Source organism: Megalobrama amblycephala, linkage group LG2 (assembly GCF_018812025.1).
Source record: "Megalobrama amblycephala isolate DHTTF-2021 linkage group LG2, ASM1881202v1, whole genome shotgun sequence".
Lineage (NCBI taxonomy): Eukaryota > Metazoa > Chordata > Actinopteri > Cypriniformes > Xenocyprididae > Megalobrama > Megalobrama amblycephala.
In genome coordinates this window covers 27,118,843-27,262,188 of record NC_063045.1, presented here as the reverse complement: position 1 = coordinate 27,262,188, position 143,346 = coordinate 27,118,843, and the positions used below count along the sequence as shown (strand labels likewise).

Sequence of the window (143,346 nt, the reverse complement as noted above, 5' to 3'; positions counted from 1 at the left end):
TATCTTAATATTATAACGTGCCAAGAATACTTTTTGTGTGAAAAAAAACAAAACAATATAAAGACTTTTCAATAATATCTATGTGGGCCGATTTCAAAACACTGCTTCAGTAGCCTGACTACGTCAGACTTCCTACTTCCGCTCAATTTCATTTCGCTTCTGTACTCAGTCTGATACAGCGTCAGAGCTTTCTGTTTGCCACCGGTCTGGAAACAGCCGGGCCAATCAACGAACAGAGGGCGGGCTGAGAGCCGTGACGTAGATGCTAAGCGCCGAGTTTTACATTGTAGGTTAGAGAAATCGAAAACCGAAACGACCGCGGAAATGGGAAACGAGACACGGGATGCAATTCGCTCTGTTATGGAGAACATTCAACTCTTTTTCAAACTGAAGCCAGAACAAGAAGAGTGTTTGATAAACATTTTAAGTCTTTAAATCTTTAAACAGATTTGAGTTTGATGCATGATGTCTGTGCTTCGATGCGGCTGTACAGGCGCATAACATACGTCATAACTAAACGTATCTGATTGGCTTACGGGTAACCAATGATTTTAAACTTCAGACAAGCGCCCCCTAGCGAGAGAGAAAACACTTCTCTATTATGCCATTCCAGACTCTGTCTACGAAACAAAGTGAAGTAGCAGAGTCTGGTATTACCAGGCTACTGCTTCAGAGCTTTATGAATCGAATCAGTGAATCGGAGCGCCAAAGAGTTGAAATCGGCCCATATAGATATTGTTGAAAAGTCGTTATTTAGTTTTTTTTTTGTTTTTTTTTTGGCACACAAAAAGTATTCTTGTCACTTTATAATATTAAGATAGAACCACTGAACTCACATGAACTGTTTCAAGTATATTTTTAGTACCTTTATGTACCTTGAGAGTTTGAATGGCTCGGCTCTCAATAGAGGCCTCACTGAGCCATCGGATTTCATCAACAATATCTTAATTTGTGTTCCGAAGTTGCACGAAGGTCTTATGGGTGTAGAACGACATGAGGGTGAGTAATAAATTTCATTATTTTCATTTTTGGGTGAACTAACCCTTTAATATTAATATTAATATTAGAATATTAGATATTTTAATATTACAAATTTTGCCTTGGCAACTAACTAATATAAACAAGTTGAAGTGCTGAAGTTACTAAAGTTAAAATAAAAATAAAGCAAAATATAAAGCACATAAAAATATATTTAAATGACAAAAGAGCATAAACATTTATAAAACATACTAAAATAAGAATGAAAACTGAAAAATAATAAATTAAGCTATTTCAAAATATTAATAAATACTATATAAATAAAACTAAAATAACACTGATTTGATATTGACTATAAAAAGTTAAAGTTTATTGAATAAATTAATTTAGTAATAATTGTTATTGTAATTATACTGGCTAATATTAATAATTATTTTTAATAAATAGCATTTTCACATGTAATGTATTTAATAATGTAATATATTTAAGGTATAAGTTATTAATAATAATAATAATAATACCATTTAGTATTATTATTAGGTGCCTTTCTTAAGGACACCTTACAGCATAAAGAGGTAAATCATTAATAAAGCAATACAAAAAAACAAACATACAATTAATATTATTATTATTAGTATTATGATTTAAATCAGTCAAATCAGTAAAAGCAATTCAAAACAAAAAAAAAAATAATCTGAGTTTTATTAGAATTTTATTATTTCAATGCATAACTACTAAAAGCCCTCAAACCTTGCTAGTATTTTATGCTGTTGAGTTACATGGGTCCTGTTGAGGGATGTTGTCATTTGCAGAATGTAGGCTAAAAAAATGTGTCAAATGTGTTGTGAAGCCATTTATCAAGTCAACTGTAAACCCCAGCTGATAGACTGTCACACCTCATAATCACTGTATATGAGATGCACATGTTCATGTGTGGAGATTATATTCATCCAATGATTCATATAATTGCAAGTCATTGCGACTTTATGTGGCTCAGACTTACTGATGAAGATTCCAATATTTCAGTGTCAGTGTTTCACACAAAGTCCATCTGTGATTAGGAACAGTTGACATCAGCATGACTTGAGCTAATGTTTGGTCTGATCTCTGCACCAAACCCGAGTTTAGGCTTCCTTCCATGGGAAACACACCTGTCACGGGCAGACTGAGCCTCCATATACGCCACAGAGTCATCTTTAACAAGTACACTCCAAAAATATTTACAACTAAATTTAAAGGGGATTTATATAAGATTGTTCACGTATTAAGTGCTTTTTTTTATTGCCAATGTATGAACAGCTTGTAACAAAACTTAAAAAATGAGACCTTTCCTGCCTTCCTAGGTTATCTATGAAAGCCCTGTAGTGTAGACTGATTTTTATGTTAAGGACTTGGGTCATTTTGCCAGGAAAATCCAAAGGGTGTGTGTATAGTCAAAGTATTATAACAGTGTAAATTAACTAACCTCATCGGTCAACATGATGGCTGTGTCCAAAATCACTTACTCTCTTGAGTAGGTGCTTATTTTGAATAAGTAATTACTTCACGACCACTTAAAAAGTTCTATATGAATGTGTGTAGTATGAATGTAATCCAGATGTACTACATCCACCATGTTGTTATTATCATGTGACCAACCTGCGTCAGTTGTGTCGCTTCACTGCCATTCATAAATCCTTTCCTGTGGCCTCATGGGATAGAAAAGTGTTCATGGTATGCACTCTAAAGAATCTTACCAGAATCTAAAGAATTTTTTTTTTGTCTTGTCACATACTGTTTTTTTCACCTACTATATCCTCCTTATCCATGGATTTCAAAGACGTCACTTCCGCTATGCCCGCCGCCATATTTGTGACCGGTCAGAGCTGTGCGCTCTGTTTAAGTCTATGGTGACAGCAGCTACAACTACCAGAGGAAGGCCAATGAAACACTCTCAGAAGGTTCACAACAAATTTACAATATGTCTGGGATATGTGGTGCTGTTAGCCGTTTCAACAGTCGTCAGAACTGCAAATTTATTTGATTCCAAAGGAGTTAATTCGGCGGAATTATTGGCTTCATTCAGAAAGGACCATACCACTGGCAGCCAAACAGCAATGCACAACATTAATAACTGCTGGGACTGTCATTTACATAACATTATAATTGTATACAATGTTGTATTAAAATATTGTGAATTCTAGTTGCTGTGTTTCGGCGTGTTATTACAGGATGAACAAATTAACGACACGAGCTGACTACATTACTTAGTTCAAGTACATGCGTGCATGATTTTGTGCAAATATAAGTTGTAATATTATTTTTATTTTGTATTAATATCTGGATTATTTTATATAGGATGTGTTCCGTTGAGTTAATTAACTTTGTTTACGGGTTTTTATTCTCTTCGGCTTCAGCGTGCGCAGCTCAAACAGCAATGATTAAGTCATTAAAATGTTTACAGTAATATTAAAACTTTCATATTTAAAAAAAAAAAAATGATGCATTATTTTTAATAACTAGCTCTTATATTGTTCTCGTATTATATTCAGCAACACGTGGTTTGATTAATAAGGATCACGAACAATAACAGATTTTTTTCTCAAATCATCTCATTTTGATAGTATTATTTGAGCTGCACGCGCTGAATGAACATCCGTAAAATGAAGCGCTTTAAGTTAATTAACTAAACGGAACACATCCTATATAGGGTAATTCATATATATTTATACAAGATAGACATAAAATTACAACTTATATTTGCACAAAATCATGCACGCATGTATTTGAACTAAGTAATGTAGTCAGCTCGCGTCGTGAATTTGTTCATCCTGTAATAACACGCCGAAACACAGCAACTAGAATTCACAATATTTTAATACAATATTGAATACAATTATAATGTTATGTAAATGACAGTCCCAGCAGTTATTAATGTTGTGCATTGCTGTTTGGCTGCCAGTGGTATGGTCCTTTCTGAATGAAGCCAATAATTCTGCCGATCTAACTCCTTTGGGATCAAATAAATTTGCAGTTCTGACGACTGTTGAAACGGCTAACAGCACCACATATCCCAGACATATTGTAAATTTGTTGTGAACATTCTGAGAGCTTTTCGTTGGCCTTCCTCTGGTAGTTGTAGCTGCTGTCACCATAGACTTAAACAGAGCGCGCAGCTCTGACCGGTCACAAATATGGCGGCGATAGAATACAGTGACGTCACATGAAACCCATGGATAGAGGGTATGCAAGTGACGTCACCGTCGACCGTTACGACTGCGGTCACGTCCACTGAGAGGCAAAAGACTGAGCGGCAGCATTGGTTTTCAGCGTGAATGTCGCGAAAAACACACAAAACACATCCAAAACGGGAAAGAGCTTTGTGATTGACTGTACAAATAGCTTTGACACAAAACCTGAGGAATATATAAAAAAAAAAAAAAATCAGAAAGCAACAGAAAAAAGCAAATGGATCACTGCAATTCACAGAAACAGAACTCCAGGCAGAGAAACATGGATTTGCAGTTATCATTTTGTGTCAAAATGTTGGATTTTGAGGTAAAATCATACCGTATATTGTATTGTTATGTATTATGTTGACAACTCATCAATTAAATATTTTCGATCTTATATTCTGCATAATTGTGTGTTTTTAAATAAACAACACTGACAAAAACTATACTATAAAACTATATATATGTTTTAGGGCTGGACAATATGACGATATAACATTGATATAAGTGATTACGCAGATTTAAACCTACCTGTAGTTACATAAAATATTCACAGGCAGATTTGCTTTATGTATTTCCCCACCGTCGAAATCAGGCACATATAATGTCAGGAAACACGACTCCTGGCTGCATGTCGAAATCCATGGATTAGTTTAATTTGACAAGTTGTAAGGAACACATTCAATTCCAACCTTTAGTGTAATTCGTTAGTTTTACTCGCGTTTTCGCAGTTTCCTCTACTAAATCCAGTCACGCAGCAGGTTCTTTTGCCACTCAGTCCAGCTGAGGGAGCGCGTTTTCGGCGGGAAAGTGACGTCGACGAATACTCTCTATTCCAACGCCCCATGACGCTTTGCGCGAATTATGAGTGTAACCCTTTTTACAGTCTTTGGTGTAACCAAATGTTGTAACTAAACCCTGGGTGTGTCTCAATCAGTTCCCTAGCTCCCGAGCTCGTGAATCAGTATATCGTGTACACGAATTCGGGCACTGATAAGGACAGTAAAAGATGCTGGTTCACTACACATTGGGACACTTATGACTCTATTTCCGGCAACGTGACAACGTCCTCATTGTACAACATCACTACTGGTATTTATGATCAACAACAGAGCTGATATTTTCAAAGACCTGTTTCCGCGGGGCGCTACTGTAAAAAAGAACGTGGGTACAACTTCCGGTGAGGCGGCGGAAGCAGCATACCAATGGTATTTTGTGTGCTAATTAGCGAAGAGGCTAAGTGTTTTTTGGATCATTGTTTACTTTGTAAAGTTGCAAATCTTTATAAGAGATGTCGTTACGGTGCTCAGGGACAACATCTCAGTTTAGTACATTATTAGTTAATAATATCACAATACAATAAACAGTTTTCGTGGCCTTAATTGCTCTTTACTTTACTGACCTTCCACAAAAGTGCTGCTGCATGACTAGAGCATCCTGACCCTGCAATACTTGAACAACCCGCTGTCTGTACTTCCCGTCACTGATGCTAGCACCAAAGCTTTATGATGTGATATTTTACTCCTTTTTTATCGTGCGTGCCAGAGCCAGTCGCGTTTCCACTGTATACTGCGTGATTGTCACTCGCGTGAACGAGCACCGATTTGCCTGTGATTTCGGGCATTTGTCGGCGATTTCTCAAAACCAGTTTTAACATAAAACTCCTACCTTCACCAACGGTATCACTCCGTTTGAAGCGACTATCATGGCGGCCGAGCAAATCCACCATTTTTTTTTTTTTTTTTTTTCAAATACTACACTTGTTTTACCGCAAACTGTAGTTTTAAGAGTTTTTTAGGTGAGAATGTACTTGTTTAGACCTGAAGTTTGTGACTCATATTTAACCATATAGCACCTATTTTATATAATTTGTTTAGGTGTTTACAGAGATGTGAGCTCCAGGACGTCAGCAACCATTCAATGCTCATGTACCCACCGAGAACAGCTTCATCTCGGCCAGCGCTTCTGGGATTTGCTGCTGTCTCTTAAACATGAGATATAATTCATTTTGGGTACATAAAACGGGCAATATTGTTGTTAAATATTATTTTATATAAATAATATGTTGTGTTTGGCATTGAGAAAGGGTCCATTAGTGCGTAATATGGATTGAGTGAAAGTTTTATTAATACGCCATTAGATGGCGGCAAGCCCTACGAATGAATGAGTCAGTCGCAAGAGACTTAATTTGAAAGGGACTTTTATAAACAAAGGATGTTCTTTTAGCACTGTTATGGACCAAGATCGCTTTCCTCAGCAGACATTCAAATGGATTTATATATATATATATATATATATATATATATATATATATATATATATACCGATCAGGCATAACATTATGACCACATTCCTAATATTGTGTTGTGTTGGTCCCCGTTTTGCTGCCAAAACAGCCCTGACCTGTCAAGGCACGGACTCCACTAGACCTCTGAAGGTGTGCTGTGGTATCTGGCACCAAGATGTTAGCAGAAGATCCTTTAAGATCCTGTAAGTTGTCTATAATTCTATAAGACCAGGCCACCTTCTTCCACTGCTCCATGGTCCAGTTTTGAAGTTCACGTGCCCACTATTGGCGCTTTTGGCGGTGGACAGGGGTCAGCATGGACCTTCCTTGGACCACTTTTGATAGATATTGACCACTGCAGACCGGGAACACCCCACAAGAGCAGCAGTTTTAGAGATGCTCTGACCCATTCGTCTAGCCATCACAATTTGGCCCTTGTCAAACTCACTCAAATCCTTATGCTTTCCTATTTTTCTGCTTCTAACATTTCAACTTTGAGGACAGAATGTTCACTTGCTGCCTAATATATCCCACCCACTAACAGGTGCCGTGATGAAGAGATAATCAGTGTTATTCACTTCACCCGTCATTCACCAGTTATTAGAAGAATAATTCACCGGTTATTATTGTGTTCTGAAGATGAATGTATAATTTTTCCTTCATATTACATCGAGGGTGGAAATGAATAGGCTTGAAATTGGCGCAGGTAACCCAATGCACAGGACAATGGTGACACCAGAATAAAAATATTCAAGATTCTGTAGCTGAAAATAAAGAATAATTTTAGACAAATGTCTGTATTCTGTCACTGACTGGATATATTTAAAATAATGCAGGCCACTTTTTACTGGTAGCATTAGACAATCTGTTAATCCCTTTCACCTGTCATAGAGACACTTTTCCATCCACCACACAGAAATTTTAAAAATAATAATAAGGACAAGTGCATAAAATTAATTAGAATTTAAAACGAAAACTGGAAATATAAAATGTTAAATACTACTAAATGACTAAAATAACACTGATTTCATGTTGACTAGACAAAAATACAGTTTACAAATGTTTTTGTAATTATATAATAACAGATATTGGGCTAACTAATATTAATTATTATTTTTAAAACAAATAATTAAAACCAACAAGTTAATAAATGGACAGGGCCTGGTAGAGACCCTGCAACTTTTGCAGCACATCATAAAAGAAACTCAAAACAGCTGCACTGCATTATGGGATGCATACTTGCATGCACCACTCTTGTGTCTATGTAATGCTGTTAAAGTTACACCACAACCTATTAGTAAAGCCAACCAGAGCATAAGGGAGTGGATGACATTGTAACTTGTGTACTAAAAGTTAGCAATTAGCAAATTAATCATTATCCTGACACAAGGAAAGTTTCCCTGAAATCCAACAAAGGCTAAATGACTCATGATCATCATAACTGACTAAAGAAAGAAAGAAAGAAAGTTTGCTTCAGGCAGTTTTTCCTCAAAGTAAACCTGATACCAAATAACAAATAACAATAAACAAATAATGTTTTTGCATTAAAGTCACCCTGAAATCAAAATTGACGTCTTATTTTTTTAATGTCATATTACAGTTTATTCTAAAAAGATTTATACCGATACAACAATTTTTTTTTCCGTAATCTTGAGTCAAAACAACTTCCCCTCCCTCTTGCAGTGACTTCTCTTCTCTGATGATGAGGTCGGGGCAACCTGTCACTCACATGAGATCCACCAATAGCAAACTACAACCATCCAATCAATCAATTCCCCACAGAAGAAAAAAAATAAAAAATAAAAATCAAGCCTCTTGTTCATTCGGATGTACGGCACAATAAGGCAAAAAATAAGACAAGCGGAACTTCTGTTTTATGCTAACTTGATAGGATGAATAGGATCGTACATGCTAAATTTGATGGATTATGTTTTTATTACAGGAACTGATGAAAAACAACTAAAAACATCTATGAATACAGTTAAGATATTAACAGTGCAATGCATATTGAGGAAAAAGGCAGTTTAATGTTCAAATTATTCCTATTACCAGGCCCACACTGACTCTGCGAGCACAAGAATGAGGACAGCCGGCATTTACAGATAAAAGTGTGGAGCTCTCAGTTCCATTTAATACATTTTTTTTCTAATTTTTTGCGCAGAATTCTGTAGATGCCCAAGTGCAGAAAATGCTAAAAACAGTGCAGATTCAGTCTGATCATTACTCTACATTATGGACACTTAAGAAAAAGTGCAACAACTGATCAATATGACATTCAGTAAAATTGGTCCGAAATGTCCATATATTGCTGGGAATATAAATACCTTGCCCAGAAATACACACGATAAACCATTCCATTCCTTGTGGTACATACTTATTTTAAATGCAAAGGCAACTGTTAATACTTATGGCACAAATGAAACTATCAAATCAGCATTGATTCTTCTCTAAGAAACAACTGTAAGGCCAGTGGGGCATCACTGGGTGAGTTCACTCAGAAATGAAAACGGTCATCATTTACTCACCCTCATATCATTCCAAACCCAACTTTCATTCATCTTCAAAATTCAGATGAAAATATTTTAAATTAAATCTGAGGGATTACTGTCCCTCCATTGACATTAATTCTGACGCTTCAAAACTTTCATAAAGTGATTGATCGTAAAACAAATCCATATGTATCGAGTAGTTTACTCCAAGTCCTCTGAAGCAACGATCGCTTTATATGATGAAAAGCCTAAATTAAATCTGTTCATCATATAGAGCGATCATGTCTCTTCAGAAGATTTGAATTATATGCACTCCATTCATATGGATTTAGTTCACAATCTCTTTACGATCGTTTTGAGTTTTTGGGTAAATTGATTTTCAATTGAGGGACAGAAATCTCTCAGATTTCACTGAAATATCTTCATTTGTGTTCCAATGATGAACGAAAGTCTTATGAGTTTGGAACGACATGAGTAACTGATGACAGAATTGTCAATTTTGGGTGAACTAACCCCTTTAAGGTCAAATTAAAACTGTGAAGATTTATGCAAACAGCTGTAATCAGGAGTAAATGCCCTTCCTAGTATCAAACATCATAGTTGAAGAATTTGTTGTTGTTAACGTCATCAGAATCAAACAAACAAACCCTATTTGAGCAGTTCATTAGTGTTGCTGGACATGAGGGCGGCTGAAACTGTCAGCACGGCACTATTTGATGTTGCGGAGGATGCGGCGGCAGTGGTTGCTCTTGAGCTCAGCGAGCGCTCGTTCCAGCTCTTGGATAAGGTGCTGCAGTGTGGCGGGATCCGTCTGCAGCACGTGGGAACTGTGTCTCGCTCCGTCCTCAAGGTGCAGCTTCAGGGTCACGGTGGGCTTCACCTGATGGCGAAGAGCCCGACTGGCCAACTGCAAGCAGAACAGACACACGTTCACACCTTCCTATTAGGGTACAGTTTTTGATCATGTACAGGAATTTTAATGCCTTGCAAACTTAAACATTTAGGGCCAGATTTACATAGGTCAGCGCAAACCCTCTTTTGCCATTAAAAACTACTTACTAAAGACGCACAGTGAAAAATCAGCAATGAAAAAGCATAGACAGTTATATTTGCGACTGACCTTATTGCATATGCATTTGAAGGAGTTTCATTTTCAGATGCAAAATTTATGGGAGGAGAGCTTTTAAATATATCACGCAATGTGATTTACTAAGGTTTGTGCTAGTCAATTTACTGGTAATTGCAGCAATATCACTTGCACCTGCTAATTTGCGCTACTCTTGATAGGTTGCATTGGTCATTATGGAAATGATCTGTGTTCTTTAATTTGGGCATTGTCAATAGATCAACCACAAAACTTTAAGCTGTCATCTGCGCTTTTATGAGATTGCTCACACTAATTTGCCCTGTTTAGTATGGCCCATGGTTCTCTGTGACATTTGGTTGCGAATTCTGCTTGTAATATTTGTAAACTTGTCAGCTAGGTAAAATTACCTAGATGGTTTGTAGTTGTAGTTGTAATTATTTTCCAGCAAAACTGTATATGAGAGTATTGCTGTCTTGGTGTTTACTGTATAATCATAATAACAGTATAATTTTTAGCTATTTTTGCAAATTTTCTTTGCAAATAAAGTTTTTTTAAAGGTGCCCTAGAATTAAAAATTGAATTTATCTTGGCATAGTTAAATAACAAGAGTTCAGTACATGGAAATGAAATACAGTGAGTCTCAAAAAGTTACGATAATAACTGACATGATCCATGATATCATGATATTTTTAGTGATATTTGTAAATTGCCTTTCTAAATGTTTCGTTAACATGTTGCTAATGTACTGGTAAATGTGGTTAAAGTTACCATCGTTTGTTACTATATTCACAGAGAAGACTGTCATTATTTTCATTTTTTAAACACTTGCAGTCTGTATAATTCATAAACACAACTTCATTCTTTATAAATCTCTCCAACAGTGTGTATTGTTAGCTTTAGCCACGGAGCATACTATCAAACTCATTCAGAATCAAATGTAAACATCCAAATAAATACCATACTTACGCGATTAGACATGCTGCATGGCGAACACTTTGTAAAGATCCATTTTGAGGGTTATATTAGCTCTGTAAACTTTGTTTATGCTGGTTAAGGCAAGCGCGCGCTCTGGGGGAGGGGAACACGAGATTTAAAGGGCCGCGCAGCCTGAATAGGCGCATATTTAATGATGCCCCAAAATAGGCAATTAAAAAAATGAATAAAAAAAAAATCTATGGGGTATTTTGAGCTGAAACTTCACAGACACATTCAAGGGACACCTTAGACTTATATTACATCTTTTAAAAAGACGTTCTACGGCACCTTTAATAAAAAAAAAGTGTAAAGTAATTTCAAAGTAAATAAATAATGAGTGTAAAAATTATAATTCTTTATTTATTAGAAATTTAAAAAATTTGAAATTTGAGTATAAAATTATACATTTAAATTCACAAAAATGTTAAAGGTGACATTTTTTGTTTGTGTTTTGTCTTTAGAGGATGAAAATCTTTTATTTTTGCTTTTATTTTTATATTTTCAGTTTACATTTTAATTTTAGTTAAAGTTTTAGTAATTTTGCTTTGGGAATTTGTCTATTTTATTAGTTTAAATATTTCTATTTAGCTAGATTTTTATTTCAATTTTAGTTTCAGTAATTTTACTACAACATTATTTCAAGTAGTAGTTTTTTAACATAATATTTCACTTTACTAGTTTTAGTTAACTGCTGATGTTCATCACATAGATGTGGTTTTGTAATCAGATTTCTATGTTTTGAGTCTGATACGTGTCTGAAGAAAACCTTTGTCATACATGAACATCGAGCCTCCACTCCAGGTTGTGGTAATGGGGGAGGCTGGGGGCGAGTTTGCCGAGAATCTGTCGAATCTCCTTCCTGTTCTCCAAATACAGCTGAAGAAGAAGTTGATTGAGCTCCTCTGAGAATCCCAACACCAGCACGGAGTCCTGGAAATCCACCTCCGAAATCTGCAAGATTACACATGGAAATGTAGCTATGAAGTGATGGATTGTCATAATTCATTGAACAATAGTCATTTAGCAAACAGTTATCAGTTGTAGCGTGTTTGAGGAGGTACAGACACACCATAAGTTTGGAGCTCTCGGTGAGGAGATACATCAAACCTTCCACGCCATGCTGGATGCTCTCCGATGGCACATTCAGCTTCCCTACGACATCATTCAAAAGATCAACCAACATCAGCTCATCAACAACCCATCATATTGCAGTAATACTACACAAGTTCACTCACGTGCCGCTCCCTCGTATATTTTAGGGTTTGAGCCCTTTTTCAGAAACTCCACAGCAATTCGGCCAAATTCTCCAACAACTGCCAAACATAAAATCACACTGAAGATCATATATGATACTTTAATGTTATATTGACTACAATGAAGTTTGTGTGTTAACATTATGTCTGACATAATGACCCTAAGTAATAAGTACCGTTAGTCACTAGTCTCTCACATACAAGGAATATTATATATATATATATATATATATATATATATATATATATATATATATATATATATATATATATATATATATATATATACATTATACTATGCTTATTTCCAACACAAAAATATAAAATTTATTTTAAAGTTTATATATTCAGGCTTTGTCCTCACAATTCTGATAATAAAAGCCCGAACTGTTAGATATAAGAAATGTAATCGCAAATACATTTCTATCTTTTATTTCGTGGCAGAAACAGAGCTTCCAAAGTCCTTTTTTTTTTTTACTTGGAAATAAGAAAATGTTTTTTGCATTTTGAAAGATGTTATAAATGTTATGCTAAAACGAAGAAGAAGAAATATTTATGATTCCGGCTGTATAAACGCAAAAGATCACACACACAGTTGTGGTCTCAAACTTTCGAATACCACTGTAACTCACAAAAGACATGACGTTATAATCTTATATGAAGGACGTATTTATTACAGATAAACAGATATAAACAGTAACATACTTAAACATAAACACAAGTAAATATTATGTGATTTCCTGCTGTTTTCGTATCACTTACCCGCAGGATCCACTTCTGATAAGAATCCTAAATGCTCCTTGTGTTCCTCAGATAAAACTAACAGCATTTTATGACGCTTTTAATATATCATCACACAAAATAAAGCGTCAGGTATATTTAAATTTAAATTGAATGATGTTTAGTGAAGCTTCTCCTGCATTACGGTCACATGATCAGCTGTGCGCGCACCTCAATACAGTCCGAGTGAAACAAACGAGAAGAGCTACAGTAGTTCCACAGCATCCACTCACTCACTTTAACCAAAATCGACAATGAGTGATTTTCTGAATTTAACATTTAGTGGTTGAATCATGCTTTATACATATCAATGTACATCTAAAATAAGTAATGCTTAATATTTGTGAAAAAAATACATAAAAATTTCACAATAGCATGTTTAAATTGCATTGCTATTCATTTTGTTTATTTTTATTCATTTTTGTACGTCACAGTTCATAATGGATGAAAAAGTCACCTTTATTTATATAATGCTTTATACAATACAGATTGTTTCAAAACCAACATGAAAATTATGCATTTGGGGTGCTGTTCAGTCAGTTTAGTGTTTATTCAGTTCTGTTGTAAAAAAAAACATCATTAAATTAGGTAATTTCATCTATAAAGCAGTTCTACAAAAAAAAAAAAAAAAGAAAAAAAAAAGATGTCATCGTCTAGCTCAGTTCAGTTCTTATACAACAGTGTCAGTACATTCAGATCGATAATATTGTTGAATATTAAGTGTCCCCAAATAAGCAAGCCAGAGCCGACAGTGGCAAGGAACCCAAACTCCATCAGGTGACAGAGAAAAAAACCTTGTGAGAAACCAGTCAGTGTGCCAGTTCTCCTATGCCAACAAATGGACACGGTGTCATTATGATTTAGGATTCATTACGCCGGTAATGAACCTCTCTGGTTCTTGTGGTCTCTGCTTGAGGATCTGTGCCAATGGCTTTCATGTCAACAAAGCCTTCACAGGGGATTGCCTAGTAGACATAGTCTCTGCTGACATTCAGGGCTACGTTTCGGTGCAGGTACACCATCTGATCTGGATATGGACTGGATCCTGCTGACTACAGTAACCTCTGGATAAAGATGAGACAGAGTGTGTCTGCTTCCCGAACAATGCTATGAAGACTGTTATAGAGTTTGGGTGATAAATAGGAAAAGGATCTACCACCCACAGTCGTTAAAATAGTCAATGTGACAACAGTGGTTCAACCTTAATGTTATGAAGGGACAAGAATATTTTTTGTGTGCAAAAACAAAACAAAAATGATGACTTTTTTCAACAAATTCTTCCTTACCCTGTCAGACTTGTACGCAGTATTGGCTGGCTCCTGCGTCAGCATCACACGCATGTGTCGTGCTGCTCATGTGAATAGCCTCGGCCAATACTGAGCCAGCGTAGGAATGTAAACATTCTGAGCGCTGAACTGTATTCACTATGTCAACTGCGTACAAGACTGACAGGGTAGAGAAGAATTTGTTGAATAAAGTTGTTATTTTTGTTTTGTTTTTGTGCACAAAAAGTATTCTCATCATTGATAATAACAATGTTAACATTAAAGCTGCAATATGTAAAATTTTTGCAGTAAAATATCCAAAAACCATTAGGCCAGTGTTATATATTTTGTTCACTTGAGTACTAACAATATCCCAAATGTTTCCAACTATTTGTAAATCATGAGAAAATTGCAATTTTAGCCAAGGCTCCAGGACGTGTGAGGAGTCGCCTGTCAATTGCGTCACACCCACATTACCCTCGGTTTCCGGTTTTATGGAAACACCAAAGATGCTTTAATATGATACATGTTTTAATATACATGGGAACAACTGTTTGGTTACATTTATAGACAGAAAACTATTATATAGCTCAACACGTATAGTCTTATTGTTTAAATCTAATTTTCTTGATTTTTTGCGAGTAGGCTACCATGCTTTACCATGCCTCAGAGAAAAACGTACTCGGTTACTAACGTAACCTCGGTTCCCTGAGATACGGAACGAGTACTGCGTATGGGGAAAGGTCTCCCCTTTTCCCCGCTGCTGAAGCCTTTTTCAATAACGCAGTGTAACTGCATCGTCATTGGTTCACTCATAGACAAGTTGTTGAACCAATGACGGCGCGGCATAGCTGCGCGACCTATGGCGACAAAGCGCGCGAATATTCCCGCCGAAATGGGCGGGGTTAGGGGCTATATAAGCAGGCATTTCGCCATAGGATTTCAGTGTAATCGACTGAAGCGACGACCCTGAAGCCGCAGCCTCGTGGCACGGCAAGTGACGCAGTACTCGTTCCGTATCTCAGGGAACCGAGGTTACGTTAGTAACCGAGTACGTTCCCTTTCGATACTTCACTCGTACTGCGTATGGGGAACGAATTCAACCACGCCGTGCCACGGCTGGGAACGATACAGCCTGATATTGGACACATGGGAGTGGGTCCAAAAGACAAGCGAGAAGGCAAAGCCTTAATCGAACCCTAGTTACACTTAAGGAAATAATTCCTGGGGTTGTGTGAGGCGGAACTCACCAGAGGCCGCTTAATCACACTGAAAGAACCCGAGCTTGCAAGGTCGGGACATCGAGATGATAGAATCTGACAAAAGTGGACGGCGAAGACCAGCCGGCCGCCTCACAGATGTCTTGAATGGAAACTCCGTTGGACCAAGCCCACGAGGAAGCCATTCCTCTAGTGGAGTGGGCCCTGACTCCTATGGGGCAGTCTGCACCCAGTGAGGAGTAGCACAGGTTAATAGCGTCCACTATCCAACGGGAAAGGCGCTGTTTTGAGACCGGAGACCCTTTGGTGCGGCCACCAAAACAAACAAAGAGCTGATCCGACTGCCTGAAAGGCTGCGATCGCTCCACATAGGTCCTCAATGCCCTGACTGGGCAGAGTAGCTCTAGCTCTCGTTCATCCGCCGAGGGAGGAAGAGCAGAAAGCGAGATGACCTGAGCTCTAAACGGGGTTGAGAGCACCTTAGGAACGTAGCCATGCCTAGGTTTCAGAACGACCTTCGAGTCTCCAGGCCCAAATTCAAGGCATGCAGGGCTCACAGAGAGGGCCTGCAAATCGCCAACGCGCTTAACCGATGCCAGTGCTAACAGCAGAGCGGTTTTTAGCGTTAGGGGCCTGAGATCGGCTGAACCCATTGGCTCAAAGGGGGCTCCCTTTAAGGCCCTGAGGACCAACGAGAGGTCCCAAGTGGGAACGGTGAGGGGGCGAGGAGGATTCAATCGCCTAGCACCCCTCAGGAAACGGATTATAAGGCCGTTACGTCCCACTGATTGGCCAGCAATGGGAGCATGGAACGCCGCAATGGCTGCTACGTAAACCTTAAGAGTAGAAGGGGTGCGCCCCATTTCCAAGCGTTCTTGGAGGAAAGACAGTATGAAGGATACGTCACTCTCCACAGGGTCTATGTTGCGTGAGGAACACCAATCAACAAAGACCGACCATTTCTGGTCATAGAGGCGTCTCGTGGACGGGGCTCTAGCCTGAGAAATGGTATTTAGGACGTCCCCGGGGAGGCTGGTCGGCTCCCATCGAGGGACCAGAGGTGCAGAGCCCAAAGCTCCGGCTGTGGGTGCCAGATTGTTCTGTTTGCCTGAGAGAGGAGGTCCCGTCTCAGGGGAATCGGCCACGGGGCTCTCAGGGAGAGCTTGAACAGCTCCGAGGACCAAACTTGGTTCCTCCAGAGCGGGGCCACCAGAAGGACTCTGTGTTGGTCTTCTCTGATGCGCCTGATGACCTGAGGGATCAGTGCGATCGGAGGGAAGGCGTAAAGGAGCGTGCTGGGCCATGTATGGGCCAGAGCATCGACTTCCTTCGAGAAAAATGTTGGGCAATGAGAGTTGTCTTCTGAGGCGAAGAGGTCTATCTCTGCCCTCCCGAAGAACTCCCAAATCTTGAGGACCACTTGGGGGTGGAGCATCCACTCGTCAGAGGGGATGTTGCTCCGTGACAACATGTCTGCGCCCGGATTGTTCCTGCCAGGAACATGAGTCGCTCTGAGCGACTGAAGCCTCGGAAGAGCCCATTCCAGAAGACGTTTCGCCAGAGCGCATAAGCGGCTGGACGAGAGACCGCCCTGGTGGTTTAAATATGACACCACTGTCATACTGTCCGATCGGACTAGAACATGACGTCCTGTCAAGTGAGCCTGAAAAGACTGAAGGGCCTTCATCACTGCTAGCATCTCTAGACAGTTGATGTGTAGACGGCTTTCCTCGTGACTCCACGAGCCGAAGGCCGGTCTGCCCTCGCACACAGCGCCCCAACCCGAGTTGGAAGCGTCCGTTGAGAGCACCGTCCTTCGTGAGACCGCCTGTAAGGGTACTCCGCGCTTGAACCACATAGGGTCCATCCAAGGTTTCAGGGCTAGAAGACAGGCCTGATTGACTTTGAGACATAAGCGGCCGTGCCGCCAGGCGCTGGGAGGAACCCGGAACTTCAACCAGTACTGAAGAGGCCGCATCCGAAGAAGGCCGAGCTGCAGCACCGGGGAGGCGGAAGCCATCAGCCCTAGCAGCCTCTGGAAAAACTTCAGAGGGAGACAGGCTTTGTTCTTGATCGAGGCCGTGAGCTGCTGAATCGTTAGAGCACGCTCCGGCGAGACTACTGCCGTCATGCGGACTGAGTCGAAAACTGCCCCTAGAAACGAGATTCGCTGGGTGGGGCACAGCGAGCTCTTGGCTAAGTTGACCCTGAGACCCAGACATTGTAAATGGCTGAGGAGCACGGATCTGTGGTGTTCCAGCTCGGCTCGCGAACGGGCTAGAATGAGCCAGTCGTCGAGATAATTCAGGACCCGGATTCCCATTTGCCTCAGAGGGGAAAGCGCCGCGTCCATGCACTTGGTGAAAGTGCGAGGAGCCAGAGACAGCCCGAAGGGCAGGACCGTATATTGGTACGCCACTCCCTCGTATGCGAATCTCAAGAATCGTCTGTGACGGGGGGCTATCTGGATGTGAAAATACGCATCCTTCAGGTCCAGCGAGCAGAACCAGTCCTCGGGGCAAATGTGCGCGAGGATCTGTTTCAGCGTCAGCATTTTGAACTTCCGTCTCATGAGGGAGTGATTCAAAACTCTGAGGTCTAGAATGGGTCTGAGACCACCATCCTTCTTGGGGACCAGAAAGTAGCGGCTGTAAAAGCCTGACTAGCTCTCTGTCGGGAAACTATTTCCACAGCTCCCTTTCTTAGCAACGTCATAACTTCGGCTCGGAGGACATGAGCGTCGTCCGGATTGACCGAGGTTTGAAGCACCCCGCCGAAGCGAGGGGGCCGTCGTGCAAACTGGAGCGAGTAGCCCTGGGTTACGATCCCCATAACCCATTCTGACACATCGGGGATGGCCTGCCAGGCCTCGGCCCGAGTGGCAAGGGGTTGAATGATATCGGGTGACAGACCGCCGTTGAGGGGGTCGTACACCGAGAGGGGTGGAAGAGGAAATTTGCTCTTTTTTAGATGAGGTGAAATATTGTTCGCCGTGAAAACGGCGTTTGGAGTGGGCGCAACAGGTGTGGGCCCAGCTATCACTTGGAGCATGTTTCCCACGCCCGGAATTAAACGAGGCGGAGGGGAAATTACTCGTGGGAGCTTTGGGGGCTGTCCGGTCGCAACAGGACGATCCCCCATCCTCTTCCTTCCTGACGAATCAGGACGACTTCGGAGGCACCGGGTCCAGCACAATCTTGGGCCGGGGTCCCTGGCGTCTCGGGAAGGGAGGGCGCTTCGCAGGGCGCGAGCGCAGGCGATGCTCCTTGGGTGGCGCTGCCTGTGTTGCGGGTGGAGCTGGCTTGTTCTGCTGAGCCGGCGCAGTCCTGGGGCGGCTGGACGCAGAAGCAGAGCTGGAGCGCTTCGGCAAGAAATGCCTCATAGCCTGAGACGATTTCTGCGCAGCAGTAAAGCGCTCGGTGAAGCCGTCCACTGCAGGCCCGAAGAGACCAGAGGGAGAGACCGGGGCGTCTAAGAAGGCCGTCTTATCCAGGTCCTTGATCTCCGTTAGGTTGAGCCACAGGTGGCGCTCCAACACTACCAGGCTGGCCATGGAACGCCCGATGGCCTGGGCCGTAGCCTTCGTGGCTCGCAGGGCAAGGTCGGTGGCGCTGCGAAGGTCCTTGAAAGCCGGCGCGTCAATTCCAGACTCGTCCAGCGAGCGGAGGAGTTTGGCCTGGAAGACCTGAAATATGGCCATTGTATGGAGCGCGGAGGCAGCCTGGCCCGCCGAGGTGTAAGCCCGTCCAGCCAAAGTAGAGGTGGTCCGACAGGGCTTGGAAGGAAGGGCCCTCTTGGTCTTCCATCCCACAGCCGCGGGAGGGCAGAGGTGAGCAGCCACTGCTTCATCTAGGGGTGGCAGGTGCTCGTATCCCTTCTCTTCGGCGCCGTCGACGGCGGTGAGGGCGGAGCGGTGCGTTGTGTGAAGGCGGGCGGAATACGGAGCGCGCCACGACTTCGTGAGCTCCTCGTGGACCTCAGGAAAAAAGGCCGCTGAGCGCTGGCGAGGTGCTTGGCGGCGGCCTGGCAGGAACCACTCGTCCAGGCGGCCGCGAGATGGCTCCTCTGGAGGGGCCCACTCGAGGTCCAGCTCTTCCACGGCTCTGGACAGGATGCGGAAAAGCTCGGCATCCATGCCCTGGCCGTGCTTAATGGGCTCCAAGGGAGGCGGGGGAGCGGGGTCATCCGGCTCGCCAGCCCATCCTTCCGCTTCGGAAGCCGCAAGTGACATGGAGTCATCCTGCTCGTCGTCTGTTCCTCCGAATGAGACGAGGTCACTTGCTTCGGCAGAGGGACGCTGCTCAGGGCGAGAGAACAGGACGGGAGAGAGTTCCCTCGGAGGAGAAGGCGAGGCACGCGGGGGCTGGGCCGGCGTGAGCTCGCCTAACTCCGGGCGCTGAGTCGCTCTACCCCGCTGTCTCTTCCTGGCCGGTTCGCGGGAGAAAGGAGACGGGAGGGCGCGAGCGGCGAGATCGCCCTCCGTGAATAAGGCGACCCGCGAGCGCAGGGAACTGAGACTCATGCACTCGCAGTGCGGGCATGAGTCTCCAGCAAGCGCGCCGTCCGCATGGGGCTTGCCCAGGCAGGCGACACACTCGGTCGCACATGAGTGACGGGGCATCGTGAGACGCCGGTGCCGTGAAAACGGCCTCTTCAGACGGCAGCGAGAGCTGTCAGGAAGGCGGCGAGCTTCTTCGGCTTCAGGCGGAGATCAGCGAAGAGAAGTAGAGGTCGTCGCTGAAGGAGAAAACACTGAAATCCTATGGCGAAACGCCTGCTTATATAGCCCCTAACCCCGCCCATTTCGGCGGGAATATTCGCGCGCTTTGTCGCCATAGGTTGCGCAGCTATGCCGCGCCGTCATTGGTTCAACAACTTGTCTATGAGTGAACCAATGACGATGCAGTTACACTGCGTTATTGAAAAAGGCTTCAGCAGCGGGGAAAAAGGGAGACCTTTCCCCATACGCAGTACGAGTGAAGTATCGAAAGGGAACACTATTTTGTCGTAGCTAACATAGCATAATCAGATGCAGCTTTATTTTTAGTAACAGTAATACAGAATTTTCTCCATCATAAAATACGTTTTAAAATGAATTGCATGCCATTTATCAACACAAGCCATCCAGTATTTAATATGATATTCTGAAATCGATCTAGTTTACTGCAGTATGTCTCAAACAAGTGTCTCGCAGCAGCCGCCGAGCGAACGCACAGAGTAACGTTATAACATCATTTTCAACACACTCAAATGTATCTAATATGATAAACAGAGCTGCATTACCTCATACTCATGACCGGAAAAGCGGAAGCGGCGTCGACGACTGTGACATAATAAAAGTTCCGCTGCTCGCGGTGTGTGTTGCACAATCACTCCAGCGGCCTCGTTCAGCTCCCACAACACTCAGTCCTGCTCTGCTTCATACTACAGTAACGTTAACAATCGCATCCATGAACATGATTTCTGCCCGAGTCCTATCCCTATTTATTTCCACCGGCTGTGAGGTGAAGACCACATGTCCCAAGATTTGATGCTCAAACTTGGCGTCATCAAGCTACGTCTTTGTTTTGAATAGCCGCCCCCAGCGGATGGAAAAACTACATAATGCACCTTTAAGGTTGAACCACTGTAGTCATGTTGACTATTTAAACAATGTCTTTAGTACTTTCCTGGATCTTGAATGACAGTAATTCCATTGATTTCTATTGGGGATTAAAAAAAAAAACCCTTGGATTTTATCAAAAATATCTTAATTTGTGTTCTGAGGGTGAACAAAGGTCTTACGGGTTTAGAATGACATGAGGGTGAGTAATTAATGACAGAAATTTCATTTTTGGGTGAACTAACCTTTTAAAGGCCCCCATATACAAGTGAAATCAAAAAATGAACATCATTTTGATAAAATCAGGCCAAATCGAAGTTCGAACTACCATTGGTCATAGTAAAAACATGAATACACTGAGCCGCTTTATAGTAAAAAATTTTGTAATTCTAATTGAAAGAGACACTGACACTGTTTTTTCATGTTTAATATTATAAAGCTTCTGCTTTAAAGCAATATACTGTATGAAGTGCTTTAAAAATAAATGTAATGTGTCTTTACTGGAATGCTGAACTGCAGAGCTGGTGCAAACATATCTACATAAGATGCTTTCTTAACTGCTGTTTTTTTATCGCTGTCATTTTTTGTGTGATTATTTTGTTATTGAGAGGAAAGCGCTCAGCACATATTTGCATATTCATCTAAATGAAGCTCTCAGCAGTGTGGATGCTGTCGCGATGTTCACTAACAGTATAGCGTTAGTCACGTAATGTCTTTTTACCCCTAAGTGAAGAACGAAAAAGAACTTTGCTGTGAGTATAACTGGGTCTTATGGTAATGGTTAGCATTTAGTATTTGTTTGAGCTTTGTATAGGCCTTTATGGAGCAGTTACCAACAGGGTTTAACTAGCCAAACACAGGTCCAGAGCCACCGTTTTTACACTTTTCAGCAAGTCAGCCTCCAAATAGTCTTGCGTAGCCAGACCTTCAGGTTGACGGCAGAAGGTCGGGACTCTTTCGCAGCTTTCATTGGCCAAGGACCGCCCAAGAGGACGTTTGACTGACATGCAACGCAAACAATCACAGTTCGTTTTGTTCTGCATCAGGTTTAGGGGCGTGGAAAAGTAAAGTCGATGTCCCTGTAATAACAGGCCGATGTGCATCTAATAAATTACTCATTTAACAATGTAGTGCAAGTTTACAGCAACAATGGAGCCACAAACTTCACATACATCCTGGTAAGTGCTCATCATCACAGTTGTAAACATGACCGCGTTCTTCTTCCACAAGGGGGTTTAGTGTCACAGCATTTGTTTCCAGGCAGACTGTTACAGAACTCGACACACGTGTCTCCCAGACATCCTGTAGAATTCAACCAATCAGATGACGACTTCGAAACTACTGAAGTGTTTCAAGATAAGTGTGCCATATGCATCAGACGTTCAGCCAACGGTCCGTAGGCGTGACGTCTGAAGCTGAGACTAACCTCCAAATGGCTTACCCTTAATCTGAACTGGGAAACAATAACATTGTTATTATCAATAACTATAACCAGCCTAGCAATGGCCAAGCAGTAAGTGACATTTTCTTTGAGAGTTCAGCCACAAAGCAGTTTTCCTGAGGGATGTCAACTATCTTGTCAGATTTTGAGGATCTATTGATGAGGAAATGCCTGTGACTGATATCTGGAAAGGAATGGGGGGTAGTGGAACTTTATTTCGCCAGGCTTCCATGCTCCCGTCACTATTTTCAGCTGGCAGGATTTCCTTTGGGATCTTCCTCCCACATGCTCTGTTTCTGGTGAAGTTCTGTTCTCGTCTTGTACTCTCGATGGTCTGGGGAGGATGCAGCTGTGGCAGCACTACTGATGCACTCTGGGAAGGTGGAGCAGCAGGTGATGACAGACACAGGAAGGACCCACAATGGATGATGTCATTGGGAAACCACAGGATGAGTCTTTGACCTCTATACATCCTCTCAATGCTCTGCCTCTGGGATTTGAGGACATCTTATGCATGGGAAAGCCATCAATATCCACAGGATCACCAATCTTTATTCCCAATGTATGGCATCATCTTGCTTGAACTTTATGTATCCATTGTTCTGAAGATAGATGTGCATTGGTAGAGAGCACCAAGGAAAGTTGACAGAAGTGTAAAGTTTTGAAAACTAATCAAATAACACACTCTCTGCATATGTACCGAATTGCGATCTGAATCAGTTTGCTGCCAACGGGATTGCAACAGGCCAGATTTGCAACACACAGTTTTAAAATCAGGAGTTGTCCGGCTTTGACCGCTGCATGTGTAGGAAACTTCAAAGAGTCTGGATGGTCCATCTCATAGCACCGTGTGCAGTACGGATTGACAGCAAAAGGATCATTTGCTTTGACCCCACTGTTGATCAGCTAGCTGGCCATGTCCAGGTGTCCATGTGCTGCTGCTACATAGAAACCTGCATCACAGGGCAAGTCTGAAGTAGTGAGTCTTGGTATAAGTGTGCAGAGCCAGTGGTTGTTATTTGATGTGATCGGTTTTTGGCAGCCAGTGAAAATTGATGAAGGACCATTAAAGAGCACTCTCGCTGTTGCATTCTGGATCAGCTGCAGAGGTTTGACAGTACATGCTGGATGGTCTGCCAAGAACATTACAATAGTCCAGTCTGGATAGAACAAGTGCTTGGACAAGGGGATGTGTAGCATGCTCTGACAGGAAGGACTAGATCTTCCTAATGTTGTATAAGGTAAATCAGCAGGACTGTCCTGGAAGGAGTTATGGTTGATGAGCTTAGCTGAATGGAGAATGGAGTTGTGAAATGTTGGTTGGCCGAAACCACAAGCAGTTCTGACTTGGCAAGGTTCAGTTGAAGGTGATGGTTCTTCATCCAACAGGAAATGTCTGTTAGGTGGGCTGATATGCGAGCAGCTACCATTGGATCATCCGGCAGGAATGAAAGGTAGAGTTGTGTGTCATCAGCATAGTAATAAGAAAGAGAGATGATGCTGAACTGTTTGTTTGAGTCCTCTAAAACAAGCTCTCAGAAACTCATTCCAGCATTCCCAAGTTTCCAGGGGAAAGTTGCCACCTGTAACAGAAAATCTTTATTAGTGCCATTTGCTGAGAAAGTTTGCTTACTAATCCTCAATGATGTGCAGTACCCATGACGGATTGATAATATGAAAGAATTACTGGAATCTTCAGAATATCATGTGAAACTGGACACAGAACTGAAGAATGTCATTCATAGCGAGCCGTTTTCATTGGCTATCACAGACCAATGCCTCTTACACTTTCCATCAGACAGGAGTGCCATTTGAGGTAATCAAGCATAATCTGGTTTTATATAAAGATTTTGGCCAGTCAAGTTGATAGATTAGATTATAGTGCAATAATGTTGATAGAAAGTAGTATAATAGTGTATGATGGGCACACACTCTGTTTTTTACATTCAGAATATGATTCTATCCAGATGGAGATCAAACATGTTTGATAGTTTGAGCTGATTTTAGAACATATTGTTTTCATTTGTTATGCATCTCCTATAAATGGTATGAACCATTTGTCTCTGTAAACATTTGCAAAGTCAAAAAGTGCATGATGCCTTACATACTGTACTTTTGTATCTGTATAACTTCTGTGTCTGTATCCGTGATTAGATGCTTTTACAGATGCATTTTATTAGCTTGCACAGCATAATCCCTCAGCAGGTTACAGTCAAGAGATGAAGGCTGCTCCTTGGTGGACAGTCTGAAGGAACTGACTGGAATACCAAGATGCAGGGACACCACTGACTGTAGTTTGGACACAAAGGATCTCAGTAAAGTTACAAGTCCCATTATGGGAAATGTCTCCTTCATTACGGCACTGAACACCTGTAGAATGGCCTTGTTGACTTCCTGTGTAAGGCAGTACTTGTTTACTGTATCAAAACAAGACAACCAAGTCTTCCAGCGCTGCTCCCAGTATGTTCAACTCCAACCCTAATCAAACACCCTTGAACCAGCTAATCAAGCTTTTCGGGATTGCTTGAAAATCACATACAGATCTCCAGGAGCAGTTGATGACAATCTGATTTAAAGTACACATTTGCCTCCCAGTGGTGATACCTGCTAACTACAGCACAGAAAATGGCACATTCCACAAATGGGATATGAACAAATGCTTGAAACTCCCCCAAAGTAAGGTAAAATTTATTTATTTCAACAAAGTGTGGTCAGGAGGTCACATTGAATATTATATGAGCTTTATTTTTATATTTTGTATTTTAGATAGGATAACAGGGTCGATATCACTGAGGTGGGACAGGCCAGAATCCACATTTTAAAGGGGCTTTTCTCTTTTTACTTTTCATGTTGTTAATTTTATGTTAGATAATAGTTAAACTAATTGTTCTCTCTCTGACAATGGTACACCAAATTGTACTCTGTTAATAGTGTCATGTATGTGGATAATATATCAGCTTTATTTTTTAAACATGGTCTTAAATGCATGCATTTCCATTAGCTGACTGTACATAAAAAAAAAAATTAATATCACAAATTATTATTATTTTATAATATGCCATTTTTGTATACTACACACAATTACCTTCACAAGTTATATTTCACAAATTGTGTTGTAAGCTTTTAGGACTAGGCTATTTCTCTGCAGACTGACTGAATATTGACACGTCACATATTCCTATATCATGAATTTAAATATCGTTCTAATAACACATTTGTAATGAAGAAGTTGCAATTTATTTCACATTTCATTGTATTATCTGCAAATTCATTTTATTTTAAAGTACTTTCAGCACATTTATTTTATTGGAGGAAATTAAGACACTACACTATTTTCACTTTCTGAATTGGGGGTCCAGTAATATATAGCCAATAACTACTTCTTATGAGAAACACGTTAGTTATTCCTCCAGGGGGCACTTGATGGATCAGAAAAAACGACGATGGTTGGATCGACGTCTTGTTGGATAGATTGTACGCTAAAAAAGTATATTTAAAACAAAACAAAACAAAAAAATAAATAAACCAAACGTCTATGGTTTTCATATTACCCGCTAATGTTTAAATATATAGATAGGACTACAATTCTGATTTGAAGAAAAAAAAAAAAAAAAAAAAACCTTCTACATTCACATTCCTGAAAGTAGCATTTACACAAAATAATAATTTAAGAGCATAACAAAAATCTACCCGCTTATTCAGCAGTCAGGTTCCCTCGTTTTACTGCGCATGCGCGCGTATTCAACATGGCGGCCCCTGTGAAGCTGCAGTGTCTTGATGACTTTCCATCACATATTCATCCTCTGCACGTGCTTATCAACAAATCACAATTCACTCAACAGTTTCCAGACTACACTGAACCCACATACGCGCTGTTATTTTCATCGACGGACAAACAGTCACCCTCTAATCGGGGCTTTTTGGTGTGCGCGCACATCACTCCAGATGAAGACACCGATGTAAACATTTACACGTGTCTCGCTGTTTATGCGAGTAGATCTTTCTTTAAACACTACGGATTGAAGGAGCATTCACTGGGAACGGTTCGTCCACAGTCCCTGCTGCCTTTAAAGAAGATTGTGATCGGTGCTCGGACAAAGCAGAGCTTTAAATGGGCTTCTTCAGAGAAGTTCTGCAATGGTCTGTTGGTCCTGGCGTCCTGTCACGGACAGACTCTGCTGGCGAGGCAGGGCGACGCGCTTCTGATACCCTACCATCATTTACTAGGTGAAGAAGCAGCGCAGGTGCAGATGTCAGATGTGATGGTGCTGGAGTGCGCACCTGTCAGCCAGGGCAAGATAACAGTGGACACGAGTGTGGTGGTGTCAGACTGCAGAGATCTGGACCTGACCAACACCAGCATCATGAGCAGACTGTCAGGTTCCTCTCTGTTCGTCTCTGATTTCGCCCAGTATGCCAACAGTTTGAGTTCTGGCAGCTCTTTGTTGAACAGCAAAGTATTGGACTTCAGTGCTTTTTTACAGGCTCTTGAATGCAGACTTGACATCCGGGTGGTTCATGTCTCAGATCTCCAGAAACCAGGAGGAATTCTGTCCAGACTAGAGCAGAATGAAGGCTTGGACATCGACAGCACTATTTTCGTGAGCAAGAGCTTGTTACTGAAGCTGGGTGTGTTTAACGGGGAGTGGGTCATTGCATCTGTCCCAGCAGACAAGGCCAAGAAGACGCCTCTGGCTCAGAGTCCTGTCACTGGTCAACGTGAAAGCAGCTGTAAAGTTCCCTATAAGAGGCAGGGGCGTGTTCATCTGGCTGCAATCAAAGCCTTTGACATGGTTAGACACCAAGACATGGATGGAAATGACAATGTGGGCTTCATTTCACCAGTTCAGTGGTTTAACCTGTCAGATGGGATGGCAGTACCTGTTGGAAATAAGGCCATTAAAATTAAGGTGAAGGTGTTTGGAATAATTCTGATAGTGATGCTCAACTAATTTAAGTTATTAAAATATTGAATTCACATTTTTAAAAATGGAAATTAGCAAACGAGTAAGAATATTTGATGAATTTTATATAATTTTATTACTTGGTTTGAGCAGATTTGCCATGAGCTATGGCTATTTTCTTGCATTTGCATAATTTAGTTGCCTAGGTCTGGCATGCCCTTTTATAAAAAAAAAATGTAGTCAATTTTATTTGTATCCCAGCTAACAAAAATATATTTTAAGAATGTTTTACCAACGTTCCTATTAAGTTGTAAAACATTATTTCTTGATGTTCTCTTAACATTTAAATCATCCTGATTTTTATATGTTTTAAACATTAAGCACCCCCATTCTTGGTTAAATGAACATTAGGAAACCTTCCATTTTATAATTTTTCAACATTATGCATTACTTTTGAATGTTAGCTGAACGGTCTGAAACAAGAATAACATTTAAAAATTTTAGATGAACATTCATTTAAATGTTTCAGGGAAAAAAATGTATAAATGAAGTTTTTGTGCTAAGTTTTGAAAACATCAAAGACCTGGGGCCATATGTATAAAGCCGCTCAGAGTAAAATTTTAGTCTTAAGTGTGTCAAAATTATAAGAATGACATAATTTTACTCTTATTCCTAGAATTCCTAGAACTCCTACAGTACATCATTTAAAAGTGCTGGAGAGGTCTTCTAACCTAGTTAGGAGTAACAAGATGGCAGCAGAGATGAGAAGGTTGCACACTTTCCAACAAAAATATATAATGTATATAACTGACCTATTAAGATATTTAATAACTTCTCCCACTCTACAAATCAATGCTCTCGCTGTAGAAATTTAGTTACATTTTTTGGACTGACATTTTGTTTGACTGGAAAAATGCAGCAGTCTGCACATGATGACTTGTGCCCTTCAGTCCACAGTTACCAGGGTCTTAAATAGCACTACTGTGGCACTGAGCACACCAAAGTGGCCAAAAGTGATGTGCAGATTTTTTTATTAAAAGTCTTTTCAGACTAAAAGTCTGTTTAAACCATCAAAATAAGAGGAAAATATTTTTATATTTATATTTTCAAAATGCGAGGGAAGAACAAAACACTAAGCTTACTGAAGGCATATATCTGACAAAATTGTTTGGCAAAAAAGGAAAACTGCAGCAAAACAGGTTTTAGAAAAACCAAAAAGCTCACAGGAAAAAAAACATACATTAACAGCAACATTATCAGTTATTAATATATCATTGGTCCACTCTTGTTTGTGTTGATAATTTCTTTGTATGACAGCCTGGCCAAGAATGATGTTGCACAATTTGGCATGTTTCATTGAGTTATAACAAATAAAACAGGTGACTTCGTGCACAGCTATGCAATATGCTTACAAAATATTTAACACATTTTTAATAATATTTAACTAAAGGGTGAATACTGTATGTCAATCTTCCTATGCCGGAAGTCACTTTTGGCCGCTACTGTATGGCAGTTCATTGGCTTTCCAATTGATCTTCAAACCATGCGGCGAAAGCAAGCAACTTTTATGAAAATTTCAGGGCTTCCCTGGAGTTGTTGGAGCCATTGATGATGGAACTCATGTTCATATCATTGCTCCAACTGTAAATGAGCAGACATATATGAAAAGAAAAAGATTCCACAGCATCAATACTAATTTGTCCACATTGAAAAGCACATTTTTAAAAATATATTTAAATATTATAGTTTCAGTGTATTAATTAAATTATTATAATTACATTAAATGATTGGTGTGGTGCTGCTGTGACTTCACCCTTGAAGGCTCATTATTGGCTGATACACTGGTTTAGGGCACTGACATCATTGTAGTCCTTAATATGGAACACTTAAGTGCCACCTCAGTCAGCACTTAAGAATCAGTCTTACACTTTGCTGAAAGTTGCTTTTAGCTTCTTTATAAAAGTCTCCTACTCTTAGAAAACTCCTACTTTTCACTAAGAATTTTTTGACACTTAAGTCAAAGCTTAAGACTGTTCTTAAGAGCATTTCTGAGAAGTTTTACACCCGTATGTATAAAACTTTTCAAAAATGCTCTTAAGAGCAGTCTTAAGCTTTGACTTAAGTGTCAAAAAATTCTTAGTTATAAAGAAGGTAAAAGCAACTTTCAGCAAAGTGTAAGACTGATTCTTAAGTGCTGACTGAGGTGGCACATAATGTTACAAATTAAGGTTTTACCTTAAGTGTTAAAAATGTCTTAGTTACAAGACTTTTATAAAGAAGCTAAAAGCAACTTTTAGTAAAGTCTAAGATTGATTCTTAAGTGCTGACTTAGGTGTTGTAAACTAAGGCCCGGTTTCACAGACAGGGCTTAGCCTAAGCCAGGATTAGGCCTTTGTTCAATTAGGGTATTTGTTCAATTAGGGTATTATGTACCCTAGAAAAAAACATTGCTGGTGCGAATCTTGAGACAAAACAATGGCACTGACATATTTTAATATGTGTCAGTCCAAGTTACTTTCAGTTAAAACAGCTCAAACATGCATTTTAGTCTAGGAATAGCTTAAGCCTTGTCTGTGAAACTGGGGTAAGGACTACAATGATGTCAACTTAAAATGGCCGCCCTCAACCTCTGAATCAGCCAGTAGCGAGCCTGCAAGGGTGAAGTCACAGCAGCATAACACCAATCATTTAATGCAATTAAAAAAAAAAAATCATTTAAAAAGACACTGAAATGTTTTAATATTTAAATTTATTTTGGAAAATAGCTTTGCATTGTGCAAAATGATCATAAATTAGTATTGATGGTGTGGAATCTTTTTCTATTGATATATGTCTCCTCATCTACAGTTGGATCAATGATATGAATACGAGTTCATCAACAGCTCCAACTCTTCCAGGAAAGCCCACAGTCAACATAAAAGTGGCTTGCTTTTGCCTCATGGTTTGATGGTCAGCTGGAAAATCAATGAACAGGCATACAGTAGTTGCCAAAAGTGACGTCCAGCCTAGGAAAATTGACATCTTCACCCTTAGTTAAAATATTTTTAAAAATATGTTAAAATATGTAAGCATGTTGCGTAGCTGTGCTTTGAGTCAATTGTTTTATATGTGATAATGAAATGAAACATGAAATTGTGCAGACATTATTTTTGGCCAGGCTGTCATTCAAAGAAATTATGAACACATGCAAAAACAAAAGGACCAGTGAAATATTAAAAATTAATTACGTTGTAGACAATGTAGTTGTGCTGTAGTTTGGCTTTTTTTTGCCAAAAATGTTGTCAGATTACTTAGTTCATTTTATTCTTCCCTCATATTTTAAAACATTTAAATAATATAAACATAAAAAATAAAAATGTTTTCCTCATATTTTGATGGTTTAAGCAAAAGTGTAGGGTCATTAAAAAAAAAACCCTTCGCACTTCAATTTTGGCATTGTAAGTTTAGCAACAGTTCTAGAGCCTGCTCACTTTGCACTGATGGGTCCAAGTCATCATTGGTGCACTGCTGCATTTTTCCAGTTACCAAAAAATGTAATTACTATTTTCATTTCTACAGTTAGAGCATTGATTTTACATTACATTTAAAGTTACTTAAGACTAAAATTTTACTCCGAGCGGCTTTATACATACGGCCCCTGATAACGTTGAACAAATGTTCTATTAATGTTGAAGAATGTTTGTTTATAACTTTGAGAGAACCTTGAAAGAACTTTGACTGAGAACATTCACTGTTAGCTGTGATAGAGCTTTTCACAACACACATTGTCTCAAAGCAGCTTTACAGTAATTCAGGATGTTAATGTTTATAATATCTTAATATCTTTATGCCTTATAGTTGTATTTAGCAGGTTAAAGCTGGACGATAATATAGTTTACATTATGCAACTTAATGCAAACTTGGACAAACTTATATATCCAAGTTCCAACTTTATATGTAGAACTTGGCAACAACAAAGTTTGTTTTTGCAAGAATATAAATTATAGATATGCTATATAATATAAATCACAAAAGGTTACATCATAATTGGAATGACCTATGCAATTTATTTAGTATTGAAGTAGCTGAAAGATAAATGAATGCTTATTTTATAAATTTTTTTAATCAGAATTACCAAAACAGCTCTGGTTATTGACTACTGCTAATCTCAAATGGACAGATATCGGTCTGTTTATCATCTATTAATGTATGGTAATATTCAGGAAGGTCTGATGGCCGACCATGTGAACGGATATGCAATGAGCATTTCTTTGTAACTTGATTCAAGCAGAGGTGGAATAAGGTGTCATGGCACACTGAGTCTCAGATGTCCGCAAGCGCGTGTCGATCTGCTATGCCGACGTTTGCGAAAGAGCTGCGCATTGAAGCCATCATATCGCCCGACTACAGCTCGCACGGGCCGTTCGACAGCATCCTCTACAAACACTTCAGCACACCCAGGTGCTCAGAGCTCATTTTCAGCCATTTATAGCAAAGTCTTACTCTCTCTATCTTTTTGTTTTTCCTGAATGTTGTGTTTGTTTTCAGGCTTGTTCAGCAGGGGAATATATTGGGAATCCCATCGGAAGGACATCCTGATCTTATAGAGAACAGCTCTGAAGGAATCCTCAGGTGCTGGTTTATTTTCAGTAGTTCCTTTAAAGTCGGCATGAAACTGAATTTGCAATAGTCTTTTTTTCCCATTATGACGTATATCTGATTGAAAAGGCTTCTGAAACAAGAACAAATGTAGGGTAGGTCTTATTTTGTCCATGGATGGTTGTGGTTTGCTATTGGTGGATCTCATGTGAGTGACAGGTTACACACGTCATCAGAGAAGAGATGTTTACTGCAAGAGGGAGAATTTAAAACGATGATGTGCACGGATAAATAATTTTGTGGAGTATATTGAGATGAAACTTCACAGACGCATTCTGGAGACACCTGAGTCTTATATTACTTATTGTAAAAAGGGGCATAATAGGTCCCCTTTAATGATATTTGAAAGCCAAACCTCATGCAGGTTTTGTGATTTGCAGGTGGCCAGTGCTGTATTTCCAAGTAAAGCAGGTGTGTGGTTTTTCTGCTGAAGAGGAAGAGGTTTCTTCATATCTGGCTGATTCCAGTCACACTTCACTATACATGGTGAGAAATGAAGACATTCATGGAAGTCAGAATATTCTATGTTATATCTCTGCTATACAGTTCTTAAATGCAGATTCAAGCTTTGATTGGCTGTCCATAGGGAGGCGCCACCCACAGCCCGTCTCCCTGTTCTGTGCTGCTGAAGGGTTTGTCTTTCTGGACGAGTCTCTGTCCTCCTGGTCTGTCCAGCACTGTGGAGCAACTGCTCACTATCATCCAACCGCACCTCACTGAAAGGTATGGAAGCTTGTTTCCACCATGGTTCAATCTTACAATTATGACCTTTTTTCTCACAATTGCGAGTTTACATCTGTGAAAAAAGGCGACAATTCTGAGAATTTTTTTTTTGCAATTTTGAGATATAAACTTGCAATTGTGAGTTTATATCATGTAATTATGACTTTATAACTTAAAAATGCGAGTTTACATCACCACTGTACCAGCGGATGAGTCTGGTCGGCCATTGAATCAATTCGATTTCTAGGGCGGAGCAAATCCGCGCAAACAGGAAGCGGAGTAAACCAATCAGAGAAGGGCGGATATGACGTTAGCAAAGCGACAAGAGAGTCAACAACGAAAAGTAAAAGAATCTTTGTTGATATTGAAGGGACTTTCGCCGCACTAGAGTGACGCTGTTTGCGTCACTGAAATAAATGAATCTGATTGCACGGTACGGTTTGGAGTTGACTCGAATCGCGACGGAGGGCGGACTGACCAGACTGATATATCTTGTAGAAGATATATCAGTCTGACCTTGCCAAGGCAAGCAAAAAAAAGGGGGAAATTCTGAGAAAATATTCAGAATTGCGAGATGTTAACTCATTGTGAGTAAAAAGTCAGACTTGTGAGTTTATATTTCAAAATTCTGACTTTATTTCTTAAAATTGTGACTTTACTCTCAATTCTGAATTTATATCTCTGCCTTTATAACTATTTCTGATTTAATTATTACAAAGCTGCTCTTGTTGAAACATTTTTTATTAACAGAATCTTAGAGTATTTATATATTAAATAAACTAACCACGATTTTGTATTTCTGTAATGTATATTCTTCAATAAAAACAATAGTTACTAACTTCCCGCCATTGACAGAATTTTCGGGCTTTCCGTGTTTTCACTATTGCAAGAGTACAGAATCTCTGGATTAAAACACAGGCGAAGAAGAAGCAGAAACAAGTGATAAAAGCATTGCTTACGCACGTTGAAGTCTTTGGGGGAAAAAAATGTGATTTCCTCAGCTTTTTGTTCAGAATGTTACTTTTTTTAAATTAAACTTACCCACAATAAATTGGTGTTAAAAAAATTATATATGAAGCTATAGAATAAAATGGGTTTTATTGTTTAAAAGCAGAGGCTTTGTTCTTTCTATTCTGTAATTAATTACTTACCCTCATGTCGTTCCACATCCGTAAGACATTCGTTCATCTTTCTGAACACAAATGAAGATATTTTTGATGAAATTCGAGTTTTTTTATCCCCCCATAGAAAGCAACATAATTACCTCATTCAAGGTCCAGAAAAGTAGTAAAGACATCGTTAAAATAGTTCATGACTACAATCAATTGACGATAGGATATTATTTTCAACTTGACCACAATATTTTATTCTCCATCATTCATCATTTTGCCTGTACATAAATGAACATTTATGTTATGTCATTGCAGATTAAAATCTATAAATCAAAATATTGATTGCATTTATGAAGAAAAGGCTCATCACCCAAGGCTCTGTTGTCTCAATGGTGTCTTTGGGCAGATTTCTGAGCTGGATTGCTGGCAACAACCATTTTAGGATTGTTTGTGATTTGGTCTTAGTGACTTAAGATTCCTCTTGACTACTCCTAACTTTTCACAGATTTAGGAGCTAGTTTTAGAGCTAAAATGAGTTGTGAAATACTCAATAAAATATATTCAATAAATAAACTCTAATTTTATTTCTAATTTATTCCTAATTTTAGGACTGACACATCCATTATTTTTGAGAGTTTCTCCTAAATCGGCAAGTTAGGAGCTACTTTTAGCCTTAAAGGTGCCCTAGAATCAAAAATTGAATTTACCTCGGCGTAGTTGAATAACAAGAGTTCAGTACATGGAAAAGACATACATTGAGTTTAAAACTCCATTGCTTCCTCCTTCTTATATAAATCTCATTTGTTTAAAAGACTTCCGGAAAACAGGCGAATCTCAACATAACACCGACTGTTACGCCCCAGATTTTCATACAACAAAATATTCTGGAGGCCATGAAATTTTTTGTGAAAATTACCAAAAAAGCTGGCACTGGCTGGCAACTTAATATATATAAAAAAAGAGTTGGCGGGGAAAGAGTTGAGGGAAATATAAAAACATGATTTCAGTTTACATCTTGATTTTATGTGTTTTAAGGCTGGATTTAAATGCATTTATTCATACTAATTTATTAATTGAAATACTTTTTGCAGTACTGCTCCCTGGTGGAGAAGTACTGCATTAGAAGATGTCTGAACTAGCTGCTACTATATATATATATATATATATATATATATATATATATATATATATATATATATATATATATATAGATGGAAATGCTGAATTGACAAGATGTTAAATATATTAAAATACTATTACTTTTTTCTTTTTTCTTTTTTTTTACATTATTTTATTGCAGCTCTCTTACATTAAAGCGAGGCTGTTCAGTTCTTCTGATGGGTCCGAACGGCACTGGTAAAGTTACGGCGGTGAAAGCAGCTAGCAGGAGGCTTCATCTGCATCTGATTAAAGTGATCTTTGATTTTTCTTCATTATTTTTCTTGAGTCTTGTGTTTTTGAGTGTCAAAATCTTCAAGTTCTGTCAAGTTATGATCATTAAAATCCTCTCTTGTGAAGCACACAAAAAACACAATTGATTCTGGTAGAGTTTGATGCTAGCATGTAGCTAAGCTAACAAACGTGATGCTCTAATAAGCTAAAACAAATATTGGGTAAACTTGTACATTTTAATCATAATTTAACTATTTTCATTGATAGTTTTATGCACTGAATTAAATATTTGTATATGTATTTTTTGTCAACATTTCTTTATTTTCTATGGAGCCCTACACTTTATTTCATCCATGAATTAAGAATTCATCCCCAGAACTTATTATTTAGTTCCCTCATTCAGTTTAATTCGTTGATTCTTTTTTTGTTTTGTTTAAAATGTGGCCACATTGTACTAATTAGTTCCCTCATTTTATTTAAATTGTGACCACATTTTACTCATTTGTTTCTTAATTTTAGTTTATTCATAGCCACATTGTAGAAATTTGTTGCCATGATTTAACTAAATTATAATGAGGGGACGAATGTCACAGCAATGACCCATATTATGGCCATATTGGATGGTATAAAGTTATGATATGAGTAGATTTGTAAATGAGGCTGTATATTCCTGCTCATGTGTGCAGGTGGACTGCGTCACTCTCTGCGCCGACACTGCAGCTGCTTGCGAGGCTAAGATGAAGTCTGTCTTTGAGAGAGCAGAGCTCCATCACCCATGTGTTTTGTTGCTAAGAAACCTGCAGCTACTCGGCCAACCACGGGATGGCACTGAGGCAGACTCCAGGGTCACGTCCACACTCTGCCAACTCGTAGCAGCTGTTCATGCCAGGTGAGGTGCCAACATGCCAAACGCCTGCAACATAAAGAGAAATAGGGAAAGGTAAATTTTACTGGTATATCACCCACCCTTACCTTCTCCTCTGCTTCTGCAGTGTGGTTGTAGTGGGGTCTGTGAGCAGCCAGAGAGAGTTGTCCTCAGATGTGATGGCAGCGTTTGTGCACCAGGTGGTGATAGAGAGTCTCTCTGAGGAGCAGCGGAGGACGATGCTGTCCAGTCTCAGTGAGGACCTGCTGTTGGGAAAAGACGTCAATCTGGGCAAGATAGCCAAACAGACAGCTGTGAGACAACTGACTGATCATCCATCTCATCTGTGCAGTCAGATTGACCATATGCATTTTTTATATATATATATATATATATATATATATATATATATATATATATATATATATATACATATATATATATATATATACATGTTCCTGGTCAAATTGTGAACAATTTATTGGAACATGTTATTGCAAAGAAGAAAATGTTTGTAAATGTTTAAATTGCTCTGCTTTCAATGGAAATTGCTGCATTATATCACATTACGCGAGTAAAATGGATTCCCAGAACCGTTTCATGTTGACTTTGTTTCTGTGTTTTTTCCGTAGGGTTTCGTTTTAGGAGATCTTTGCGCACTTCTTAACAATGCTGGAAGAGCCGCTCACAGAAGACTTCTGAAGACGTAGTAAGTCTTTACCCAGGTGCAGTCAGCCACTCCATTCATGGTTATTGTTCCAGAAACTGGCGTGGTGTTTTTGGTGTGTAGTTTTCCAGATGCGGCGAGTGAACTGGAAGAGGAGGATTTGTGTGTCTCTGGGGTGAGCATCACGTCTGAGGACTTCAGCACAGCACTGGATGTCCTGCAGGAGGCGCATTCACAAGCCATTGGAGCACCAAAAGTACAGTTGCCTTTGCTTTTCTTTCTTTGAGGCCTTTGTAGAAATGAAATACTCTTTAGCATACTTTAAAAAACAGTACTTATTATGGAAATAATACACTTTTAAAATGAATATACGGCTACACTTTATTTTAAGGTGTCTTTGTTAAAATGTATTATGTTTAAGTACTTGAAAAATAATAATTAACTACATGTACTGATATAGGGTTAGGATTATGATTTGGTTTAGGATTAGTTGCATGTAATTATGCATAATTTACTGTTATTGCTACAGTAACTACATGTAACATATTACAAACATGCTAAAATAAAGTGTTACCGAATATTTAAAGGGATAGTCCACCCAAAGATTTGCTGTTAATTTCCTCACCCTCAGGCCATCTAAGATGAAAGTGACTTTTTTTCTTCAGTAGAACAGAAAAGAAAATTTTTAGCTGAAACCGTGGTCCTCTGTGATTCATATAATGGAAGTCAATGGGTGCCGTCACTTTGAGATATTAATTAGTTTATTCTGTTGTCTTTGAAATATGGTTAAAGTGTACTGCTGACTGTACTGAAAAGCAATTATGGTAAACTAAAGTATACTTTAATGTCATTTCTATTGAAACTTGTATGTATTGAAATAGTCAAACCCAAAATTATTCATACATTTTTGATATTTTTGATATATTTTTTACTAGTGGGTGCAGGACACTATAGTTCATTTATGTAAGTGAGGATAGAAAAATAAACCTTGACATATTATACCCAAAAATTCTTTATACAGTGGACTACCAGTAAAATTGATAAAAATTTGGAACCAAATATTATTCAGACACTTTGACCTGACCATGTTTTGCTTGTGTTATCTGACATAATTATGAATAATGTTTTCTGACACAGTTTAACTCTGAGATCTTGTCATATTTTATTACCATTTTTTAAACTCTAGTGAATAAACTGTATTAATGAATGAAATGTTCAAGGTGTGAATAAATTTTGGTTTGACTGTATATCTGTAATTACATAGTTGTAATTTAGTGCATTTTAAATTACTTTAAATGTAATATCAAATAACAGACTACAATTGAGAGAGTTATTTGATGCATTTTTTAAAAGCGTACTTAAGTGTGTTAAAGTTCCCCTGTGGTGAAAATCAAGTTTTTAATGTTGTTTATATGTCTATGTGGTGTTTTTAATATGCTTTAAAACAAACCATTTGCAAATTTATAAATCATCACCATTGCTGAGTATTTTCTATTTAAAACTGCAGTGATCTAAAGACAGTTTCAAAAACGAGGTTTGAAAACGCTTGTGTTTGTAACGTCACAAACTACCTTGTAACCAATCACGTCAACGTACTGGCGGGCTTTAGCATATCATTAACCATAACCACTCAGAACTGGTTATCCCCGTATATTTTTCTGTTGATATAAAAAATCGGGTAGATTTAGTAATATAGCGGGTGTATGATGTATATTACGATGTTATGATGAACTACAGCATGTGCCTTTCTCCACTGAGTTGTTCAAAGCATTTCTAAGGATACTGATTTTTAGAAGGCAGACTCAGATGGTGAACAGGAACTTGGTTTTTGTAACATTAGCAATACATTGTAAGCAGCTGTTTGATAATGTAGTCAAGCAAAAGGCTAATCATATTAATTACCGTCATGTGTCTGACATTGTAAAAAAACGATACCATTGTGCAACGTTTACCTCAGTACTTTGATAGGGGCTAAGGTGGGTCCGACCCAGCATATTTTAGGTTTGCTTTTATGCGGCATTGCCTCTTTACACAGAATTTTGAGCAGGTACAGACCCTGCTTAACTTGGCTGTATAAAGATGAGGCTAAGACCGAGTGGTTCTTAGAGCTCGTGTGAGTGGAGGCGGGGCTAATTAGCATATTCATAGACCCGCGTGTACTAAAACATGATAAGAAACATAGTCGTGAAAGTATACTTTCATGTCTATGAAGACTATAAAAGTAATATACTTTTAGGATTTAAAAGTAAACAACAAGTGCACATTAAAGGGTTAGTTCACCCAAAAATGAAAATTATGCCATTAATGACTCACCCTCATGTCGTTCCAAACCCGTAAGACCTCTGTTCATCTTCGGAACACAGTTTAAGATATTTTAGATTTAGTCTGAGAGCTTTTAGTCCCTTCATTGAAAATGTATGTACGGTATACTGTCCATGTCCAGAAAGGTAATAAAAACATCATCAAAGTAGTCCATGTGACATCAGAGGGTCAGTTAGAATTTTTTGAAGCATCGAAAATGCATTTTGGTCCAAAAATAACAAAAACTACGACTTTATTCAGCATTGTATTCTCTTCCGGAATCCTTTCCATTGAATTGATTCCATTGAATTGATTCCATTGAATCCTTTTATCTGTCGGTGTGATAATGCACTTTTACGTCGCTGTGGTTGTTTTTGACGATTAGGACATCTGCAACATTTTGAAGCATCGAAAATACATTTTGGTCCAAAAATAACAAAAACTATGACTTTATTCAGCATTGTATTCTCCTCCGGGTCTGTTGTCAATCCGCGTTCACGACTCCGCTTCTTCTTTCCTGTTTTACGGCGGTTGGCATCCAGCTTATTGGTGCATTACTGCCCCCTTCTGCTCCGGAGTGTGGTTCACGACTCTGCAGTGACGCTGCTGATGTAAGACACTGCTGACGTGTTATCTGGTGCGCCAGAGCTTCGTTTACAGTCTGAGGGAGATGCACGCTGCATTCAAGCTATTCTACATTGTTTGTATTTTGGTATTGCTATATTTTTTAAAATGGTGCGTAAGTGTGCATGTCGCGGATGTCCTAATCTCCAAAAACCAACGCCGACAGATGAAAGGATTCAATGGAATCAATTCAATGGAATCAATTCAATGGAAAGGATTCCAGAAGAGAATACAATGCTGAATAAAGTCGTAGGTTTTGTTATTTTTGGACCAAAATGTATTTTCGATGCTTCAAAAAATTCTAACTAACCCACTGATGTCACATGGACTACTTTGATGATGTTTTTATTACCTTTCTGGACATGGACAGTGTACCGTACATACATTTTCAATGGAGGGACAGAAAGCTCTCGGACTAAATCTAAAATATCGTAAACTGTGTTCCGAAGATGAACAGAGGTCTTACGGGTTTGGAACGACATGAGGGTGAGTCATTAATGACATAATTTTCATTTTTGGGTGAACTAACCCTTTAAATACAAAAGCAGTTCTTTTTCACACAGGTATTGTTTTCATGTTTAAATAGTTTGGTAACACTTCACAATAAGGTCCCATTTGTTAACATTAGTTAATGTATTAACTAACACGAACTAACAATGAGCAATACATTTGTTACAGTATTTATGAATTTTTGTGAGTGTTAGTTAATAAAAATACAGCTGTTCATTTTTTGTTCATGTTAGTTCATATTGCATTAACTAATGTTAACAAATAGTCAACTCATCTTCATTTATATAGTGCTTTTTACAATACAGATTGTTTCAAAGCAGCTTCACAGTGATAATAGGAAATTTAATGGACAGATTATTTTGGCTTTACAGCAGCTCTAGGAAAAAGTTATTATAGAGCTAAATTAAGTTTTTGATTGAATCACTTCCGTTGTAAAAAATAGTTAATTATTAACTTAGGGTTTGCTTAAATTACACCTTTTTAAATGAACACAGAAGACTTTTAATGTGTTCTTGCCGTTCATTTACATGTCTAGTCTATAGGTTTGTGCATTTGAATGTGTATGTGCGCAGATGCTTTATCTTTCTTTACAAAGTGACATTGCCAAATTACTTGTCTGGTCCGCATAATACAGAATTATTAGTCGTTTCCGGGGATCCATGTGAACTGGAATAATTTTAATAGCATTTTATCTATACATAGGGAAAGGAAAGGGAAGGAGGCCTGCACAGTTGATAGTTAATACAACATTTGATTTTAATAATGTATAAGTAAATGCTGAAATTAACATCAACTAAGATTCAGAAATGCTGTAGAAGTATTGTTAATTCTTAGTTCATGTTAACTTTTGTAGTTAACTAAAGTAGTTAACTAAAGAAACCTTTTTGTAAAGTGTTATCAATATTTTTAACAAATTGTGTTCTTAAAGTCCTAAAAGTTCACAGAGTTAAAAATTCTGTCATAATTTACAATTTACTTAACTAGCAGTTAAATCTCATGCATTAGAGCTGTAGGTGCGTCTTAAGGCTCAGAGTTTATCCTCTCTTCTGTATCTTAGATCCCGTCAGTGAGATGGCAGGACGTCGGTGGACTGCAGCAGGTTAAGAAGGAGATTCTGGACACTATTCAGCTTCCTCTGGAGCATCCAGAGCTGCTCTCACTGGGGCTGCGGCGCTCCGGTCTGCTGCTCTATGGGCCGCCTGGCACTGGAAAAACTCTGCTGGCTAAAGCCGTAGCCACCGAATGTACCATGACCTTCCTCAGGTGAGTATGTGAGAAGTATTGAGTGCAGTGAGAGAGCAGTGTAACAAACTGTATGTGAATATGTTTTCATATAATGAATGTGTTTGGTGTTTGTTTTCAGTGTGAAGGGTCCTGAACTCATCAACATGTATGTTGGTCAGAGTGAAGAGAACATTAGAGAGGGTAAGAGTAACCAAATAAACTACCAATGTCAATCAATGCATATGAGCTGATTTCCACTGTATTTATTGTATTGAGCTTGTTAACGTTTCCCTCTCTGTCTCCGTCAGTGTTCAGTAAGGCCAGAACTGCTGCTCCCTGCATTATTTTCTTTGATGAGCTGGACTCTTTGGCTCCTAATAGAGGCCACAGTGGAGACTCAGGAGGGGTGATGGACAGGTCAGAAAACCTTAGCTCTACACCAGATGTGCAGATTGTTGCTGCTACGCTAAAAAAAAAATGTAACCACACTAGTTTTCCTTTAGTATGAAGGGCCGGTCACACTTTTCATTCCATTGACTTCCATTCATACACATGCATAAGAATGCTGGAGACTGGAAACACAAGCTCATGCAAAGAAGTTTCGCATTTCTGCTCATTCCATAGTTCAAGAACACGAATTCATATCACGTGAAGATTTGTGACCAATAGATCGATAAGTCAAGGCGCGACCTCTTGGCTGTATTAAAAGAATGCACATTTTTTGCAGTAAATTCAGGTAGATTGTATATTTTTACTTTCTGGATTTATTATTATATGTGATATGTTGAATTTATGTTTATAAAAAAGATGCTGCAGAGTTTGTCATCATATCACGACTGTTGCAGTGTCCGTACAAATATCACATGTTCAAAGTCTAGTGTGACCACAGCATTAGTTACTTTGTATGACTATTGCAGTTACTTTTATGAATTCTGACTATTAAAGGGTCAGTTCACCCAAAAATGAAAATTCTGTCATTTATTACTTACCTTCATGCCGTTCCACACCCGTAAGACCTTCGTTAATCTCCGGAACACAAATTAAGATATTTTAGTTGAAATACGATGACTCCGTGAGGCCTCCATAGGGAGCAATGACATTTCCTCTCTCAAGATCCATAAAGGTACTAAAAACATATTTAAATCGGTTCATGTGAGTACAGTGGTTCAATGTTAATATTATAAAGCGACAAGAATATTTTTGGTGCACCAAAAAAATGAAAATAAATAACGACTTATTTAGTGATGGCCGATTTCGATTTTATTTTGTTTTGTTTTTTTGGCGCACCAAAAATATTCTCGTTGCTTTATAATATTAATATTGAACCACTGTACTCACATGAACTGATTTAAATATGTTTTTAGTACCTTTATGGATCTTGAGAGAGGAAGTGTCATTGCTCCCTATGGAGGCCTCACGGAGTCATCGTATTTCAACTAAAATATCTTAATTTGTGTTCCGAAGATTAACAAAGGTCTTACAGGTGTGGAACGGCATGAGGGTAAGTAATGACAGAAGTAATGACAGAATTTTCATTTTTGGGTGAACTAACCCTTTAAGGCCCTGATATACTTAAAAAGAAATCGAAGAACAAACTTGTGTGATGTCATTTCAAACAAAATCAGGTCAAAACGAAGTTTAGTGTTCATTTCGGGAGTTCGAAACAGCTTCCAAAAACTCCTTTGAACTACCATTGGTCTGTGGCGATTACCTAATAAGTGGTTGTGGCTCTGAGGCTCCGCCTTCTTTGAGTTGTAAATCTTCTCTGGTTCATTTCTTCTGTTAAGTCCGTTGAGGTCAGACGTCTGCGAATAAAAACATGAAACACTGGAGAGCTGCTTTGTAGTAGAAATTGAAGTTGTAATTCTGATTGAAGGCAACATTGACACATTTTTTTCATGTTTAATATTGTAAAGTTGCTTGCTTTTAAACAATCTGTTGTATAAAGTGCTTTATAAATAAACGTGACAAGACTCTACTGGGGAGCTGAACTGCAGAGCTCGTGCAAACATAACATGATCGCTATGATCAGATGCTTTTCTACGGTTTTCTCACTACTGTTATTTTTGTTGTGTTTATTTTGTTATTTAGAGGAAAGCACACAGCACAAATTGACATTCATCTAAACATCGCTCCTAGCAGCGTGAGTGGCGTCGGGTTATATTTATATTAATATACAAGTTATATTTTGTATTAGGTAGCGGAGTAGTGCTGCATTTTTCCTTAATTTTTTATTTTTTTGATAATCTGTTACACTTGGATGTACTTAAGTCGCTACTTCTGTTTCATTGTGCAATTTCATTGTGAAATTGGGCAATTCCAAATCCTGGTGTTTCAGAAGGCTGTAAAGAAAAACCTCTTTATCTGACTTGAGAACAGATGCAATCTGACTTTGGAACAGATGCAATCGAATCAGTCCAGTCTGTGAATAAATCATTCAGTGTGAGTTCATTGGAAAGAATCAGCTCAGCTGTCAATTTCTTCAGTGCAAAATAGTGAGGAACGGTATGTTTGGAAAGTACATGAAATGTACTGGAGTAAAAAGTAAGATACTATACTATGGAATGTAGTGAAGTTAGTAAAATTTTGCCAAACTAAAAAACTCTGAAGTACAGTAGTCTGTATTCAAAACAAGTACATTTTATTTGTATTGCGCTTTCACAAGACACATTGTTTCAAACAAGGCAGCTTTACAGAAAATCATGATTTTGATGTTTATAATATCTTAATATCTTCATGCATTATAGTCGCATGCTGAGTAGTATAGTCGCACATGATCTCCTGCGAGAGTTTTCTGTTTTGTGCCAAATATAATCCTTTGGAGAGGAATCGTCTGTGTATTGGATGTGATTAAATGTGCACAAATGGTGAGCTGCCCATGGACCTGTTTCCAGTTTCAACTGTGCTTTGAAATTGTCAACTGGTAGAAGAATTCCAATTTTTATTGTTTTTTTGTTTTTTTTTGGATACAAAAAACTTTGATTTGTGGAATTCGCATTTGAAAATGAGAGACTTTATCTTTTGAACTTGAACTGGTCGAAAGAGAGTTCAACAACTCTTTGAACTGAATCATTTAATTCACAAACTTGAATCAACTCGTTTGATTATCGAGTCGTTTGATCCATAAACTTTGTTCAATTGAGTCAATTCATTGGTTTTTGCATTTACAGTTCATATTTTTGAACATGCTGTTGAGTTTGAAAGGAAAAGTGGTTATTGCAAGAAATTCTGGAATTGAAGCTGTTAAGCTGTTGAATTATTGGTCCTAGAAAAAAAAAAAAAACAGGAAACTTTGTTAACTGTTTTGATTTACTGACTGTTATTAATCAATTGTTCATATCTGTGATTTATCTCTCTCTACAAACTTTAAAGAGAACAATGTTTTTTATCAATATAATTTTCTATCTGAATCAGAACAAAATAATGTTGACCATTCACTCACCTGTTGCATCATTTCCTCCAGTAGACTTTCCTTGCTTCTGATTCAGTTGGCCCGTACTACACCCAACATCATTATTGGGTGTAGCATGTTACATTGCGTGCTACATACTACATTGGACATATTTATATATTCAACTTTATCTATAGAGCTGTGCGATAATATAATTTACATTATGCAATGATAAAAATAATCATTATTAGATATTTTCTATTGAGTATATTTTGCTTTATGTGAGTACACTGTATGTATAGATGCATATACTTATATATTCAACTTTATAGAGCTGTGTGATAATATAGTTTACATCTTGTGACAAGATTTGCTATATATTATAAATTGCTTTCCATGGTTATACAACTATATATATATATATATATATATATATATATATATATATATATATACACACAGTATAACTACTTATAGTAGTTGAAGGTTGGAGTTATTAATTCGTTTTGCTTAATTCATAACAATTTGATGACAAGTCTAATTACAAGTGCAGCAATAAAAGTTAAAATACTTTGTTCCTGTCCACCACCACTAGAGGCAAATTTAAACTTAAGAAACTTTCTTAAACTTAAGAAATCTGAGAAAAGTTGAGAAAATGTAGTTTCTATATTAAAGGGAACCCCTGGTATTAAGACTTGTATGGCTTAATATAATGTAAATAATGTATCTTATTGAAATATGTAGTAGTATACCCATGAAAGATTTACATTATTTAAAAAATCCATTACATATGGGTGTAAAATGGGTGGCGCCATTTTGTTTAGGTGCACAGTGCATTCTGCGTCGATGACATCAAATGGTTGCACTCGGTGAGCTACTGCTATTTTTACCACAACACAATTCGGAATATAATATACGATACTACATCGAACAGCTTTTGGTTGTAATTTTCAGTCGATGGGCAACAAGAGAAGTGATGCAAGTCACTGCTTTACTAGCAATAAGAGGAGAAAAGAATGGGAATTTGTGAAGAATGTGGACGATTAAAACTTCCTAAAGACCGTCTTTGTTCTCTTCACTTTAGACCTGATGCCTTTGAGGCTTTTTAGTAGACCAGAGCTACTGAAAGAGCTTACAGTTGCCAATGGATATAAGCGTAGGCTTTAATCAAATGCCGTATCTGTCGTGGAGACTGATGAGGGCAGCTCATAACACATCTCGTTTGAAACAGACTGGCTCAAAGCTTGTGTGTGCTGTGATGCACAAGATATCTTTGATCGCATAAAAGAGTAGCATCTTCTCAGCACGTCTAACTGTGTTTAATGCATTCAGGTGACATATCAGATGATTTTTACATGTCAATCATACAGCTACAGAGACATTGCATGGCTTCGATGTTCTCATTCTCACAAATTTTGCGCTCTGGCTCAAATTGATCGTGCTGATTGTGCTGATCGTATTTTGAAAGGAACCCCGGGGGTATTAAGACTTGCATGCATTAATAGATTACCGTTGCACCAAAACATTTAGATGGAAAAAGTATCAAAGTCATCAGGGCTAAAGTGAAGAGAACAAAGACATTGTTCTTTAGGAAGTTTTATTCATCCACATTCATCACAACTTCCCATTCTTTTCTCAGGAGAATCACTAATAAAGCAGTGAAGACTTGCATCTCTTCTCTTGTGGCCCATCGACTGAAAATTGGCATCGTATATTATATTCTGAGTTGTGTTGTGGTAAAAATAGCCACAGGGCAGTGTCAGTAGCTCACTCATACTAATGATTTGCTCTTATCATCAGATCGTGGTTGTATCTCTCTATTAGTGTTACTGGATCTTAGTGCTGCATTTGACACTATTGATCACAATATTTTCTTAAATAGACTTGAAAACTATGTTGGCATTAGTGGAATTGCATTGGCATGGTTCAAATCATACTTATCTGACCGTTATCAGTTTGTAGTAGTAAACGATGAGATGTCATATCAATCACAAGTTAAATATGGAGTACCGCAAGGCTCAGTACTAGGACCGTTGCTTTTCACTCTGTACATGCTACCCTTGGGAGATATCATTAGGAAGCATGGCGTTAGTTTTCACTGTTACGCTGATGATACTCAGCTCTATATTTCTTCGCGCCCTGACGAAACTTACCAATTCACAAAATTAACAGAATGTATAGCTGATATAAAAAACTGGATGACCAGTAATTTCCTACTACTAAATTCAGAAAAAACAGAGATTCTAATTTTTGGACCGAAAACTTCTTCACGTAATAACCTAGAATATTGTCTAACACTTGATGGCTGCTCTGTTAAGTCTTCGTCGTCAGCTAGGAACCTGGGTGTGCTCTTTGATACCAATCTTTCATTTGAAGGCCATGTTAGTAGCATCTGTAAAAATGCATTCTTCCATCTTAAAAATATATCTAAACTACGGCATATGCTCTCAATGAAGAATGCAGAACAGTTAGTTCATGCGTTCATGACCTCGAGGTTAGATTACTGTAACGCTCTACTGGGTGGTTGTTCTGCTCGCTTGATAAATAAACTACAGCTCGTACAAAATGCAGCAGCTAGAGTTCTTACTAGAACTAGGAAGTATGACCATATTAGCCCAGTTCTGTCGTCACTGCATTGGCTTCCTGTTAAACATCGTATAGATTTTAAAATCTTGTTAATTACTTACAAAGCACTAAATGGTTTAGCTCCCCAGTACCTAAGCGAGCTCTTAATGCATTATAGTCCTTCACGTTTATTGCGATCTCAGAATTCAGGCCAGCTGATAATACCTAGAATATCAAAATCAACCGCAGGTGGTAGATCCTTCTCCTATTTGGCACCTAAACTGTGGAACAATCTTCCTAGCATTGTTCGGGATGCAGACACACTCTGTCAGTTTAAATCTAGACTAAAAACACATCTCTTTAACCTGGCATACACATAACACATTATAAATTTATATTTTCAAATCCGTTAAAGGATTATTAGGCTGCATAAATTAGTTCAGCCGGAACCGGGAACACTTCCTATAACACCAGATGTACTCGTTACATCAGAAAAAGAATGGCATCTACGCTAATATTAGTCTTTCTGTTTATCCCGAGGTTTACCGTAGTCAACCGGATTCGGGCCGTTTCCAGATGAGACCGAGGACCGGCGCCTTGATACGACCACAACGCAGCCCTGAAGTATCAGCAGAGATCAAGTCGACTAGATCATCCATTGTGAAGACATCATCGACACGACAGCCAGTGCCACAGTTTCCTCAAAATTATAATCACGATTATTAATTACGTTTATTCTATCAAAAAAGAGTAATGTAATTATGGCTATTTTGCAAGTTCTTTACCAACCTACAATTCACCCAAAAGGCCTGTAGGTGGCACAACGACTTAATTTAACCAACTATGATAACTTCGTTAGATGGTAAATCAATACAAAACATGGTTTTGGTGAGCGCTTTGTAATATGTATTCACATTAGATTTTAAAGCAACAAAATTCGTTTGCAATAAGACAAACCAGATTCAAATTGCCCGGCAAATTTGTAAAGCAAAGAACAATCATTTCTAGCTGATCAACATTATGAAAACTGGTAAAACCTTTAGGAACTTCAAAAGATAAAACAGCGAAACTCCTAATATTACTTCCAGTATTTCCAAATTATGTTCATTTTCATAGAGTGGGCCAATATCGTGACGATTATTTAAAATCAATCGGGAGAAGCAGATATCGTTATCGTGATTAAAATACAATTAATCGTGCAGCCCTAATTTAATTTAATTTGACTTGACATTTGATATTCAACAGTATTCTTGACATTTATTCAACAATGCTTTTGATCTGCCTGCATTGACACTATTCTTTAAAAGGAAAATTATATACCAATTATCAATGTAAAGCTGCTTTGACACAATCTGCATTGTAAAAAGCGCTATATAAATAAGGGTGACTTGACTTGACTTGACCGAGTGTAACCATTTGATGTCATCGACGTAGAATGCACTGTGCACCTAAACAAAATGGCACTGCCCATTGTCCAAATATGTCATAGATTTTTTAAATAACGTAAATCTTCAATGGATTTTCTACTACATATTTCAGAAAGAGACATCATTTACATTATATTAAGCCATACAATTCTTAATACCAGGGGTTCCCTTTAATATAAAACTTTTTAAATAAGGTGTGTTCAATAGTGTATTAGTTTTTTCTTTGGTGTCGAGAATCAAGAAATGTCAATAGTATCAGCTAAAGAATTGTTTCATTGGCATACACTTTTAACCAAATTGACATACATTATATTCTTGGTACTCATTTAATCAGCTCTTGCTTTCCCTGGGAATTGAACCCATCATCTTGCCGTTGTTAGCGCATCTACTGTTTGGATGGCTTGTTGCATCATAAGCCAAGTTTTGTCATTTGTATCACTAGGGTTGTGTCGCAGCTTTTAGCAGAGCTCGATGGTCTTCATTCGTCTGGAGACGTCTTTGTGATCGGAGCAACTAATCGCCCCGATCTGCTGGACCAATCACTGCTCAGGCCTGGCAGGTAAACAGATTCAGATAATAGCTCATCGATTACTGTCTTGAATGAAATACTTGCTTTCTAGCAATTTGCCCTGTTACAGATTTGATAAATTGGTGTATGTTGGAGTGAATGAAGACAGAGAGTCACAGCTGCAGGTTCTGAAGGCAATCTTACGCAGGTGAGTGTCCATCATGACATTCCTCTCTTTTAGTGTTCTAGCATGTTATTGGTAGTGACTTTCTGCTTTCTGCTTGGAGGTTTAAAGTGGATCCCAGCGTGTGTCTGTCAGAGGTTGTGGAGTCCTGCCCTCCTCAGCTGACCGGAGCTGATCTCTATGCACTCTGCTCGGACGCCATGATGTGCGCCATCAAAAGGAAGATTTCGCTCATCACTGAAGGTATGTGATGAGCAAATATTCAACAAATGTGGAAAAATCAACGAATGAAGAATGAACTAGCTTTTTTGATTATGTGACGCAGAGGTGACTAACAATGTCAAACTAAATGGCAAATGTTCAATGAAAATGCCATCACCGTTACCTCAGATCATTACATCTGTCATTACACACTAGTCATTACATGCAGGGTTTTTCATGGAGTGCATGAATTCTGCATTTCTGATTATTATTATTGTTGAAAACAGTTGTGCTGTGAAAGTTTTGCGAAAACTATGACACACTACCATTAAAAAGTTTGGGGTTTTTTAAAGAAAGAAATTAATGCTTCTATTTAGCAAGGATGCATTAAATAAAGCTACAGTAAATACATTTATAATGTTACAAAAGATTTCTATTTCAAATAAATGCTGTTCTTTTGAACTTTCTATTCATCAAAGAATCCTGGAACAAATCACAGTTTTCACAAAAATATTGAGCAGCAAAAACTGCTTTCAACATTGACATTAATAAATAAGCATCAAATCATCATATTAGAATGATTTCTGAAGGATCATGTGACACTGAAGACTGGAGTAATGATGCTGAAAATTCAGCTTTGATAACAGGAATAAATTACATTTTACAATATATTCACATGGAAAACAGATCATTTAAATTGTAATAATATTACTGTTTTTACTGCATTTTTGATTAAATAAATGCAGCCATGGTGAGCAGAAGCCAAATGTAAAATACAAAATTAATATTTATAATATAAATTATTATATATATATATATATATATATATATTAGTATTATTATATATTATTATAAGTATATTTATTATATATATAAATATATTGTCTAATTTAAAAGAAATTCAGTAATAAGTGAATATGACACTTGTTCATTACTCTTGTGTAGTAACCTGAAAACACTCTTGAGACTATAATATATATTGTTTCTATTCTATTAAAATGTGTCCTCAATTTTTCTAAAGTGCATACACAGACAGACTCAGCATGTTAAAAATATTCACTCAAGTGCAAATATTTGCAGTATATTAAGAAACAAATATCAAAACAGTGTCTGTGCATTTGACAGTGCTACAGCTGAGATCTTTATTTGTTAAGATTAGAGAATAAAATTTTTAAACCAAGAAAAAATTAAAATGTCACATTTTATGCTTGAAACCCATGTGTCCATATTCCAGCTACTCTTTCTGAGCCTGAAACAAACTCTACACAAGTACGTGAACGCAAACGCTTCTAGCTACGCAAGCTTCGATTCATCATGCATGCAGTGCATGTACACTTGCACATTAGTGTAAGTTGTCGTCTTCTACGGTCATTTTTTTTATTTCAAGCAAGTTAGTTTGTTATTTTATTGACACAGACATTAATAGGAAACTCTTTCAGCCTCTGGTGTGCTGAGATTTATTACCACTTTGAGTATGTGCTCCTGAAATGCGTTGGTCAAGCATTCACGTCTGCGTTTGTCACGTCTGCATTTGTCTACTCGAGTAAAAGATGTTTCTGGCCTGACTCTCTTGTCTGTCTCTCTGGTTCTTTCTCAAAGTCTGGACTACTTTCCTTCATCTTTCTTCATCTCTCTGTCTGCGGTGCAGGTGTGGATTCGGAGGCCGGCGCTCTGACTCTGTCTTCAGAAGACTTCAGACAGGCTCTGTCAGGCCTTCAGCCATCCGTCTCTGAACAGCAGCTCAACAGATACAAACTCATCCAGCACAAATTCACCACAAAATAACACTCTGCCAACTGAAATCATTCCTCCAGTGGTAACTGCTGAAGCTGAATGCTTTGCACCGTGTCCTAACCAGACCTGACATGATAAAACTACTCTCATTGGTCCATCTAACTAAATATTAAACACAAGATATCTTCTGATTGGCTGTGATTGTGTCATGTCGCATTATCACCTTCATTGTGCACCAACAGAGAGAGACTTGGTGGTTAGGACACAGTAGAATAATTTTCGGTAATGTTTTAAAAATGAAAAACTGAATAAGAGTGTAAATTATGTAGTAAGTGGAACCTGCTCATGTTTACTTTCCTATCCCGCAGAATTTCTTTGCATCTTCCTTAATGGGTTTCATGCTTGAACGGAAATCAGTCAGGCTGAAAAATGCAGAATCAGAAGGCCATTGACTTCATGCCTATAGATAAGATTAAATATAGCAAGAGATGATTTATGACTAGCACCGCAATAACCATAACTAAAGAGAAACCGTTCAGCTAGACAGTGTGAGTTAATAGTCGTGTGTTTGTGATGGACACTATAACAGTGTTTTTCGTAAAGAAAAAAACACAAAAGAAAATAGAACAATTCACATGAATCTTCCTCCTCAGGGATTTGATTTTAACATGCATTGGTCACACTTTATATTAAGTGCTTAGTTTTAGATCATTCAAGTAATAATTAATCAATTAATTTGCTATGCAAATGTTAAAAAGAGCTGATAACAGTGGTTTATGTCTGTACATTTTTAGAAATGTTAATGAGAATAATAATAAAAAAAAAAAAAAAAGGTTTACATTTTCTGGTTTTATAAATGTGTAATTACTACTTAATTACCATGTTGTTACTACATATATAACAAAGGACAATTGGGACGACTTAATATAAAGTGTTACCTTGTTTATTCAAAAAGTTAATGAAACGAAAACTCTGAAAGTAAACGTATGTGATCCTTCAAACAAATCTATGTGTCTGCTTTGACATAGTAGCTCAAGATAGAAGACAAGATGAACACAAAAGACAAAATTGTTTAAAAGAGAAATTGTGAAAATTTCAAACTGTTCAAGCATATATTTTGACTTATTGTGCTGTGGCTTGTTGCTGAAAGCAAGTGTGAATGGGTGAATCTCATGAAAATCGTCCAGAAATGTCATATTTCACCCCAAAATCAGATGAAAAGATGAAAAAATTGTAATTTATAATTTGAAAATATAATTTTTAAAATATTTTCATGAAATATATAAATTATAGTTTGCTTAAAATTGTAATTGTATTAACAATATATATATAAATATATAGTAATTTTAATAATTTGTGCTCAGGCAGGATGACAGGAGGCAGGATGATATTTATCACTGTACTATAGTAATGAGAATCTAATGGGAATAACTATTGAGAAAATAAATTGTGCAGATATGTAATGAGTAATGAGAATTTGAGTAAAATGTACCTAACTGTAGTGAAAATAATGTCAGTGTAAAAAAAAAAAGGCAAATATAATTTCTTCTTATTTTTTTTATTCTGATTTTGAGGCTATTTATGAGCCAGATTTGACATGCTTCGTGAGATTCACCTAACAAATAGAACAGTTTTTAATCAAAATATGAATTAATAATTATGTGGATGTCTTCTTAGTTGCATAAGTGTCAAATAGCTGCTTGAAATAAAAAAAAATCAATCATGTTTTTTTATGATTTTTTTTTTTTTTTTAAATGACAATAGGGCCACAAAATGATTCATTTGGATTATGATATAACTTGTTAAGAGTGTTATTTTGTTTTTCAGTGGATATTAACATTTAAATGGATGATTTTATTCCTTATCAGGACACAGTAATGGACTGTCAGCTGTCAGTCTGAAGGGCTCAACAGTATGAAAAACCCACTGGTGTGCTAGTTACTAGCTAATTGGCAATTACTAGCTGGAAATTGTACATTTTTCTTTCTATTTCTTCTTTTTTCACCCACACACCATTAGGAAAAATAAAAATCCCTGAAATCCTGAGAACCAGAGAACACAGGAAAGGAAAGCACTGTCAACCAAAGGCACTTAAAAGAGCAATAGCAATAGCAATAATGTACTGTCACACGCAGTGTGGTGTACTGAACCATGACAGATGTGTATTTGAGAGAAAGATGAACAAATGTCAGTGTGAGGCTCCAGATTTTAGTCGGGGGGTCTGGATCTTTGTGGAAGATCCCTCATTTTCACAACAAACTCTGAAGCTCTTCTACTTTTGCTATGGCATTTAGTTCGTATGTTTGGTTGAGATGGGTAAGATGGTTTGTCTGTGTCTTGATCTGCGTTCATGTTGGCAGCAGGCGGAGCTTCTCTCTGTTTCAGTGACTCAAGTGAAATGTGGCATACGACTGCAGGTTCTGCAACACAAGGGAACGCATGTAAGTTTTCTGGTGGAAAACAGCCTAAAAAACACCTTATTCATTATATTTTGGTAGCACTTTCCATGAATAGGGTACAAAACAGGGCTCGACAGTTCCACCCCAGAGGATCAGTGAACAAGTTTATTATCAACCCCAGGAGATCGAACTAAATATTATTAGAACTTTTTATTTTATTGAAAAATTTGCAAATGGTGCAACCCTGTAAACAAAATTTGGGTCAGATTTAAAAGCAAAAGAGTTTGTTGTGAATTTTCAAATTAAAGGGTTAGTTCACCCCAAAACGAAAATTCTGTCATTAATTACTCACCCTCATGTGGTTCCAAACTCATAAGACCTTCGTTCATCTTTGGAACACAAATGAAGCTCTTTTTGATGAAATCTGAGAGATGTCTGTCTCTCCATTGACTGCTTTTGCAACAAACATGTTAGGTTGAGCTTCTGCTTATGTACGCTGATCAAAGTTTACATGTGAGTAAAAGCCTAAATTAAATCTTTTCATCAAAAAGCGATCAAGTCTCTTCAGAAAATTTGGACTAAACCACTCGATTCATATGGATTAGTTTTCCGATCTCTTTATGATCTTTTTGAAGCATCAAAGTGTTCGTTGCAAAAGGCAGTCAATGAAGAGAGACAAGACATCTCTCAGATTTCATCAAAAATATCTTCATTTGTGTTCCGAAGATGAACGAAAGTCTTTTCAAGTTTGGAATAATTAAGTAAGTAATTAATTAATGACATAATTTTCATTTTGGGGTGAACTAACCCTTTAATAACAATTATAAAAAATCACAAGTTAACCACAATGAGTAGTTTTTGACAACAGCTGGTTTGAAGTGATTTTGGTAAAATTATAATTTTGGTAACAAATGCTGCTTATTAAATGCTGCCAACACTATGATTTGTTGTAAAAAAAAAAAAAAAAAAATTAAAAACTGAGAAAAATGTACTGATTTACTTGCTGTAGAAGGGTTCCAAATGACATTACTTCCTGGGTGTCTCACATTTCTGGAATATTTCATTTTGTTTAATGGGGAAAATAATTTGGTAACAGGGTTGCATGCAAGATGTTGGACACAGCTAAACATCAAGTTTTGGTAATTAAAATGTTTTAATAATTAAAAATAGTTTTTCAATACTCTGAATGAAATGTGAATTCAACAGACCAAGAGGCCGTTTACATATTTTACACACTAAAAACGGAAATCTTATGTACTTTGGCTATTCATTTACACGACAATGGCATTTTGGGGGCCTAAAAATGCAGTCTTTTGAAAAGACTGTGACGTCATGCGTATTAAGTGTTCAGTCTATAGGCGCTAGGGGTGTTGCAATATACCGGTATTGACGATAACCGTGATATTCAAAGCATGAAATACCGATATCGTGTTAATTTAGGGTGTGACGATATACTGGTATTGACGATAACCACAATATGCAGCGCGCGCAGCTATTCCGAGCGGGAGAGTGAGAGGCTCCGTTTGTACCCGAAAAAAGTAAAGTAAGCTCGACGGTATGGGAGTTTTTCGGCTCCTTAGACAGCCCAATCCACAGGATTTGCCTAGCTACAGTCAGTGCGAAGGGTGGCAACACCACCAACCTTTTTACCTACCTCCGTGTCCATCACCCTGCAGATTACGCCATTTTACAGAGAGTAAGTTGTGATTATTATTTTACTAGTCATGGAATGGGAAATGTTATATTAACCTGTTAACAGCAATTTTCTGTGTTCATATATTTAAATAAAGGGTGATTCCTTTAATAAGCCTACCGCGTTTTCTTTAACTTACTCGTCTTATTCAATATATCACACGAGCAAAAGTGCCGTTTTCCCCAAATCAGCACAAATGCAATGTTCCTTCAACTTATTGTTAAATGAACAATGTGAGTTACATTAGACACAGTATTGATAATATTGTTTTTTTTCCCCCTTTATTTTGCCAACGAAAATTTCAAAATGATGAACAGCAGAACAGAGCCCCGTGCAACAGAAATGTTTTTGTTATTCTGACTGAATCCGCATTTAGAACGAATGAATCCGAGTTTCGTTCCTGAATGAATCAGTCATTTGAACAACTCGGTTCGGTTGACTCACTCACTCATTAAGACAGTGACTTGCTGCCACCTACTGGCGGTTTAGTTTCATATTTAATGTACATTTTAATTAAAAAGTTAAAATTAGAAATAATTCCATATTTAAATATTGAATTAAATTTATGTAGACAAATTGTAAATGCTGTGTAAATATATTAATGGCACTTCTCATTCTGTGTCACCTCTGTATTGCAAAGACAGATTTTGTTGATAATGATTTAATTTGACTGGTAACAGCCATAATGTATAGGCTACTATTCTAGTATTCATTTTTATTTCTTTTTTATTTCTAATTTGACTTTAAAAAATGTGCAGCAACCCTGAAAGAGAAAAACTAAATAAACAAAGTAAAAATAATTTAGACTGATAAATTCCCTCCCCCAAGTATTCTATAAATATCGCTATATATCGATACCGTGATATTTTTTGGCCACAATAACCGTGGTGTGAAAAATCTAATATTGTGACAGCCCTAATAGGTGCATAGTGTTTCTTTACAAAGTGACATCGCCAACTACTGGCCAGGCATGAATAATACAGCGTTTTTAGTCGTTTTCACGGATCTGTGTGAATGGGGGTTATTTTAACAACATTGTCATCTGTAAGAAAAAACTTTTAAGGTTTTTGTACATCGTTGTCATGTAAATGTACCCTAAACGTCCATTGTCAGTAGTGTAGAATACGTCACTTTCAAACCAAACAGCTTTCTCTTGGTCAAAGCAGTGAATCGGCTTAAACACGTGCAAAAATTGTGTTTTGAAATCTTTCACCCTCATGCGAAATTCCAACATGGTTTCCTATTGATATGAGTGGATTTCTTCTATAAATATTCATTGAACAACAGAAAATGTGATTGCACCCAAGTTGTGTACGAATATTTGAAGTTGTCTTATGCCTCTTAGAAAAGTGATGGGACATCAAACTACACCCTATTCATGGATGTTGCCTGGTCATTTATACTAAAATAGGTTCAGAAGGTGTAGTAATTTGTTATCAACAGTTCTTCAATCAGAGTTCTTAAGAGTGTTGACCTGTTACACACTCTTATTACAACTACTTTTCCATTACACTACAATTCCATGAGGCACAGTACAATCAAAATCCCATGAAATCACTATAAAGTCTAAATGTGAGCTGCTTTAAGTTAATTTCAGAGGAAGATATTCTGTGCTTGGGCTGAGTTTGAGAGGTCACTCTGACATGCAACAATAACCATATTTACCGCTTACGTGGCCTTTGCTACTTTCGTGCGTTTCATCCTTTTCCTCCGCATGAGGGTGACCTGAGGCCTCTTCAAGCCGGCAATGAGCAGCAGCAGTCTTGGTCGGGACTTGGTGAGCCAGCTTCTCAGTAGCGTCCCCTTGGGAAACCTGTAAAATATCAGAGCGCGTGAGTCCAACATGTCTGCGGCATGGAGACAAAGTGAAGCTGTAATTAAAACTGTTGTAGCACTTCATTCACTGATGTCTATGAGCTACTTCATTAAAACAACTGATTATTGAAACTATTTGGTGACGCTTACACTGAATTTGATTGTAAAGCTGTTTTGAAGCAATTTGTCTTGTAAAAGCTCTATATAAATAAGCTTGACTTCAATGTAATGGCTATTGAGTTATACTATAAAACATCTGATTGTGAGAGCATTCAAACTGCATGTGCAGCGCTTCTGTAAAAATGAATGTATTTTATTTTAATTGACGTAAAACAAAACAACGCAATGCAATGCACAATTAAAAATATGGATAAAACACCTGTGAACAAAATCAGTACAGAAAATTCCTTCATGTTAATATTAACAGTACAGTGGGCCCATTATTTTAATGGACTCTTAGATAGAGTTTAACTACTACTAATGTGCAGGTTAAAAGTAAATTAATTTTTCTTTGAGTTTTCACAGCTGATGAAGCAAACACTGAATTGCTAAGGCTTTGATTAAGTGTGCTTTATAAAGTGGACTATATTTAGGAAGAATTGAGTTCGAGGGTAAAAGATGTGGGATTGTTCCTTAACATACACACAAACATATATATACACATACACAGTGCTGGGTAGATTACTTACAAATTGTACTCCATTACTGATTCCAAATTACATGTCAAAAATTGTAGTTTTGATTACACTTTTAGATTACTTTTGACCCAGCTCGTTTATCACATTGAACTGAATAGGATAATTTTGACCACATTGATATATAAAGACAAAGAGAAAGAAATTATATTCCTTTCCATAATTTTGGACAAAAACAAAAGCCTTTTAAAAGACATTAATGTGTTCGTGAACTGATTAGATGCAATGTTGAGAAAACACTTTTTAAAAAGTGAAATGACTTCTGTAAATCCAGTGGTCAAATGCTTTGTGGCCTCTTAATTTTCAATGTAATTACAGCTACCTGACCAGACGAGGAAGACACATTCCCATTTATTTCCCATTTCCTTTTTTTTAATCCATCTCTTTTGTCCACTTTCAACCACTTCTGTCCTGATTTCTTCAAGGGGAGGGTCTATGGGCAGGTAAATATGTTTTTTTTCCCGATCTTTCGATCTAATGGACGAAATAAGCTCAAGCAACTTACATATGAACGCACTGAAGATGATGGAAAAACATGGCTTTTCATTCTGCGTTTAAAGGAACACTCCACTTTTTTTGAAAATAGGCTCATTTTACAACTCCTCTAGAGTTAAACAGTTGAGTTTTACCATTTTCGAATCCATTCAGCCGATCTCCGGGTCTGGCGGTACCACTTCAACCATAGCGTAGCATAGTTCATTGAATCTGATTAGACCATTAGCATCTCGCTCAAGAATGACCAAAGAGTTTCAATATTTTTCCTATTTAAAACTTGACTCTTCTGTAGTTACATCATGTACTAAGACCATGATGTAACTTTTCAAAAAAAGTGGAGTGTTCTCTAAACCCAGTTTATCATCGTTCTAAACGAAATGTTCTAAACTAAGTTCTAACCCCAGGTAAAGGAACGTTTCACACTAATTTAGAAGCAGGGTTAGCACCGCTTTTTACCCGGGGTTATAAAACCTTGCTCTGGAGCAGGGTTAGCACCGCTTTTGTTGTGTTATTTTACTGAATGGGCATTTCAGACTATAAAGGTAAGAATGAAACGGTCTCTTCTTCACTCAAATTGACGCGTTTTCTCTCAGCATTTAACATTTTTCCTCTCAAATGCTGAATTTATTGTTTACAAAGCAAGGTGTTTCCGTGACTGTCCAAAGCAGTGAATATGAGGAATGTGATTGGTTGTCTGTTGCTAAGCGTTTAGCTGTAACAGTCTAACACAGCATCGTTTCACACTGCACAGGTTTGGCACCACAATGCAGGGTTAACACCGCAAAACTGGTGCTAACCCTGCCGAGGAGCAGGGTTTCATAACCCTGGGTAAAAAGCAGTGCTAATCCCGCTTCTAAATTACAAGTGTGAAACATTCCTTTACCCGGGGTTAAAAGCGTTGTTTAGAACGAAAATAACCCGGAGTTAAGCACAATGTGAAAAGCCCTATAATTGCCTGCTTTGGACAGTCATGGTCACAGAAACACTGCGCATTGTATATACGTTAAACAGTAAATTCGGCATTTGAGAAGAAAAATTTCAAATGCTGACAGAAAATGTGACAATTTGAGTGAAGAAGAGACCATTTCATTCTTACCTTTATAGTCCAAAATGTCCATTCAGTATAAACTCGATAGTACAGTCGGCAATAATAGGATGTTCAATGCTTGAGCTAGAGCTAATGCTAGAGTAAACAGGTCAGGTGCTGCGTTTATACAATCAGTGACACTGACATCTCAAATGTGCAAATTATAACGTTAACCCAGGGTTTAAGAATGTAAAATGTGAAACGTCAGCATGTGAATACCCAGGATTAATTGTTAAAGAGTTAGTTCACCCAAAAATGAAAATTCTGTAATTTTTCTGTCAAAAATGAAAATTCTGTCAGAATTTTCATTTTTGGGTGAACTACCCTTTAACCCCCGGGTAAATAATGAGCAGTGTGAAATGTGAAGCAAGATAACCCAGGATTCCATTTACCTGAGGTTTAGATTGGCCCAGGGTTAACTATTTCAAATGTGAAAAGCCTAGAGAGCTGTAGCTTTCGTTTCTGCTCTGACAGCCGCAAGACCAGCCAAATGTGGTGAGTGCGTGTTTGAAATCAGTTTTTCGTCTTCAAACAAAACTTGGGTTTCAGCCGACAAAGTTTAAATAAAGTCGGTAGACGGAGAGCAGGTGGTCTTTTGTGCTGCATTCAACCACATGAGCGTTAACACTACGAAAGCAATCCGGTCTAATGCATTTTCGACTACCTCTGGAAGTGGTTGAAAGTTCACATGCTCAAAACGTTTTACCCTATTTACACCTGCGCTGCTTACGTGTGCGGTGTGAAATGGGCCTTAGACTGCATGGAATGCAATATCACTACAGAAAACAGATAAAAATCTAACTATTGATAGACTCATCCAGCTCGCCGAACATTTGAAGCGTTTGTGTATCGAATTTAAGCAGTATTGCTTCTCATAATTTACTAAACACATTCAAGTGTTTCAAGTTTTTCCTTATCACAACTTTTGCCTTTAAAATATATAAAAAGTCAGCAATGTTTAGAAAAAATAAAGTTAGTAACACTTTACAACAAGGTCTCATTTTAACATTAGTCAATGCATTAACTAACAATAATAAATACTGTAATAAATGTATTCCTCAATCTTTGTTAATGTTAGTATAATGGAACCTTTTTGAAAAGTGTTACAGAAAAGGGTAAAGTTACACTTAAAAGCAAGAGTTAAGGTTTAGCTGATGAGTTTCAGTTTGCTCCTGCTGGTAGATGCTATAAATGCACAGTTATGTGGCCAAAAAACTTGTTTTTCCATTGACAGCAATTCAGAAGTTGCTATATATATTTGTATAGTACCCTAAAAAATCACCAACAAAATCAGATTATTGTAGATGTTTCACCAGTGACCATTTTTAGGGCTAAAAGCATCAAACATATACCTTCCTGCCCCCCACCCCCTGCCTGCTGCAAGGAGTTCTAATAGAGAATGAACAGTCACATGACATTTACAACTCAGGTGATTGGCTCTAAAACCTTTTCTGGAACCCATGAAGCAAACATGTCAGCTTCTAGGATAGCTTGTCTCCAGGTATTTAAGACCTCCATGGATAGATGGCATATTAAAACTTTTGGAAACAGACCACAGACTTCATAAAAGATCTGGAGGTTGACCTGGTAACATTTAACCAGGCCTGCATCCAATCAGAAAGCCCTGTGGATTTCCACAGAAATCAAACCCCAATCATTTACGATGTTCTACACATTCCCGCCATTGACGTTTATTAAATATTTTGTCTTCAGCTGCCAGTAAAATTCCACTGATTTCACAGCAAAATCAGTGCGAAAAACACACCAGCCATTTCTAAATGTGTCAAAAACCTGTCCTTCTCGTTCTCTGAACCCTTCAGAACAGACTAAACCAGTCCTTCTGTATATTTGAGAGCAAAAAGCTTCATGGAAGAGTAGCATTCCCACAGAACAGCAGAACAGTACCTCAACCAGTAACACTCCTCACCGAAGCACCATAGCAACAGTTTTAGCTTCCTGAAAACCGGCACGTTCACTCACGAAACAGTCACATTCTGGGCTAATAGGACTTTCAGATGAAGGGTGACAGTATAACCGGCGAGCTTTTATATTCATGTCTCGCACGTCTGACTGCTGAGCTCAATGGAAAATATAAAACTTCAATTGTTTCAACTTTTGCTGGTCGAGCACGACCCAACAGGCCAGAGAGAGATCTAGCAATGTGTAGATGCGCTACGGCCTTGCTGAAGCCATTGTTGTATCCCCCAGAGGGGCTCCATGTTAAATGTGGCGAGAGCAACATTGTTTGCTTTGCGGCCTTGTTTTCCTCTTTTTTCTTCATCCAATTCTATCTTTCCGGAGCTTGACTGATGTTAGGGCAAAATTTCTCCTACAGGAAATCTGGACAATAATGTTTAGAGTCATCCATTTTGTTTTTCAATTTTGCCAACCAAATTAGCTAGTTCCTCAAGCTGTCCAAAACAGATGTTACTCCACAGCTGGGAAGCTTTGTTAGGGAGTTTGATTCGTCCTCTCACTGGTCCATTTATCTTTTAGTAGATTTCTTCTGCAACTTCAGGGTGGAAGTCTTTTCACATTGTATCCACACAAACATTGACTGTTGAGATTTAATATCCAAATATTATTTTCACAATATCTTGACTTTTAGCTTGAGGTTCTATTACAATGTTTCTAGTATGGAAATGTTGGCCTCCATTTGTCTAGCCACTACAAAGAGGCCAAGGTTATGTATACCAAATATCTAAGAGAAACTTTGGTGTAAAAACTCTCTTCTCTCAGAAATTGCTAGTAAATTTGACAAGCAATAACAAAGAACCAGCAAGTAATGTTGAATTAAACGTCAGGAAAAACTGATATAGTATTATCTTATAAAATATACTCCAATAATCTGTTTTTTTTAAAAGAAAAAAAAAGCGTACTACAAAATGTAACAGAACTACCACCTAAATAGTTCTAGTTCTTTTATTTATAAAGCACTTTTTAAAAATATTTATTAATAAAACAACCTCAAGACTGACCAAAGTGCATTACGAGAGCAAAATAAATGAATAAATGTCAGTCTATACTAGGCCAAAAAAAGACGTGGATAAATATGACAGCCCTACATCTGTCTTGTATCTAGAAATGAGTTTTGAAGACTAGAAAAAAAATCCTGAACAGTATTTTAAAAAGCTGAAGAACTATAAACAAATACAGTATAATCTTAAACGAATCACAATCAATCAAACTCAAAATAATGACAGCAAAACAGACCAGAACAGCTGAAGTTTATCCTGTTGATCAGCATCTTAAAAAAGCTCAAAAATTTCCTATGAAAAGCAGAAAGTGTTTCTTACCAATTGACTCCACACATTTGTTAGGCTATGCCCCCTGCGCCCTGCTAAGCCACATATATGATGCTAATGGACTTATTAGTGTCACGCTAGAAAGTTCAACCAGGATGGAAAAAACAAATCTGTGGGACAATAGGAAGTACACTAACTCCATGGGGCAGAGAGGGGACGGGGAGGGGGGCTTTAACAGGAGGGTCCACTCAGCACTTCTCTCAGCGAGCAACAACGGATGATCCCGACCTCTGCACCAATCAGAACGCTCGTTGACACTGTTTCTATGACAGCCAACGCCTCACCCATATAAAACACTGTTACAATGTATAGAGAGGTCAGCCAAGCTACCATCCTCTGTTTCACTGGAAAATAAAATTTTCCAAATCCATATCAGCTGTAGATATGCTGTCTACAAATTGCATGGAACTTAGGCCCTAAATAATAAAAAAGGAAGGATTAAAAGTGACAGTAAAGACATTATTACAAAAGATTTATATTTCAAATAGATGCTGTTCTTTTGATCTTCTGAAAAATTTTATCACGGTTTCCACAAAAATATTAAGCAGCAAAATCTGTTTTCAACACACACACACACGTTTGTTTTTGTGAATTGTGGGGACATTCCATAGGCGTAATGGTTTTTATACTGTACAAACCATATTTTCTATCGCCCTACACTACCCCTATCCCTAAACCATCACAGGAAACTGTGCACATTTTTATTTCTCAAAAACTCATTCTGTATGATTTATAAGCCTTTTGAAAAATGTGGACATGGGATAATGCCCTCATAAGTCACCCTCTCCTTGTAATACCTATGTCATACCCATATCATTATACAAATTTGTATCCTGATATGTCACACAAACATGCGCATACACACACACACACACACACACAGATATATAATGTACATATATATATATATATATATATATATATATATATGTGTGTGTGTGTGTGTTTTTTTTTTCTTTACCCCTTACCGTGCAGTGTCTCTTCTGCTCTGTGAGGGGCGCTATGGTGCTGCTCAAGATGCGCTTGTATGAGATTGTAAAGACCCCGGTGGGAGACGAAACACACCAAGAGGATATTACCGCACATACTGCAGAGGATGCCCATGCTAGAGGGAGGGAGAGAGAGCTGGGGAAGCCTGGCACTGCATTGCAGATCAACAAATGAGAGGAGGAGACTGCAGGAGTCTGCAGGGCTGACTGGCGCGATAAACACCACGGGGATTCCCTCGTCTGTGTGTGAACTGTGAAGGCTCTGATAGACACAACCCTCACTGGATGATGACATATTACAGACAGGAGTAGATTTTTTTATTTCTAGACATGAGCTATTACTTAAGTGACACGAATAATTGCTTAAAGGATTAGTTCACTTTCAAATTAAAATTTCCTGATAATTTACTCACCCCCATGTCATCCAAGATGTTCATGTCTTTCTTTCTTCAGTCGAAAAGAAATTATGTTTTTTGATGAAAATATTCCAGGATTTTTCTCCATATAGTGGACTTCAATGGAGCCCAAACGGTTGAAGGTCAAAATTACAGTTTACAGCAATCCCAGATGAGAAATAAGGGTCTTATCTAGATAAACCATCGCTCATTTTCTAAATTTTTTTTTTTTAAATTTTATACGTTTTAACCATAAATGCTCATCTTGAACTAGCTCTCTTCTTCTTCTCTATTTGAATTCCAGCAATGTAGACACTGCTAAGTGTATTACTGCCCTCCACGGGTCAAAGTTTGAACTAAATTGTCATATACAATATGCTAGTGCAAGTATATAACAGTTAGTTCAAACTTTAACCTGTGGAGGGCAGTAATACACTTAGTAGTGTCTACTCTGCTGGAATTCTAATAGAGAAGAAGAGAGCTAGTTCAAGATGAGCATTTTTTTTTTTTTTTGAGCGATAGTTTTTCTAGATAAGAAAAATTCCTTGTCTGGGATTGTGTAGAACGTTTTGAAGCTGCAATGAAACTGTAATTTTGACCTTCAACCGTTTGGGCTCCATTGAAGTCCACTATATGGAGAAAAATCCTGGAATATTTTCATCAAAAAACATAATTTCTTTTCGACTGAAGAAAGAAAGACATGAACATCTTGGATGACATGGGGGGTGACTAAATTATCAGGAAATTTTAATTTGAAAGTGAACTAATCAATTAATAGAAGTTCTTATGATGAAGTTGATGCTATTTATGTTGTGCTGTTGCGGTCATTCACGCAAAGCAACATGTAATTTCTTGCAGTCTATAACGATTTGTAACGAATAAACAGTGGCATTAAACGTGAGCAATGTGAAGGTTTACAAATTATAATCTACAAAATACAAAAATGTACAGAAAAAAATTTGTCTATCCTTGTTCTGTTCATTTGTTTGACACTATGAGATGTGATCTTGCATTAATGGGTTAGTTCACCCAAAAATTAAAATTCTGTCATTAATTAGCTACTCACCCCCATGTCGTTCCAAGCCTGTAAGACTTCCGTTCATCTTCGGAACACAAATGAAGATCTTTTTGATGAAATTTGAGAGCTTTCTGTCCCTCCATTGACAGCTACACAACTACCAATTTGGCGCTTCTAAAAATTCAAAAAGAGATCGTTAAACTAATCCATATGAATTGAGCTGTTTAGTCCAAATTTTCTGAAGAGACTCAATCACTTTATATGATGAACAGATTTAATTTAGGCTTTTTATTTTTGGGTAAACAATCTCTTTAAGATAATTTGACAATAGGCCTATAACCGCAAAGATTTTACATTTTGGCGAATTAGTGGTAAATTCGTACGATCTCTGTCGTGCGTTGTCAAATATAGGCTACAATCTGCGTATGCTAACTCACTCAGTTTATTGGTGGAACTAATGCTTAGGTTTTTTTTTCTAAAATCCTATAAATTGATATGAAACTTCCAACTTGTAAAATAGTTACGTGTTCTTGTGAGTTTGGATTGGCTATTTCATAGACCTCAGAGTGATCACAACATGTTTTCTCCACATCAGGTTGTTTGGCACCAAATTATAATTTCCATTGTTTTGTGACTGCAGTCTGGATTACTTTTATGATGTCTTTAACCTTTCTGGGGCTTGAAAGTGGTAGGTGCGTAGCTGTCAATGGAAGGGGAGAGAAATCAAATTTCATCAAAAATATCTTCATTTGTGTTTTGAAGATAAACGAATGTCTTACGGGTTTAGAAAAACATGCAGGTGAGTAATCAATGATAGAATTTTCATTTTTGGGTGAACTAACCCTTCTGTAAGCCAATATGTGACAAGTTGTAGCTACATTAGATTGCCAATAGCTAAATGATGTAACCTAAATGTTAAAAATTTATGGTAATGTTTGTTTTAAACATTAAGCTAATCTACAAGATATAATCATTTTAAAGTCAAACAATTAAATATTATGTATATATATGTGTGTGTGAGTGTGTGTGTGTTTTAGGGGTGAATTAAGGTTGATTATATGGACATCTAGTCATTAACACAAAATAAACCCCTTGAGGGTAGTAGACCTGTTCACCCAGATGTTATTTATTTATTTTTTATTATTATTGGCGATAATGACCAGCTGACTGTAAATGAGCACTTACAAAATTTCCTCCAGAAGTACAACTTCCCTCTAGACTCTAGAGAGAAGAAGTGAATATGAAAGTCTCATTCAGCTGCAGTAAGGACGATTAATATTATTTTGGTTTGACATTGAGAGTGGTAATTGGCTTCTTCCTCTTTTTGAATCTTGGGTCATGATTGTGGTTAAAGTCTTGCAAGTTGTAGTAATAACTAACTGTCCAATGTTACCACATGTCATTGTCCCTCATGTTAGCATATGTGTTGGTATGTTCTGTTACTAATAATGATCAACTTTGCATAATATATAAAGTACCCGAGAACCCAAAAATGAACTTTTTTCCACATCTGCCAATGACAGGAAAATTTCATTATTTTATTAGGCATACATATGCATGTCATATAAATGGTTTGGTGTATCAAATATATTTATACCAGCACAGTGTGAAGATCTGACACAAATCTGGTGAGGATCCCAAGAACATTGTATAAAGAGCTGGCAACACGACCATGACAAAATTGGTATCATTGTACTCTGCATGAACAAAACGCAAAAGCCATAAACATCTCAATTCACAATTTGTCACAATACATAAAAAAAGGTGCACTGGAAAAATACATAATTTTACATCAAAATGGCCTATGGTCAATATGGCCGATTGTGGTAAATTTGGTATCACTGTGCTCAGTAACCTAATCTAAAGAGACATAAAGTTATCTACTGTAAGAGTCTCATGATTTCTTCATATTTCAACTGTGGGTAAGAAAAAACTCCACAAAAAGGAAGGAAAAAACTTGCGAGGAAGCAGATTCATCTGGATGAACCTGTCCTCCTCTAATATTACAGTATAATTGCTCATAAATATCATCTAAGGTGTGTATAATACAAGTATGTTTTAAGTAAGTAAAGTACTGTACAAACTGTAAGGACAATGATTACATTGTAAGGATTGATGGCTATGGTTAGTGAAATCCCTCGCTGTCTGGCTGGCTGTAAACTGTAGATGGTAGGTGTACGTAGATATATAGTCTTTTGAAATCCATTCTTAACAACAGGAATATAGGGCTTGGCAGCAGTAAATGGTCTTTGAAGTCCATCTTCCAGATTGTAATGATGTATGCGGTGTTCAGTCCACTGTCTGGATGTGGCTTGCAGTCGTCACTCAGCAACATATAAGGGGAGTGAGATGCGAGGCTAAGCCTGGAATACAGAACTTAGTGACCTTGGGATGGGTTTTCCAAAGTAGAAACATAGAAAAACAAACAGATGTGGAAACAGTTCTCTTACACTGAAGTAATTTCTTACTGTGATGCAAAACTGCTTCCGCATTACTCCACTCTTCAGTGTCACATGATCCTTTAGAAATCATTCTAATATGCTGCTGCAAATATTGAACAATTATTATTTGTGCTTAATCATTATTAATGTTTCTTATTATTATCAATGATGAAAACAGTAAGTACTGATATTTTTGTGGAAACCATGATAATCTACCTTTCAAAAGTTTGTGGTAAGTAAGATTTAAAATACATTCAATGTTTTCTCAACATTGATAATAATCAGAAATATTTCTTGAACAGCAAATCAGCATATTAGGAAGATTTCTGAAGGATCACGTGACACTGAAGACTGGAGTAATGATGCTGAAAATTCAGCATTGATCACAGGAATAAATTACATTTTAAAATATATTCACATAGAAAACAGCTATTTTGAACTGTAATAATATTTTACAATATTGCTGTTTTTTATTGTATTTTTAATCAGATAAATGCAGATTTGGTGAGCAGAAGAGACTTCTTTCAAAAACATGAAAAAAATTATATTTGATATTATTTTAAAATAAAATTAATTTAATATTATTTTAGTACTCTCATATGCAGCAAAAGAAGTTAAATATATTTCTTTAATAGCAACTCTTTGAATAGTTTTTGATTTGACAATGTTAATGTATTTGGTCTTGGAGACTGGATGCTGCTGCAGACTTGCTACTGCTAACACACAGACAAGCTGTGTAAGATATGCTGCTGGTGCATAAATAGACATACATAAATCTCATAGGCAAGTGGAGCTGGGGGAGGTGGACAGTGGCAAAGGAACGTACTGGAGGACTAGCCTCGAGCAAACAATGAACCAGACTATTTGAATATTGAGAAGGCAATCTCATTAGCTGCTGGATTAGGCCAGTAAGCTTGTGTCATGTAGCAAACTATGCAGATTGCATTGTAAAGCCTGAAAAAATTGCATGCCAGCCTACGCCCTCTAGAGTTTCATGTCTGAACTAGATGTGTACTTTACAGTTTAAGGCTATAGCATTAGCATAACTTGATACTAGCTTGTCTAAAATTCTGACATCAAATGACCCTTTATGTAATGAATATTAATTGCAATGTAAAAAATGATTGTGATTTTAACAAAATGCTACTGTGAAAAACTATTTGGTTTATAGAAAATTTCCGTATTATATACGGTTTTTGGAAGTGAAAAAGCATAACTCTTGTTTCTTCTTAGTTTTTCTTTTTTTTTTTTTCTAAACATTTATGTACATTAGGGTTTTATGTCACATAGAATGTTGTTAACATGTTGAATGTTGTTGAATGTGCTTTCAGCACCATACTCACCATACTTCACCTCTGTCCAGATCCGTGCCTCTGAATCTTAATAAAGACTGTGTTTGTATTACTTACCTGTCTGCTTCCATCTGTAACATGACATTCATGATGGTGTTTAGTGTTTGTGTGAATGACACTGTGGGCACCTCCTATGTATTAGCATTGTCCTTCTCAGCTTTTGAAAAAACTGCTTGTGATGAGCTTTGATTCATCATGTGACTCTCAACACCACTGCGTTTGGTGGTTTTCAGTGTATTTCAAAGGTACAAAACAGATATTAGTACTTCAATAGGTTGGTAAATTAACATTATATCAGTTAATGAAATATGTTTTTACTTTAAATTGAAGTTAAATCTGTAAAATGTTGCTATAGACAGTAAACTAAGTGCTGTCCCTTAAAACCTAAAATGTTGCTACCGTATTTTTACGGTGAAGTTCTGGCAACCACAGCTGCTGTTTTTTACCGTAAATTTTACAGGGATTTTTTTTATTTTAATTTTTTTTTTTACAGTGTGTGTTTAGTTTACCTATCAAGGAATTAAATTAATTGACCTGTAACTCACCTTTAATTGTATACAGGTGATTAGCATAAGACATCAACTCTAACTTTAATCAAATATCTGTCCCAGAAGTCTCTGAGGCTCAGACTGGCTCTGTGGCTCTAATAAGATTACGAGACCCATCAGAGAAAGTAGACATCTTTGTGAATGTCTGAAGGCATCAGAGCAAATACAGCAAAACAAACCCACCAACAAAAAGCATGGCAGGATCCTACAGGCTAAGATGAGCTACTGTTCCTTATGCTGTGCTTGATAAGGATATATGTTACAGAAAATACACTGCCATTCAAAACTTACTATTCATTTTAAAATATATTAAAATATAAAATGGTTAAATTAAAAATAAATAAATTTTTACTGTATTTTTTGAAAAAAAAAAAAAAATACAGCCTTGGTGATCATAAGGGACTTCTTTTAAAAACATTAATCATACTAATCGCAAACTTTTGAATGGTATAGTGTAAAAAAAAATACTTCACTTATCACTTAAATAGTTAAGAATTTAAAGGTCACTTTATTTGACATGTATTCAAGATTGGCATGATCTGTTATTTTCTTCTGGAATATATACTGTTTATATTCCAATAACCATATGAATAAATATGTAATGCAAAGTATAAAATGCTTTAATATAAACATTTGACACATTTTAATAAACAGTTGCTTTTCTTGTCCTTTTATGAGATTCATTTATATTGATCAACAAAGGTTGGACATAATAAAAAAAGTAAATAAAAATAAGTACAATTTCTGTAATTTATATTTCTTTTAAGATAATAAAAATGAGATCTAACATCTGTGTCATCACCTGATAAAAGTGATTTCACAAGAAAGACTTTAGCACAGACTTTAGAAAAGACATTAATACATTAAAAAAATTAAACATTAAAAAATTAAAAATTTAAGACATTAAAAAAATACACATTTGTGCACAAAGTGAAAACTCACAGCAACAAACAAAAGATGTTATTGTTCATTTTAAGTATTCATATATGCTACATTCATGTTATTCTCTCTTATTTATCTGTATTTGCTGTAATTGCAGTATACACTTCATTGATGCTAAAAGGCTTATATATCAGAGCAAAGGAGAATTGAACTGACTCAGCTTTCAATATATATCTTTAAATGTTAAATCATTGCCTTGCATATGATTAGGGTTTTTATTAATCATGTTGCACAATTGTAATTTTCAATTCCAAAGTGGCTGTTCCACACTTTCCATTTACTTCCATCATACTGGTTAATAATTAAGGATAATAATTAAGTATTTAAAAGATAAAGTAAACTATTATCTCAAACTTTTGCAAAGATTTTTTTTTTTTTTTTTTTGATTATCTTCAGACTTAAATCAGACTAAAAAAGAAAATACAATCAGTCAGTCCCATCAAGTCTTTCACAGTTTCACAGTGTGTACACTGATTCATTCTGCATATAGGATATACAATGAATCAAACATTAAAGTTGTGCAGTGCAAATTTTGCAAAACGTTCAAGAGTTTAACGTTTTGGACAAGCTATGATATACCACTGTCCTACACTTTCTTGGAAATGACATTTACAAAACAAAAGAGACTTCATGCTTTTTAAAAGGGAATAGATTGTTGGCAAGATAGCTAAAAAGCACATGCTAAAAGAACACTACTGTACCTATTTCATGCTTCATTTCTTCTGATGTAACTCCAGACCACGGCATATTCCTTATTTATATACTTAAACAGTTATCAGTATTGCTTATCCAACATCTAATTTGTTAGCTTCATGCATCTGCTAAAAATGATACTTAATACACTTTTTGATATTCCCAAGTTTAGCATAACAATTTCACTTAACTATTTTCTTTAACTTTGTTGAAGTTTATCTAAAATAAAAGAGACAGAGTTATGAGGCAGTTAAAAAACAAACAGTGCAATACACTTGTCATCCTCCAAGAATTCACAGACAGTGGAATTTTGGTTATTTTGCATTCGTCACTATTGCTATATTGCATGTTGTCACATTATTAAAAGCACAACATTTTATCACAATAACAGGCTACATAGTAAATAATATAAACAAAAGTAAATAATTATAGTAAAAAATACAACAAAAAACAAGTCGAAAAATTTATATTCAGCATACATTTCCAAATGTACAATTACCAGGTTTATGATTTTTAGAAAGATTTTTAAAATGTGGCTTCAACAGTATGTGCAAGGTGGTACAATTTTACTAATTGTTACAAAAGCAAAGGGCCTATCCATAAAACAATAGTTCATCATTCATGATTCACAAAATCATTCATAATTTGTCACATGTGGAATGCAATAATTCTACTCAGTAATTTTACACAGAAATTCATTCTGCTCTTGTTCATGAATGGGGCCCATTGTTTAAATCATTATAATCAGTTTTGTCTTTTGCTTGATTGACTGACATTAAAATCTGACATATGATTTGACAGATGCGAGAATAACACAGACGGCAGTTGTACATCTCACAAATACAAATAGGGTACAACGGGGCTAAAGGCACACCTTAATAAAAAAATGTGCTTTTCACTACTCTCAAAGTGTATGATTGCAGGGAAAATATATATGTTTGTATTGAACATTGATGGAGCAACAGACTTTGTGTGAAAATAAATCATAAAAGTGGTTAATTTTTCAAAAAAAAAAAAATCATAATTTTTTTAACTCTTATAAATGTATGAGGTGGTGAGGGGGGCCTTTTACCCCACACATGCGGTGAAAGGGCCCCCAGCATGGGGTAAAAGGCACACAGTATTCATACAAATACTTTAGCTAAAATAATATGTTTTTAATAATGTCTAGGTTAATACTTGTTCAAAAGAATCACTTTAGCAAAGTTTGTACTATTTTCTGTTTATTTTGATAAATAAAATAATTCATTTGTGTTCAATAAATATACTGTCATTAAAATAGGCCTATGTTAATATAAAAATATATTTAAAAAAAAACAGAAACAAAATTACTTTAAAAAGTAAAGATTCTGAAAGCATTGAAGGAGATCCCATGATATTTAATATAGATTTACAGTAGTAACAAAAAATTATATTTTATTATGAAATTATAATATATTTTTTAAATATGATTGTTTCATTAAATATGGGTATTATCTCTAAGATGGATACCCAATTTGATATATGATATTTGCCATCTGAATCTAACCATGTCACGTCAACAAATGGAAAAGTCAGTCAGCTATTCATTATCATGTTAATTATTGTGCCTTTTGCCCCAACAGCATTGGCGCCTTTTACCCCAAATACCATACTTTTACATATTCTTCCGTTATTTAAAAACTGTTGCTTGAATTACCTTGAACAAAACTGAAAATCATTAAGAAGACCTTTGTCTGAAAATACAAACATTAATTTAATAGATTCTCATTTGCTACTTAAATCAACAACATTTTAAAAAACGTCAAATATTAGATCAAACGACCTCAGAATCAAGGATCAGACAAATTTGCACGTGCATTTTGGAAAGCGGATATTTAGGAAAGTGTTGTGGCAAGTTTTTGCGCCATCTGGTGGTTTAGAGGAAAATAAAATCAAAGGCGCCTTTTGCCCGCGGCGCCTTTAGCCCCGTTGTACCCTATATGTTGATTTAGATGACTGTACAAAAAAGACATAGAAAAAATTGACGACTGATTTTATTGTGATATACTGGTATATTCAATTACACGTAAGCTCCATTTATTCATTAATGTGTTGATTATTAAAGTCGAAATGTGTAATTCTTGTTCGAAATAATAGAACTGCAAAAATAGGGAGCCAAAGCAGCAGCACACCATATGAGGACTGCCCACTAGGTTATGGCTCAGACAACATAATAAAGTACTTTAACATAGAAAAAAAATACACTCTTCATCTTTAAAGGTGAAGTATGTCGTTTCTGCAACACTAGTGGCACCTAGCGGAATTACAAAAATAATGTGTTTCTTCAAACAACCTTACAAACGCCCCTTTTATGTGCTGTGCCTTCCATAACTCAAACATCACAAACCGCTCTTATAGGTGCTTGTTAAGGTGTGTCTCAACAGGTAAATGTTGGCTACTTTCAATAAAAGGTCCAACACATTAAGAGTACTTTTAGTTGTGTTGCTATGTCATGAGTAAGCGATGGAGTAACACTCTGTCTAGAGCGAAAGCTAGCATCTTGCTTATAATAAACCAATCCAACATATCTGCACTGGGTGCATTTTTGACATGATGCTGTCTACACCGGACACATCTAAATAAACGATATATACCAGTACATTTATCATTCTGAATGGGTGCATGATGATGCTGTGCTACTGAAGAGTCTACTGTAGTACATTACTCTAGCTCTGCCTGCTACAGTATCCATGCCCCAAAACTTTTAGCCTGCTACAGTAGCCATGGAATCTCTTAATGATTTGATGGAGCCTGGGAGGCTCAATGTTTACACTTTTTTTTTCGGAAACCCATGAATGGCAATATAACTGTAGTCAATCAACAATAAACAAGGGCCGTATTCACAAAACATCTTAAGGCTTGCCGATTTAGGAGAAACTCTTAAAAATAATGGGCGTGTCAGTCCTAATTTTAGGACTCCTAAATTTTTGCTCTAAGAGTATTTCACAAAGCATTCTAGCCCTAAAACTAGCTCCTAAATCTGTGAAAAGCTAGGAGTAGTCATGAGGACTCCTAAGTCACTAAGACAAAATCAAAAAGTCCTAAAATGGCTGTTGGTGCCAATACGCCTTAGCAATCCACCCAAAGACACTGTACACCATTGAACGAATAGTGATAGAGCCTTGGGTGCTGAGCCTTTTCTTCATAAATGCATTACATATTTTGATTTATAGATACAATAAAATGGCAAAAATAAATCTTTAATAAATAAATAAATAAATAATAATGCCTGATTATTAACAGTTGTAATTCACACTTACAAATGATCAAATAGAGTAAAAAATATATATATAATAAGCATATTTGGCGTGCTGTCCAAGGGGATTGAGGGCTCAGAGCTTGGAATTTTGCCCAAATCCAGAGTTCTCCTTGTATCACCAGCCAGCCAAGAATGAGGAACGGGTTGGCGGAGAGATGCAGAAAACTGTCGAGGTAACTATGTGAGTCGCTCTCGTCTGTGTATATATACCTCCACTCAAGCTGATTAGATAGACCGTTTGAATGTGCTCCTCTAAAACTTTGTTTATAAAACATAATTTGTCACTTTAATTCTGCAATCTCTCGAGATGCAAACATGTAAGAGGCGGACAATTAGCTGAACATATACTAATTTAATTAGTGACACTTAGCCTACATTTTAAAACCTTTATTTGTATATGGCAACATGATACCTCATTCTCACAGACACAGACTCCTCCCCATCAGCCAATCACTGTGGCCATAGTCCATAGCAACGAGGTCAACCCCGCCCTTTCTCTTAGCTTAAGACTTCTCTCTATTCCTTAGTAAAAGTTGGTCTCAGCAGTTTTAAGAGAAAACTCTTAGCTAAGAACTTTTACTGCCATTTAGGTGAACTCTTAATGGTAAGATAAAATGTTTTGTAAATACGGCCCCTGGTTAAGAGAATGTATTTTAACATAACAAATCTTGCATACTTCACCTTTAAAGTAAAATACTAGTTGAGGTCAGTTTGGCTTGGACTTCTTCCCTTTAGCCCACTGTATCAGACATGAAACTCAGCTAGGAGAACATTTCATCCTTTTCTGAATCTGGAGAGTCCGGCCTTGATATGTCAAACAAGTTCGAAGATCCTGAGGTCTTTCTGTCTTTGAGAAGACGGAGCATCTCTGCAAGCTGCGCTTCAAGCGCGCTCATTCTGCTGCTGAGGGAGTGAATGTCTCCTTGTAGCTCCTGCTTCAGTTCCGTAAAGCAGGTCTGAAGACTGTGTTCAGGAATGGGGTGGAACATTCGTTTCCCCTCAGGCTGGATAGGGCTCCGATCCTGAGGGGTTCGAGTGCTACCGTCACCCATATTATCGAGTCGCAGGTCACTCTTAGTGATGCCGCTGTCGCACGAGTCCGTCTTCTTGAGGGACAGTTCATCTTGCAACTTAGTCCTGTCTGGTAGCATTTCCATGGACTCTGCTTTGGACACAGGACACCAGGAGAGATTAGACTTGGCTGTGGCATCTTTAAACCGACCCCAGCCTTTGTTTTTGAGTGGTTCTGCTGACTTATTTCTTGTATAGTTTCCATTAGGAGCCATGGGAGTGTAATTTTTTGCTCGACATGATGATGATGATGATGAAGTGGGTGAAGACGTAACTGGAGTGGCTGGACTTTCAGTGACCGTGATGATGCTAGTTGGCACCATAGTCTCTACTCTGCCTTTCTCGACATCCTGTTCTCCTTGACTTGCTCGCTCTGCCGCCAGACGGGCCTCTTTCTGCTGGCGGAATCGCTGGAAGAGACGCCGCACGGGGTGATCTGGAGGAAGATTCAGAGGGGCTTCATTCTTCCTTCGCAGCATTTCCTCTTCTTCCCGTTTGACATCACTTATTTTACGGAAGACAATCTATAGATTCAAACAAGAGAGTACATGTATATGTATCAACAGTTTATGTGACCAAATTGTAACTCAATAAAAAAACACTCATCGTGGCACTTTCAAACATGGCATTCAAACACATTCAAACTGATTTTCAAGTAAGATGATGATGTCAAACATCATCTGATGATGATCATTATGAAATGCATTTGAATGAGTTGATTGCAACATGAAGGGCAATAAAGGACAATAAAAATTAGCAATGCATCATTGACCCAGAAATTTTCACAGCCCCTGGTCACTGTGTGCTTTCATTGCATCTATCTGGACTTTTCACTCTTGAGCATCTCGAACGATGAGGAGCGAGTCACATGGTTCATTTTGAAGTGTTTGCTAGAAGGGTTAGTCACTGCTATCTTTAGCTTCATGATGCATCAAAATCAGGCATCGCAGAAGCAAGTGTGTACTGATTTCTGAAAAAACAAAACCCATTTATACAATAAGTTGATAAGCATTTGTACCCAAAAGGTAAAAATGATTTTTCCTGGATCAACATGCTTGTTGGTCTTGGTTCCACTGGTCCCATTCATTTCAATGGCTATGAATCCGAGTCATTTCTTAGCTGCCAATAGACCCCCTTGAATTATGTGATCTGCATGCAGCCATTTTTGCACATGGTCACTCGTTTCCAAATACATGTTTGTTGAGCCAATCACCTGAGCCATGTACAGGGTTGTAGACTAATTACAAGAACACACACAGTCCCAAGAGCTTCTCTAATACCCACGTCTAGAGAAAACACATCTCTGTAATAAACATATCGTTCAAATAGTACATGAAATCACAGACGTTGGGTGATAAGAACTGTAACTCAAACATTGTTTAGATAACTACTCCTATCTGAACAGGGCTTTAAGCTCTGTGGAAAAATGTGCCTCTACCAACATTTTTCCAAATCTCCAGAAATGTACAGTACCTATACACAATTCACTGCAGTAAACCACCAATGGGTGGTTTTAAACTAATACATTTTCATATCCAGCTCCATATGTGTAGCTTTTCTGATATAGTAAACTTGCTCGACAGCTCACCTGGTACAACACTGCACTTGTGAAGTGAAGCACTCGGATATGAGTCCAGTGAAACATGAGTCACGATAAAAGAAAAAACTTGCAGAAGCAAGCTAAAATTACATGGTTGCTTCAGCAAATGTGTTTTATCTCATGTTTGCTTCTATTAACACTATTTGTTAGGTTAAGAGACTGGTTTAGTGTGGTAGTACGTTATTTTCAACCCTTTAATCCTAAGCACTACTCAATTGACATATAATTTCTGAACTACCGCAATACTTAAAGGTGCCCTAGAATAAAAAATTGAATTTACCTTGGCATAGTTAAATAACAAGAGTTCAGTACATGGAAATGACACACAGTGAGTCTCAAACACCAGTATTTCCTCCTTCTTATAATAATCTCATTTGTTTAAAAGACCTCTGAAGAACAGGCGAATCTTAACATAACACTGACTGTTACGTAACAGTCGGGATCATTAATATGTACGCCCCCAATATTTGCATATGCCAGCTCATGTTCAAGGCATTACACAAGGGCAGCCAGTATTAACGTTTGGATCTGTGCATAGCTGAATCATCAGACTAGGTAAGCAAGCAAGGACAATAGCGAAAAATGGCAGATGGAGCAATAATAACTGACATGATGCATGATATCATGATATTTTTAGTGATATTTGTTAATTGTCTTTCTAAATGTTTCGTTAGCATGTTGCTAATGTACTGTTAAATGTGGTTAAAGTTACCATCGTTTCTTACTGTATTCACGGAGACAAGACTGTTGTTATTTTCATTTTTTAAACACTTGTAGTCTGTATAATTCATAAACACAACTTCATTCTTTATAAATCTCTCCAACAGTGTGTAATGTTAGCTTTAGCCACGGAGCATACTATCAAACTCATTCAGAATCAAATGTAAACATCCAAATAAATACCATACTTACGCGATTAGACATGCTGCATGATGAACACTTTGTAAAGATCCATTTTGAGGGTTATATTAGCTGTGTGAACTTTGTTTATGCTGTTTAAGGCAAGCGCGAGCTCCGGGGACGGGGAGCACTAGAATTTAAAGGGGCCGCGCAGCCTGAATCGGCGCATATTTAATGATGCCCCAAAATAGGCAGTTAAAAAAAATGAATAAATAAAAAAAATCTATGGGGTATTTTGAGCTGAAACTTCACAGACACATTTAGGGGACAACTTAGACTTAAATTACATCTTTTGAAAAGACGTTCTACGGCACCTTTAAAACAACCAGTGTAATAAATGTTGCCAGATTCACAATCACATTCATCTGTGTTGGAAAAAACTAAATGCACCACTCACCAGACATTTCATTGTAAAAGTGTGGCAAGAAGCAACTTAATACCATTTTGCAGTAATATATCGCCAAAGGTAAAAAAAATTTTCCAGCCTGGGTTAAAAAAAAAAAAAAAACAGTCACTGGTAAAACATCTACCATGGTATAATGAAAAATCTGTGATTTTTGTTATGTCTGTTTAAGTTTTGTTCATGTATTCATGTCTTTTATTTTGAAATTTGTCATGTCAAGTTTGCTGGTTCCTTACCATGTGATTCCCTGTTCCTGTCATGTGTTCCTGCCATGTGGTTCTTTAGGCCCTGTGTACACCTGGTATTAAGATGCATTTTGGTCGATCGGATCATAAGTGCACAATGCTAAAAACAGGTGTAAATGGGGTCTAATACGTTTTGAGCATGTCCACTTTCAACCATTCCCAGAGGTAGTCGAAAACACATTCGACCAGATTGCTTTCATAGTGTAAACGCTCATGTGGTTATTAAATGTGTTCAAACAACAACAAAAGACCGCCTAGTCTCAGCCTACTGACCTAACACGTAAACATTATGGGAAGCGTGCTAGCCAGGCAGGATTTAAACTTTGTTGGCTGGAGATCCAAGTTTGGTTTGAAGACAAAAATGTTCTCTCACCATTCCTGATTTCTAACATGCACTCACCGCATTTGGCAGCTGTCAGAGCAGAAACTAAAGCTGATGCTCTCTGTATGTTTTTCCATCGTCTCCGGACACATTCATCGTCATAGTAACTTCTGCTCCATGACTTACCCGCTCTGGAGCAGGTTATGTTCTACAGAGAAAGTTGATGATCAGCGTCATGGTACTAATAAAGCCTGATTGGATTGGTTTGGTTTTGTCAATCAAAACTAATCCCGTAACCCTGAGTTTGTTCATCATGGTACAGGCCCCAGGTATAAACTGGAATGTGTCTCCCTTGACTACTTGTAATCCGATTGACCAAAATTACAAAGATCTTAATGCCAAGTGTAAACAAGGGCCTTTGTTCATGTGTCATCTTCACATTGGTTCATTGTCTGTTTTTTTTTAATCAGTTCCATCTTTTCATTGGTTCATGTTTATAAGTTCCACTTTGTCATTGCTTGTTGTTTTCTGTGTTTCCCCTTGTCCATGTTTCCTTGTTGTGTATTGTTTATGTATCCTGCTGTTGGTGAGTTTGTCAAGTCTGAACATGTTCAAGTCAGGTCTATTGACAAGTTCAAATTCTCATGTCCATGTCATGTTCTAATTTTGTAATTCTGTTTATCAATAAAACTGCCTTTGGGTTCAGCTCAGCTCGCCTTCAATGAAAGTCTGTTACAGATGTATATGTTGCTTGCAACGTGAATATGCGGAAATGTTTGAAATGGCTAGTTGACCTTGATCATGGTGTCTATGGTTGAATTTCATAATACTCAAGGTCACATTTCTCCCCCAAAACCAATAGAAAAAGGTACCTACTAGCAGGTGCTAACTGGCCAATTATATCCACACAAATCTTGATTCCTTGGATAAGATTGTGTTTGTTTATAACAAGATTGTTGTTCCAGGACCAACAAAAGATGCTGATCCAGAAAACATGTCTTACTTGGCAAAACCGCAGTCTCTTTCTTCAAACAAAGAGGGTATCACATGTTAGATTTTGCTGTATTTGGCCATGCAGTCGTTTGGGTGGCTCGCCAACGTATTAGATTTCTTTAATACATAAAATAAGTAAGCTTGACCAGAGTTCTTGTGGGGAGAAGAATTTATTGAAGGTAGTAGAGTACAGTTCTTCAGCAGCAATGTTACCATGTCAGCCTTCAGAACATCTTAACCCAAAGTTCTGACAGAACTTTATACATGAAGACAAAAGGGTTACAAACAATAGAACACTGTTAGGACCTCCAACAGGAGATCGATCTACCCTGTGATCTGCTCTGAGCAATGCTGTTTCTTTGTCATTCACACCCATCAGTTTCTGTGGGCCATACATCTGTATGGGCCATTTGGTTCACACCTTTACAAACACAGAGTTGATTGCATCTGAGGCACAGTCACAATGTAAATGCATCTAACTAAAGATAATGAAAATACACAATCTTTCACACATACCGGTCTACATCCAACACAAATTTATCTGGGTCTACAATGTGCCTTCAGTTTAGAAGTGATGGTAATTTTCCAAGTCAACATGGAAATGGGAGAGGACTACAATATCCTGCAGATATTTCATGCTGTGTTCATCCAAAATGGTGGACAACAGCTTTCCATACCCTGAGAGAATGATCTCTCATGTTTTTACTTAATTATGAATGAACCTGGAGGCTGAATGAAAGCAAAATCCCTGTATTGCTTCTTTATGTTGGAAGGTTCTTTATTTTATTGTATATACTTTGAGTATTGCTACCTTGCTAGAAGTGTTAATTCATAAATGTGATGAGAAAATAATTGACAAAATATATTAATTGTGAACTACTGCATTACAAGGACATCTCATGAATCTTATCACATCTGATTATTGTTTGATTATTCCTGTTTCTAATGTAGTTGTTTTCACAATTAGGGGAGAAGATTAAGGTATTAAGTTTTGTTGTCTTGTTTAGATTAGATTGATCACAAGGTGTTGGACACTAAATGGTACTACATTTAAATGTAAAACAGAGTAAATTAAGCACAGGCCGTTTAGAACTGGCAAAAGTTTTTTGCAAACCTAATTACAAGCAATATGTCCATGCATGCGGAAGCTGTCCTAATGTGTTAATGATGTTGGTTCATTAATTCATTCCTATCCACAGACTGACTCAGCGAGACTTCGTTTACTTAGCAGGTCACACGGCTGTGCTTCCTGATGAAGCCACTTAGATGCATTGTAAAGTGCAAAAACAAATGGATTTTCTATCAGGTCAGATGGATGACTGTGAGATGTACGGTGGGAGCAGCACTGGACTGGAGGTGGATAATATTTACGAGTGTCATTTTTGTTTGTTTTTTTTTCTGTCAAAGTCGAAGATAATGAGTTTTGGAGGTTAGAGATGTTCATAGTTTATTGCCCAATTCTGAAAACTCTGATGGCAACACTGAACATGCTTTTCTTAATGTAGAATCCTGTTCAGCCAGCTGCGGAGAATTACACTATTTTAAAATAACATGAAAAACATAACATGCTTCATTGATGCATGTCCAAGACAAATACGCATCACTATACAGATACTGAAAGTGCCCTTTAGCATCTATTTATTAACCCATTTTTTTCACTGTGAAACCTTTAACATCAACCAATACCTGGCAAGAAGCACAAAATTATGTTTATGACCATAAAGCTATTTTATTAAAATATATTTATACTTTTGCTGGCTAAAATGTGTCCACGCTTGTGTTCATTTGTAGAGAACAAATAATATAGTGTGTGCATTATATTAAATTCACTCTTTTGTGTTCTATGAAAGAAAGAAACGGTCGTGTGGATTTGAAAGACATGAATGTGAGTAAATGACTAAATTTTCCATATTGGCAGAACTATTTCTTTAAGACATTACAAGAAGGTGTTTCAGTAATTATTTTAGAGTCTTTAAAGAGACTCAGATAATTGCACCTCCAGCACAAATTCCCATGAGTCTGGAAATGTATCCGGCTGTTATGTCATCAGCACGCATCAAAACACACTTCCATCTTCATTTACTTGCTCCAGTGAAGGTGACTAGTGACAATTTACTGCTCATGATGATCAATAGAGGACTTCAAAGAGTTTTTGTAGTAGTGCATAATTTAATTTAGAAATTGTAACTATTTCATATATATATATATATATATATATATATATATATATATATATATATATATATATATGAAATAGTTACAATTTCTAAATTAAATTATTCACTACTACTACAAAAATCAATCAAACAAAAAACAATATAGCATACTACATGTAATTTATCATGAAATAATGTCTATTGTTTCACTTAGCAAACAGTGTATACTGCACATAAATAAGCTAGAATTCCTTTCTGAACAAATGTCTATCTTTGATTCAAAATGAACACTTGTGTGTTTGTGAGTCTTTTGAGCAAATCATTAAAAAGCTCAGAATCATTTGTTTACGAATAGGACTACACTGATCATGCTGAATTGTATTTGCATGCAGCAAGTAAAGACAATGCTATAGAAATAGCAACAACTCTTTTTGCCATGTTGAAGCTAAATGGTTAAAGAATTACTGCTGCAGACTGTATTTTTGACCTTTATGTGATAAAGGTGAAGTAAATTGTTGGTTTCATTAAGTGCCATTTATTATAAAATGACATGCTAGAGATAGTTTCCAAACCTGCCCAACAGCAGGATCTATTCACGAGTCAAACATGCTTCAGTAATATAATATTTCACAAGCAGCCACACCTGAACTGTTTCAACAACCTCATTCAGCACTGGGCAAACAAGAGACTAGATACTTTTTCCTGTGTTGGATGTGACCTAAACCAACGGTAATGAGGACTTCTGAGAGCAATGTATCACTAAGAAATTAAGACCCTGATGTCCAGCTGTGTGATTATCATATAGAAATTCACACTTGTAGCGCAAGCCCAGCCACAGATCGATGAAACAAGAGAGACAGATGGGAGCAGAAAATGTATGTATATAAATGTAAAATAAATGAGTCTGTGGAAGACAGAACCATAATACCAATAAAGATTACGAAAAGTCTGGCTGCATAAACAAATAGAAGGAAATATGTTGTGAAATCAGTAAAGTATAGCTGCAATGAAGGTGAAATGCAATAGAGATTTGTCTGAATTGAAAGAACACAGAAAGATTGTAGTGTCATAAGCAGCTGTTACTGTGATCAATACCAGCGCCCAGTGCACAGATCTCTGCTGTGCGCCGTCCCCATCCAGAGGACTTTGAAGGATACAGATCTGTCCATTCCAGAACACAATCAATACCACTGACCGGTGACCGAGTGCTTCAAGCATCCCAACATGTCACTGTCAGGACGCTCTGGCATTAAAGGTTATCGTTCATCCTAATGGAAAATTCTGTCATTACTGTATATACTGACAACAGGAGATTGTTGATATTCACTCTTCTGTGTCTTTCTCCTATGCTATTTACGTTCAGCAGTTCCAGGTTCTATGTCAGAACACTGACTCATTATTGGCTGGCTCCTGTGTCAGCATCACACGCATGTGTCGTGCTGCTCATGTGAACAGCCTCTGCCAATACTGAGCCGCAGTTCGGACGTAGAACCTGGAAGCGCTGACTGTAAACAGCATAGGAGAGTGACACAGAATAGAAGATTGAATAAAGTAATTATTTTTGTTTTGTTTTTGTGCACAAAAGTATTCTTGTCACTTCATAAAATTAAGGTTGAACCAATGCAGTCACATGGACTATTTTGATGATGTCTTTAGTACCTTTCTGGACCTTGAAAGTGATGGTTAAATTGCTGTCTATGGAGGAGTCAGATAGCTTTCGGATTTCATCAAAAATATCTTAATTTGTGTTACGAAGATGACAAAAGATGACAAACACTTGCTGTGTTTGACACTTGCTGTGTTTGCTGTGTTTGACAGAAACCTGGCTAAAACCAGACGATTACATTACTTTAAATGAGTCTAGTCCTCAAGGTTATGATTATCGACACAATCCTCGACAGAAAGGCAAAGGGGGAGGTGTTGCTGTAATTTATAGTAATATATTCAGAATCATTCAAAATAATTTCAAATATAATTCCTTTGAAGTGATGGTGCTTTATGTAACATTATGTAAGTTGACATTTGTGCTGGCTACTGTATACAGGCCACCAGGGCACCATACAGACTTTATCAAAGAATTTGCTGATTTTCTATCAGAGTTAGTACTGGCTGCGGATAAAGTCCTTGTTGTTGGTGATTTTAATATCCATGTAGATAATAATAAAGACGCATTTGGATTGGCATTTGCAGACATTTTAAACTCTATTGGAGTTAGACAACACGTGTCAGGACCCACTCATTGTCGTAATCATACCCTAGATCTAATACTGTCGCATGGAATTGATATTGATGCTGTTGAAATTCTACAGCAGAGCGATGATATATCAGATCATTATTTAGTCTCGTGTATAATACAGTTAGCCAAGGCTACAAAACCACCACCCAGCCATAAATATGGTAGAACCATCACTTCTACCACTAAAGATTGCTTTATAAATAATCTCCCCGAGCAGTTTCATTGCCTTAGTATACCTGACAACTTAGAAGAACTCGATGCTGCAACAGAAACTATTGGCTCTCTCTTTTCCAGCACATTAGATGCAGTCGCTCCTTTACGTCTAAAGAAGATTAAGGAAACTAATCCAACGCCGTGGTATGATGAGCACACTCGGGCTCTAAAACGAGCTGTGAGAAAAGCAGAACGTAGCTGGAAGAAAACAAAACTAGAAGTTTTTCGCCTTTCGTGGAAAAAAAAAAAGATTGAGTACAGAACGGCTATAAGAAATGCTAGATCTACTTATTTTTCAAATCTCTTAATAGAAAACAAACATAATCCTAGGTATTTATTTGACACAGTGGCTAAATTAACTAGAAACAGAGATTCAACTGCTGACGTTTCCAAAGAGCACAGCAGTAATGACTTTATGAACTTCTTTACTTGCAAGATTGACAATATTAGAGAGAAAATTAAAAACATGCAACCGTCTACAGTTTCGCTTCAGACAGTGCACTGTAGTGTCCCTGAGGTAAAACTAGAATCATTCGCCGCTATAGGAGAGGAAGAATTATCTAAACTTATCAAATCATCAAAATCAACAACATGTATGTTAGACCCAATGCCGACTAAACTACTGAAAGAAATGCTTCCAGAGGTCGTAGGTCCACTTCTTGATATAATTAATTCATCTTTAACACTAGGATACGTGCCAAAAACTTTTAAGCAGGCTATTATTAAACCTCTTATTAAAAAACCTCAATTAGATCCGAGAGATTTAGTAAATTACAGGCCAATCTCGAATCTACCTTTTCTGTCAAAGATACTAGAAAAGGCAGTTTCAACACAACTGTGCTCCTTTTTAGAAAGAAATGGAATCTGTGAGGATTTCCAGTCAGGATTTAGACCATACCATAGTACTGAGACTGCTCTCGTTAGAGTTACAAACGATCTACTCTTATCATCCGATCGTGGCTGTATTTCTCTATTAGTGTTATTGGATCTCAGTGCTGCTTTTGACACTATTGATCACAAAATTCTTTTAAAAAGACTTGAAAACTATATTTTTGGGTTAACCCTTTAACTTTATGATGAGTTGGGCGAAGACAGAGATTGTATATTATAGGGTTGGAAAAAAAAAAAAAGATAATAAAAATATCTGTATGGCAGTATTTAAGGCATGTTTTCCCCGTGGTATTGAAAATGGTATCGAATATTGTTATTTTTCAAGGTATCGTATCGAAGACAGACAAATAGATAGACAGGTGTAATGCTAACACGAGTCATGTGACACAACCCTTAAATCATGCTTCTTTAGTGCATTCTTCACAGAAAGAGACACGGAGAGGGAGAGAGAGAGAGAGAGAGAGAGAGAGAGAGAGTCAAAGGAGGGAGGGACAAAAGAGAGGGGGTTGATGATGAAGATACTTCTGTATCAGGTTTCTATTTTCTGTTCTTAAGGTCAGTTTGACTCTGTGTTCCTCTAATTCAGCTCTTGACTCTACATGGCCATTTTCTGACCGTTACAAAATGAAACAGCCAACATTGATCATGGCTATATAATCTTTGTCTCTGTCTCTCTCTTCATCCTGCACTCACACAGAGAGCAGGACCACACTTAAGATATGAGCATTAGTACATTAAGCTGGATCTGATTAGGCTGTATCTGGATAATACAGCCAGATACACGGAGCAGCTTAAGCCGACAATCTCACCTGAACAAAGAAGGCCATTACTCTGATGATAGCCATGCAATCACTGAAACATGCACACACAGGCTGTAACTGCTTCAGCCTTCAAACTGTTCCATACGCTGAGTGAACAGAGAGCCTTTTAGCCTTTTTATTTAATAAATCACACCTATTATGACAGACTTGAGCAAAGAGAACAACCAATCATTCTTTATTCTTTCATGCTGTTGGCTCACCTCTGATTTATCATCTGATCAATTTGGGAATGACCTTGAAATGTCAGCAAACCTCAAAAAATAATATAATATAATATAATATATATATATATAATATTTATATTTGAAATCCTTATCTAATATCCAGTTTTTTTATGATAAACCCGAATAAAATTGAACTCAACTGTCAGTAATCTGCCTTCATGCCTATGGAAAACATTGGAATTGACGGTTACACTTAAGTAAGTTCAGTTTTGATTGGGCCTGAAGACATTATGGTAATTATTGCATTAAAAAAGTAAAGTTTTATATAGTAATATAATATATACATATATAATAAACCAATATAATTTTTTTGTCATTTTTCCAATGACACTCAAATTGTGTTATGAAAAAGTCAATTTGGTAACACTTCATTTTAATAGGCCACTTTCTACTAACTAAGGAACTTTGCAACTACATATCAACTAACTCTCATTAGAGTATTAGTAGACTGTAGTAGACTGTTAGGTTATAGGGTTTGGGTTAGTAATAAGATGACATGTAGTTACTTATAGTAAAGTTACTTATAATCAGTAGAATGTCTGTTGGGGAGCACCAAAATAAAGTGTTAGCAGATATTAAGCAGACAGTCTACTAATACTCTAATGACTGCTAGTTGACATTTAGTTGCAAAGTTACTTATAGTTAGTAGAAGGACTAAAGTCCACTATCCATTTAAAAATAACACATTTAAAATTATGAACAAGAAAACACAAAAGAGCAGTGCATTCATTATTCAGAGCCGCTCACTGTCTCTACAGCCACAAGAGTGATGGAGTGTTAGGGATTGTGCCTGTGAGAGGGTATAGATCTTCCAGCTCAGTTGGCTTCATAATCACTTCACTGTAAAAAGTGCTTACACAGAAAAACGAGACATGAATTTAAATTAAGCCGTGTGCAGTCCGGCTCCAGCCCCGCCTTCACATAGACGCAATGTAGCTGACAAATTCTGAGACAAAAGCAGTGTTCACCCACACCAGCTATGATATTAATGAAAAGCTGTCAAAATCGTTCTCGGAAGAGCAGAGTAGTTGAAGGACTCCTCAACAGCAAAAGGAAGAGGAAAGAAAGAGGAAAACATAATAACTAAATGATTGAAACATCACAGCTTCAGGGGTTTGATCATTTAAATGAGATATTCAAATAAAGAGGTTAGATCGTTTTTACAGTTTGGGGATGTGTGAACTGGACCTTTGAGAAATATCAGTAAATAAGCCAAGCAATTTTTATCTTGAGAAGTTATAACTTAACCAGTAAATTACCGTTATGATGCTTGTGTGAACAAAGCATAAAGGCCCACTCACACCAAGGACAATAACTATAATGATAATGATAAAGATATAGTAATTGTTCTAAATGTAAAAGAATAGCAGGGTCTACATAGCACAACTATAACAATAATGACACAGAGGAATGGAATTACTTTCACAACGATTCTTTCCAGCTAATGAACGATAAAAATCATTGACAGCTAGTCAGAATCCATCCCGCTTTATAGAGGTCAAGCATTTAAAGTGGCAGCACGTTTATAGTAAACATATCGTCTACTGGTGTGGACACTAATATAGTTATCATTTCCCTGAAATACGACCCATATGAGCGTTTGCTAAACTTGCGCACCTATCGACAACAGGACACTTTAATTTTAATGCATTGTTCCCTTTTATCTGTGTCATATTTTGGGTTTTGCATAGCTCAATTGGCAGAGCATTGCAATATATAACAATATGCAATCATGTGATCATGTGATCATGGGTTCGATCCCAGGGAATGCATGTGCTCATAAAGTATATATGCACTATAAATCACTAACTGTGTGTTCACACCGCCGGCGGCGAGAGCGTCAAAGTGACGCTAGTCATTCATTTTCAATGAGAGCCGGTGGTGAGCTCCGGCGAGAGCGGCGCGGCGCGTCCCATTGACTCCCATTCATTTTGGCGTCACTTTGACAGCGAATAACTTTACATCTGAGGCGTTTAAAGACTCCATTTGTCCATTATTTATTTCTAAAGATACACGACAATGTATAAAGGGCTCCATTACCTTCTATGTTACATTATGGCCCCGTAGAAACAGTTTTTGTAAAAATAGGCTAACGATTGCGTCATAACCACTCGACTCTCTGTCGCACAGTAGAGAAATTACCGTACAGACAGGAGGGGAAGCTCGCAGGCAATAGTATGCATTAACTTAATATGGCGTACTGGCGTTACATTTTAAAATACTATACAAAATAATTAATCAGAATACTTACTCCTGCTCACTCACGCCAAAGAACTCCCCGCTCAAGCTCGCCGTCTCTGCAAGATTAACGATGGCAGTTTGCACGCACAGCTACTAGAAGATTTACATCTGTCAGAGAGGTTGCTGACGTCATCAAGCTTAGTTTGAGTCTGCGCGTCAGAAACGGAAGTGCTAAAAATCGCTAAAAATGGGCTTCACTTGTCTCAATTGAGTTCCAATGGGGTCGCTGTGTCCATTTCTTTTACTGTCTATGGTTGTTGGCAGGGCGGCCAAGGCGACTGTTGACGCTCTCGCCGGCGGCGGTGTGAACGCACGGTAAGGGTAGGTTTAGGGATGGGGTGGGTATAGTCGTTAATAAAAAAATTTAAAAAAAGAGTTTTGCTAAATGGAAATAGGACAAATGGTGTAAAAAGTCCACACATTGAATTTAAATGAACATGTCACTGCATGACGACAGACGTAACACAACACTGTCATTATTTTTACGCCACCTATAGGGTCGTTTTTCTTTGGAGGACAGTCTCCTTTATACAATAGATTTTTTAAAAGCTTACAGTATTAAACATGAGAAAACTGTGTCAGTGTGTGTCTCTTTCAATTAGAATTACTGTACAACTTCAATTTCTACAACAATGCAGCTCCAGCATGTTCAGGGTTTTATAGAAAAAATAAACGGGAGAAGATTGCCACATCAAAGAAGGCGGAGCCTCAGAGCACACCCACCTATTATGTATTTGTATATTTGTATATTTCCAAAGTGTCCACGTGTCCACTGGATATGTACTTCAGAATCTAAGCAAACACTATGACTACTGTGAATACTATGAATGTACGTCTCATGTTTTTTTTTTTTTTTTTTTTAAGAAAACAACTTTATCCCTGTCATTTAGAAGTCAAAAAATGTTGTCAAATAGTACACATTGTGAAACTAAAGCTTGAGGTTGAAGAAAATAGTGTAGCATTTAAAGTTGTGATGACTGACATAACAGATTTTACCAATATTTTGGTGCTGTTGTATAATTGGTATCTCAAAGAAAAGTCATTCCTTGTGTGAACACCACATAAAGTATGGTATTTACCAGAAAATTCAATCTGGCAATGTTTTATTTTATTTTATTTATTTATTTATTTATTTTTACCAAGTTTTATGTGTTAAAGCAGCTGGTGACTCCAGTAACTGGAATGCAATAGAGTACCATTTATACTGCAAAGGTGGCACAGAAGCGCTTCTAAAGTGGCATTTACGTTAGGTGTCTTTACACAGACTAATTAATGCTGCTTAGAGGTGACATAAATGCATTTACACAGCAATTAAAACTATACTTTGATACAAGGGGCAGAGAAGGGTCAGAATAGGCATTATTTAGTTTGACCTTAAATGCAGCATTGTGTCTTTACACTTCATTTTGAGCAGGCACAGGGCAGCCTTAAAGGTGCCCTAGAATTAAAAATTGAATTTATATTGGCATCGTTAAATAACAAGAGTTCAGTACATGGAAATGACATACAGTGAGTCTCAAACTCCATTGTTTCCTCCTTCTTATATAAATCTCATTTGTTTAAAAGACCTCTGAAGAACAGGCGAATCTCAACACCGACTGTTACGTAACAGTCAGGGTGTATGCCCCCAATATTTGCATATGCCAGCTCATGTTCAAAGCATTAGACAAGGGCAGGATGTCTGGATGTGCACAGCTGAATCATCAGACTAGGTAAGCAAGCAAGAACAATAGCGAAAAATGGCAGATGGAGCGATAATAATTGACATGATCCATGATAACATGATATTTTTATTTGTAAACTGTCTTTCTAAATGTTTCGTTAGCATGTTGCTAATGTACTGTTAAATGTGATTAAAGTTACCATTGTTTCTTATTGTATTCACGGAGACAAGAGCCGTCGTTATTTTCATTATTAAACACTTGCAGTCTGTATAATTCATAAACACAACTTCATTCTTTATAAATCTCTCCAACAGTGTAGCATTAGCCATCAACCATTAGCCACGGATCACAGCCATTCAGAATCAAATGTAAACATCCAAATAAATACAATACTCACATAATCCGACGCATGCATGCAGTATGCATGATGAACACTTTGTAAAGATCCATTTTGAGGGTTATATTAGCAGTGTAAACTTTGTTTATGCACTGTTTAAGGCAAGCGCGAGCTCCGTGGGTGGGGAGCGTGAGCATTTAAAGGGGCCGCAACATGAATCGGCGAATTTCTAATTTTGCCCCAAAATAGGCAGTTAAAAAAATGAATTAAAAAAAATCTATGGGGTATTTTGAGCTGAAACTTCACAGACACATTCAGGGGACACCTTAGACTTATATTACATCTTGTAAAAAAAGCGTTCGATGGCACCTTTAACTCTGTTGTGTAAAGATTCTTATAGAGTACACTACTAATGAGTTTGTTAGTTAATGAACCATTCAATGAGTTAAATAAGGGTGACATGCAAAATGTGTAGCTTAGGAAACAGTGCTCTAACAAGAGAATTCTCGTCAAACTCATTTGGAACTTTGGGGTTTAAGCTATTCTTATTTTTCATGTAAAGTGGTCTAGGCACTCACCCTCTTCCTCAGGTTGTAGGTTAGCACCAGATTCCGTGAGAAGTGGCCGGCGAAGGCTGTGTAGAATTCCAGAACCTTCTGTAAAGCATCACGCTTGATGATGTGAAGATCGCAGTAGGTCAGTGCACGAACGTTTGCACAAGCCTGAGCTAAATTCACCTCTTTCCAGAACACATCCCCGAATACATCTCCCTTTCCTGAGAGAAAAAAAAGAGAGGGGGACATTGAAGAATGAATTCCATTAGGCTTTCTAATACTTTCAGGGGAATGTCCCGGATTTGTGCATGCAGTAGGTGCAAATTTTCATGGATCACAGGAAACTCAATATGTACTTCAGGATAAAAGTCATCAGGTTAAGAATGCCATTTCAGGGGAACATTAAATTAATTCATGCATGTAAATAAGACTGACAGGTACTGTAATGTGACACAGGCAGGGCAAATGTTTAAAATTGGCACAAACAGCTTTAGTAAATAGACAAAGTAAAACAGTAAAAGAGTGGTCACATTTACCATTGTTCTGTGAAGTTTCATACAGATTTTGCAATGGGTTTAAGTCACATTAATTTGCAGTATGGACCAACAGAAAGTTGCTTGGTTTTAAATGGCTTCTTTGTGAGTTGTGCTTCATACGTCACTCGCTACACTAATGACAATAGACAGTGGACTTTTTGCCTGTGAAATTTCGCCTGAAATGTCACTACCGTGACTGCAGATTAACATCGTGTTTACACTTGTACCAACCACCAGTGCCACGTCAGGTATAATTTATTCCAAAAATGAAATGCTTCATTTTGTTCCAATTTCTTTCTTTTGTGGAAAATATGAAGATGTTTTGAGAAATGTCTTTTTTTTCCCTTTTTTCTTTTTGTACACTGAAGTCAATGGGCTACCATGCTTTCTTCAAAATATATTCTCCTGTGTTCCACAAAAGAATAGGAAAAGAAAAAAGGTTTGGAACAACATCAGATTGCTTGATATCTGTTACTCAAACGAGAATTCCAGAACAAGCAAACCAGTTAATTTTTGACAAGTCTTCCACTGTGCTTTCATACAAAATTCACATTCTTTAACTTTTTAAAAAATATTCACACTGCGTGTCACGCTAGAGCAGATCTCATCCCCACAGATGACTCTGCTTTGTTTCTAATCCTGCAATGACAGATTTACACCTCCAGTAAAATGACACACTCAGCTAGAGACCTGCCACCCCTCACGGGCTGCAGTGCAAATATTTATCTCAGCGTAATACTTGACCCCCGCTGGACACCAGATCTTTATCGGCTGTGCTGCTTTAAGCTTATTAGTGGCATTTGGTAAGGCAAGCATTGCTTTTGGTATTGCTCATGCTTAATAATATTTAATCTTCCTAAACTGACAATACCTTTTGCATTCCTGGGCCAATTGTGACCCAGTGGAATGTGAGGTTTTAAAAACAGTCATAACTTAATTTTCTAAGTTAAAACTATATTGTATTTGATCAATAACTTCTTATTAATTAGTTAATGCATACAAATTTCACACTTTAAATTAGGTGTCTATAACTACTATGTACTTACATAAAAAATAATTGTTAGTACAATGTATTATTTTGTTGTATTGCAAAACCCTTGTGCTGCTATTGAGGTGGGATACAGGTATAGGTTAGTGCAGGTTTAGTGGTATGGTTAGGTTTAAGGGTTGGTTAAAAGATCAACAGTATAATAATAGATGGAATTACAGAAATTAATTAAAGCTGTGATTATATGCAATTATTTTTTTTAAATATAAGTACAAGGTAAAAACCTGTATGTAGTACACAATAAGTACAAAAAAATATACAGGATGTTACTGTGTAATTATCATGTTATTACTACATTATCATTTTAATTAAATACTTATCTTTTTTTTTCCACATTTAAGCTACTTGGTCTTTGAACTCTGTACTCTTTTGGGCTGTAGTTAATTTGATGTAGATTATTTGTTATGTCAGTTACATCTTGAATCTTTTTTTCTATTTAACAAATTCTATTTAACTATACATATATAAAATCATGAATAGTGAATAAACTGTAATAATGAATGAAATGTTCAAGGTGTTCAAGGTGTCTGAATAAATGACTGTATGTTTCCAATGGGGGGTTGCTTTCTTCAAAGTACTACCACCACATTTTACACAGTTCAATCAATTTCAATTAAATTTTTTACAGATATATGACATGGGGTGCATTTTCCGAAATCATCATTAGCAAAAAATGTGGTCGCAAGTTCCATCGTTACTGTCACGGTCCTTGTGTCGTGGTCCTTTGTTGAATTTATGAACTCTTATTATTAAGTGTATTTCTGTTCACTTTTTGCAGTGCTTCCCCTTTCCTGTTTGCCTTTGTCTCTGTAGATACCTTGTTTTTTCCCTTAGTGATTAATCAGTCTCAGGTGTTCCTGAGTTATATATCAGTTGTTATCCTGTGTATATATACCCGTGTTTCAGGCCCCGTTTACACTAGTGCGTTTTCATTTTAAAACGGCCTCATCTGCACTGGCATTTCCACAGCATTTCAGAAGCGATCTCCGTCTACACTACATGCCAAAAATGCATGTCACATGACTGTTCATGCACACTGGGCATGCACATACAAGTGTAAACAGTTGCCTCTTGTGCCATGTAGGTAGCTGCAATATAAAAAAAATGCAGAGTTTCCAAAAGTCTCCGTTTTGGTCCGTTTATACTGAAACGCAACCCCGGTGTTTTCAAACTAAAATGGGGTCAGCAGCGTTTTTCGAAAGTCTCCATTTTCAAGGTTCAAAAACATTGGCGTAGTGTAAACGACAGACGTAACCATAGCAAAACTTATGCGCTTTAAAATGAAAACACACTAGTGTAAATGGGGCCTAAGTCTTAGTTTCTCGGTTGTTGTCTTTGCATGTTAGTAAAGCTGTTGTGTTCCTGCTCTTTTAATTATGTTTCAGTTTCCTGCTCCTGTTTCTGGTTTAGGCCTCAGTTTAGATTATCTTTGTTTTTGCTGCAAGTGGATTTTTACCTTTTTTCATCCCTGACTGAACATAACATTAACGAATGTCCTATATTGTTGATTTAATGTGGTTCAAACAACAGAGGTGCGACTATGTTTCAGGAATCAGTGGTGACTAGTTTGATTCATTGACTAGTTTGAACACTGATTCATTTGTGCTCCGATGCTTCCTGAAGCAGTGTTTTGAAATCGGCCATCACTAAATAAGTCGTTATTTTGTTTTTTTGGCACTCCAAAAATATTCTCATCGCTTTATAATATTAATATTGAACCACTGTACTCACATGAACCGATTTAGATGTGTTTTTAGTACCTTTATGGACCTTGAGAGAGGAAGTGTCATTGCTCCCTATGAAGACCTCACGGAGCCATCGGATTTCAACTAAAATATCATAATTTGTGTTCCGAAGATGAACGAATGTCTCATCGGCATGAGGGTAAGTAATAAATGACAGAATTTTCATTTTTGGGTGAACTAACCCTTTAAGTCAAAAATGTTATTTAACATGACTTAATCACCATGAATACATTAATTAAAAAATGTACAAAAATAAATTTTTATTGGTTAAATTAGGTAGAAATAGCTCTCTAAGCTAACAATTGCAGATTACCACTTTTTACAGGGTAGAAATATTGAAATTACCTACATTTGCATGTCAAATGACCTATCATAATAACACTTCTTCATAGTCACAGTCTGTTTGATCCAATTAAGAAACATATGAAAAGCCAAATGCTCCAAGTAAGGAATGAAACAGTGCTACTCAACTAAACCACACAACACTGACCAAAATTTGCATGAAACAATTGGAAAACACAGAATGAATCTGAATCTGCACAACCCTCTGATCAGTCAGTGATACCTTAAAGCTGCAGTCCGCAACTTGTTTTGGTTAAAAATTATCCAAAATCAACTTTTGAACAAGTACATAACCAGCCAGTGTTCAAAACTATCTAATTATCTTCACGACGGTTAGCTTGTAATAATGTTTTATAATAAGAGCGAACTGGCAGATTTCCGCGGGAAATTCAAGCATGCAGCAGTTCCTCTGTGCGTCATTACGTCACATCCGTAAACAGAAAGGAGTCCCGTCGAGAGGCTCGGTTAAATCATGTGAGGAAGCTGCCGGTAGCGGCACGTTTATAGCCTTTTCTCACAGCAGCTGAAATAATTAAACTTATCATTTTGATGGCGGATTGTAATCCAGAAAGGTCCAAATGACAATCATCAGTGACAACTGGAGATTCACCCGTAGTCAAAAAGCAAAAGACTTCGGACTGTGGAGTGGATACAGAAATTGAAATCTACAGGTAACGCTAATACACACTAAATACACAGTCACGCAGTGCTGATGTTGTTAACAATAACAATTTGAGAACAATATAACAGTAATAATAATTTGCATGGTTTGGTGTGATCAGAGCTAAGCGATCGTTAGATTTAATCATCATTGGCAGCGTGATTTATTGTAGGCCTAATGCTTTTTTCCTCAGTTGGTCAAAACAAAAGTGGCAGAAATGTTACTTACTTGTTCAGATGATATTTTCCAGTGAAAATTCTTATATTGGTCATACTTTCAAGACATAGAGTCTGTGAACGAGAGTTCAGTATCCACACCGGTGCGGTGACTGACAGCAAGCATTAGATTCATCCGCGCTGACGAGCTGTGCCGAGGCACAACGCACGTACAGATAACTGTTCCGCATATGACTGCAATCGCATGTTTCAAACAGAGATGGCGACAAAGAGGAAAAACTGCGGACAGCAGCTTTATGTGAATGTTAATAGAACGGTAAAAAAAAAATTAATATAATATAATTAGGTTTTGTGATGGGCTCTAGTCAAGTAAACCTCAGAGCACTGGTAAAAATATACTTACCCAAAATAGCAACGACTTCATCGTCCTGGATGACCTCCAAAGACCCTGACACCACAAAGCAGAGGCTGTCCACGCTTTCACCAGCGTGGTAGATGAGGTCGCCCGGGGCGCAGTGGATGGTCTGAAACTCCATGGCAAGGGCTCTTAAACAGCCGTCGCTGGCCAGACGAAAAGCCGGATGTTCTTTGAACACCTTCCTGTTGAGATGAACGCAGATGTCTGCACGCATGTCTTTGGGGCAAATTTGCAACACCTGCAGAGATATTTTTAAAACAAAAAAAAACAATCAAATACACATCTTTTGCTTTGTGATCCCACACATGAACATTAGCATTATGCTAAAACAAAACTGGAGGTTGTCCAAGCCTTTCACTAATAATTCATGAGATTTTGAGAAGCTGTTCAAAGCCTTACGTAACCCGTAAGTTAGACTGTGATCTTAAACATTAGAGGGACATTATTCACACATGCTACGGATGTTATGGCAAAGACAGAACAAATGACTTTTAAAATGAATGAAGAAAGTAAGCTCCCTGGATAAAGATCGAGATCTTCAGGCTGCGAGACTCTGTGCCAAGTACCTTATCAGTGTCAATTCCTCTGGACATAGACCATGTCGAGACGATATAGTCCATGACCCTCTCACTGAGACCCTTGGGAACCTGGTAGAGCTTCAGGAAGTCTCTCACGCTGTTTAACATCTCGTGGTAGCGGTTGGTGTTGGCATACATTTGCTGGAAGATGGTGGTTACATTACCAAAGATGGTGGCATAAAGGAGAGCTAAAAGAAAGAGACACTGGGTTATCCTGTAGTAAAAACTGTAGTCAAGACTCTGTAGTAAAAACAGTACTGAACAAAGAGAAAACTACAAATAAAGTGGTTTGGTAAGTTCTCTTTAGTTTTTTGAGTAGTATCTTTAGGCATGACCGAGTACAGTTGCTTTTAACATTACCACAGAAAACTGGCCCTATGTTATATTAAGCAACTCTAACTATGTAATAACATTTAAATTATTCATTTGATATAATGCATTTATGGTGTACATACATGTTTTTCAATTTTATTTATATTTAAAAAAAAATACCTGCATGTAATTACTGTAATTAATTTCTGTAATCACATCTATACTGTTGACCTTCCCTTACACCTTAATCAACACCATAAGTTTTTAAGAGAAAACTTTTAACCATGGACAGCAAGCCAAATCTGTTTACCTATATTATGCCACAAAAACATATGATCAGGCAAACTTGTGAATCAGTGTTAAAGTGAACTTGTGAACTTCTTACTCATAAAAATTGTTTAATTAGAGAACCTTTAAAATTTCCCCAATTATTGAAGACCCTACTATGCATGGTTGGAGCAAAAATCCAAGGTCAGGTGCGATGCACATGCAAGTTATTTAACATGTTTAACACTGTCCGTCTTTTCCCACTGTACTCGGCCTATACTAAACAGATTTTTGGCATCAAATGAATGCTCGAGACATCTCAAAATGTAGGCAGTGAATTATGATGCCTTCTGAGACACCTAATTTTGCACTGAAACTATCCAGCTAGTAATATAGGAAGTGTCCAAAGCACCAAGACTATAAACAAAGACAGGATACCTTGTGAAATAAAAGTTCACTTAAGCATATTTTTTAAAAAGAGTACTTATTACGGAAATAATATACTTAAGTGCAAATTGAAGTGCGTTCTGTTGTGGAGTTTGTGAGATCCATGAATGTCCATTAATGAAGGACATCTCAAATCTGCCACTTAGGAGAATCCATTTAGGCTGGAATATTGTCTGTAGGTAGTAGACATTGAGCCTACATGTTCCTGGTCAAGGACATACAGCAGGGCTGTAATCTCAGAAACCAGACACTTGCTTGCTCTGCAACCAACTGAAACTCTGACCTAAAGTATCTCAACTGCTACGCTCTAAAAGCTGCTGATGTCTTCTTCAGGTCCATTAGTATGTCATATAGGCTACAATATTGATCACAGTCCTGATTGAAGCTGCTCTAAAGCATTTCACCAGGTGAAGTTGAAATGCTCAACCTCAGCATGTACAATTTTCCCAATAGAGCTTTTTACACAAAAGCCTTAAATTTAAAGTGAATCATCCAGGTAGAATCAGAGGGGTATATGCAGCACTGTGTCAGTATAAATAGTTATTCAGTGTTTTGTGTTTTTTTGTTTTTTTAAATAGTAAGCCTTCGCCTGCACCTCATAACCAGTACCAATCTTAATGACATGTCATTCTTGAATATCATCACTGCAGCCGAACGCAATTTTTGAGACCTCTCGTCTCGCTCCATCAGCAATACGACTACATTACAGCCCTGCTTTATTGGATCAGTTACATTTCAGGCAATTGGCTCCACGGTAAGTGCTTTTTTACCGGCCTGCACCCTCTGTCGTCTTCTGAGGCCTCCCTGCTCACCATAGGTGATATTAATCAATCCCAGCTCTGCATGTGCAGAATGTTAAGGATCTGGGGTGAAGTGATAAATCTTGGTTGGATTTAAGGCAGCAGATACCTGATTTATTACTAGTGATGGGCGTCTATACTGTGCAATGGTAGAAATGTGATTTTGCAGTACCATTTACACATGTTATTTATACTAACCCAACTCATTTTGATTCAACACCATTGTATTAGGTTTCCTGTTCAAATTTAATTGCTTCATGTTAAATTGACTTGAAACGATTACTTTTTTAATTTAATTTGATGTTTTCATATTAAAATAACGATGTTTCAATCAAGTAAACTCAACCAAGACTCAATCAAACAGGGCTTTCACTTCCCATCATGCTTTGCAAAGGGGCTGATCTGGGAGAGTAAATGTTGAAATTAAGTGTTATTTTAAGCCGTTTTTAGCAACATGAGAAAATGGAGAGACTTTTTAATGTTTACTGTTCTATTAAGTTGGTATTCAAAAGTTTCTGTTATGTTAATAGTTTTGGGGTTACCATTGTGGTGAAGTGTAGAACATGTGCTTGGGTTGAGGACCTGCTAACAACAATTAAAGTTGTTTTAATAATAAAAAATAGCCATTTTGGGCATGCCATAGATGTAATAAAACCATCTTCTGGCTAACACCTAACAATAATTCTTTACAGAGTAAAGTTTTTGAAAAAGTTGTGAAAATTGTTCTTGAATGCATTCACTAAATAAACTAATCAATTAAACTGTATTATTTGTTTTAATTTCTGTTTGATATTAATTTTAGGATAATTAAACAATGGTTTTGGACAAAATTAAAAATGTTAATCTGATTCAACTAAATGGCATTGAGTTAACCTTATGTAATACATTTAAGTTAACTGAAATAAATAATGTTAATTAAATGCAACATAACCAAGTTACGTGGAACCTGTTGACATAAAAAAATTAAGTAAATCCAACGTATATTTTTTTGAGTCCAGAGGTATATTTGCATTGCTATCAGTGGGAAAGACTGCTTTACTGCTAAATATGTGAGCGGCATGGAGGAACATAAAGTGATGCAAAAATATAACGTCAAAATGAGCAGGTTATTTAGGGGTGTTGTTAAGCACAAGCACAACATTTTAGTTGTTTAGAGTTGCCAAGCAATGTCAAATTGTGCTCATTCACAATTAGTACAATTCCTGCCCATGAATTACTACTAAGTGAAGTATATGTTTAATGAAAAACGGAAAAGTTTTTCCTTTGGATTTTTGCGTACAGATGACAACTTTGTCAAAACGATCCCTGTTCATGCATATCCATGAAAACAACTAAAAACGCAGTTTTTTTCATATCAATGATTCATGCCAAGCCAGTAGTAGTCACTTTCTAAAGAAACACTATGCGCCTATAGACTGAACATGTAGCCTAATACACATGCGCATGACGTCACCATTTTGTAGTTCACATGGAGATGATAATGATATCATTTCAAAAACGTGCACTTTGAAACCTGTTTTCAAAAGTTTGAGTTTTGAGGTCCCTAAAACTCCACCGTCATGTAAATGAATAGCCTAAAAGTTTTACGTTTTTAGTTAAAAACAGTGCAGTTTAAATGGCCCCTTCATGTTCAGGGCTACCCAGTGCAAGAAACCAAATGACCAACAGGTATAGAAACCAACAGCTATAGAAACCAAATGATTGTAAAAATCATTTGAAAAAAGCTTGTCATTTGTGACTCTGGTGGCTGGCCAGGACAGAAACTTAGATTTGCGTGGAAGAGCTTATAACTGTTGCTTTATAGCATCTGGTTAGGTCGTGGTACAAGTGTTACACTGCAGCCACACCAGCCTGATGTCTCTTCATTATGAAACACAGCATCTAACCTCATCAGTGGTTATTTCTAGAGAAGTGTGTGTGTGTGTGTGTGTGTGTGTGTGTGTGTGTGTGTGTGTGTGTGTGTGTGTGTGTGTGTGTGTGTGTGTGTGTGTGTGTGTGTGTGTGTGTGAGAAAGAATGGTACTCTGTGTGGACACTGATCACTCATCTGGTGGACTGCTGAGAGGAAGGCCACTGGGACAAAAGGAAGTGTTTATCACAGCCAGAGAGTGTAAAGCATAAGTCTAAAAGAGAACACACTAATGCACCTGTGATGACAGCAGGCAGTTTTTTTTTTTTTTATACTTTAGTCATGTTTCCACCGCAGAAACTTTCCCCAGGAACTAGGAACTTTGGGGTTGTACTTGGTTTGTTTCCACCACAGGGACCAGGGTCTAAATGAAGCCCCTTAGAAAAGTCAGTTGCAAGCTAGTTCACGCAACATTTTGATTGGTTGACTCCACGCAGCATTTTATTTCAACCACCACTTTTAACAGTCTGTTGCGATGCTTGCAGTAAGAGTTGTTTACCATTCAGAATCAACAATGGAGTTTAAAAAATCTGAAGCTGTTGAAGTGGTTCACAAATCATACTGAACGATTCATTCGCAAATCAGACTGATCTGACTGCAGTTGTTTTTAAGTCAACAACTCATTGATTCAAATGATCTGTCCAAAATGAGCCAAGAACTGGGATAACGTCAGTGCTAAAATGGCACAAAAAGTTATAATGCTGAATTTTAGCATTTATTATTGTAAATTATTACAATTATAGTCAATTATTACAGCTGTAACAGTTTCAAATGACAAAATGTGTATGCTTGCCTAGCATTCCTCCTAAAGTATTATCATATTTTCCCCCTTGTGATGTCTGTACATTGTATTTTTATACTATTTGTCAATATGGCATATTATTTCACTTGTTTGCACACTTGAATTATCCGTAACTTAAATTGTTATTTTAGAATATTGAAGTTAAACGTTTTTATAGTGTATAATAAGTTTTAGTAATAAAATAAAAAGGTTGCTTGTTTGCAAATCAATAGGCCTACATATTAAATGTCTGCACTAATATTTCTTATTATTGCTGCTGGCTACTGATTAGCCTGACTAGTGCTGGCTAGAAAAAAAAAATAAACAAGGTCCATAGATCACTTTTTTCACTATTTTATCACTATTTCACTTTTAATAATTAAGTACATTAAAAATCAAGTATTTTTAATCAAGTTTACTCAAGTACTCAAGTAACCAAATACAGAATCAAAAGAATCTTAGGCCCATTTCTCATATGCGGCCTGTTTTATACCATACTGTATTTTTCTTCACCATGTGGAAATGAAAATCAGTCATGAGGTAAAGCCACAGCTGCCTAGAGGATAAAAAGAGAGTTAAATATGTCTGTTTGATGGTAAAAAATGAACTGAAAGTTTTCTGGTTGAACAGAGAGAAAGGCAAAGCTCCACTTCCTCCTTATGATTCAACTAGCCATTGTTATATGTTTTAATATTGCAGCTATTGCAAAACCAGAATACTCTTTGCAATTATACAGCCTCTGATTGTTCATTTCAAAAACACGTGACCAATAACCTTGTCATCGCATTTATTGTGCCAGTAAAAGCAAAGGTTTGTCAAAATTAAAATACTCTAATAAAGTACAGAAAATGTACTTAAATAGGTAACAAACTCAACTATTACGAAGAAAAAACTATTGTTAAAAGCTGCTTCATTACTGTCCACAACTGCATGGTTACAGTTAGTGTTACTACAGAAAATCCATTCTAAATGTTGGAGTTTTGTGTATTGAAAAGAACTGGATTGTTCATGAAATAATGTTTCTTCTGTTTTTCGCATCAGTGATGTTGAGAACGTCAGCACTGTTTCGTTGGGTTTAGACTAGTTTCAATCACTGAGACATTTGGGTTTTGTAACAGAATTCTGCACCGAATTCAAATGCTTCTCACCGGATTTAACAACTCTATTTAACAATGGTCACTGAATCTGAGTTTGTACTGCAAACAAATGCACTGAATCTGAGTTTGTACTGTACTGTGCTGTCTGCCTCTGCGCCTGTCTGTCTCTCTGCCTCGCTGCTCAGTGTTTTGTATCTCTGTATAGCTTTGTTTTCTCTTACTTTTATTGAATCTCGTACTTTTTGTTGCTTATATTATCATTACTTTATATATATACTATTGCCCACCACATTAATCTGACGTCGCCAGCTTGTAATCTTTGAATCTAAATCGCTGTTACAACGCGTTTGCATCTCGCTAGCTTGTTTAACTCGCGCGCTTCTCTTCCAACGCGTTCATCAAACAGCTGTGGCAACTCGGATCAGTCTACAAACACGGTGAGTTATGTCATCCTTTCCCAGTGTTATATCGTGTTCCATCTGTCACATGTTTAGCATAGCCCTCTCTGTCAGCGATGAGGGATTTACATGTCATAAATGTAGGGAAATAGTCAGGCTGACAGAGAGAATCTCAGAATTAGAGACACGCATCCAAACTTTAATCGAGGATAGTAAGAATGCAGGGGCTTCAGATACTGTTTTGGATGCGACTAGCTTAGTGAACTCTGTACATTGCTCGGTTCCGGCTGTAGAGCCCGCGCATCAGGGCACTTGGGTAACGGCACTCAGTGACGCACCCACTGAGAATCCTGTTGAAAGTACCCTAGTAATTGGCGATTCTATTACACGGAACGTGAAAATAGAGACACCAGCCACCATAGTCACATGTTTGCCGGGAGCCAGAGCACCTGACATCAAAGCAAATTTAAAAGTGCTGGCTAATGCTAATCGTAAATATTCTAAAATTATTATTCACGTCGGCACAAATGATGTTCGACTTCGCCAGTCGGAGATCACTAAAATTAACATTAAAGAGGTGTGTGAACTCGCAAGTACAATGTCAGGAGAAGTAATTTGCTCTGGTCCCCTTCCTGTTCGTCGGAGTGATGAGATAGTTAGCAGATTATCATCACTCAATGGCTGGCTGTCTAAGTGGTGTCCGCAGAATAATATAGGTTTCATAGATAATTGGAAAAATTTTTGGGGCAGACCTGACCTGTTGAAAAGAGATGGTATTCATCCCTCCCGGGATGGTGCTGCTCTTCTCTCTAGTAATATGGCACATAGTCTTAGAGCTGAAACATGACAAACTACAGAAACTATTGCCTCTGTCTTTTCCAGCACATTAGATTCAGTCGCTCCTTTGCGTTTAAAAAAGATTAAGGAATTTAATCCAACACCATGGTACAGTGAGCAGACTCGGGCCCTAAAAACTGCAGCCAGAAAAATGGAGCGTAGCTGGAAGAAAACAAAACTAGAAGTATTTCGCATTTTGTGGAGAGAGAAAATGATTGAGTACAGAAAGGCCTTAAAAACTGCCAGATCTGCCTATTTTTCAAAACTCTTAGAAGAAAATAAACACAACCCTAGGTATTTATTTGATACAGTGGCTAAATTAACAAGAAATAAAGCTTCAACTTCTGATGTTTCCAAAGAGCACAGCAGTAATGACTTTATGAACTTCTTTACTTGCAAGATTGATAATATTAGAGAGAAAATTATAACCATGCAACCGTCTACTACAGTATCATGTCAGACATTGCATTGTAGTGTCCCTGAGGAAAAATTCATTTCATTTACTGCTTTAGGAGAGGAAGAATTGTCTAAACTTGTTAAATCATCAAAATCAACAACATGTATGTTAGACCCTATACCAACTAAGCTATTGAAAGAGATGCTTCCAGAAGTCATAGATCCCCTTCTTAATATTGTTAATTCATCTTTGTCATTAGGTCTTAGGACTTTGTCATCTTTGTCACCAAAAACTTTTAAGCTGGCTATTATTAAACCTCTTATTAAAAAAACACAACTTGATCCTAAAGAATTAGTCAATTACAGGCCGATCTCAAATCTTACTTTTCTGTCAAAAATACTAGAAAAGGCAATTTCATCGCAACTATGTTCCTTTTTAGAAAGAAATAATATCTGTGAGGATTTCCAGTCAGGATTTAGACCGTACCATAGTACTGAGACTGCTCTCATTAGAGTTACTAATGATTTGCTCTTATCATCAGATCGTGGTTGTATCTCTATATTAGTGTTACTGGATCTTAGTGCTGCATTTGACACTATCGATCACAATATTCTCTTAAATAGACTTGAAAATTATGTTGGCATTAGTGGAATTGCATTGGCATGGTTCAAATCATACTTATCTGACCGTTATCAGTTTGTAGTAGTAAACGATGAGATATCATATCGATCACAAGTTAAATATGGAGTACCGCAAGGCTCAGTACTAGGACCATTGCTTTTCACTCTGTACATGCTACCCTTGGGAGATATCATTAGGAAGCATGGCGTTAGTTTTCATTGTTACGCTGATGATACTCAGCTCTATATTTCTTCACGCCCTGACGAAACTTACCAATTCACAAAATTAACAGAATGTATAGCTGATATAAAAAACTGGATGACCAGTAATTTCCTACTACTAAATTCAGAAAAAACAGAGATTCTAATTTTTGGACCAAAAACTTCTTCACGTAATAACCTAGAATATTGTCTAACACTTGATGGCTGCTCTGTTAAGTCTTCGTCATCAGTTAGGAACCTGGGTGTGCTCTTTGATACCAATCTTTCATTTGAAGGCCATGTTACCAGCATCTGTAAAACCACTTTCTTCCATCTTAAAAATATATCTAAACTACGACATATGCTCTCAATGAAGAATGCAGAACAGTTAGTTCATGCGTTCATGACCTCAAGGTTAGACTACTGTAACGCTCTACTGGGTGGTTGTTCCTCCCGCTTGATAAATAAACTACAGCTCGTACAAAATGCAGCAGCTAGAGTCCTTACTAGAACTAGGAAGTATGAACATATTAGCCCAGTTCTGTCGTCACTGCATTGGCTTCCTGTTAAACATCGTATAGATTTTAAAATCTTGCTAATTACTTACAAAGCACTAAATGGTTTAGCCCCCCAGTCCTAAGCGAGCTCTTAATGCATTATAGTCCTTCACGTTTATTGCGATCTCAGAATTCAGGCCAACGGATAATACCTAGAATATTGAAATCAACTGCAGGTGGTAGATCCTTCTCCTATTTGGCACCTAAACTGTGGAACAACCTTCCTAGCATTGTTCGGGATGCAGACACACTCTGTCAGTTTAAATCTAGACTAAAAACGCATCTCTTTAACCTGGCATACACATAACACATTATATATTTATATTTTCAAATCCGTTAAAGGATTATTAGGCTGTATAAATTAGTTCAGCCGGAACCGGGAGCACTTCCTATAACACCAGATGTACTTGTTACATCAGAAAAAGAATGGCATCTACGCTAATATTAGTCTTTCTGTTTATCCCGAGGTTTACCGTAGCCAACCGGATTCGGGGCCGTTTCCAGATGAGACCGAGGACCGGTGCCTTGACACGACCACAACGCAGCCCTGTATCAGCAGAGATCGAGTCGACTAGATCATCCATTGTGAAGACATCATCGACACGACAGCCAGTGCCACAGTTTCCTCAAAATTATAATCACGATTATTAATCATGTTTATTCTATCAAAAGAGTAATGTAACTATGGCTATTTTGCAAGTTCTTTACCAACCTACACTTCACCCAAAAGGCCTGTAGGTGGCACAAAGACTTAAATTTAACCAACTATGATAACTTCATTAGATGGTAAATCAATACAAAACATGGTTTTGGTGAGCGCTTTGTAATATGTATTCACATTAGATTTTAAAGCAACACAATTCGTTTGCAATAAGACAAACCAGATTCAAATTGCCCGGCAAATTCGTAAAGCAAAGAAAATCATTTCTAGCTGATCAACATTATGAAAACTGGTAAAACCTTTAGGAACTTCAAAAGATAAAACAGCGAAATTCCTAATATTACTTCCAATATTTCCAAATTATGTTCATTTTCATAGAGCGGGCCAATATCGTGACGATTATTTAAAATCAATCGAGAGAAGCAGATATCGTTATCGTGATAAAATACGATTAATCGTGCAGCCCTAATTTAATTTAATTTGACTTGACATTTGATATTCAACAGTATCCTTGACATTTATTCAACAGTGCTTTTGATCTGCCTGCACTGACACTATTCTTTAAAAGGAAAAATTATATACCAATTATCAATGTAAAGCTGCTTTGACACAATCTGCATTGTAAAAAGCGCTATATAAATGAAGGTGACTTGACTTGACTTGACTGTCTATTGGGCTGAACTGATAAATGGTCTGTACAGCGTGGTTCAAATGAGTGGTGCTGTTTCGTTCCACTTTTGAAAGCGTTTGCTGTTTCTCATGGTTTGTGCTGAAGACACTACAGAGTTTAGTAATTATATGCCAATGTGTTCGTTAATGACAATTTTACGACAAAAATCAAATTGGATGACATAGGAAAACTGAAGATGGTTCGCCTTGGTATGCTGCACTTAATCTAAAGAGATGGGTCTTATGGTTTTTATGTCAAAGTCAAACTGTTCAGAAGATGGTGTGGAAATTGGATGAATGGTTGGATGGATATTTCCTCCTGATAAGTGAAAGGCTTGTTTCACCTCAGTTTCTGCTTTAACATCCTGCCAGGGAAGGTCCCAACAAACATTTAAAGCAAGTCACATCATAAGACGACCCTGTCATCACAGCTCAGTAATGCAATAACAGCCTCCATAGAGACAAGACTCACTCTCCTGCAAAACATGCTGTTGACAAGCTGTACGAGATTCTGTAGTTAATGAGCTAATGCAGTCACAGTCTGTGTAAGTCTGTCACTGCATCCGAAATCGAATACTTCCCTATATATAGTATGAGAAAAACAGTACGCCAAAAGAGTAGTATGTCCGAATACATAGTATTTGAAAAACAGTAGGATAAAAGTCCCCAGATGACCTATACTACTACTTTCCAGTGAGATTCTGAAGTGTGCATTCTATAGACACTTTACTGTCCCATGAGGGCATGGGAGAGGATTTGTGAATGGCAGTGAAGCGATGCAACTGACGCTGGTAGGTCATGTGACAGTAACAACATGGCAGATGTAGTACATCAGGATTTCATTCATACTTTATAGTACACAAAATAAATTTAAATCCAAACGCAGTATCTAGTCAGACTACATAATTTCAGATGCAGTGTGTGTTTTTGTCATAAGTTGCGGCTAAAACAAGGGACGAGTGAGATTTTGTTGCTTGTTTGGTTTCTATTTTAGTAATGTAGTACTGGATAGCTCTGCCCACTGTGAAATATTACTGGTCTTGCTCCACATAGCTGTATAATATTAAACAATGAGGTAACACTTTATTTTACAGTGTCATTGTTACAAATGTTACAATGTAGCTACTATCGTTATAACTGTAAATTATGCATAATTACATGCAACTAACCAAACCAAAGCCTAATCTTTATTAAGTACATGTAGTTACTTAATGTTACTCAGTACTTAAATGTATAATTACAGTGTAACAAAGGCACCTTAAAATACAGTGTAACCAACACTGAATATGTTCTGATATGGTTAAAATGTTTACGATTGTTTGGCACCACACAGACTTTTTTATTTCAGAGTGGACAGAAAAAAAAAAAAAAAAAAAAAAAAAAAATCAATCAATAAACTGCATCTTTTACATGCTCTCAAGCATTTGAAAAAAAGAAAAAAAGAAAAAGAAAAGAAAAAACACCCGGTAATGGCATCCCACCCTTTCTCAGAAGGGTTTTTCTAATGAAATAATCATCACTTTAATGGTTTCTGTGTTCTCACTGAAGTGTAACAAGCTTCTAATGAGCCTCCAGGGTGAGAAGAGACAAGAAAATAAGTAACAAACAGAGAAGAAAAGAGTGGCTGACAGGCCCCAAGTCAAACTACAGAGCAGAATCACAGCCAAATACTGCCAATAAATGATTCTGCCAAATATATAGAAACATTGACTTTAAGAATATATGAAAGTCTACTGATGGTACAATCATTAAGGTAAAAGTCATTAACACAATAACATATTTATAAGGTCTTGAATATGAGAGTACACATCATAATTAGTTCAATTATTTTCATGAATTTAGTTCTTATTGACCTTGACTCAGTCATGAGGGTCTTCAGGGCTTCACTGTGTTATATATACACTTTTGTTTTCTTACTTCATGTTGGTTGTACTTCAATTTTACAGACAAAATTTTTTATATTCATAATATTAAGCAAAACTACAAAAAGATTAAAAGAAATTAATAATAATAATAACAACTATAATAATAATAATAATAAATATAGCTGCAAGCAGCAATTACTGGGCCAAGCACAAAAACAGCACAATAAGCCAGCCAACATGGCTGTGAGCATCAGACCAACTGCAACAGTGAGCAATTAAAGACCTATTAAGATCATTTTAGGCAAAAGAGCTGAAAAATGATAAAAAATGAGGATTTACTGTTCATCACTTTCGACCAATAGGTGGCGCTGTGACCAAATTAATGTGGTATGGTCAGAGTGAGGTGACAATGACATCTGCAAAGTTTGGTGTCAATATGTCAAAGCATTACAGAGATACAGCTTCAAGAGTCGTTTTTGCTTCATGCCTCAAATTCGTTGCTCCGGTATACGAAAACGGTTCGACATATCGACTTGAAATCCATAACATAACATTATAAATTTTGTTATAACTTTTGACCACAAGGTGGCGCTGCACCAAAACTTTTTGAGTATTGTCAGGCCATGGTGTCAAAGATCCATACCAAGTTTCGTAACCATACACTAATGCGTTTGTAAAATACAGCATTTTTGCACAAAATTCAAAATGGCAGACGGTCAAAATGTCTGATATGGGAAAATTGGAGAATCTAACAAGACCAAATTTATGATTTTTGAACAAACCCATCAGAAGTTATAAGCAAAAATAGCCATTTTTCATATCTCCGCACCAGTAGGTGGCGCTGCGCCAAAACATTGCATTATGCCTCAGGTTATGCTTGTGATGACATATACCAAGTTTGGTCTGAATACGATAAAGTGTTGCGGAGATACAGCCACAGATACAGATACAGTCGGTTCTATGGGCTGCCATAGACTTCAAGAGTGGAAGAAGAAGAAGAAGAAGAAGAAGAAGAAGAAGCAGCGTACGGAACGCCAACGAATACAATAGGTGCCTACGCACCTTCGGTGCTTGGCCCCTAATAATAGCTCATGAATGTATTTTTATAAAAATTGTAGCAATGAATTAAACAGCAATTTAGTGTTAATATATGTCATGCTCGGGTTGTGTAAACACACAAAGATGAAGATATTACACAACCTTAGTAAAGAAGAGACCTGACAATCATGAACAGAAACAATGGAATTTAAATACATATGAGGTAACTGGTGACAAAACAGCTGAAAAAAATGACAAAACTGTAACCATGACAACTAACTCAGGTGGAAAACGGTGCAGGCAGGAAAACAAAGTCCAGACTGAGTGCAACTGTGACATTATACGCCGATATACATATACATATATCCGCCGTTTTGTCAGACAAAGCAGTGAGGGGAGTCAGTAGATTAACGTCAGTGGACTTGAACTTGAAAAATGGTGTGTACTGACGTCTTTCCAAGGTTGAAACAACATTCCTTCTGATGTTCATTCATGTTTATTTGATGCTATAAATCAACTAGTAGGAAGAGATGATCGGTTCACGAGCAGATTGAACTGAGGCGCTACAGCGATCTGTCATGACACATTGAAGAGCCACGAAATGGTATTTATTGTATAAATTTCTTTAAAAATTACAAAATTTGAAATTTGAGACTCTGCTTCATATCAAAAGTAACCTGCTCTGTCTTGTCTGTCGACATGTTGTCAGTGTCCTCTTTGCTCCATGATGTATTTTTCACTGCTTAAGAACATGATGTGTGGTGCGAGAGCAGCATGGTTTGTCGGATGTAGCAGCAGTAACTAAAGGGGGCGGGTCTTTGCGAACGATCAATTGGAGACAAAACAGCTGAACGAAATGACAAATAAAAACTAACCATGACAACTAACTCAGGCAGGAAAACAGTGCAAGCAGAAAATCAAAGTCCAAAGTGAGTGCAACTGTGACAATATATTTATGAATAAGGCCAATTTACTACAAATTTATTATGTGAGTAAATAATACAGTAGACCTTTACCAGATGCAAACAAAAAGTACCACGATATTACCATGGTTTTACCAATTAAATACCATGTAAATATTCTATTTGAATGTGGTAATTGTTATTTATACAGAAGTCTGTTCAGAAGTCTGGGATCAGTAAGATTTTTTTAAGTTAATTCTTTTATTCAGAAAGGATTTATTTAATTGATCAAAAGTTTCAATGAAGAATTTTACATTACAAAAGATTTATATTCAAAAACATGCTGTTCTTGTAAACTTTCTATTCATCAAAGAATAGTGGGGGAAAATGTATCATGGTTTCAACAAAAATATGAAACAGCACAACTGTTTTCAATATTGATAATAATCAGAAATGTTTCTTGAGCAGCAAATCAGCATACTAGAATGATTTCTGAAGAATCGTGTCAGTAATGATGCTGAAAATGCAGCTTTGATCACAAAAATAAATTACATTTTACAATACACTCACATAGAAAACAGTTGTTTTAATTTATAATAATATTTTGCAATATTACTGTTTTTACTGTATTTTTGATCAAATAAATGCATCTTTGGTGAGACTTAAAAAAAAAAAAAAATTAAAACATTGAAAAATCTTACTGGCCCCAAACTTTTAGTGTAGTGCATATAAAAAAATTACCATGGTAATACCTTTTGTTACCTGGTACTAACACTGATTGTTTTTTTGTTGTTTTTTTTTTTTTTTAAGGTAAGCTTTGGCTATGACTGTCTCTCAGCTTTAATTAACCTATATGTGAAACAGAAGTAACCTGATAGTGTGTGAGAGAGAGAGAGATAGAGAGAGGTTTAGTCTTGGCCTGTATTCAGACACACTCTTGCAGTGGCCCTAATTGTGCTGCTCCCATTTACAGACCAACTGTTTCAGCGTTAACACACAGAAACACTGAGGGCTATATTTATGTTTTTATAACATACACACAGGTATTGTATTTAGCATAAATAAAATGAAGCCTATTTTTATGACCAATAAGGCTATATGTAAATTTTCTCTTTAAATTCGCATTACTGTAATCTGAAAGGCTTTATTTTCTTTAAACGAATTCTAATTTCTTATTCTCCCTGTGTGTGTGTGTCGAGAGAGTGTCATGCTGACTGAATGTGTGCCTGCTGTGTTTCCTGTGCATCAGCAGGATCACACTGTGATCTTCTGTCTTTCTGTCAGTCTCCTCCCGTTTTTATGACACTCCACATCACCGTCACCCTCAGGCGGCCAACAGCATCACTCACGCCTTGAACGGGGCAAACCCGCAGAGACCCTACACAACAAGCTAACTGTGCCACACTAGCACAGACGCCCATACAAAGGCTGAGATGAAAGCAAGGTGATCATGTCCTGGACAACAATTTGGAAGGTGATCAGTCACCACAGAGACTCGTACAAACATTTAGGTTGAATGCTGGTAAAATCCAGTTACAAATATGCACCTACATCAAGAACACATGTATAAAAAATACCAACAAGATAGAGTCTTTTCTCAGTTTAGCTGTATTACGATGCAGTCATATTACATGTCAACAATGAACTGAATTGAGCTGAATAACGACTATTGGGTAACATTTTAATTTGATGGTTCACTTTAGACATTCTACTGACTTTGTAACTATGTCTACATGTCTAACTCTCAATAATTTGCAACAACATGTCAACTAGCTCTCAATAATTTGTAAGTATACATGTCAACTAACTCTCAGTAATTTGCAACTACATGTCCACTAATTCTCAATAATTTGCAACACGTCAACTATCTCTCAAACATTAGCTACTACAAGCCAGCTAATTCTCAATAATTTGTAAGTACATGTCAACTCTTGTTATTTATCATTATTATCAGTATTCGTAGACTGTAGTAGATTTTTAGTAGACTGTTAGGTTAGGGTTCGGGTTAGTAGAATAAGTTGATATGTAGTTGGCAAGTTACTTATAGTTAGAATGTCTAAAGTGGGCCAGCAAAATAAAGTGTTACCCATTATTCTCTGCTGAATTTCAATTTGTCTCATATTTGATGAAGTTAGCATCACTGATTCTGTTATTTTCCTGTTTATAACTGTGAAGCTGCTTTGAAACAATCTGTACCATATAAAACACTGTAGAAATAGAGGTGACTTGACAGTAGTGATATTTCAGTGAAATCTTGCAGACAAAAAAGGTTGTCCATTGTCAATAATGTAGTAATGCATAAAGCATGACTGAATTCCACCAAACAATGGTGTGACCATACCTAAAAACCAAACCAAAAATGTTTACATGTTTACACTAATGCATTAATACAAGACATGTTTTTACAGTCTAAATTATTTTCTATGATAATCAGCTTAAATGCAGTTGTAGGTGCAGTCACACTTCAGCAGAATTTCACTGTACAAATAACATAGTACAAATTCATTCAAAATCACCATCTTGTAAAATAGTTTCCTTATGAGAGTGTTTTGGAAATTTCACTCGAGTTTAAATTGGTCTTGAAAATTAGCCGCATTGACCAAGAGAAAGCATATTGGTTTGAAAGTGACTTCTGTGCTCTAATGAGAATTAACCTATTTTCTCAAAATTTCACTGAAATTGTTCTATTGTGACCATACCTTTATTATATTTAATTACTTATATTATATTATTATATTTAACAAATAGCAAGAACTCTGTGTAATTGCAAATTACATGTAGTTAATTAGTATTACTCCAAAATAATTTATCTAAATACAAGAAAACATGGACAGTTTAAAATAAAGTGTGACCTTGCATTTACTGTGGTAATTAACAACATGCCACACATGCAGCCCAGTTGTATTTAATCCGGAAAATTGTTTTAAAACCTGTGAAACTGTCACATAAGTGACATGTTTTACCACTCTATTTATTGCAAGGATTTGTGTATGTCTTTAAGAAATGAATGGTTGGCAGGAACTACATCTCTTTAAAGAGCAGCATGGCAAACAAACAAACAAACAAACAAACACTTACAGTCACTAAATATAACTTTCTGGATTGTGGAGTTTCCAACCTGTGGACTCACCTGTTCAGACACAACTTTTTGATTATCACTTTTCTTGGATTGTATATCCACTGGTGGACACTCACATTGGGACTTATCAGCACACTAGGATTCTTGGACTGTTTGAGGGTATGGTTTCCTGATTTTCCTGACAGTTTTCCTGGTTTTATTGTGTTGTTTTAAAGTCTCATGTGAACATTGTAAATACACAATTTCTAATTAAACTTATCTCTGTTTTATGTCTTATTCTTTTAACATTTAAAGATCTCACACAGTAAAATCTGACCCTATTTTAAATCTTGTAACCCAACCAATTTGGTTTATCGTTACAAACCAAGGAGAGCATCTTCAAATTCTGCCAGTGCAGAAAAGTAGGGCTTTCCCAGAACTAAGCAATTATGTAATTCATCATAGTGTTCTGCGGGCCGGTGTCTGGACAGAATGTAATCTAGATCAGCACAGGGCTCTATATAGATCTGATGTTCCACTGAGAGTGTCAACAGCAGAGAAAGCACCTGCAGTCCAAACCTTTACAACAAACATGGTGACACTGAACATTTTTAAAGGGTTTTTTATGAACTAAAATTGATAGTCTGCAGATTTGGGTCTTGTTCTGACTGTTGTTGTTTGAGGAAATTGATCCCTTCACTAACAGATTTGACAATCATTTATGTTCCAGAAAGTGCAATTTATGTAGTACCACAGAGCAAGTTAAATTTAATTTAGTGGTCGAGAAATGTTTTACTCACAGCCAATCATCATCATGGCCACGGCGAAGATCTTCTCTCCATCTGTGGTGGGGGCGATATTCCCAAAGCCAATACTGGTCAGGCTGGTCATGGTGAAATACAATGACGTGATGTAGACCGAATCTTTGCTGGGACCCCCTTCCCACTTCCCCGTGCCACTGGCATTGAAGCGATATGGTGTACCAACAGATTCTCCCAGAAGATACAGCCAGCTGTCCGTACGGACCATGTTGGCTTCCTCATCTATGACCTCATAGTCACCGATGCTGTACCAGATGCAGGCTAGCCAGTGGGCGGCCAGGCCAAACACACAAACCAGCAACACCAGCACCGCCGCACCATATTCAATGTAGTGGTCCAGCTTGCGGGCCACACGCCCGAGTCGCAACAAACGCACCACCTTCAGAGAACTGAAGAGGCTGCTGATGCCCTGCAAGAAGTAAGAGAAGTGATTAGTGAATATTTTAGTTATTGGTCATTAAGATTATGTTTTTACCCATAAATGATGGAATATTAACCAAACTAAAAGCCTGTTCACACCAAGACAAATTTTTGGTGCAAAAAATGAATGCATCTGTCTAGATTGACATGATCATTCGTATGTCATTAATCTGACAGTTGTTTTTTATTATTATTACGGAGAGGTGTTCTAATCTCTTTTACATTGATCTTTGAAAAAAGACAACCAATAAGATTTGCATTCTTGGTCACATGCCCAGAGCTGCTCCTCCTATCTTGGTGGTGCTCATTGCAAGACTATTTTGCTAAGTGACAGTGAATAGCAGTCTCTGTACTCTTGTATTTGGTGTTGACTGATGAGCTCCAAAGCAATTACAAAAATCTGATCAGCTGTTTGAAAACATGTTTAACTTCCTGTGTTCTCTGTGACAAGCATGTGTCAGAAAAGGAAAGTTGCGCACCACTTTCCTTGTGTACCGCCATATTCTTGCTTTCCAATAAGCACCACCCAATGTCAGAGAGTGAATTTTCATTTTTATTCAGCCTGTCTGCCTTTTGGTATGCGCAACCATGTAATTTTCACAATACCCAGTTGAAAGATAGAAAATCGAAATAAACAATAGAACGAATACCCAGTAAAAATAAGTTATGAAATGAAAATGTTCTTTCTGAATGTTATCTGAACATTCAAAACGTTTATATATATATATATATATATATATATATATTAGGGGTGTGACGAGACGGGTATCTCACGAGACGAGACGAGACTCGAGATTGAGTTCACGAGACGAGACGAGACCAGATTTTTACACACATTTTTAAGAAATCCTTAATGGTGAAATACATGACTAGAAAAAATATTCTGCAGGTGTATTTGAAATGTTTTAACTAATCATCTTATAATGAATGTCATTCAGTTCTACTTTCTGAGTATGAATTATCATATGCAGTAAAAGACAACAATACTAAAGCACAGTAAAAGGTTTTGCCACAAACCCAACTGACTGGCTTCTCTTCTGTATGATTTCAGTCTCTTCAGATCTTACTTTACATGATTTATGAGCTTCTACAACTTTTGACCTCCTAACTGAACTCCTTTCCACAAACTGATCATAGAAATAAAAACAGTATAAATAAAAATGGTAACACTTTACAATAAGGTCTCATTTATTAACATTAACATATTAACCAACATCAACTAACAATGAGCAATATATTTGCTACAGTATTTATTAATCTTTGTTTATGTTAGTTAATAAAAATAGTCATTCATTGTTAGTTCATGATAGTTCACAGTGCATTAACTAATGTTAACAAATGAAACCTTATTGTTTGTGCTTAATAAGATTAAGAGAAAACTGTTATTCATTTTTATGGTAACACTTTACAAGTTGAAACCATAATCGCACTCTCTCAATATTCAAAGTGCAAATAAGACCAACTTTTTCTTTGATACAGAGCTAAGAGATGGTTACAACTACACTGCCCAGCCTAAAATAGCTTTCATATTGAGAGATATTTGCATTCATCAAGGAGCCGCTTTCAAAGTTCGGGGTATTGAAATCGCGTTTGAATGCGCGCGCGCGCGTTTACTTTCACTTTCAGCGATCGCGCGTAACTCTTTAAATATGGAGCGCCGGCAACCGTTATCCAACGGTTTGCTTAGCAAAAGGACAGTGGAGGCGTAATGTAAACGTAGCGGTGGCATATTCTTTCCTAATCATCCTAACACTCTGTCATGGCAACATCACGAGACTACTTTTCGCCTCGACGAGAAATCTCGTCACACTTTAGTCTCGCGAGATCTCGTGACACGAGATCTCGTCACACCCCTAATATATATATATATATATATATATATATATATATATATTATTATTATATATATTTTATATATTATTATATATATATTATTTTTCATATAACCAAGATTTTTTTATTTTTATATAATATATATATATATATATATATATATATATATATATATAAAAATCTTGGTTATATGAAAAATAATCATATCATTCTTCAAACACAATCACATTCTGAAACAAGTGGTAACTAGTGTTGTAGTACTCAAGACCAGTCTTGGTCTTGAAACCGGTCTTAAGACCATTTTTTGAAGGTCTTGGTCTTGCCTCAGTCTCAATCACATTTGTACTCAGTGTAATGGAAAGAGTTCACTGGAGGCGAGTGTAGTGAGAACCCAAGTGCAGTTTAATATTAATCCATAACATGAACAACAAAACAGACTTGACGTGACGTGACGTGACGTGACGTGACGTGACGTGACGTGACGTGACGTGACGTGACTTGACTTGACTACAGAACCTGACACTCACCATAAGCGGGTTACATAAAACAATACACAACAAAGGAACATGGGGAAGGCAATGGCTTTAAATATAAGAACTAAGAGGACACATGACTAAAACAACCAATGGAGAAGTGACACAAGGAACAAGAGAACCAATGACATAACAGAACTGAAAACCACAAGACCAAAAACAACCAATGAGAACATGACACATGGACTAAGGGAGAACATGAGGAGCAAGGGAAGCATGACACAAACAAGCAACATGAAACAAACTACAAAATAAAAGACATGGAAACCAAAACATGCACATGAAACCAAAACACCCGTGACACTCGGTCTTGTATCGGTTTCAGACTAAGAGAACTTGGGATTTTGTTTCAAGAACCGGTCAAGACCTCAACTGCTGGGATATTACTAAATTGCTGGCACACTTTCTGATTTATTTATTAACATCATTAATGTGATTGGATGTAAAACTTACTGCTTCAGATGCAATCAATAACTTATTTCTAATTTGATTTATTTATTGTGTCGGTTCAAAAAGTAATGAGGGATTGTGTCAAAAATATCACCAAAATTAATACAAATGCTTACAAAATTCAAGATATTGTTGTCAAAAAGTACTTGTCGAAATCTTGATTTTTATACTGTAATGTTATATAATTATGCAATATCACAAGAGCAAGAGAACTGTTTCACAAATTTGAGCATGATTGCAAACATGATATTGCTTTTATACAAACATTCAATAAAAAAAAATTTTTTTTTAAACATTATTCTTAAAATCATTTATGCATTTGTAATTTACCAATTCAGTGCCACCTCTGCAGTGCAAAGATGAATTTTGTTAATTATTTAATTTGAATGGTAACAGCTCTATATAGTGTCTCATTCTTAATTATATTTATTGATTAAAAATAAGTAATTTCTCAGGTAATGTGGATCTTTATTAAGGAGCGCTGGTCTGGTCTTGATCTTGTCTTAGTCTCAACACACATTAGTCTTGGTCTTGACTTGGTCTCGGATTAGGTGGTCTTGACTACAACACCATTAGTAACATTTAAAAACATTATTAGACTAACATTTCAGAGAAAAAAAACACTCAATGAATGTTGTATAAATAATGTTTTTGTGCTAACATTCTGAGAAAATTATTAAAGACTAGATAACTTTGAACTAATTCTGTTAATGTTAGTAGAAGAACGTTTGTTCATAACTTTGAAAGAAACTTGCCAGAATGTTGTTCCGGGAATGTTGTCTGTTAGCGGGCTAAATCTTTTCTAGTAGCAAATATTAATCCAAACAGAGCAAACACAGAAGGCACTGGGGACTCCACTAACTAATTGTTTCTCCTTTGAAGAGTGGTCAGTGGTCCTAACAGTTGCTGCAAACCAAAAGTTGTACAGAACGTGACTGGCTCAAATCCAAACTGCAGAATAGTTCGGCACTTAAGTGAAATAGATATAACAAGCAATACACATCAATAAATAACAATTAGCTAAAATATTTACTTGAAAAAACTGATTTCTGTTTTTGTTCCTTATTTTATTCCTTACTGTTAACGTGTCTTAAAACGTCTTTTTACTATTTATTTACTATTTAATTTGTATTTTAAATATTAAAGCGTCATCTTCTTTCACTTTTTAAATGAAATGCATTCAATAACATTAGTTTTTGCTGTGAAATCGAAATTTGTTTCTCTCCATGCTGTTGATAGTTTAAATGTTTGTATTATGACTAGAGCAGTGCTTCCCAAACCTCTCCAGGGGAGCCCCCACCATTGCACATTTTATATGTCTGCCTTATCAGACACACCCAATTAAAGTCTTGCATTCTGTGTTATTGAGCTAATGAATTGAGTCAGGTGTGTTATATGAGGGAGACATACAAAATGTGCAAAGTTGGGGGGCCCCAGGACAGGTTTGGGAAGCTCTGCTCTAGACCAACTAGTTGAAAAAGCCCCATTGAAAAAGACCCTGCAGAAGCAGCACAACTTATATCATACAGTGGCTGGGCTTTAATAGTATTCTGCCCGCCGCATCAGCAGAGAAAGGAAAGATAACTGGTGTTGACGTGCCCAGCCCAGGCGTCGTCTGCTGCTGCTGTGGGAACGAGGACTGTGTGTGTGTCTGTGTGAGCGCTATAATCTCCAGCTCTAACACTCATGCTCTGCTGCAGGCTCTGCTACAGCGACCTGACAGCTACGCAAAGCCCCAGAAAAAAATACAGCTTTGAGTGTGCACTTCCTACCAAGGGATTAAATAAACGTGTCTGTGCCAAAACCAAGACCGAGGACGGCACCTGACAGGTTGTGTGTGGTTCTGTTATGAAAGTCAACATGACCAACTCACTAACCGGATGCTGAATGCAGTTGGTCATAGTGGTGTATTAGGGGTAAAAAATGATATAAATACAGTTTGGTTTCTTGCACAAACCGATCGTTTCGTGTCTTAGGACATCAATGTGTCGTCACAAGCCGCAGGGTTTAATTTGGATTTGTCTGTGCATGTTTTTTTGACTCTTATAGATGGTGTTACCGTTTCAATGCATTATTTGACTGACAGACCGCAACGGTTGGAGTTAAAAATCTTCATTTGTGTTCTACTGAAGAAACAAAGTCACCTACATCTTGGATGCCCTGGGGGTAAGCAAATAAACATCAAATTTTCATTTTTGGGTGAACTATCCCTTTAACTAATGAAACTTATTGTAAAGTGTTATCGTGTCTTCATAATCTATCATCAAAAAGTAATTGCTCATTATCAAACACTTTCCCTGTCAGCCATTGGCCAAAAAAGTAGTCCTGCCCCAAACTTACACTGTTGGTTAGACCAGTGGTTCCCAAACTGGTGTTGTACACCTGGGGGTACGTGAGGTGACAGAGGGGGTATGCAAACAAAATGCTGAGTTTTGCCGTTCATTCAATTTAACCTACTTAAAATAACATTAAAACCAAGCATTTATTTCTAACAGGCAAAATGCCGTCTCTAGTGTAAAAACAGGAAAATAATAGTGCTGTAAAAGGTCAAATACATGACATCCAGTCAAATTCCTCATTAAAAAAAATCACCCTACATTACTGCCATACTTAACAATGCACCTTTGTAAAAGGGTGGTTTTGGAACTTACTAGCATGAAGAACATATATAGACACCGACTGTGCATAGAGATCAATTCCTAAGGTCTCTTTTGAATGGTATTTGTACCATGGGTGACTCAAGACTCAAACTCTCTTCAATACAAAAACATACCCTGTGTAAGTTCTTGTTTTCAATGTTGATAATATATTATAGAAGCAAGAATGCAAATTTCCCTGAATATCCACATAATTGCAAATGTGACAATGACTTTATACAACAGTTCAACAAACAAAAAGCTAATATTGAGTGATGAACAGCAGAACTTCAACACACCGGTGTTTTGTTAGTGAATGAATCTGCGGCTTTGAACGAATCAGGAGAGTCAATGATTCAATGACCCATTCATAAATACAGCCACTTGTTTCATTACTGAATGAATGACTTGATGACTCACTCATTAAGACAGTGACTTTCCACCACACTAGTGGATTTAGGTTAATATTTAGGTTAATATTTCAATATTTAATATTTAAATGAAGTATCACTTCATTTTTTACAATAATTTTATATTTCTCTATTGAACCTTTTAAACAAAAAAAAAACATTATCTCACAACATTAGCATTAAACAGTGTGTAAATACATCTAGATGCAGCTTGTGCCACTCCAGCACAAAGATGAATTTTGTTGATACTGATTTCATTTTATTTAAATTATTGATTTAGTTTAATTTATTGATTTATATATTATATTAATAATTCAATTAATGGAATTTTAAGACAAAACATGACATACGTTTAGTAGGGTTACAAAAACTTTGCCTTTATAAAGGTAAAAAAAGAAATGCACCAGAAAATCAATTTAAGGGTGCAAACATTGTCCCTTAATGGAAAAGATGTGACAGAAGTCTAAGTGGAAAAGAGGAGGTATGCAGAAGAATGTTAAATGCCTCAGGGTGTATGCCACTCTAAAAAGTTTAGGAACCACTGGATTAGACACTGATAGTATATCTTGCCCAGAAACTACTGTTGCTTGAATGTTAGATAACATTAATCTAATAAAGGTTACAAAAATAATCACAATTTTTCTTGCACATCAAGCAAAACCCAAACCATTGAGGTTTGTTGAAGCAAGCACAGTGCGTTGATCAATGTTTATACGTGAATAAAAATTAAAATAAATCTGTTCATCATATAAAGTGATTGTATATCTTCAGAAGACTTGGATTAAACTGCTTATTTTTACAATCTCTTTAAGAAATACAGAGTTCAGGCATGAAACTCTAACCATACACTGATTGGTTCTTTCTATGCCGTGGCACCAGCCAATCAGAAGTATTTCCAAATCCACGCAACCATAAATATCGTACCCTAGAAAGCTCTGTTATCCCTCCTCCTCCCCAGCACCACCTGTAGAGATCTGCTACGGGGGTTCTACCATTTTTGCAGCAGCCTTTTCTTTGTTTGTTATATTTGACTAAGCTGAACAAATTATTGTATTTGCTCAGCAGCAGTAGCAGCATAGCAGATCTCGTACGCCAAAATCAAGCCATGTATACTTCATGCCCCATGCCAATAAACGCTGGTTGAATTTAATCCACTCCGAGAGTTGCCATGACTGAGCTTTTTGAAGCTTGAAAATTTTGGTTGCGTGGATTTCAATGGATGGACAAAAATGATGATAGAATCTTCAAAATATCTTCATTTGTGTTCTGGAAATCTTATCTTAATGAGAAACTGTCCCTATAAGCAGGCTCAAATAAATGATTCCTAGAACAAAATGCAAACTTGTATTCACATATAGTTTTATATGTGAAATGCCCTTTTTTAAATTTTCCAATCACATAGTGTAAAAGTCCAGCCTTTTCTTATCATTGAAAAAAAATTAGTAAAATGGGATGCAAGGCACATTTCTTGATGACTTTACGATCTGTATTAAAGCTGCTAGTTTGATATTTAATACCTAAAATACAGTCTGTCGCTGTGCTTTCTACAAAGCTGGACTTATTTATAGACTACTCTTTCTACTATTTAAAAGAAAATCGTGCAATGTGAAGCCATTTAAAATGTTTGAGTGTCCTGTTCCAACATAATGGTACCATTAAACTGATGTTTGTACAGAGCCACACATAGAGTGAACACAATCCACCCACAGTCATATTAAACAGAATCCTGAATCCCTCACTCATAAGGAGCCTGGGATTAGATTCTCTTTCTATTCCAGTATTTAGAGAATGTAAATGCTCTTATTTCAATTCAAACATTAATTATTCAATGACGTGGCTCTTTCCATTGTAGTCTTCACACAGGAAACACAAATGCTATTGCTGTGGGCTTCTGTGACTGTGCTGAATCACAGTATATGAGCCGCTAATGAGCATGACTTCTACATGACATTGCTTTTGAGTGGGGATAATAAGTCTAGTAGCTGCTGATTTTGGCCCACAGACTCAATGTTCTGATGCAAATAGCCTTAGATATTGGCAATGTCATTTGTCTTCTTGGCTAGAGATTCATATAGTTGAAGAAACAGCACAATTGTGCCCATTAACTGTGAATATGCAGATTCCTCCATATGGAGACTGAAAGCCCCTGTGGCGTTTTTATTTTTAAAAAGCTTCTCAATTACAAACCCATGTTTGTTTCACTGATCATTGACAACAAAGTTTCATGCAGTCTGCAGTGCAGCATAAGCTGAAGGTAAAGCTTGAATGAGCAGGGCGCAGCACAACACTGGTAATGACGGCTGCTGGGATACACTAGACATTAATGATGATGGTTTCTGAGGGGCATGAAGTTATGAACCACTGACATATGGATTTTACAATTATAGGAGTGTGCAAAGCCTGTCTCTCCAATGGCGCTTTCTTTCTATGGTAAACCGCAGAGATTCAAAGATTCTATGAATGATGTAGCAAGATCACCCACTGCTAGCTTCATTCACAGAGGTCCTGGGGGAAATACCTGACATGCTAGGATGAAATCAATCCTGAAAACAGCGCTTCAGTGCGGCAAAGCCATCAAGACTGACTGTGAGGCAATAATGCAATTTCAGCAGAAAGACTGAGACTGACACTGTCTCATGCTTGCAGACACCACTTCAGTATTCCTGTAGTTTTTGAAATAGCAATTACAAAACTTTACACTCTCAGAAAAAAATTATGGGGTAAAACAGCTTGCCACTGGAGCAGTACCTTCAAGACTTCTCTGTACCTTATTTACCCATAAAAGGTTCATACAGTATAAGTCTAGTTTGACTGTGGCTTTAAATATTGGTTGGTTTTGTACTATTAATAGAGTAAGCAATTCTCAAAAAGTATTAATAGATATATGATTAGTTGTCATAGGTGAAAAGTCTGAAAAGACTGAGTGTTCAAAAGTACAGTAATTAAGAGATTAAGATAATAGTCAGTTTTGTTAGTCAAGTATAAACCATTCTCAAAATGCAAATGGTCAAAGAGTCTGATGTGAGTTTAACATTTTCCAAATTTAATTTAGAGTCATTTAAACAACAATGTTGAGAAACGCATGGTATGAATTTAAATTCAATTAAATTCTCGGATTTACTATTTTGTAAATGTATTTCCTTACTGTGGTTGAAAACTAGCTATTGTGAAAATTATGTATATTATGAAAATGAATATTGTGGTAAAGATTTTGGTCCTATCACCCATCTCTGAGAAATATAAACAGGGAGTTGCTAGAAAGTCAACCCATAATGCTTTGGTCCCAGAAGCCGCAGAAGCTGATTTCACCAAGTGCAACCTGTTCCTGGCTCAACATTTTTACAGTTTATGTCAAGTTTAGGCTTACAACCAAGGTTAGGTGCCTCTACATCAGTGTTATTAATGTATCATTTCCCTCTGATTTTAGGAATAACATATGGGTAGGCATGTGGCTTGGACTAAATTTTTGGACCAGAATGTTGATCCAGGATCAACCAAATGCGTCTAACTCTGCAAAATCAGGATGTGTGAGTAAGCCAGAGGTAAGGAATGAAATCTCCGTTTGACAGTAGCAGGAGAAAAATAAATCTTGGAAGATCATGGGTTAAACCAGGAGAGCCAATTCTCCTCTGGCTAAACAGTTTAAACAATTCCAATTTGAACAACAAGGGCAGTTTTTAGGGGTAGATAAAGTACGAAGTTGTCCCTTTGAGGTTACTGCCCCAGTGACAAGCTGTTGTATCCATAGATAGTTTTTCAGTGTACAATCAGTAGAGAGTTCCAGAAGAAAACTCACCTCGTCAACGTTCTCAAAGGCATTAATGACATCGTATGGAAGACAGGAGAGGAGGTCAATGACGAACCAGGTCTTCACATAGTTCATTCGGATGAGCTTCGGGTCTGAGATCACCTCCCCAGCGGGTCCAACAAAGGTAGTGTGGAAGTTGAGCACAATGTCCACCAGGAAAATCACATCCACAATGCTGTCTACTACCAGCCAGGTGACGTTGTTTTGTTTGGTCTTGAAGGACACATTGTAGGGGACCATAATGGCCGTGTAGAAGGTGAGGATGAGAATCACCCAGTCCCAGGTAGTTTTGAAGGTGCAGTAGTGCAGGATGATGTGAGGAGGCGTTTTCGGAGCCTCTTGCTTATACTGTGGGAGGATGTCTGAGCCTAGCTGCAGTACCTGATTGGGAATAAGAAGAGGACATAGTATAACTATAATCTGAAAAAAAGTTATGAACATTATGGGAGACAGCAAGAGAATATTTCCTCTGTCCAAACAGCATGTATCCGAGCATAAACTCTAACCGAGAGACTGACAGAAACTGAGTGAGAGGGACATGACTGTTTCCGCACATTTGTGACAGTGACAGCATGAATCTGTGAATGGAGATTTGCACACACTTGCTTATATCCAAAGGAACTTAAGCCAAGTGCGGACAAGACAGAAGAAGCTAGTCAATCTTTCAAGTCTGCGACAGAAAAGCCCCAGATCGTAGCCAACTTACAGCGTGTGATTCTTGTGAGACAAACTCAGATTAGTCACAGACTCTACAATACATTTAAAACTCTTCTGAAATCCAGACAAGTGCACATGTGCATACTTCTGCGACAAGGAAGAGAACCACAATGAACAAAAGGTAGTGAAAAGCCAGTACAACTTAGAAAGAAGTAAGAGCCTATGCAAGCTCTCCAACAACTGTTTCAGTGCCTCTTTTCCCATCATGGTGTTTATGACTAAAAATTAGCCTTAGCAACACTACTGCCATTTTATTGTAAAAATGTTTAAAATGTAATTCCAACCACTATTAATCCAACCTCAAAATGAAAAATGATTTGAAAGTTTGTGGAAATTACATTTGTTGGTTCAGAAAAATGACAAAAAAAACCAAAAAAAAACCTCTTGTAATAGATGTATATCCACTGTTAGACATTGTACAGAGACAAATTAAACTAGTATAAGCTAAGCATCCATAGCTGAAAAAAACATTCTGTGAGTATGTGCTAGGAACAGTATTTGGTAACGCTTTAGATTACAGCCCGGAAAGTACTGCATAATTAAAACAAATTTACAGCGTAACTTTCAATAATTATAGTGTAACTATACAGTCAGTATGTGTAAGTATAGGGGAACAATATGTAAAGTATTGGAAATAAAGGGGTAACAACAAATTATAAAAAAAAAGGAAAATAACAAATTATTTATACTGTAAATATTTTATAACTTAAGGGGTACGTATGACATATAACTAAGGGGTAAGTATGACATTACGGGCCGTAAATTAAAGTGGAGCTTGTTACCCTCTTATTTCATGTAGTTACAGGGTAAGTACGACATTACGGGCCGTAAATTAAAGAGGAGCTTGTTACCCTCTTATTTCATGTAGTTACAGGGTAAGTATGACATTACGGGCCGTAAATTAAAGTGGAGCTTGTTACCCTCTTATTTCATGTAGTTACAGGGTAAGTAATTAATAAAAAAATAAAAATTATATATATATATAAAACGCAAACAGTCATATAACTTGGAAAACTTTATTTGAAAAACAACTTATTTCATTGATTTAAAGTTGCAACACTTCTTATTTGTTTCTCTTGCTTGGCTTCCTCCTCCTCTTGTTCCTCTTTTTCTTTCTTTCCACTGATGAATCTTAAGAGGGAATCCCATTTGCTATTCTGTATTATAAGAAAATACAGTACACCCGGAAATGTGCTCACCGTTTACTCATCTTTTACCCTCATGCCATCTGAGATGTATACGACTTTCCTTCTTAAGATGAACACAAAAAGGATTTTAGGACAAAAAATAAATCATCTGGGAACGCTTTATAATGCAAGCTCACATGTTCCTAAAAGTAGAAGCATCAAACAGCACATACAGCAATAACTACAGTAATCCATACGACCCTAATGGATGAATCGATGTCTTCTGAAGTGAAACGATACGTATTTGTAAGAAAAATACCAAATATTTGAATATTTTTAAAACTTTCGACCAACTGTCTCCTGCGCGTGCATGCGAGGGTTGAGAGTTCATGTTTGACGTAACTTGCAGCGTGACGTAAGCGTGCCGAGAAACTCACGCAGATGTTGGATGCAGTCTATGGTTGGATGCCATAGACTGCATCCGTCAGTTTTTTTTTTAAATATTTTTTTTAGTAATGCTCACAACAAAATACACAGAATAACAGATAATGAGAATGAGGAACAAACAAGACAGAATAACAGAGACGGCAGTTCTCATCATGAAAGCTTCACGTTGCTCATTAATATGCTTCGTCAAACGCAAAGTCGACTCTCATGCAGGCGCTGGTGACAGTTGGTCAGAAGCGCAAAGATGAATAGCGTAACCATGAGAAAATTTCGGGGTGTAACGTTACTGTATTTTCTTATAATACAGAACAGCAATGAGATTCCTTCTTAAGATTCATCAGCTGAGAAACAAGAGCAGGAGGAAGCCAAGCGAGAAACAACAACAACCAAAAAACTAACAAAACTTGTTACTTTCTGTCAGGAAAGTAACTCTTTAAAGTTTGAAATGAGAAGTTGATTTAAAAAAATTAATAACAAGTGTTGTAGACCTGTTTTTAATGAAGTTGTTTTTCAAATAAAGGTTTCGGAGTCAGTGATATCAGATTGTTTGCATTTTATTAATTACTTACCCTGTAAGTACATGAAATAAGAGGGTAACAAGCTCTACTTTAATTTACGGCCCGTAATGTCATATTTACCCTATAACTACATGAAATAAGAGTGTAACAAGCTCCACTTTAATTTACGGCCCGTAATGTCATACTTACCCCTTAGTTATATGTCATACGTACCCCTTAGTTATAAAATATTTACAGTATAAATAATTTGTTATTTTCCTGGTTGTTACCCCTTTATTCCTGACACTTTACATATTGTTCCCCTATACTTACACATACTTACTGTATAGTTACACTATAATTATTGAAAGTTATGCTGTAAATTCGTTGTAATTACGCAGTACTTTCCGGGCTGTAATCTAAAGCGTTACCCAGTATTTTGAGAACACTGGCAATAAGAATGATCTTGTAATTTTCACTATGATTTCAACACACTGAAAAAAAAAAAAAAAAAAAGAAAAACAAGAAATAAAGGGGGGTTAGTTCCCTATGTTGCTAATAATTGTGAACATTTCGACACTGATGACTCAATACAATTATGTGGTTTGAGTTTAAAAAAAAAAGCCAACATCTGCTTAATTTACACAACAAATGGTGCACAACCTCAAAAGTATACTTCAGTTTTGACAAAACAGTTAGCGTATGCGTACTACGAACACATGTTTTTTTCATACGGACACTTTTGCTGCACACCCGGGTTTGACTGACGTGACAAATATATGGTATGGCTTTAATGAAAAGTGTATGACCGGCACATTTAGCATTAGCATTGCTTTGGATGTTCAGTAGAATCCGTCAAAATACACGTCATCAAAAGCAAGTTTTTTGTTTGTTTGTTTGTTTTGTATCTTTAGGTTCGGTGTTAAAAATGACAGTGTGAATGCTAAGTGAACCAGGACTAAATGAATCATTTTCTTTTTTTGTCCAGACCAAATGAATCAAGAGAACCAAACTACAAGTGTGAACACACCCTAAAATGGGTGATCAGGGGTACAGTTTATGTGAACTCTGATATGGTTCGCTGATGATATGAACGCAATCGTACTAAATTGTGGAAGTGAAATTGCAGAAGTGTGTGTCCTCACTCACTTTCCTGACAAGCATTACTGGTGAACTGCAACCATACAGAATGTCATATTTCTGCTCGCCTTCAGCAGAAATGGACTCCTGCTTTCTATAGAACAATTGAGGTACACTGGCAGCAGATAGACGCAAGTGCCATTGTGTGCTGACGCTTTGAAAACAAAACTAAAGGTTCAAAAACAGACCAACAAAAGTAACTCTTTCCATTTTGGTGCCTTCTCCTTCATAGCAGCTACCTAGCATCATGGGTATGTGCTGCAGTTTGATGACACAAGCGTATCGCAGTTTGGACTCAAGTAATATAATGTGAACAGAGACCAGCGGGGAAAGGGGTAGGGGAGCAATCGAACTCTGGTTCAGACCAAGCAATCAAACAAAGTGTGAAAGCACCGTCAAAGTATACTTTATTAGAAAGCATGCACAAACACAGATGCTCGTCACATTAGTGTGTTTCTTTGTCCAGTGTTTGTGCTATTTCTCTCCAGAAGCTATGACTGACAAAAATGCCTTTGTTTACACTAGAGTTGCAAGAATCTCTTAACGTCCCTACACAAGCGCTTGTCAAGGCAGGCGTCTACTGTTGTTGCCGTCGCCAGTAATTTGATGTTGCTGTTTCATCTATTCTGGTGCGTTTACAAAGCTGAGCATACAGCAAAAATTAATCTGCACGCATACAGTACGCATGTTCTATGCTGATGAAGATATTTTCATCACGTGTACTGTACAAATTCCCTATAGCATACCAAAATGGGGTTACCAGAAGGGTTTTGGAGCCGATGCAGGAACTGAGGGGGACGTTCATGTGGAGTGTGTCACGTGAACAGCAGCCGCACATGTTGGAGATTTATCTCAAGACAGCAGAGGGGCTTTTGGGATTGCAGCACACACTCTTGGAAAAGAGTGCTCAGGTATAAATGGATGGAGTGTTCCTTTGATGAAAGTGCTTGAACACACATGTAGACACACACACACACACACACACACACAAACACAAACACAACAGTGATCACAAACACGTATATATTTACTTCGGCCAGACGGGAGTGCTTGTGGACGTTCTCGCCCTTGTGGACAGTCGGCGCCAGCTGCTGTAAAACACCACGGCTGCTGGTCAACGCCCGTGTCAGGCGAGCAAACTTACCCCAGCCTTAATTCATATAAAAGGGGAAATGGTTAGAGAAAAATACATGTATAATGGAAGGAGTGTTTATAAATCAGTATTATAAAGTGGATAGTTTCTTTCCTGCATGGTAAAGTAGTCTATAAATTGTTTCAGCAGTGAAAACAACATCCTGAATAAATCTGTCAACATCTAAAATCAGAGAACAGCTTTCACTTTCCTGATGAAATTTACATCTAATAAAATGATTTGGGTGATGGGAAATGTGTCAAATCAAACCTTTAGATGAGTCATCTTCAATAGGCTGCTTGAATGCAGTGATATCACTGAAGGTGCAGAGAAAAAGTACAACTTTGTCCTGTTCATTTCGGATGGGAGCAATTTTGATGAAGAACCACACTGGCATCCCTGCAATATCAGCAATTTTTTAATTTCTTGATAAATATGATAAGCATAAACTCTTTCAAATGATTTCAAACAGCCAACTCACGGTTTTTCTTGTACATGAGTATTTCAAAGGAGTTCATCTCATAGTTCTCAAAGGTCTGGCGGACTTTCTCACAGGTTTCTTTGTCAGTGAGTTCCCCATACATGAAGCTGAGACAGGGACAGAGAAGTACATTACCAAGAGAATACAAAACTACTGACTGAGCCATAAACTAATATAACTTAGATGCAGTCTAATTATAAAGAAAAAAAACAGGGTAAACCTGCATGTGCTGCTCTTCTGCATGACTTCAGCACGATGGTAACCAGACAGCTTGCAGAATCCATCATTGCTGTAGACAATAGGCCAATCCACAATTTGGGCATTCCCCAAAACAAAATTGGTGTCTGCCAGGAAGAAATGAAACATTATTTTTTGTATTGTGATAACATTATGTTGTGTCAGAAGTGATATAGGGTTCTCAAGAGTCAAAACTTAATTCTGATACAAGTAAAAAAACACTAGCTCCTACATTCACCTTAAGGTGTGGTCACATTAGCGAAGAAAGATCAAGAAAGATCCATTGTCCATTACTAGCAATGCATGAAACACATCTCACACAGAAGTCACTTTCAAACCAAGCAGCTTTCTGATGGTCAACATGGCGAACGCACGTGACCAGCTTCAACACAATGTGAAATCTGTGCGGGGAAATCTTTCGCTCGCATGCAACATTACCGATTTCGTGACTGCAAAAATTTGCTGAACAATAGTAAATGTGTAAATGTGACCGCACCTTTACTCTTGAAGCAATAAACAATTCCATGGATGAATTCTGGAAACATATGTAAAATATTTGCTATATTCTATATAGGCCATTGTGTTTGATGAGCATCTTTAATAATCTTGGGTTAAAGGAGCTGTAAATGTAAATGAATGACCAGGTTTGGCTAGTTACCTCTGGTTACCTTAGCCCCCTTGTAGATGCCATCATGACAGTTATGTCACGACAATGCTTATTGGCTGATGGCACCACAAGTATGTGCACAGTCCCAAACCGTTCAGCTATAGCAACAATTCTGAGCTGTGAGAGTTTACATCCATTTAACATATTTAACATCTGCTATATTATAATGACATATTTCTACAACTATTAAAACACAGCTACTTTTGAATGGCCAGCATAAACTTGTAGTTACAGCATCTGCTAGCAGTGATATCTGACTTTTTCAAATAAAATAAGTAACCATTTAGAGAATGTTAAACCTTGAATTTAACAATGTTTCACAAATAACCCTAAATTTGATGCCAAATACAGTGTGAAACTAACAAGTCCAGTGCTAGAATGTTACAGTGAGATGTTTACCAACAGATATTAACATTAAATATTTATGAGCTTTCTACAGTCGATGTAGAAAGTAAAGCAAGATCAAACATGCTTACTTTAAAACAGAGTAGATGTTTTTTTGTGATCTCACCAGCAAGTGATTAAAGAAGTAGCTCATAATTTTTCAGGTCTCTGTTAATACAGATTTTGCCTCTTTACTAGAGTGTTAATGTCTACCACGAATTCCTTTGATTACATAACAAGAGTAAAAGCACATAAGCAGTACAATATACAGAGAATAAACTAAGAGATAGGAAAAATCACTTCTACTGATCTAGATCTACAAACTACAGATGTCAAAGCAAACAACAATGAACAGAAACAGCACCACAGTGGGATGGATGGGACTGAATCACATGAAAACATCAGCTATATACCTGTCTGTCTATGAGAAAATGTCCAAACTGAAAAGTTGAAAGGAAAAAGTAAGTTACAGTAAGAATAAACATCTTTGTAATAAACTTTTTGAATGGATTTGGATTTTTGTCCTGTGTTTATTTCCAAATTATTCAGTTCTAAATCCCCAATTAAAATTGCATACACATATATATGCAATGTAATACATAATAGTAGTACATAATATATAATATGCAATATATATATATATATATATATATATATATATATATATATATATATATATATATATACAAAAGCACAGCAGTCTAAAACAACAGATCATTTCATGTGAAATACCAAATAAAATATATCAGAGAAATCATTGTAGTACATCTGTATAAACTGATTTATGAAACCCAAAGTACTGAATGGTTATAATATATGTGGATATAAGGCACAGCTAAAGCACATGGAGTGAGTTGATTGTAATGTTGCAGAACAAATTATTTCACCAATAAGAAATTGTGAAAGGCTTTTCTCACCATTAGAGCGGCGGACTATATTCTCCAGAAAAGTGTTCTGAGGGGCCACCAGTCCTCTGCGTCCCCCGGCCATCCCTACTCCTCATGCGGTCTGAGATCAGTGTGAGGATGAGGCTGGCTCCTGCCTGAAAGCAGCCTACATGATTATGGCCAGAGTAAAGAGCCCGATTTAGGATATAAAGCACTGGCTGCTTGTGCCTCCCCCTGCTGTTGAAGAGCCAACCAGAGTCTCCTATAGAAAACATCTGTGTAAAGAGATCCAGCATGTGCTGAGCCTGACAATCAGTGATCGACGGAGACATCTGTTGGTGAGAGGGAGAACTACAGAATAAGCAAAAACTGAGGTGAGGTCATTCAATATTTCTTTAGTGATTAGGCATCCAAACATGCAAGTTACTGTAACCCTATTGTGTTTGTTCTGATGTTATAAAAACACTATAAAATCCTACTCATATATACATATTGTACTTCCTTGTAGAACAAGGAATTACCACAAATGACCCATCAATATGTTAAGACTGCAAACTTGTGAGGATATACTAATAATACAGTTCCAAAGCCACTGAAAGGCAAGCCTGCAACCTTTAGCCAAGCGTAAATGCTAACTGGCGGTACGGCAGGGAGGAGTTTTGAACGCCGGGACGATAGGCTGAGAGGTGCCGCACGTGATTAAGTTAGCCGTTACGCTTTCTCCAATGGTAAGAGATACAGACCCTCTTATCTCCCAATAATAATACGATCTCTGTACCATTCGTTGGGAAAAGACGTTTGAAATGAGGAAGTTTGATAGACTTTAAAGGGATAGTTCACCCAAAAATGAAAATCTATCATCATTTACTCACTCTCAAGTTGTTCAAAATCTGTATAATTTTATTTGTTCTATTGAACACAAAGGAAGATATTTTGAAGAATGTGTTAAACTGAACAGTTTTGGGGAACCATTGACTTCCATAGTAGTTTTTTTCCTATGCAATGGTGCCCCAAAGTGGCCTGGTTACAAACTTTCTTCAAAATATCTTCCTTTGTGTTCAACAGAACAAAGAAATTTATACAGATTTGGAACAAGTTGAGGGTGAGTAAATGATGATAGAACTTTCATTTTTAGGTGAACTATCCCTTTTAGTCTATGCTGCCATCTACAGGAAAAGGGGTGTTTTGCTCAAAAAACAAAGAATTTCTAAAGTATATACCGCAATCTATAGCAAACGCAGTATTACTGTGCACCTGTATGCTCCAGTCAGACATTAAACAACACCACTACACATAATATAAACACAAATCTCTAAATACATGCTCTAATATTTAAGCACTGGCATACTGTAAATATTAGACCGGGGGTCCTGGAGGGCCACTGTCCTGCAGAGTTTAGCTCCAAATAAACACACCTGAACCAGCTAATCAATGTCTAATTAGGCATACTAGAAACTTACAGGCAGATGTTTTGGAGCCGGTTAGAGCGAAACTCTGCAGGCCAGTGGCCCCTCCAGCACCGAGTCTGACACCCCTGTATTAGACTATGCATCTAGAGATTTATGTTTGTTTGTGTGGTGTTGTTTAATGTTTGCTAATTTCATTTTGGTTTAATGCACTGTTTAATGTTTGGTATGCTACTTTAACTTAATAGTAATTTGTCAGGATAACCATAAATATTCATAAATGGACACCATACAATTAATTACCTAGTTCTGACGATGCAGTCTGAATGGCTGATGGATCTTTAACTCATTTGGTAGCGATCACATCATTATCTACACAGCACAGCGGATTGGTTGCTGTTGCCTCAGCGGCCAATGAACATTCAAATATTTGGTATTGTTTGCTGTTAGCAGTCTGCAGCGCGCTTTCAGATGGCATCTAAATCAACATATGCTTTCCCCTCATTGTTCCGGGAAAAGATTCAAAGCTTCGAGAGTGTCGAAAACAGCGCCATCTGGTGTTTAGTAAAAAATAAAGCAGCCAAAACCCTGTGAAAAAAGCTTCGTCGGACGAAGCAGCCACCACACATTCCATAGTTTCATGTTACATGCTCAAATCAGGCTCAAATAAAAGCCTAACAGTGTGTGTGTGTGTGTGTGTGTGTGTGTGTGTGTGTGTGTGTGTGTGTGTGTGTGTGTGTGTGTGTGTGTGTGTGTGTGTGTGTGTGTGTGTGTGTGTGTTGTGTGCACTGAATTTCTCTCTGTAATAAATTATTTTAAATTAGGTATTTAATGCCTTTATGAATACCAATATGATGTAATAGAAGAATGTAGGCTACACATAGCCTATGAATTGCACATGGCAAATATTTTATTTTCCTGAAATAATTTGTATTCTTCTTAGTATGACTGGGTATTTAAAAAAATGTAACTGAATAAGTCTGAAAACCTACTCAGTCAAGTAAGATTCTGGAGGTTCAAACTTTCCAACACACAAAGTGAATCATGCACGTGATTGGACAGAAAGTAAAGAGGCTTGTTCGACTTGATGCAGCGCCGCACAGACCGATCGGCGGCTGACTTGAAGCAGTGCATGCCGGTAAGAAATTTTGTCCGACTTGACACAGCGCCGACACCATGTGACTGACGTATGGCTTCAAAGTACCGCGAGAGCAATTCGAGATCAGCCGAATCAGTAAAGGCAAAGAGTATAGAACCCAAGAGGCGACACTCTCGGTGCGTTCCAAAGGGGACATATCACCCTCCGAAGGGCACTTCGGAGTGAAAATAATCATGGCCGCCATGTTGAAGGGTCGTTCCAAACTGAAGTTCTCAAAACTGGCCACTTCAAAGGGCCCTTTGGAATGAAGGATTACGAAGGATACAACTGATGGACACTTCGGGCTCCCATGATCCTTTGCACAGGGAAGTTGTTTGATTTCACAGAATGGGTAAAGGAGGCTTGGAGTTCGATTTTACCTATAAATGTATATATTTTTCTATACTACTGTAATATTTATATGACTTAGATTTAGTACATTATTATGGTCAAAACGACATTGTACTTCAACAAAAATACTTTACAGCTCCCTTTATCAGTCCATTCAAATGTTTAAAATACATACAATATACATGGTGCGATAAACCTAAAATAAATAAACGTTAAACAAAGGGCGCAGCTTGCACAATCTACTCCTCTTTGATTGTCTTGTTAAGATGATGCAGAAGTGTGTTCCAAAAGAAGAGTTTTGTTGACCCATACACCCTTCATCCCTTCGAAGCTCTCACTCCGGAGGGTAAACCCTCTGAAGGGACCCAGCCAACATAGCATGGTGGGGCCCAGATGGGTGTCACCTGGGCAGCCTAACTGGGGCCCAGACCAGTGATGCGTGGGTTGATCCAAAATGAGCGGGTGCCTGCGGTCACCCGCGGTTACCCGCGGTTACGAGTCATCCAAAAATATTTTTAATGATATTCGGGTTGCAGTCGGTCGGGTCGTTTGAAATAAAGATGCCAATTAAACCTTTGTAATTTATATAGTACTAGACACAATTTTCTATGAAATACATAGGCCTAGACTTTATTGGCTGAATAACTTGCGCGAAGATGATGCACGAGCTCAGTCTGCAGGTAGAGATGGAGGCATGATGACATATCATGGAACAGCTGTCAACAGCTAAACATATTGTCTCTTGCTTTTCTTGCCATATCAAACAACAAGATCAGCCAGAGAAATATTATCACTAAAACAGTCAAGAGTCAAACTGCCTAACTGAAGTAAGCGCTGACCTCGATCACAGTGACATCAAACCAAACGTATTTTCAACAAATCATCAACATCTAAACCTCTGGTAATTCTCAATAACAACTTTTGTAGATGAATGTCAGAAATAAAGTCAGTCTGGTTAGTAATAAGTGAAGCTGGTAATGCTGTTTGTGGAGATGTTTAATCAGATCTTCAGTGATTTAATGTCTTTTATCTTCAGTTGATTTCATCGAAGGCTGTGGCTGAAGTCGTAGTTCTTGTTGTTTCTCTGTCCTTCAGTGATTCTGCTCGTTATCACCTAATTATCTCATTAACTCCAGCATGTTTCTGTGTTTCATTTAACAGCCTGTAGTGTGCACACTGAGCAGTGTTCATTTCATCTGGGCTAACCCATGTGGGGCCTCCATGGATACCGTGGACAAAAATGTATGGGCCCCAGTTAGGCTGCCCAGGTGACACCCATCTGGGCCCCACCATGCTATGTTGGCTGGGGATTAGGGCATAGGGATGAGCCCTTCTGAATGGAATGCAGGGTCTGACATTTTTTGGGCAACAGCCACTAGATGGGGTTCCGGTAGTGCGGCCGTATGGAGTTAATATTGTGCCATAATTAAACAAACAAATCCAGCATTTTGCAAACAAACACAATCTGCTTTGCAAAGGAAAATTCGACTCACAAACAAACATAAAGTGATGTGCAAATACAAAGGTCAGTTTGAGCGAAAACGCATAGGAGTAACAAATACATGTATTGTGTTTTACAAAAATATAATATCTCATAAAAAGGCAAGTGTCTTACAATCGTAACAGACGGGTGTGCATTTGTATGCACTAGATTTGGTATTTGTTCAAAGGTTACATGCCATTTGTAGGGTGGTTTGTATTTATTTGTGAAATATGATGTAGGCTCAATTATTAAATTATTTATATTTGTAAAACAATACATATATTTGTTAATCCTCCGTGTTTTCACTAGAACTAACCTTTGTATTTGCACATCACTTTCTGTTTGTTTGTGAGTTGATTTTTCCAACCCTGTATCACATGAAATACGTTCTGAGGAAACTATTTTGCAAATCGCAATTACGTTACATGCCAACATATAAGCAGTGCTATTACGTTGGTCCTTAACCTAATATAAGCAGTGCTATTACGTTGGTCCTTAACCTAATAAAGCCAATTTATTGCAGTGCTATTACGTTTGTCCTGAACATAATACATCCAAAGCAGGTTTCTTTTCACACGTAGCAGCTAATGCTGTTCATTTTGTTTTAATTATTTACTCCCTTTTTTCTGATCGGGCTACAAAATATTATTTATGCCAGGGGGAGTCAAATGGCGGCACCCAGATAATTTTTATCTGGCCCTCCAACTGGTTTTTGATGTTTAAAACCGCTCGCAATCTGATATCAAAGTCCCCGCAAAGGTTTAGCGTTTTCAGCGTTGAGTTTAACGTTGTTGCAAAGATTTTTCTGATCTCGCCAGAATAATGTGAAACTGCTACGTTTTGGTTGCTATGAACAATATTTTATTTTCTGCATCAAAATAAGGTTTGATTACATTTTAAGCAAAAAATATATATTATTTATTTTCATAATATTCATTCAGTGAATGTACATAATCACTCGCTTGCGCGTTGTTGCAAAGATTTATCTGATCTCGCCAGAATAATGTGAAACTGCTACGTTTTGGTTGCTATGAACAATATTTTGAGTTAGTTTCTGCATAAAAATAAGGTTTGATTACATTTTTAGCGAGAAATATATATTCTATTTTCATAATATTCACTCAGTGAATGTCAACCCGTTCTCACTCCTGACCGTTCTCACGCTGAAGAAGTCTCCTTCAGAACACATCGCGATATTTGGCATCAGTTCGCGTGTGCTGGATGTTGGTAAGTAGTCGTAAATGCGCTGTTCTAATGTTTGATATAATGTCTTTTCTGTTTGCAGATATTAATCAGATTAACGTTAGCTCCCTCATGTTCAGTCACTGCATTATATCTGTCACCTCCGCTAAGGTTTTGCTTTTCATTGTTTTCTATATTAAATACTAAACTAGGGTGATTAAACACTGTCACGTGACGTGCAATATATTGCACAATATATATAACATATTCATATCAGGTTCAAAGTAGTACAAGTGTAGTTTCAAAATGGTATTTGTTGTAGAAGCACGGTAAAAAACAACACTTACCATGCTTTTTACCACAGTATTGGTAGTTTTAATGTGATTTTTGTTGTAAATACAGAGTAACCACAACACTTATCATGCTTTTAATGCCTAATAAAGTTAAATCCAAAAACTGTAAGGTCAGTAAGAACTTCTTTCCTATATATATTTATATATAAACCTATATATTATAAATAATGATATTTTCTTTTCTCTTGTTTTAGCTGAAAAGACAAAAAGGGCCTTTCGGAAATGGATGAAGGAGACAGAAAGCTGCAAAGGCAAATAATTGCAATGGTATGTATGTGTTGCTTTTAACCCTTTATCAAACATTTTATCAAGCATTTGTTAAATAGTCTCACAGTAAATTAAAATTAAAGTCAAATCCTGTACATATTTATCACCTTATTTGTAAATCAGTTGTGCCCCTTCTTGGACAGTTGGACGTCCCACACATAAAAGTTTATATTAATTCCATTGAATTCTTTAAAATGATTACAGATTGGGCCCAAAATGTTCCAATGATACATGATGTCTCTCCGCACCTCATAACTACCTCTGTTTGCAAGAGTGGAAATTATCATTTGACTTGTCACATGACATCAGATATTCAATTATTTTGTCATAATCAAAATAATTGAATATCTGATGTCTATTCAATATCTAATCAGTTACACTGCTGATAATGTCCTGCTTGCATGTGAAACATGTTATTTTTTTATTTATTCTTTTAAATATAAATATAGCTTGCTATTAAAGATATGTTTAATCATGGAAATGCCCACATATCAGTGAACTTATTACATAAATGCATTTAACATTTAATTATGCAACACTCTTTACAGAAGGAAATCCTACAGTTATGTGTAAATTGACAACTTGAATGTGATGTTATAAATTTACCTTCCTTTCTGTCTTGCAGGATTACTTGCAGATTACTTAGTCCTTCTTTTTAGGATCTCTACAACATCAAACTCAACAGCTCTTTTAAGAGCCGACCCTCACAAGAGCTACTAGTGAGTCGCTGCAAACCTGCCGTGATCAGCCCTTTCCAGGTAAAGTTTCTAGATATTTAAATCAGTATTTACTCATCAAATGCTCTCCTGGATGGTATGGTAAATTAACTGATTTATAACTGTCTCAATTTGTATGTTTTAAGAACAAGAGTAATTGCACACAGAGTAAGTAGAGACTTTCTTGTTTTTCTGTGCAGAGAAGGAAGACCAGTCCTTATAACAAAACAAGCTCATCGAAGTCCTTTGTTTAGGGTGAGGAAGGAACATGACCATCTCATGCCCAAAGGAGACAGAAGTCCATTGGTATGTCTTGTGTTGAGGCAATGCTGTAATATGTAGTACAGAATTTAATGTTGTTCTCTCAAAGGACTATTAAGTTCTTAAAAACTTTTTTCTTTTTTTGTTTGTTTGTTTGTTTGTTTGTTTTTTTAGATAAAAGCAGACAGGGAAGCTTTAGAAGATAATGAGTTAATATAATATAATATAGTATAATAGGAATTAAATAGTAAATGTTCTTTAAATTATGTGTAATACCTAGTTTTTTTTGGCTTGAAATAAGGCCTTATACTGCACAGACCTAAAACATTGTATTTGTGTTTTAAAACAGATAGCAAGTGAAGTCACTAACAGAAGATCCTAGAGGAAAAACGACTGATGTGCAGCTACGGAGGAACACAAGAGGCAGAAATATGCATGGCCATGGCTTCTTCATGAGTACGGTAAGTCCTGTGCCTATTCTTAATTCTTGCCTTAAAGTTTTTATTGCAGTATTTTAACAATTTTACATTGTACAGGTTATCACTTGGTTTTTGACCAAATTATGCTCTTGAAACAAGAAACAGAAGAGTATGTTGTCCTGAAAGAAATCAAGGCTCAAAAGAGAGCATGCCTTTCTAAAAGATCTTTTAAAACAGGTTGCTGTTAATATGGGTAAAACAGTTTTTGTTCAGAACTTAGCTTACAGTCTGTGCTGCATTTTTATTATAATATATATATTATGTACTGCTGTTTTGTAAAGTTAAATCAGGAACAGGCAACTCTAGCCCTTTTGCTGTCTCCTTTTTGAGGTGGAGAGTTTACCTCCAACCATAATTGAGCACACCTGAAAATTTTAACCAAAGTCTTCAGGTGTACTTATAGACAGTTATAGGCAGTTGGGTTTGAGGTTGGAGCTAAATCTGCAGGACCGTGGACGCTGAGGGCCAGAGTAGCCCACCACTGTTTAAATCATGCAGAACATAAGCTGACCTGGCTGTCCATTAAACTACTTAACTTGAATTGTCTGTGTTTTTTTGTTTTACTTTTAGACCAGGACTGAAGAACGCCTGACAATGGGATGTTAAGACTTCTTCCTCTGGTTGAGAAAAAGCTACAGCACATCAGTGATCACATCTTCTGGTCATCAGTTGTACTGTAGAGTACAACTGAACAAACTGTTTAGAAGAAGAACATGAACATGATAGAGACGTGTACAGGGAAGAGCAAGAACCCAGTTCAGCTGTGATAATGAATCTTTATTTTAAACTCAATATCAAATCTGTTTTCTGGATCATAGTTGACTGGATGGGATTCTGTGGCGCTCATTTGTGCAATAGGAGTAAAGTCTGTGAATGGATTATTATGACGTTAACGTATTTTTGAAGACACGTTTTTATTTATCTTGAATCTCATTTGTCTTTATGCAAATTTCAACCTTATGCTGTATCCTCCAATAAAGTGTTGTGTAATAAATTATGGTGAACGTGGTGTTTGGTAGAGTAAATACAATTTAACTAAGCTGAGTTTATTTCATAATTTAAAAAAATGACATATAATTTCCATGATTGTTTTACTTATTAATACATAAATATATATTACATAAATATTTTCGATCTAATTCATGATATTTGGGACAACAATGCACCAAAAGTTGCATATACTTTCATGTTGTGACAAGGATGGCAGTTTCCAGATAAATAAAGGGAAGGAATGTGAATAAAGAGAGGCTGCAGTGGGTTATACTGATACAAACACTTCAAGCAGAGCTGAAGAAGATCGATGTTGATCATTCTGGTACATCTACTACTGCATTCAAAATGACAGCTGGACATTACTGATGTCAGGCATGTGAGGAGCAAGAAGAGGGGGTGATAATGACATTTTGGCACAGTTTCTTATTTTACTGAATAGTGCATTATCCTTGTGTAACAGTAATAGTGAAGTGTAAATATAAATAGTTTTTAGTTTACTGCCAACACTGGCAGCTGGATAATGGCAAGTTGTTGTGGGTTCATCCATTATATTTATTGGTGTTCATACAAAAAAAAGCAAAGAAATAATCAACTACTATTCAATTAATCAATTATTATTATTATTATTATTGTATTACAACATTTTGTTATAATATTTCCATATTTCATCAGATGGTCTCACAATACCCATCAAAAACCTATACAAGCATGATGTTAGAATGGAAAATGAGGAAATGATAAAATACTGCAATATTTAAATGTGATTCAACAAAGTTTGTTATCCATGATGAGGAGTACACACCTGTGTAGATTTGAATGCCCTTCCACCCCCAAGGGGCCAGTACCGGCCCCTGGAAGAGCAAAAAAAATGCACATTTCAAATGGCTGTAACTCAAAGTCCGGTTAGCGTATCAAAGAGAAAATCAACAGGACAACTGCTTATGCTATGATTACTAAATAATGTTGGGCACAGTTTTCAGACATACATGGAAAGCTGGCATAAAGGTTTTTTAATAGTGATTACAGTAAAATATTAAATTTCAGCCTGTCCCTCATATATGTAATAAATGTTTGCACAATAAACATATTTAGATATCGAGTTGTCCATTAAAGATCTTATTATTTTAACATTTATCATTTCTTTACTAAACGTTTTAAACTACATTACCCATATGTCTCTGTCATTCTATCAATGAACGGGAAACATGGCGCTGTAGTTCATTGAGAAGCTAGGGTTAGGGTTGGGATCTCGGTAAAGGAGTAATTTCTCACAACATGTAAACACTTTATAGTTAACTTAATGTATGAGTAACGTAATATTCACACTAAAACAAACTTTGTAAGATAAAGCGTTGTTTTATATGGGTTGAAAGGTAGTCCAATCACAGCGAGTTCTGCGATAGAGTCACAGCCAATCACAACACAGCTGAACAGATGCGTCACGCTTACTTGTCCATTTATGGTAAATGACGACAGATCTCCTTCGGTTCCGGCTGACGAGAAAGATTCCTTAAATATATAATTAATCTAATTAAATATAATAAAAATCACATTTTACAACGAAAGACTCCTTTGTGTTTTAAACTGATGCATAAATATATTTGAAAGAGATATAATTGCATCTACTAAAGTGCTTCTAACATTTACAGTAGATATGTAGTATATTAAAGGTATACATTTAATCACTTATTTACACCATTCTTCACCATTTGAACTCTTGGAATTAAAATAAATATAAATAAAGCATAATGAATGTACTCGATTTTGTAATCATATTCCAATATTTAGTGTCAAAGACAAATGTAGTCCCCAAACTACTGCACAACAGTATAAAAATCAGTTAATTGTGAGAAAAAAATATATCCAGTTACAGAGGCAATCTATTATAGTGAAATATAACTACACAAATCGATATGATGAAGTATTATTTTTACAAACCAAGAGATGAGATAAAATTCCATGTGAAAATATGTTTCTTTAAAGAATAGGGGGGAAAAAATAACATTTTACATTCTCAACTTTAATACAATACAATATTGTGTTTATTGTTCACTTTTACTGTAACTAAATGAAAGGCAAATTCAAATAGTTAATGCATTTTATAAATGTTAAATATTTTCAGCAATAAAATGCTTCTATAAAATACATTCATGGGTATGTTACATTTACATTATCCAGGTACTGATATAATGAT

At 37.1% G+C, this 143,346-nt stretch overlaps 4 protein-coding genes and 2 long non-coding RNA genes across 6 annotated transcripts in view; 2 read left to right on the top strand and 4 right to left on the bottom strand.

Moving 5' to 3' along the window:
* Positions 1-8,055: 8,055 nt before the first annotated feature.
* Positions 8,056-13,272, bottom strand: commd2 (COMM domain containing 2). Its single transcript, XM_048168916.1, has 5 exons — positions 13,044-13,272; positions 12,264-12,341; positions 12,098-12,180; positions 11,806-11,979; positions 8,056-9,873 (listed from the first exon to the last, which is right to left on the bottom strand). The coding sequence occupies exons 1-5, from the start codon at positions 13,108-13,110 to the stop codon at positions 9,676-9,678; spliced, it is 600 nt and encodes a 199-aa protein (XP_048024873.1). The 5' UTR covers positions 13,111-13,272; the 3' UTR covers positions 8,056-9,675.
* A 13,031-nt stretch (positions 13,273-26,303) lies between these two features.
* On the top strand, positions 26,304-53,284 carry pex6 (peroxisomal biogenesis factor 6). Its single transcript, XM_048168905.1, has 17 exons — positions 26,304-27,499; positions 31,764-31,933; positions 32,021-32,104; positions 32,512-32,617; positions 32,718-32,854; positions 35,267-35,378; positions 36,045-36,247; positions 36,351-36,537; positions 36,856-36,932; positions 37,014-37,146; positions 41,383-41,588; positions 41,689-41,750; positions 41,858-41,966; positions 49,375-49,491; positions 49,571-49,648; positions 49,728-49,867; positions 51,474-53,284. Exons 1-17 carry the CDS (start codon positions 26,336-26,338, stop codon positions 51,608-51,610), a joined length of 3,222 nt encoding a protein of 1,073 aa, XP_048024862.1. The 5' UTR covers positions 26,304-26,335; the 3' UTR covers positions 51,611-53,284.
* A 283-nt stretch (positions 53,285-53,567) lies between these two features.
* On the bottom strand, positions 53,568-65,535 carry LOC125262670. The gene is made up of 4 exons (XM_048181489.1): positions 65,499-65,535; positions 64,017-64,318; positions 57,317-57,464; positions 53,568-53,979 (listed from the first exon to the last, which is right to left on the bottom strand). The coding sequence occupies exons 1-4, from the start codon at positions 65,533-65,535 to the stop codon at positions 53,768-53,770; spliced, it is 699 nt and encodes a 232-aa protein (XP_048037446.1). The 3' UTR covers positions 53,568-53,767.
* Positions 65,536-75,270: 9,735 nt separating this feature from the next.
* On the bottom strand, positions 75,271-133,132 carry kcnh1b (potassium voltage-gated channel, subfamily H (eag-related), member 1b). Its single transcript, XM_048168891.1, has 11 exons — positions 132,554-133,132; positions 130,569-130,692; positions 130,349-130,455; positions 130,138-130,266; positions 129,767-129,885; positions 124,796-125,188; positions 114,697-115,126; positions 97,070-97,269; positions 96,489-96,741; positions 91,602-91,798; positions 75,271-76,301 (listed from the first exon to the last, which is right to left on the bottom strand). The coding sequence occupies exons 1-11, from the start codon at positions 132,624-132,626 to the stop codon at positions 75,468-75,470; spliced, it is 2,859 nt and encodes a 952-aa protein (XP_048024848.1). The 5' UTR covers positions 132,627-133,132; the 3' UTR covers positions 75,271-75,467.
* Positions 133,133-137,897: 4,765 nt separating this feature from the next.
* Positions 137,898-141,153, top strand: LOC125254305. Its single transcript, XR_007181630.1, has 6 exons — positions 137,898-138,128; positions 138,631-138,703; positions 139,329-139,461; positions 139,620-139,725; positions 140,030-140,141; positions 140,730-141,153. It is a non-coding gene; the product is annotated as an uncharacterized LOC125254305 (long non-coding RNA).
* Positions 141,154-143,236: 2,083 nt separating this feature from the next.
* The window catches only part of LOC125254302, a 2,151-nt gene continuing 2,041 nt past the window's right edge, over positions 143,237-143,346 (bottom strand). The window contains exon 3 of the long non-coding RNA XR_007181629.1: positions 143,237-143,346. This exon is cut by the window's right edge and continues 720 nt beyond it. This is a non-coding gene — a long non-coding RNA (uncharacterized LOC125254302).

Excerpts from the sequence above, each read along its gene's own strand:
- LOC125262670 (XM_048181489.1), bottom strand. The coding sequence starts at position 65,535 with ATGAACGGAAGTCTTACAGGCTTGGAACGACATGGGG. Across the intron at positions 57,465-64,016 it reads AGCAGAAGAGACACTGCACG|GTTTCCCAAGGGGACGCTAC; the intron begins GTAAGGGGTAAA and ends GATATTTTACAG. Across the intron at positions 53,980-57,316 it reads TAGCAAAGGCCACGTAAGCG|AACCTGCAGTCGTATGCCAC; the intron begins GTAAATATGGTT and ends CTTGTGTTGCAG.
- kcnh1b (XM_048168891.1), bottom strand. The coding sequence starts at position 132,626 with ATGGCCGGGGGACGCAGAGGACTGGTGGCCCCTCAGAACACTTTTCTG. Across the intron at positions 125,189-129,766 it reads AGCACTCCCGTCTGGCCGAA|GTACTGCAGCTAGGCTCAGA; the intron begins GTAAATATATAC and ends ATTCCCAATCAG. Across the intron at positions 115,127-124,795 it reads CCTTTGAGAACGTTGACGAG|GGCATCAGCAGCCTCTTCAG; the intron begins GTGAGTTTTCTT and ends TACTTCTTGCAG.
- pex6 (XM_048168905.1), top strand. The coding sequence starts at position 26,336 with ATGGCGGCCCCTGTGAAGCTGCAGTGTCTTGATGACTTTCCATCACAT. Across the intron at positions 27,500-31,763 it reads ATAAGGCCATTAAAATTAAG|AGGTGGAATAAGGTGTCATG; the intron begins GTGAAGGTGTTT and ends TGATTCAAGCAG. Across the intron at positions 41,751-41,857 it reads TGAAGAGAACATTAGAGAGG|TGTTCAGTAAGGCCAGAACT; the intron begins GTAAGAGTAACC and ends TGTCTCCGTCAG.
- commd2 (XM_048168916.1), bottom strand. The coding sequence starts at position 13,110 with ATGCTGTTAGTTTTATCTGAGGAACACAAGGAGCATTTAGGATTCTTA. Across the intron at positions 12,342-13,043 it reads ATCAGAAGTGGATCCTGCGG|TTGTTGGAGAATTTGGCCGA; the intron begins GTAAGTGATACG and ends TATGTTTGGCAG. Across the intron at positions 12,181-12,263 it reads AATATACGAGGGAGCGGCAC|GGAAGCTGAATGTGCCATCG; the intron begins GTGAGTGAACTT and ends ATGATGTCGTAG.